The sequence below is a fragment of the Lontra canadensis genome, unplaced genomic scaffold, assembly GCF_010015895.1.
Source record: "Lontra canadensis isolate GAN:19392208 unplaced genomic scaffold, GSC_riverotter_1.0 scaffold18, whole genome shotgun sequence".
NCBI lineage: Eukaryota > Metazoa > Chordata > Mammalia > Carnivora > Mustelidae > Lontra > Lontra canadensis.
Genome location: NW_022631012.1, coordinates 10,066,325 through 10,210,503, shown reverse-complemented (window position 1 = coordinate 10,210,503; position 144,179 = coordinate 10,066,325). Strand labels below are relative to the sequence as shown.

The following is a 144,179-nucleotide window of genomic DNA, read 5'->3' as shown; positions in this document are numbered from 1 at the left end:
GATGGACATTTGTGTTGGTCCAGTGGTGGTTATTGTATTTTTTAAAGTGACTATAAATATATGTTTATAAGTCTTTATATGAACATATTTTTCCCCCCTCAGGTAAATACCTAAAAGCAGAATTTCTGGGTTCTATGGTAAATGCATAGAAACTTCCCACCTGCCTTCTGAAATGACTGTGTTACGGGATTTTTTTTCTCCTTCGGTGCCCATGGTTCCTGGTAACGCTACTTGGAAGAATGATGAGGTAGACCAGACAGAGGGGTAGGCAGCAAAGGAAAGTTTATTGAGCGATAATACAAAGTTTGAGTGATAGTACAAAGTTCCTGAAGAGGGAGGGGACCTGAGAGAGTTGCCACCAGAATTTCTAAGGCTAGAGGTTTTTATGGACTTGTTGGCGAGCTGTTTTAATTTGATTAACCCTACCAGGAACCATGGGCACCAAAGGAGAAAAAATCCTGTAACATAGTCATTTTGGAAAGCAGGTGGACGTTGTCTTTTATCAAATTTTTATTGTCTTATTGCATTGGCTAGGCCTTCCAATATAATCTTAAATAGAAGTGGTGATAGCAGAAAACCTTGTCTTATTCACTTCACTGACCTAGGGGACATTTTGTTTATCATCACTGAGAATGATACTTCCTCCTTTTTTTTTAGGTGCTTTTGTCAAATTGAGCTAGTTCTCTTCTATTCTCAATTTGCTAAAAGGTTTTATCATGAAGTGGTATTGAATTTTATCAAAGTGTATTTTTTTCTGCTTCTGTTGAAAGGCTCTTTGCTTTTCTCCCCTTTTATTTTGTTAATGGTGAATTGCATTAACAGATTTTCAAACATTAAACAAACCATATATCCTGGGATAATCCCTATCTGGACATTATATATTATACTTTGTATATATTACTTTTGTCTTATGTTAAGAATAAGTCAAGGATGCATATTATAAACCTTAGAGCAACCACTAAAACATGTAGAAAAAAGAGGCTTAGAGAATAGGACATAGCGGAGATGCAGCTAATTTTGGAGCTGTTTCTCTTCATATCCTTTTTTTCTTTAGTACTCTGTCTTATAAATCCCAGCTGCCTCTGCCTGTTCAAACTCCAATCTCTGCTTTTTTAACTTAGCAAGATCATTCTGCTCTGCTTGTATTTCCTTTCCCTGAGCCACAGTCCAAGAAGTGCCTAAGATAGAAGGCCAGTATGATTCTTGGGCTCACTTTGTTTGCCTTGTCTAATGGATTACATTCCTGTGCTGCAAGTGTCTGAAAACAACTGAAAAATATGTCTTGATTTCTAGTTGTTTAGTGTGGGAGGGCAAGCCTGATACCAGTAACTATAATATTGCTAAAAATGAAAATCACAAGATACTTTTATTTTATTTTTACAAGATAGTTACTTTTGAAAACATAGTTATTCTATCAGTGCTAATATACAAGTAGGTAATCTTACCACAAAAGTAGGTAATGTGATGGTTCAAGAAGAACTATATAATATCAATAATTCAGACTTTTGTAACAGAGGTAATAAAAAATCATAAAAGTTAATTACCTTTGCCCAGATATTTGAGGCCTAGCTATAAAAATGGTGTAGGTGAGATGATGGCTTGATGAGAAAAGTTCCACTCAAGACTGGGTAACTAGCCTTTAAAACTCAGTGAAAAGAAAAATCTAATATAGAGAGAGAACATAAGCCAATTAAAAACATATATGCTAATTATAGGGAAACAGTGAAAAAAAGTATTTTCTTTTTTTAAAAGATAAAAGTAAAACAAAAATTGGCTACTTTGAAGCAAGTCACTGAGGGGAGGAAATGATGATCATTAGTCTGAGAACATTTAGGTACAGGCAGAGGGTAGAGCCTCAGACCCCTTGGGAACTTTTCTGGTTTAAGGATTCTATGATTAAAAACAAAAACTGTAAAAGCCATTACATTAATAGGCCTCATTTATAAACCATCAACTAAAGTATCACCTTATAGACATCCTGTTTCTGGTTTTTAAGAAAAGGCAAAGGCAAAGTCTTTTCTTCATTCTGAGGGTGCCTTTATATATTTGGGACATGTACAAATCAAGAGATATAAATTCAAATTGGATTGGAAATAACTTTTGCAAGATATTATATAAATCACATCATTATTATAAATACCATTTTACTTACTTATATAATTCCCATCTCATTAACTCTTCTCTACTTTTCTGTACTTGAAGAAAAAGAAAGTAACTTTGTCCATGATTCCCCAGGCTCTTAACTCTTTTTCTTACTTCTAAAAAGCATCCACAGCGCAGCTATCAGCAGTAGGCTAAGGAATATATATTCTGTCCTTAAAAGAGCAAAGAGTTAAATTAAAGGTTGTTCTACATTTATGCATTAATTTATTCTTTCCACAAACCTTTTTTTCCCCCATCTAGGTCAGGAATGACAAATAGATTTCATATTTAATACCATCTCCCATTGACTGATCATAGCTAATTGGAACTCTGTACTGAGAAGGAAGATGCTTTCTTGGTTCAGCCAGTTTGATTTGTAATTGAATCCTACCCTGAACTGAGAAGGAGGAGAAAGTGGCAGGAAGGTACATACTTGGTTCAAGGGCTATTACAGTGCATAAGACAAGGTCCTGTTCCTAAGACCTTGGGGGAAATAATTCTAGCAATAATAAAAACTGTAATGATCGTAGTGTACCAATCAGGTCTCAGTCAGAAAAATAAAGTCAACTCCAGGTATTTCAAGTAGGAAGGGATTTAATGGAGGAGATTGGGTAATTATAAAACTGTTACACAGGCTGGAGGAGAGAAGACAAGGGAAAGCCACCACAGGTCCTCAGCTAGCTGAAGAAGTTACAAGAACTTAAAATGCTGGCACAGATAATAGCTGTCTGCCACACTGATGCACATGGGAAGCTGAGCTCCAGGCAATGGAGCCAAGAAAAGAACTCAAATCTTCCTTTCAAAATCTTCCTTTCAGTTCACCAGTCTTTCTACACTTTTTTATTTCTCTTCATTAAACATGTACTATCGTTGTTCTGACAATACATACTCACCCATGTCTTTATCATTGTTTTGCTAGTTGTTTCCTCTTATTTTTAAGTCCTTAAGTCACAAAAAAACAAACAAGAACCCCCCCAAAACCAAAACCAAAACCAAACCAAACAAAAAAACCTGTCTGTTCTATTAAAAACCATATAGACCCTCAGAACTCTTGCTTCTGGAGCTTCTACTCTACACCATATCTAACTCATTAACACACACTTATTTTGGGGGTAAAAAAATATAATTTTGCTTGAGGAAATAATTTGGCTACAGATAGCAAATTTAATTTGAGATTGGCTATGATTTCTTGGCAATTACTCTGCATTGTTGGAAATTCTTGCAAAGTCAGAAAAATTTAACTTTCAAATTGTTTTAACTGTAATGAAATATTTAGGAGTAGTAAATATGATAATTAATGAAGTTGGCCCAACATTACATTTTGTAGATGCTTAAACATGAATTAAACTCAATTTTGCAGTTTTATTTTTGAGGCAAATACATTTTTTTTCTTCAGGTCTCAAACACTAAGTTCTGTGCTTCTGTAGTGCTCATTGGCAACTATGGTCCAGAACACTGCACATTTCAGTCTTAGATCCTGCTCTCTCTCTCTCTCTCTCTCTCTCTATCACCAAGCTTAGTTCCTGGAACAGGTGTGAGCCTTTACACATTGTCCCAACGAATGGGATGACCTCCATTATCCCCAAACACTCCCAGGCCTGGTACACACTCTTTAAGGTTTATCTTCTAAACAGGTTTTTGTTAAACCCACTCACACCACCCATCTTCCTACAGACTTGATCTATTCCTCTCGTCTCATGGAAACTAAAGTTTGAGAACATTTGCTTCCATGTCTGCATCCCTTCTCAAAATAGGAATAATTTGAATGGTGTAACAGTTTATTTTAGCACAGATCCTTAAACATGTGGAATCCACTACTAAAACATGGTGAATGAATATAAACTTATTAAGTACTTTTCAGGTACCTCCTATATGAAAGACAATATAGGGGATATCAGTGAAGGTTTACCATCCTTACCATTATCCAGATACCTCCATTCTTAAGAGTTTTGATCTGGGAGATGAGAATGATAAGTATCATTCTTTTTTTTTTTAAAGATTTTATTTATTTATTTGTTAGAGAGCACCCGAGCACAGGCAGACAGAGTGATAGGCAGAGGCAGAGGAAGAAGCAGGCTCCCTGCTGAGCAAGGAGCCTGATGTGGGACTCGATCCCAGGATGCTGGGGTCATGACCTGAGCCAAAGGCAGCTGCTCAACCAACTGAGCCACCCAGGCGTCCCGATAATATCATTCTTTAATTAGTTATCTCAACTTAAAATTCTGTACTCAGTGTTGTAAGTGTAAACATTTCTAGTTTATTTTCATATAGTTTTCTTTTTTAAAAACTGGGTAACCAAATATGTGTGGACAAAATAAAATGGTATAATAATGTGTTCCATTGTGGTATGTTCTCGAATATCAAACATGTTCATATACATAATTTTATTTGAGCCATACAGAGAATATGTCAAAAGCAGAGCTGGTAGTAATATCCCCACCTTACAGATAAATGGATGGTTCAGGAGGCTAATAAGAGGCAGAGGCAGAATTTAGGTTGATATCTAATCCTAGCTCCGCTCTCTCACTACACACTTTGCCCCAGGTTCCAGAATGTTAAATTGAAGGCAGAATGGTTATAAATTAGCAAGTGGGATAATTCAGCAGTGAATGTAAATGAGAGTTATAAGATAAATGACATTTAGTGACATTAATTAACTGATTAAATTAAACCTGATATTTTAATCAGAATTTGTTTGTGTAAAGAGCTGGATAAAATGAAATGTAGTTTAACCTAGTTACTTTTAAAATTCCAGTTACCATAACAACTTCTTGTGATTTCAATTAAAGGTAGTCTTTTCTTTATATTATTTTTAGAACTTTAGTTACCATAACAACCAGATGCGTGTATTTGATCAGTTAAATTATTCCCAAAGAGTTAAAGTATGGTGTTCTCCTGGAAACAATCAAAATATGATAAGTGGCATGTCAGGAATTAATGCCCAAATGGTGATGCAGACTCAATTTTTCAAGAAGCTCACATGTGAAATAAACGACCAATGAATCTTCCTTTGTATGTTGGGCTTATGATGTGTCTCAGTTACAGAAATCAAAAAGAGATTATTTATCAATTGGAGGAAAGTGGAGTTGTCAGGTTCTGGGGTAATATGAATTGTCAGAGCTACAAAGAGAAATGATGTAAATGATAAATTCGTTTTCACTGGGTTTTGGGACTTTACAGGAAACAATATTACCAGGGCTTTGCCCAAGCTGGGGGTGGGGAGAGGAATTTGGCTTTTCAGGATTGATTACATCTGAAAGGAGCTCTGCCTTGCTGTGCTCATCTGCTCCCTCACTCCTCTGCCCATGCAGGAGTTTTTTTTTTTTTTTTTTTTTTTTTAATTTTTTTTTTTTTTTTGACAGGGAGAGATCACAAGTAGGCAGGGGCGGGGGGTGGGGGGGGTGGTGGGGAAGCAGGCTCCCCGCTGAGCAGGGCCTGATGCGGGGCTCGATCCCAGGACCCTGAGATCATGACCTGAGCTGAAGGCAGAGGCTTAACCCACTGAACCATCCAGGCAACCCTGCAGGAGATTTTTTAAAGGAGTCTGCTCCTATGTTGAGAAGCAGTATTCCGGGAGTGCCTGGGTGGCTCAGTGGGTTAAAGCCTCTGCCTTCGGCTCAGGTCATGATCCCAGGATTCTGGGATCCAGCCCCACATCTGGCTCTCTGCTCCATGGGGAGCCTGCTTTCTCCTCTTTCTCTGCCTGCCTTTCTGCCTACTTGTGATCTCTGTCAAATAAATAAATAAAATATTTAAAAAAAAAGAAGTAGTATTCCGCGTATCAATGACGAGAGCTACTACATACTGAGAGGCTCTGCAATTAGACATTAGGTACAAGGGAGTTCAGAGACAGAGGAATGGCGGCAGAGAGGAAAGAGACTGCTGGGGAAGGGTTAAGGTACAGTTAAGGTGGCCAACCAAGTAAGGGGTGCAGAAGAGAAGGAGGGGCAAGGTAGGAGAAACAACCGCATGTGTAGCCATACAGCCCCTGGTAAGACATAAATAGGCCTACGTTTAAAGAGCTGATGGCTACCACTTTCCATATCACTTCCAACCATACGGAGATTGTCCTGACATATTGGGCCCAAATGCACCACTAAGTAACATCAGGAAAATTCCTTTGCTCTTGGAATCAAAGTCCCTCACCTGTTTGAGGTAAATTGGCCCTCCCAGGCAGATGTCTTTCTTTATTTGATGGGTGCCCATCCACCATGGAGGTAGTTAAGGTCAAAAGGCACATCTGGTTGCCCTCAAGGAACGGCCGAGTTGCCCATTATGTGACAGATAAAGATGGCCTCTCCCTGTTATTTGCCCTCTGCCCATAAAATGTGGAGGAGAGAGCTGTCTTTTTACCCACATCTGGACGGCAGTAGCAATAGACTGATGGTAGGAGTGTCAACCGTGGATTCCGGGTTTAATTATAGTCCTCTTGCTTAATAAGGTTTCATGAGGAGGAGGGGGTGGGGGATTCGTGCGTGCTCATGTGGCTGGGGGTTATTTAATTAAAAAACAATAAAGCTGCCAGCTGCTGCTGGTTAACAATCTGGAACCCTCCTCGTCCTCCACACAGACAAGAGCATGACGCAGAGAGATGAGGCCTCTCTAACCTGCCGTGTGCTGAGGTTCTGTTCTCACCCCTACATCACACCACCCATTTCCTTCCCAGCTCTCTTTGGCTGCCAGAAACATTGCTGTCAGAAAAATTACAGAGCCAGACTATTGAAAAAAAAAAAAAAAATCCTATCCACCCTCTTTCCTAGGTGTGCTTGTTGGGAAACAAAAAACATTGCCTCTGGAAATAGGCACAGGCAAACTGAACAGAAACTAGTATTTTCCAGTTCCTATCCCCTCTGTGTATCCTGACTATGGATTTGGGAGGGGGTATCTCTCACTTTGTTTTGAGAAGAGGATGGGCATGTGGTCTCCTACTGGTGTGGTTCCCAGTCAAGAGTTCCTAACTCTTCTCTACTTTTAATAATCACCTGGGAGCTAGTTTAAGTATATATATATGATTTAAAATACATACACACATAGCTTCTCAGTCTCTTCCCTGGAGCTTCTGAATAAATTTGTTTTCTGAATCTGTGCTGTTTTTCTTTCTTTTCTTCCTCCTCCTCCTCCTCCTTCTTCTTCTTTAGCTGGGCGGTGGGAAGGGGCAGACGGAGAGGGAGACAGAGAATCTTAAGCAGGCTCCACACCCAGCCTGAAGCAGACCCAGGGCTTGATCTTAACCCTGAGATCATAACCTAAGCCAAAATCAAGAGTCAGGCGCTTAACTGACTGAGCCACCCAGCGGCCCCACAGAATCTGTGCTGTTAATAAGGGCCTTAGTTATTTTTCAATCAGAAAAATTTAAGAAATTCTCTTCTCTCATTGCCTGTTCACGTAAGGGAACAGAGCAGGGACTGGAGAAAAGGGGATGAAACAGAAAGGTCCTTTGGTGAGAGTAGTCTTCGCCTTTGATATTTCAGTTACCAACAAAGGACCAAAGCCTGTCTATGATTTTCACTTTCAGTGGAATCCCCCATCTCCTAATGTAGCCTCCTCAGCTAATGGGAAAGCGATGTAAGTACACTCTGTGTGTGTGGCGGTGGGGAAACTATGTACTGATGAGGTGTGATACCAAACAACATTATTATTTCCACTAGAAGTTGAACGCTTCCTATGGCAAATTTTTGACTCCCTAGTGTGGTACTTAAACCAGGAGGCCCCACTTACTAATTAATCAGGTTTGTGACAGACTGCCAGGTTTCCCTCCTTAATAAGTGACAACCATACCTTTTGCCTGGGACTGTCTAGGTTTTAGGACTAAAAATCCCATTCTGGGTAACCTCTCAGTCCCCGGCCAATAAGGCACTGGTCATTCCACCCTCTAGTAATCTAGTAACTGGCCTACAGTAACAGTGCCTTTCTTAGGATTACTGAGTCTTGGGGTGTCATCCACCTTGGGATACTTGGCCTCACAAGTGCATTCTCTGGACCCAACTTAGTACCCTGTCCCCAGTTTTCTCCTCTTCACCTATCTGTTGGCCAGACAATCAATTTTACTCTTCCCAGCTTTGAATCATTTAATCTTCCTGCTCAGCAGACTTGTGGGTCTGCAAGCCCTATATTCTCCAAATCAAGAATCTCCTGAGACTTTTGCCCTTTTAAGTCCATCAAGTAGGCTGGCCTGGGATTAAATCATCTTTGTAATTACATTTTATTTGCATTTCTAATGTACGATTTGCATGACAATTGTTTATGTCTCAGTCACATTGGCTCTGATCTAATCCATATTTATCTGTGAGGAAGAGAACTATAATAGCAAAATGCTGTGGGCTCCTCTTCAGAAAAGCTGACTCCAAATCCTGGCCCTGACATTTCCATGCTCAGCAAATTTAGATCAACCAGTTTAGTCACATGAAAAATGGAGATGCTGTTACGGGTTGAATTGTGTCCCCCACCAAATTCATATGTTGAAGATCTAACCTCCAGTACCTCAGAATATTATCTTATTTGGAAATAGGGTTGTTGCAGATTTAAGTAGTTAAAATGAGGTCATACTGGAGTAGGGTGGGCCCCTAGTCCAACATGACTGGTGTCCTTATAAAAAAGAGAAAGTTGGAGATGCACACATAAGCAGAATACCATGAGAAGACAGGGGACAGGCTACCACAAGTCAAGAGACTACCTGGAAGTTTTACCATATAGGTAATAGGTGAGAGGCCCAGAAGTACCTTCCTTAGGACCTTCAGAGGGAGCATGGCCTTGCCCACACCATGATCTAGGACTTTTAGCCTTCAGAACTATAAAATATTTCTGTTGTTAAGCTACTCGGCATGTGGTACCTTGTTATAGCAGCTTTAGCAAACTCATACAGATTATAAAATCTATTTCAGAGGACTTTTCTGAGGATTAAATATATGTGATCATTTATGTGAAAGTACTTGGTACATGGGAATCATTAGTGAGTAAGAGGAAAAATAATATGGAACAGGTAAGTTACTAGAAAATTATATGCTTGGAGTTGCTGTCAGGGCTCCAACTCCATTTCCCACTCTCTTACAACAGCAAACCACTTCCACCTCTAAGTTCTTTGATCCTCATTTTTCTTCTGTAAAATGGACATAATGGTACAAACTTCACTCTATAGCTGTGATGATTAAGAGAACATGTGAAAATACCTTAACCGGCCTTATAACCAAGGGTCATGTGGTTTTTGCCCTTGCAATGTAGAAGGTACAAAACCATAAGCTGCCTCTTCTCTCAGCAGCTACCCCCACCCATGCCCCCATAGCCCCTCATCCAAGGCCAAGAGCTATGGCAGCTGACAGATAAATGGAACTTGAGATATTGCCAACCCTTTGTGTGCTGGGGGAAGGTGGAACCATAAGGACTACCCCTTTCCTTTCTTTCTCCCTGCCTATCCTCCCACTTGAGGGCAACTTTCATGCTTCTTTTCCTGAGGATCAAAAGAGCTATGACTCTGATTGTAAATGGTTTAAACCCCCTTTCCTTTCTTTTTTGGAAAAACAATTTGATAGCTATAATTATTCCCACAGACCCAATTATTTTCACAGAAATTAAATATGTCTGTGGTAGTACTTCAATAGATCAATGTGTTTGTTACACTATCAAAACCACTTTTTTTCCCCTTGCTCTGTTGAAGAAATGAACAATTGCATGCCAGATTGCAGAACTGAGGTTTTGTTTCATATTCACTGCTAGCAGGCACGTTTGCTCTTTGGAAAAAAAAGCACTGAGCAGGACCACTTGTATCCAATAAAACTCATGATTGCAATTCATGTACAACCCCTCCCCCAGAATTAAGCATATAATATTGCTAAGAAAATATTAGCTCCAAAATGAATATCTAAAGCCTTCAAATATGAATGCCCTTTGAGCCAATAAGTCTACTTATAGAAATTTTTCCTAAGGAAAGAAATATTCAAGTGTTCAATGATGCAAAGATTTGTATATTAAGAATATTCAGTGGGAAAAAGAGTATTCAGTGGAGATTATATTTTTTTAAAGAAACCTTAAATTTCATTTGTGGAAAATTAGTCCAATCAAGTATGGTTCATTTTATTAATTACATGTCATCTAACCATTAATAATGGAAAATTAGATTTCTATTTACTGACACAGAAAAACTTTTACCATGTATGGTTAAACAAACCAAGTTATAAAACAGTATATAAAATATTATTCCAGGCTTGCGCTTAATGTTTAGGTATATGGAAATGGAGAGTATGAGAGAAAAGAAATGAGAAAGGAAGACAAAGAACATATACCAAAATATTCATAGTGGTTATTTCTGCGTAGAAATATTATTACTGATTTTTGTATTGTTCTTCATTCCTTTCTCTTTTTTTTCATTTTTTAAGTGAATGTGCATTATCTTTATAATCAGAAAAGATTATTAAAGCCATCAGAAAGGATGAATACCCAACTTTTGTATCAATATGGACAGGACTGGAGGAGATTATGCTGAGTAAAATAAGTCAAGCAGAGAAAGTCAATTATATGATTTCACTTACTTGTGGAGCATAAGAAATAACATGGAGGACATTAGAAGAAGGAATGGAAAAGTGAACTGGAGTAAACTGGAGGGCGAGATGAAGCATGATAGACTGTGGACTCTGAGAAACAAACTGAGGGTTTTGGAGGGGAGAGGATGGAGGGTTAGGTGAGCCTGGTGGTGGGTATTAAGGAGGACATGTATTGCATGGAGTACTGGGTGTGGTGCATAAACAATGAATCTTGGAACACTGAAAACAAAAAAATTAAGATGTGAAAAAAAACTTATGAAAATTATACACATAAAGTTTATAATAAATTAAAACTCTTGGCATTCAGAACAATAACAACAACAACAAAAAAACCCAACATTATTAGCCTAAAAACCTTAAGAGACATTACTTTAAATCAAAGGAAGCAACAGGGTACAGCATTTCCCACACCATGTTTTGAAATACGTAATAGGAATTCTTTGAAGCAAGAATTTCATGGTAAAAATAAGTTGAGAAAACAGTTTTTATTCTCTCTGTCAATATATATGGTGTTGGATGTTAAGGACTTTTGTGGTGATCATTTTTCAATATATACAAATACTGAGTCACATGGTATACCTGAAACTAAGATAAGATAATGTTGTATGTCAATTATACCTCACTAAAAAAATATACAGCTCGTATAGACACAGTGAATCAGTGCCTCACTCACCTGTAAATTCCACATGCATCCTTTATATTATGCATATATATTTACATTTTCTTAGTTTTAGAATGTTCTAGAATGGATCTCCACATTTCACCTGGTGTTGGCAAGGCAGAGGATATATTCAAGTTTTCTCATTGGTTTTCTTCCTTACACTCCTGAGGCTCACCAGAACCCTACATCCTTAGGATGAAATCAGCAACCATGGTAGTCTGGTGAGGATTGGTGACCATTTAGTCGATCCTTTCCACTTACATTGTGAAAGTGCCAGTGAGTTACAGCATCAGATCCATAAGCAGCTTGCCTTCAACCAGTGTCTACTTCCTATTGCCTCCTGGGCTGACAGAATCCATACCACAGAATTCATGGAAGTACCAACAATCTAAGAGAAAATGGAAGCTTTGAAAGGACACACTACCCTTCTTGGCTTAGATTTCTTTCCAACAACTTCCATCCCATCAGTCAAGTGATATCTGACATGAATGGTGTCACTAAATCATCAGAAAAAACTTTTCCTGAGAATTTAATTGGAAATACCAATCCTGGCCTTCCAACCCTTTTCAACACAATAAAATTCCTCCTACAATAAGCAACCATGTTGTACTAGTAAGCCATGTCCCAAGAGGCCTGAGAGCCCATCTGCAACACAGTATATAATTTCTACCTACAGGTAGCTCGTAGGCATAAATGCGGTTGCATATAAAGGCTGCAGCTCTTACACTCTAGCAAAATGAGTCAAGAAACTTACGTACAAGTCAGTATAGGGGAAAGGGAGGGCTCAAAGAGATGTAAGGGATGACTCATATTCTTTATGGGCTTGCAACCAAGTTGGAGATAAAATTTTGTTACTTTTTTTTTTTTAATTTTTAAAGTAAAAGTCTTCTAATAATAGCTATGTGTGGCAGGTGCCAAATGTCCTGGGCGTGTACTTTATTCTCAAATGTAGGCCTATGCCAGTAATTTCCACCCCCAAATCAGTGTCTTCTTCCTGCCCTATGAGCTTGAAATGGAGAGAGTTTGATAATAACTTGTTTACAAGTGGTGGTCACCCAAATCAGGGTTTTTCAACCTTGGCACTACTGTCGTTTTGAACCAGACAAATCTTTGCTGTGATGGGGCTGCCCTGTGCCTTGTAGGACATTTAGCAGCATCTCTGACTTTTACCTACTAGATGCCAGTAGCTTCCTCCCAGTTGCAACAACCAAAAAAATGTCTCCAGACATTCCCAAATGTCCCTTGGGAGGCAAAATAACCCCTGATTGAAAATCACTACACTCGATTATTCTTACTGTGGTTGCTTTATGCTATTAAGCTGGAGCAAATTCCCTCCAGAATTCCCCCTGTTGTATGGTTGAAGGTTAGCATTGATTACAAGAGACATTTTGTATAAGATTTGGGAGGTGGACTGAAGCCTCATATGTTTGGTTATATTCTGCAGTTGATGGAGAGCACCGGGCTCAGTGGCCACCCATGTACATTGTCACTGGTCTGCCGGCTCACCATGTTGGCACGGGTGGCACCCAGACCTGCAGCCCCTCTAGCACCTGCCAGATGTCCTCTGTTCCCTTCCCTGAGTCTTATGTTGAAGGGCACCAGCTTTTCTTCCCAACTGCTAATCTATCTGATCTATGGTGACTTTGGGTCAACATGAGACACAGAGGCAACAACCTACACAGACTGCCTCACCAGCACCCACAACTGAATCGGATCTAATCTCTATAGTAAATCCTTTATTCTGTGCCACTCATGGCAGTTTTGTTTCTCTGATTGAAGCCTTACTGATATTCTTGTAAGTGGAGGATTTCAGGGTATAGTGACATTTTGGAGGAGAACTGGAAGACTTTCCAACACTCATCCTACCCCAGATAATTAGTCTAAGCCAAACCAGGTGGTCCCACGTTCAGAGATGGGAGAACTAAGTCAATTTAGTTGGCAGGATGCAAGGAGAAGCTTGCTTGGGGTTTCTGGAAGTAAAAATTCAATCTATCTCATCCAACTGAAATAAACACAAAAGTATGCTGTAACAGTTGCTGTTGGCATCCATCATGTGACCATGTGGGGAACCAGCTTTAGAATAAAGCTGATACGATTGATAGCAAAGAGAAAAACCAATAAAACCTAGGTCTGAATGTATCTTTGAGCTATGGAATCAATAAAGTCTTCCCTCTTTCTGAACTTCCTTTTACATGAGATAATAAATTTCCCTGTTTTTTAAGCCAGTCTGGATGGAATTGTCATAATCTCCAAGTAGCTCTGGAGTCTGCTTTGGACCTTGCATACAAATTATTCTCACTTTTTAAAGATTCCTTAACCTGGTCACCCTGGGGCAAAGGTTCCATTTCTTTTTCAGATGTAGGACGTTGCTTCTATTCAGGACCAGAAGTCCAGACGGTCTTACTTGGAGGCTGAAACCAATTTTGATCGAGGCCTCTCTACCTACTTCTTTCAGCCCCAAACTTCACCTAACGTTTTGTGTTAAAAACAAAGGACAAACAGAACTCAGCAAAAACATTCTCCAGCAACTTCAGGTATGTGAGATCTTGTTTCCATTAGGACTGGGATTAATGTGAAAGATCTGGACCTTCTTCTACTATGATCAACCCCCTCGCTGTCCCTGGGCCACCCACACCCAGGAGAAAACAAGCAACGATAGAGGCAGCAAGTTAAAACCTCCCCAGAGTATCAAGGCAACCTCTTATTTATCTGGGGCCATCGTTGTCACAGTCAGCTTTTGGATCCTTGTCCCGCACTCTTCAGATACTCAGTCCATGGGGCTAATAGAGTAAAATGGAAATCACGGAGGAGCTGCTGCTAGCAAAATGTGCCTCTGCCTCCAGATAGTTACCGTGGCAAAGAGGGTCTTTAGCTGGATTTCATCTCCCATTCCCTCCTTCTGCCTGGCATCTCTACATCAGGACACAGAGGGCACAGCCCTAAGTGATGCCCTGGTCAAGAACACTGGCACTAAACTGAGTTTCAAAGCTGTGTTGCTTTTACCAGGAAGTGGACATGTCATGCAACCTCTCAAAGTCTCCTTGCCTCAGTAGGGAAAAGAAAATAACGCCTGACATTATTCATGGCACATTGCTGGAACTCAGTAAATACTGCTGGGGTGGGGGTTGTTATGTCTTGTTTTTTTAAAGATTTATTTATTTATTTATTTGAGAGAGAGTACGAGAGAGTGAGGGGAGAGGCAGAGGGGAAGAATCTCCAGCAGACTCCCCACACAGCACACAGCCAGATGCAGGGGTCCCTCTCATCACCCCGAGATGATGACCTGAGCTGAAATCAAGAGTCAGATGCTTAACTGACAGAGCCACCCAGGTGCATCACTAAATATTGTTTCTCATTTGTTTCATCTTCTGCCACCTCCCCACTGCTTTGGCAGGCCTCTTTGAGCCATGGTCTCCTCCCCCTGGGCACTCATTAGATCCCACTTTTATCACGATGGCTGGTCCTACCTGAGGTTGCCCACCTTCTGGCAGCTGGAAGGGCTCATATGAGGAAAAGCTTGCTGGCCATGTTCAAAGTAAGTCTTGAATGCTTTCTGGCTGTGTAAGTAGGGGGAGGCACCCAGCCCACAGGGCCAGAGCATCACACTTCTCAGGGAAGAAATGGAGTTTTCAGGAAAACTTGCCGCTGTCCACCAGCCATATACTCATGTCACGCCTGACTTGGGGCACCTAAGCCTAATGTTTCAACCCCGGTCACACCAATGATTGTCAAGTTCACTCATATACTAATGGCTTGAAAGAAATATAATATGCACATGGCTGTGATCCAGGAACCCTGAGCTTAATTCTGCTCTACTGTTGATTAACTATGTGACTTAAGATAAACCATTTCAGCTCAGTTTCCTCTGGAACATAATTGGGGGATTATCTCGCACCATCTCAGATCCCGTATCATTTGGGGGAGGGGTTGGGAGGACACATTATGAAAAGTGCCCTCCTCTAGCCTGTTTTAAGGATTCAAGATCTTTTAGCCTGGTTAATCCCATGAAAGTCTTGGCTTCCTCAAGAGTCAAACAGAATGTGTGTCCTAGCCCACACCATGAAGGTATAAACCATATTTGGTTAATTGAATATCATTATATGTTTTGAAACTGGCCCTGCATTCCAAAAAGCCTGTTTCTTATCAAGCAAATGTATATATTTTATATATAATCATTCAAAAATGTGCCATAAGAAAGCAGCTGTCTTAAGAATATTTCTGTGGAGAAGCCAATTGTTTGGGATATGGGAGGCATTCTGCCACTTGTGAAAAGAAGCAAAAAAAAAAAAAGGGAGAGAGAGAGAAAGGAAGAAAGAGAAAGAGAGAGATGAGAGGCACAAATATATTGACAGATGAGAAGAATAAATGTTTTTGCTGCGTGCGTCGTGCAGAGGTGTGGCACGTAGCAAATTATGACATCACTGTTGGAGTAATGGCTGCAGCTGTTGCCTTTGTAAAGTGATCCACAATACCCCATGCTAATAAGCACAGCAACGTGTCCAAGTCACTTCACACAATGAGGACAGCCTAATCCCATGCCACGTGAGCTCTGTGCCAAACGTGGCCATATCACAGCAGCAGGATCAAGCCAGGAATAATCACATCCTTAGGAAAAAAAAATCCCCTGTGTAATACACACAAATCCCTCTTAAACAAAGCAAGCATGTGAATCCACTGGTGAACAGGAAAATTCCTTGATGAATTGCCAACTAAGAGCACAGGGTAAAAATTCCATATGTTGCCCCCATTTCTGTAGGGTAATAACTACTAGAGAGAAAAAAATTGACTCTGGTGAACCCAGGAAGATGCTGCTGAGCTGTAGTCATTTGTTCATTTACTCACTCATTTGTTCAACAGATATTTCTTGAGCAGGTGTGCCAGGCACCAGGCTGTGAGAGGGAAATACAGTGGTAAGCTTGGAGAGGGAGGTAAACGTTGAACAAATGGCAAAACAAATCATTAGTTCACTGCAGTTGTGATAACTGCTCTAAAGAAGAGGAATGGGGCATTATGAGTGTCAATCACAGACTGTCTGCAGTCTGAAATGTACAAGCTTGCCATCACTATAAGCCGACTTTGAATAACAAGAGACTTGGGAGTTGGTACCCAGAGAACTAGAAGTTCCACTGAGGATTTTAAAAGATCATCTTTTAACGTTGTATTTGATAACATGTTCCTGTCATTGAATATTCAAAATTTGGCAGTGAATGTGTCACAACTATCTTCTCAATGCAACAAATGATAAGGGCTAAACGTAATTGAAGATATGGGGGAAATCCCCTTGATATGACTATCTGGGTTGGTTCCATGTGGCAGCTCAGTAATGGGCTCTGGAACCAGCCTGCCTGGGTTCAAGTCTGTCTCTCCTACTACCTAGCTGTAAAACTCAACTTACTTAAACTATCTGGGCCACAGTTACCTCATTTGTAAAATGGGAACAACTCTGTTACTTCCTTCATAGGGTTATTATAGGGAATAGGTAATTAAATATACATAAAGTATGTGTAAATATATACATACAGATAGCATGTGAGTCATACTAAATACTATGTTAGTGTTGCTGTTATTACTGTTACTTGAACCTAAATCCAGGACCCCATACTAGAGCTGAAATATTATGCCCTCTTTAAATATTTGATTTCTTACATCTGAGAATCACTTAGATTTGACTTATTCTTCAAGCTTAACCCTAGATCTCTGTTTCTTCCAGCTGTGAAATCCTTATACCACCCTTAATTATTTTCATTCTATCAACCAAGGTAGCAGTCAAATATATTAATCCATTTCTCTCTTGTTTTTTAAGATTTTATCTCTTTATTTGAAAGACAGAGATCACAAGTAGGCAGAGAGGCAGGCAGAGAGAGAGAGGCTGAGCAGAGAGCCCGATGTGGGGCTCGATCCCAAGACCCTGGGATCATGACCTGAGCCGAAGGCAGAGGCTTTAACCCGCTGAGCCACTCAGGTGCCCCAATATTAATCCATTTCTAACCATGAGTAATCATCTTCTCATTTTTTAGGTTTTGTCAGCAATGATTTCGCTAAATATCCTGTCTTCTGCATGGGCCAGAAGTCATATAGCAGAAATGCCACAGGATACCTCCATAACTGCCATTTCATTGTTTAAGAATTAATATTAAGTGAAAGACTACAGCACCTGACTCCCCTAACCCTCACTCCATTCCCTAGCCACATGGCCACCTTCAAGGCATACAAACAGGAGAAGCCGTGGAAAGATCACACACCAACATATACATCCTTTTCCTTGAGGATCACGATATAGTAGACCCCAGAATGAAAGGAAAGTCTTAGTCAGATAGATAATCTGTTCTTTGGCTTTTGGATTTCATTGTTCATGGAGGGGGGTAAGACCTCTTTGATACCTTGGAAGCAGACTGAATTTCTTGAGTAGAGGATAGGGAAACTTTTGCTGAGTTTTGATCATTTGTATATCCCCAAGTTCCTCCACACAAGCAGACTGTGAATGAAAACAACTGCAAAGACATGTAAGACTATGGCTAATTGTGTATGCAGTCAATACAATTTACTCCTGAAGAAACAGTTTGCTGTTTATTCAGTGGGGGGAGAAAAACCAGCTTGATAACACTGACAGAAGAGGAGTATTGTGGGGCAGGTTGAAAGAAAATGTTATTTAAAATGCTTCTGAAAGGGGAAATAAAAGGAGTCTGATTTTTTTCTTCCTTTTGTAAATCTTCACCCTCTTTCCTTATGTGTTCTTTCCTGTCTCTTTTTCTCTTTCCCTTCAGCCTATCCTTTTCAGAGTGTAGCAGGAGACTTTTCTCAAAGAGAGTTTTCTGAAGCATGTCAGCTAATTAATTACTTTTCAACATTATTTCTGTACCTGACCTGTGATCTCCTGGCCACCCTACAAAATATCTTGTTGCATTCTTTGTTCACCCAAGAAAGATTCTGGGAAGAGGTGATTAATTGAAAAGTGGGGAAAAAACTACATTGTCTGGAGACACACAGAGCCGATCCAAATCGTTCAGACCTATGTTCTTGAACCCACTGCTGTTTCCCTCCCATGTATGTAAAGTAAGCCCCCTGGGAACCTGCTACATCTTTTGGCTCAGTAGAAAGCCTCATTTGGGTAAAGGCAGCCAGCAAATCTGTTTACCCCTACATGTTGCCCGTGAAAATCCACCTCTCTCTCACCACTTTTTCCTCTTGGGTTCCAAAAACAAAGGCCTGGTCCCACCTGACGGGCATCACTTTGGCTGAGGGGGCTGGTGAGGATTCCTGCCCATTACTGACACCGGAAATTAGCTGCGACTAGGGTTCTCTGAAGGAGATGCGGTGCATCTGCTCCCTTCAGTTGGTGGTCAGCGACTTGTCTTTTATTTTTATTTTTTTTAAAGATTTTATTTATTTATTTGACAGAGAGAGATCACAAGTAGGCAGAGAGGCAGGCGGGGGTTGGGGGTGGGAAGCAGGCTCCCCGCTGAGCAGAGAGCCCGATGCGGGACTCAATCCCAGGATCCTGGGATCATGACCTGAGCAGAAGGCAGAGGCTTAACCCACTGAGCCACCTAGGCGCCCTGCAACTTGTCTTTTAAATCACATTGCCCTCCCTTGTGTCCGCCACCCAGACTAGAAATACACATTCTTTTGATTTCTGTTGATGCAGTGTTTTGGTGGGTATTGCTCTTCTGGTTTTCCACTGGATAAAATAATTGCAGTGGCATCGATGCCACAAGGCATGGAGGACAGAGGATCATTTCCTTCACAGGCATAAAAAATACACTCTCTAACTCACCACAAATTATAAGAAGTGACTTCTTTTTCAGTGAAGTCCAGTTCTGCCCGGAGAAGGAAATATTGTCAGTGGCCACCAGCAATGGCAAAATAAGGAAGCTGGGGCCAGCTTGGCGCTCCTTCCAAGACTCTATGCTATCATGACAGCAGTTTCCCTTTCTGAGATGGACCTGACAACATGACCAAAACTCCTCACTGGATAAGAAACAGGGATCTTGCTAAATGGCATGATGACCATGTGTCTTGCACGCTCAGTATACACTGACTCTATACGCATGCCCAGTGAGCCCATATCACACTGCATGTTCATTCCACATGGCAACACACTGAGCACAACAGTTGAAGCCCTGGCGGGGGGAGGGGCCCACCCTTCCAAAATTTTGCTTTTCATGTCCACCCAGAGGAGGACATTTCTCATTTCAGAATTATGAAATAGGAAGCTCTCTTATGAATAATAAACAGAATTGTGAAAACTGAAAAGAATATGATGGGATCCTGCCATTGGTGTTGACATTTCATTAGTGGAAGGAAGGTTATTTTTTTTCTTTAGTCAATATGCTTTGTGAAACTTTCCATATTTTTAACTCACATGCAACAGATAATTAGCTCATATATTTAAATTAGCCCACTGAATTATTTTCAGCAATTTTTTAAGGAGATCGCATGGTTTTTTATTCTGACATTGGTTCAGTTACTAATAGAGTACACAGAGATGATTCCCACTGCCCCCTGAAATAGATGTTTAGGGCTCAGTTTCCAGCCAAATGACCGGGATAATTTTTTCTCAGTGCCATGCATCACTCTGCCAGTGAATTTTTGACCTATGTGAGAGAGGGGATGAGCGGAGGAGGGGGCAGAAAAGACAAGGGACCAAGGGAGCATTTGGAATCAGACACTTTCATTTGGCTTCACCCTGATTGCTGGTGTGTGGTTTCTGGTGAGTGTGCAGGCTCGTCTCTTCCTTGTCAAATGGGGATACCACATATGATGGAGAAGACTTGCTAGGCAGGAATTTTTTTCAGAAATGAAGGAATTAGTGGAGAGTGAGCTAAGTGGACACAGCATTTTCCCCTCAGGAGCCACACTGGAGCCCAGTATATCACCGAAATAAAAAATAAACCACCTTTTGTGAAGAGGAAGAGGGCAGGGCAAATTATCTTGTTTGATTCATGTCTCAGAGCATACCAAGTGGGAAAGGGTCCTTTTCACTGGGGTGTGGGCCTTGCCTTTCAGTCCCGCAGTGGGTGGTAAGGAGCAGAGAAATGAATTATGGCTAGTTGTAGGTACCATGCAACATTTTATTTGTGTTCAAGGGAGTCTTCTTTCTTCCCATTTTTTCTTTTTTCCTTGATCTCTAATGACTTTCAGATCGCACTCCTTACCACCTTCCTTTTCCTTTCTTTCCAGTGCTTCTCTACTGCATAGCAGAGTGTTTGCTTTCTTTCCTTTTCTGTGTCTGGTCAGTCCTGCAGGACCATCCCCCAACCACAGCCCGAGTCGGATGAGAGCGTTCCTGCCACCACATTTTCAGTAGGCAGGGCACATCGTGACCGAGTCTGTATTAAGCGGGGGAGGGCAAGATTGTTTACTTTCTCAGAAGGCTAAGCATCTCAGCTAGGAGTCCTTGACTGTGTGCTTAAGGACACAGACAGAGGGGACAAGGGGCAGCAGAAAGTGCTCCTGCCACCGCGATTTGCATCTGTGTTCAAGTCAGCTCTGCTTTAAACAGTCTCATTTGAATACACAGTACATTAGCTGCTATCCAATATGGGGAATGCGTTCATAGCTCAGTAACCTCTCCCCCACCTAGTCCAGACAGTTAGGGAAGAGGATGGGGAGGAGGATCCAACAACTGCAGAGAAATTGTGTTTCAAATGAATGTCTTTTCATCAACTGCCTATGCATCCCTCAGCTGCACTCCGCAGAAGATTTGCATATTTTTTTCTTACTAATGGAAATAAATATAGGATGAAGATTTTGTTCTGTCCATTTAAAAATACTGCTTTGCCCCTTGTGCTAGAGGGCTTCTAAATAGGCAATGGGAAGAAATGGTTTGTTAGACCAAAGGAAATCAGAAGAATTTTCGATGACATGTCTACCATTATCATCGATGTGAAGAACTCAGACTAGAAATCACCTGCAGAATGCTTTCTGGCAAGAAAATTAATAAGCAGATTTATAAGATAAGAATATGTGAATTTAGTCATATAAAGGACCTCTGATCTAAACTAAATCGGCCTGCAGAGAGCCCTAAATTATGCAGGAGGTTGAAATGGCATTAATGCACATCGTCTATTCCCTTTCTTTTCTGTTTTCATGGGAATTCATATATACCTTGGGACCTGTGGGTATATTAACACCTTGTCTTCTTTTAGCAAGAAGGTAACTGAAGGATGAGATTATTTAAGAGTATAAGAAGGATGGCATGGACAGATATCTGAATCCTTTAACAGTTCCTTCTCTACCTAGTTAATGCCCAAGTATTTGAAGTGTATAAGTAATATTGATTTTTTAACACACATGTCAAAGCCTGTATGTGACCTAGACTTCCACGTATTGCCACTTTAAAAGCAGTTATCTTGACAGACTGAATTTTTTGTCATTTTAACTTTTAGTGTTTAATAGTGGTTTTTGTTTTAATACCACAGTGAGACTTGCGACTCAAGCCTACAGCATTTTCTATTGAATATTGTCAGTGGAGAAATATTTCTGTCATTTCAGGGTGGGTTTTGTCTTTGCAAATAATAAATGTTATCTGGATCTAGGATAACTAGTGAATGAGCAGTTGAATGTCAATTTAGGTAAGATCTTCTGTAAGGGTAGCTGTGGAAAAATGTCTATTGAGCTTAGTTAAATTCCTGCTGGAAAGTGCAAGATATATGGAAATTCACATTCCTTGTGCCTGACAGTCCCCCATGCCTTTAATCAAAGAATTGGAACATTAGAAGAAACCTGGGGGTTATGGAATCCAACTCCTTCCTCAACAAAAATAAACAGGCCATAAAAATGAAATTGTATTTAAAATAATGTGGTTTTCCCTGATTAAAGAAGTGTAAGTAATTAGAATTTTATTTAACTAGTTCTTAAATACTGTGAACATTTGGATGCTGTTCATGAGTGTGTGTGTATGTGTGTGTGTGGTCAGTGTGATTGTGTATTTATAGAATATACTTTCAGGATATCAGTCCAGTTCTCAATTAATTTTCCTTACTTTGGGATAGTCCTCCCACACTCCACATCTGATTCTTGAAGTCACAGGTATGGAACCCTGACAGCTATGCTAGGAGGGTCACGCCTGCCCTGGAGACAGTGAATTGGGTCAGCAGTAACACCTGAGCCAAGGTAGCTCAATCAAATCCTCTCTTATGGGAATTTGCAATTGGCCCTTAGGCAGTCTTCAATGTGGCTGATCTACGAGCTATGGAGAAGGGAACTAAAGTGCTACACACGGACTGGACAGCCAAGAAGGTTGGTTTGTAGAGAAAGAAAAAGTAATCAGAAGAATGAAAAAGACATAAAGACGAGATTAACAGAGAGAACACTGCTCATGAGTCCAAAGTCTCCAGTTCCCCGTTAGAGTCCTTCTTTACTCCTGACTACGCTTAAGTTCCCTGAGCCACCACTCCATCTTTCAGTGATGTATTTTAAGTGTTTATTTTTATTTATTAAGTTAAACTGAATTGATTAGTTTCCTTCAACCCAACAGATCATACCTATCAGGATATGCCCCCAGAAGAGGACAGAATCAGCCAACCTTTCTCAGGAACCAAAGTTCTTTTCAAAAGGACCCAACGGGTTCTCTGAGAGAAGTGGAAATGTAACAAAGAGTCAGGTCCTGTGCCATGAGGTCTGAGCCATCTTCTAACTGTAGCTTTCCAGAGACTACCTGGGTGGGGAACAGGAGCTCCCCCTGAGGTACGAGAGAATGGAGGTATCTGGACCATGGCCCCCTGTTGGTGGGAAAAGGACAACTTTGAGTGTGGTTGGCACTGTGCTATGAATGGTGCTTGCCTGACACAGTCCCAAAGAAACCGGAAAAAGCAACTATCACATTGTCATTCTCCTGTATTCAGCTAGCTCAGTAGCTGTCCCCTCATTGTCCAGACAAAGAGAAAAAATCCAAACTTTTTTTAAAGATTTTATTTATTTATTTGAGAGAGAAGGAGAAGCAGTCTCCCTGATGAGCAAGGATTCCCCCTATGGGACTCGATCCCAGGACCCTGGGATTAAAACCTGAACCAAAGGCAGTTGCTTAACCGACTGAGCCACCCAGGTACCCCCTAAATCCAAACTCAGAGCAGGCACACAGGAGCGCACCTTATTTTCATCCTCACTCTTGGCTTGCACTTCAGACAGCCTCATATTTTGTGATCCAGAAACACAAAACTACTAACGTCCTCTTCCTCATACCTCCACGCACATATGGTTCCCTCCGCTTGGAATAACCTTCACATCTACCTCTCCTGACTCCATCCTAGCTCCTCACTCCCTTGGTTTAGAAAAGTCTTATTCAACTGCAAAATCTCTTCAACATGCTACCCTGAAAAACTTTCCCTGGACTTTCTCTGCCCCCGGAGAGAGTTAATCCCTCCTTTCCTCAAACTACTTCAATACTTTATAAATATTTCCATTACTGTCCTCGATTGCACTCTGTTGCAATGATTTGTTTATATGTTGTCTTCCCAGCTTTGGGAGCACATAGGCCCACAAGGAGTATCTTTACTGAATATTTTCATTGAAATTCTTTTTCTTCTATAATTATTTCCCATCTCACTTCTAACTCTTACCTTGGCTTTAGAACAATGGTTTAAAGCAGTAACTGCTCACTAAAATGTTATCATGAGTGCTCTCCAGTCAGGTGTTTTGTGATAGCTAATCTACTTATTAGATTATAATAATATAATAATTATTAGATTATTTCATCATCTAATGTGGGTACATTAGATGATGAAATGGAATCATGGAAAGTTCAAGTTAAATAGGTGACATGAAAGTTAATCAAATATAAAACCTTCATTTTACAGCTGACTTAATTCAGTCTTTGAGAAACCAAGGGACTTGCCTAAAACTATAAATGGCAGAACCAAAAGAAGAATTTCAGTCACGCATATTCCAGGTCAGGTGTCCTTTCTATCCTCTATGTAGAAAAAAGTCACATAAGATTAAGCGATACATGGCATGACAGCAAATGAGGCCAAGGTCAAGTTCTTCTGATATCTTAGACTGAAGAGACCGGAAAGCAAAGGTTGACAATATTATAGAATGGTAAAGAGAAAGGATTTTGAATTCCTATTTGGATTTTCAGTTCCAAGATTTCATAGTTATGTGACTTTAGGAAAAATGGTTCTGATCCTCAGTATTTTTAATCTATAAAAGGAGCATAATAAGGGTACCTGCATCAGACAGCTGTTGTGGAAACTAAATCATATTAGCACAATGTTTGCACATAGTAAGTAACTCAAGATAGCAGAATTATATCTTGTATTTAACTGGAGCTGATTCACTTCAGCATATGTCCTCCACAGACCAAGGAAAAGAGAGAAAATATCAATTTAATTTGCATTGTCACTGAGTATGTACCCTGGAGCCAGCCTGAGAAGGGAGCTGTGAGTCTGTGGGTCCCTCTGTCAGTCTCAGCTCCCACATGACTGCATTATCGTGCCCAAGGAGAGCTTCGAGGTCTGTGTGTGTTATACACCATGTCCTTTAAATGTAAGCCAGTTACTTCCTCTGGTGCACACACAAGGAAACACCAATCTGCTCTAATGTTGCCAGAACAACTAGATGCAGTAGGCTCAGAATTGTGGGTTTTCAGTCTCCAGCATAACTCTAAGGTACCAAGGAAAATTTTGATAGGATGTCATTTTTGCTTCAGGCTCTGACTTGGTATTCTAATTCCCTCATTAGATACACTGGCACTTTAAATACCATCATCATGGTGGTCATCATCATCATCACTAATGGCCTGTCACAAATCCCTGTTATTAGTAAGAAATCCCTTCCTCTAGCACTGTGCTTGGAGTTCTCCTCAGAAGAGTACACTTAAAGTCTCCCTTCTTCACACAATGTATGATCAGAACATGTTGGAGAGAAATGCAGTTGGTCTTCCAGGCCCTCTGTCAATTAACACATATTTGGTAATTAATTGAAGTGTCCTGTGTACCGTTTACATGGCCAGGACTAGGGGGACATCATTGAGGCACTTGCATCCGGCACAAAGTGTAGGGGAGCATGACAAACTCAGTAGCCAGATTAAAAATATCTTAATATCATATTTTTAAAAACCTCTGCAAAAAATCCATAGTAAATAAAATATCAAAATGTTAAGTAAAGACAGGATTGGCATTCCTGATTTTTCCTTTTGCTTCAGACCCCAATGGCTTGGCCTGACACTGGACTTGCCTTCCTGGATCCTTCGCACTTCTCAGAGCACACATCAAAGTTGTGTTATCCCTTTGGAGTTTCTCATGTGATTACAAAATCACAAAAATCAGCTCAATTTAGTCATTTACTCCACAAATCATATTACTACATGCCAGGCACTATTCTAGATGCTGGAGATATCACAGCGAATAACCAGACAAAACCATTGCCTCCATGGGGCTTGCATCTAAGTGGAGGAAACAGACCATAAAAAAAGAAATGAGGAAAATAATGCACAGTGTCAGAATCAGGGATTCCATGGTTGGAGCTAGGAAATGAATAAGGTGGCCAGGGAAGGCCTCATTGAGCAAGTGACAATTCAGCAAAGACCTAGAAGAATGAGGAAGCAAGTAATGGAACTATCTGGAAGGAAATCATCTCATGCAGAGGGATCAGCAGGTGCCAGAAGGCGGACAACTGTTGTACCAGGGAGGGGTTATGAAAAACAGCTGCTTCTCTGCCAGAGCGGAGGGCTTTGTGTAAGTGTAGGGTGCAAATCAATGCCTGACAACATCAGCAATAAAGATAGCAAGCTTGATAACAAAAGGGGAAACCCTGTGCTTTGGATGGGTAGAAAATCTGAAAATAAATAAATAAATAAATAAATAAATAAATAAGGGCTCTGAGAGGAAGAAAGAAGGTTTGGTAGACAGCCAATAGGGTCTGCATTAGGAACTTGTTTTTGAGTTATAATGTGAGTTGGGTTAAATTCCCAGAATAGGTGGTATCCATATGAAGGTAAGAGCACTGATAGAGAAAGCAGAAGGATTACAAAACAAGTATCTGAGTTTGAGGAAAACAAGGCTCTCTTCTCATTTTTTTGTTCTTACTGGGATCAGAAAGCAGGTGTCAAGCCAACAGCTGGAGCTAGATCAAACAATTTCTGACTTGCACTTCAATATCATAATAAGAAAATCATTAATTATTCCAAAGTTTAGCAGAGCTATTCCTTGTCCATGTGACATTGGCTATAAGATCATAGTATGAGTAGTGGACTTGGAGTCCATTTTGAATGTGTTGAGGCTTATATCAGCAAATTGGTTAACAGGGACAAAGATACAGTTTTTATTCATCGGGGAAAAGCCAAAGGCAAAATGTGTGGGTGATATGGATTATAGCAAAGGATACACAATCATTGTTCCAGATATCTTTGTAGGGCAAGGACTGTAGTACCATTCCAATGATTAGCCTTCCTTCTAGTTTTCAACCAAGAAATGACAAAAAGATTGATAAAGAAACAAATATAATATCTAATATTATATCTATTATGCCCAGATGCCTGGTGTTAATTCTGCTATGGTATAATGGCTTTATATCATTTAATAATAAAATGTCCAGAATTTTAGGTGGGAGTGTCAGTCAGTCTACGGCATTGTCAAAGATTTCAAAGATGTTTGTAGTTTAAAGATACTTATGTTGTTCATTTTTGCTCAAAACAAATATATATATATATATATATATGTGTATATATATATATATATATATATATATATATATATATATAGTATATCTCTTTTCTGACCCAGGAGATGAAAGAACATCACAAAGATTTTTCTCGGGAAAACTGATGAATTTGTGCTCAGAGGAAAGAGGGCTTTAAGTGTCAAGAAAACCTTCTATTGAGAAGGCAAGAAAGATCAAATATAGTGGTGAAACCAATACTTAAAGTAATGGCAGAGTGCAACTTTTCTCAAAATAGATTTTCTCCAAAACTTGTTTGGAAATACTTAGATCACTGGATTTAATTTTCAGTGTATATAAAATGTCATCTCATGAAATTCTAAAATTTTATTTCATCTTATATATAATTTCTTCTGTGAAATTAAAAAAAAAATAACTCTGCCTGCCTTCATCCCAAATTAGCTTAGGCAATGTTCCAAAACTATCCTTTTCCCTAGACTTAAGAAGTATCTCAAAATTCCCCACATTCCTAATATTCTCTGAGAGAATAGGAAAGGATATTAATTAGAATAGACTAAGTTATGATACAGTTACAATAAACCCTAAATTCTCAGTGGCTTCATTTCATAACTGTTTATTTCTAGTTCACACAATATCTAATGTGTGTGAGGCAGTCCTCCTTCATCTTGTCAATATACCATCAGGAACATGAGCTCTCCATGATCACCATGGCAGGGAAAAAGAGAGCTGAAAAATCATGTGGAATGATTCTACCTATGTCTGATGGCCAGAACCCAGTCACATCTCTTCAATCTAGTAGGGAAATTGGAAAGGAAATACACAGGAGCTGGTACATAGCAGACTGAGTACCAACAATTCGGCTTCAGTTTGCTTCATGCTTCCAAATACCCCTTTGCTCCTTCCTTCCAGACATAGAAACCAGTTACTGCTCTCCCATATCCCCAAAAGTCAGCCCTAAATCCACTGCATTCAACTTAACACCCAAATCTTTGGATGATACACAATTGTCTCTATCAAATCTGGATGAAGCTTCTCCTGGTCTGGGAAACAGTGAACTTCAGAAAGGTTAATTATCTGTCCTGTCCAATGTACGATGGTGGAATGAAGACAGAATCATCACAATAAATGCTCCTTCTCAGAAAAAAGAAGAAAGAAAGATACAAAGCAATCACACAGCTGGAGTTGTGAAATTCTCCTGACCAGTACTCTGGGTGAGGGAGGTTCCTTTATTAGCCCTGATTCTGTCCTCTAGGAGGGACTTTTTTTGTTTATCATCTTCTTTGACCACACTTGAAGTAGGTACAAACAATCATCTCTTCTCCAGACTGTAGCCTTCCAACACATGTGCTCATGGAAGATTAGGAACCAGAGCTCCTAATCTCAAACCATCAAAGGGTTTTTACACTCCAGGGTCATCGGTTTTGGGGGGAAATTTCATTCCTTCAAAAATCCAGTAGACTTTTGATCTGTTTGACTCCAATTAGCTCCATGTGGTAATAAATACATTTGAAGTTACCTTTTATTTTTTTAAAGATTTTTTTGTTGTTGTTGTTTATTTGATAAGGGGGAAGCAGAGGGAATGGGAGAGGCAGACCCACCGAGCAGGGAGCCTGATGCAGGACTAAATCCCAGGATCCTGGGACCATGGCCTGAGCCAAAGGCATGTGCTTAACTGACAGAGCCACCCAGGTGTCCCCAAATTTACTTTTTAGACACAATCCTCAAATCTACTGTATTTCCTTGTCCTTACCTTCATTCCTATCTCTTTCTACTTAATGGTGGCTACCTTTGAAGTTTGGAGAGAAAGGTCACTCCCTTAATATAATTTGTGTCAGAGTCACTTTACTTTTTATTAGGTGTTTGCTACTCAAAATCTTTTATAACTCCACCTCTTACCTTTTGGAATCTAGAAGCAGTTGGCTTCTACAGTCTTACAATGCCTCAAATTTCAGGTCTTAATTTCTGTTTGTAAAGAGGTCAGTTCTCTTCTGAGCTCATTTCTTCTTTATGTCTTTCCAAACACAGTTAATAGTATGCAATACAAAATATTTTTTTAAAGATATATTTAGGTAATTTCTACACCAAATGTGGGGCTCGAATTCACCATCCCAAGATCAGGAGTCACATGTTCTACCAACTGAGCCAGCCATGTTCCCCTGCAAAATACAATATTAACATACTGTTTTCTAAACCTTTTCCTTAGACATGCCAGCACAGTAACTACATGGTCTGTCTCGAATTATTGTAGGTGGCAAAGTTTCCAAATGTTTTGTCTGTGCATGATATGAATCAAGGATTTTCCAGCCTCCAATATTAGTTTCTTTACCATATAATGGCCATCCACTAATCCAATGCCACATACTGGTACCTTAAATTCCACGACTATTAAAAAAATAAAAAAATCCCTAGGTTCTAGAGCAGGTGAGCTCCCAACTTTCAGTGATTTAACAAAATAAATATCATTCCCAGCTCACACAATGTGTAATTTATGGCAGGTGGTCCTCTCCCATCTTATAGCTCTCATCTTAAATACCTGCCTTCTAAGGTCTCTGGATCTTGGGAGTAAAAGGGCTGGATAACCACACTAGAAAACTTTAGGGAATGGTCTAAAAGTGGCTTACATTACTTCAACTCATCCTTTATTTGTCAGAACCCCATTAAAAAGCCCCAGCCTAACTGAAGGGTAAGCTAGGAAGCATTGTGGAGCATATGGATTTGGAGATGGAGCATTCTGTCTCTGTCACATATATCTCCATGATACCAAATCCAAAAATACTCACAAAAGAAATCTAAAGTTTGGGCAAGTTACTTTACCATTAATTATTTGTTTTCATTACAAAGTGAGCTTAATTTTATTTAACCTTAATTTTATTAAAAGAGTGATTATGAGGATTTAATACTATGGTGTAAAAAGTTCTAGCATAATACTTGATGTAGAATAGTCTCTCCTAAAAAAGTTTATAAAAACTCAATAGAGTATTTCTAATTTGCTCTGGTTTTACATATAGAGATATCATATTCTTAACTAGGGCTTAGTATTCTTTATAAAATGTTTACAGAAAAGTTTTAACCATTGACAGTCATCCAAGTTCCCTTTCAGAAGTCTGTTGGTTGCATCTTTAACATGAAGATTTTAGTTTTCTCTTGTGATCTTGGCATTCCTTATTGGTATTGTTTTCAAAATCTCCAGTTCAAGTGTAAATTGGAGCACTACTGAAGGTTATGATGGGGGGATGGTCCCATGGGCTAGAGAGGATGTTATTATCTCTGGATTGGGTTCCCCTAAAGAAGTACTTGGGGAAAGAATTTCAGAGCAAGTACTTGATTTAAGAGGTTATCCCAAGAAGCAAAGTATGGGGAGCGGGGAATTGAGACAGAAGGAAATAAAGGCAATCAAGTATGTGTTAATGACTGGGATACCACAGTGGGCAATTGGGAGTTGTCTGAGGACTTTTAGGACATTCTGTAGAATATACTCTAGAATTGTCTCATCAAGGCTTGAAGAACCTGAATGTTTATCTATCAACTCCTATCTGTCAGTGATTGAATTTCCTTCCTGGGGTGTTACTTTCTAGCGCTCCCAGCCTGCTTTAGGAACAAATAAGCATGCACCTCCATGACAGAACTACCACAGGCAGAGAGAGGCAAAACACCCTTGGCATATCTGGAAACTTTCTGCAGGTGACTTATAGAGTGGGCCTTTGCATATGGGTGGGGCACAAATGTCATGGAGCCTATATTTAAAATAGCTTTCCTTGGAATTTCTGAATCACTGGACCAGGTAGCCACAATTCCTTCCCAGCACCTCCCTCCCTTCTCTCTCTCTTTCCATTTCTGCCTCTCTCTCTCTCTCTCTCTCCCTACCCCCTTTATTATTGCTAACTCTTAAATGTATTATAAAACCTGCAAATTATGATTTCTGACAAGGACTGAAAAGGTTATACATTGGAAAATGTGCTTATTTTCCAGTCTATGATGTCTTATCTCTCTGTACTAGATTTTGTCAATCTTCTTGTTGTATATAGTGCCAGATTCCCTTCTTTGGCAGGAAGATGTTGGAGGGCTCAGGCCTGCCAAGCTGGGAGAATCTTGAGGAGTGGAAGGAATTTATTGAAGCTGAAGAGGTAGCTACAATCAAAGCAGCAAGCAAGACTGAAAACAGTGTGTTAAACCTGAGAGAAAGAGAGGAAGGGGGATTGGTAAATCACAAAAGCGAGAGGGGGCAGAAGCCAGCATCTACTCTGAGGTAGAGTCTAGAATCCAAACATCAGGGAAACCAGAAAGTAAACAAGGATTGGTTGGATATAAGTGGGAAGAGACCATTACACGGAAATGCTTCATTGTTCTCAATTTCATTTTAGAAATCAATGGGATCTCTGTGTATGGGTGAGCCCTTAACTTTTCAAGTGCAAGATGAGGCAGACAGTAGGAACCTCTAGACTTTTATACATTTCCTAGATTTTGCCTCTCTAATCCCCCAGTCTAAATTACTCCCATTGATAAATATTTTAAGTCATTTTTGTACTCTAATTCTCTTATTTTTCAGCTTAAAATGTATCCATGGGTTAGAGTTCCCTTTTTGTTCCAGATTAAAAAGTTATACTCTTCATAATTCAAACAACAACATTTTGGCAGGAAGTTAGCAGGAACATATGGGCCTCAGCATTTTGATGCCCAGACTGGCTTCTGCCAAAACATTTCTTTGCTGTCATATAGAGAGCAGCAGTGTTTGGGACTGTTGGGGAATCATCCCACACAGCTAGGGTTGGGGAATACTGCTGCCTAACAGCCTTTGTGCATAGCTGAGGGACTTCCTGCCCCTGAGAACTTTCGGAGGATTTTCAGAGGTGGTGGGAGGTGGGGTCAGTCAGTGTCCATCTCTTAAAGCCACAGCTACAGGCAATGTCTCTTAACTTCAAACAGCCCACAGACAGTGGTAGGAAGACTGAGATAGGAATGTGGAGGTTATTGGTCAGAATCAAGACCAGAAAAGAGAAACCACTGTTTATTTTGTAAAAAAAGAGGGCATTTAGTAGAAGTGATTGGTTACTCAGGTGATGAAAGAACTAAAAATCAAACAGGAGACAGTAAGACAAACCAGAGCTGAGCCAGAACAGGAAGCCATTAGAAGTAGAAGGGTGAGGGTGAAGGGAGACTTATCAGAGCTCAAGGGAAGTTGGAACCATGATGACTTGTACAACAGGAACTGAAGCCAAAGAAGAGAGTGAGCAACTGCTGGAGACACCCTCTGAGGCTGATAGGGAATGGGAAATACCCTGGCTTGCCTTCCTCCCACCCTCCAATCTTTTTCCAGTGATTCTCACTAAATGAAAAGTTAGCAGACATGGGATCCTGGGGCGCCAGCCTCAGAGGTTAGTCCCCCTTCCATATAGATGGAACTGAGAGCAAGTAGAAAAGCATTGACTTGCATAGTGTGGGAGGAATTAATATCTGAGACAGAATAAGCTATTCACTCCTGAGATCTAAAGTAGGTACATCCAAATCCCAACCAGTTTATTTTATTTTTTTTTTATTTTTATTTTTTTGAGCCAACTCAGTGATTGGAATGTTGGCATATGAAGGAAAATAATAACTTCACCATCATCTGACATTAACTGAACTCTATGTGCTGGGCTATTCATACCAGCTATTTCATGTAACCCATACTATATTCTGATATACTATTACATCCTCAGTGACTACATGAAAAAACTCAGGCACAGAGAATTTAAAGATTTGTCCTAGTATGCAATAGAATTAGTGTTCAGACACAGGCAGTCCAAGAGTCCATTTACCACCTACTATCTCGACTCTCCCACCCCTGCCCCCTCTACTCTGCCACCTCTACTCACTAGAGATCTAGATCTTCTTACGTGTCATTCATAAGAGGGGTGTGAGGCTAACACCATGACTAGGAAGTATGGGAACCCGTTCTGAGGTCCCCTGTGAACAACTATCCCAAGTAAATTTAGGAAAAATCTAGGAGGGATAATGTTTTTGTTTTTGTTGTTTTTTGTTTTGGTTTGGTTTGGTTTTGGATCCTGTATTTCCCTTGCTCATTGTTTTCTATGATGATTATTCACATTTAGCCCCCATCATCTTTGTGGCAGGGGTACATGGAAGGGGCTTCAATTTTTCAATTTGCTAATCATAAAACCATCTTATTTTCTCCTTTAATTTATGCCAACAATTTCTACCAGGTATGTGCTGGCTGTCCTGAACCTTGCACATAATGATCTTGGTGCTGCTTTATTTCTAGGCAATGGGACCCTAAGGGTTAATTACCAATAAGGAGGAAAGGAGAGGCCAGTAGGTGAAAGAGCCTCTTCCGGCAAAAGCTGCATAAAATTTTCACCTTGCAGCTAGGGGAACTTCAAGCTAAACATGAAAACAATACAAAAAAAAAAAAAAAAAAAAAAACTGAGTCTGGAGATTACAAGGGATTGAGTGTTGTCTACAAAGAAGCCCAAACTACCCAATCTATCACTCAATGCCTAGACTTCTTTTCAACACATGATGCTAGAGCAACTGGACATGGACATGTTAAAAAAAAAAAAAAATGAACCTAGACAAAGACATTGCACTCTTCACAAAAATCAGAACCAAAATCCAAAACACTGACAACACCAAATGCCGATGAAAATGTGAAACAACAGGAACACTTATTCATTACTGATGTTAAAGCAAAAGGTACAGGCACTTTGGAAGACACATTGGTGGTTTCTTACAAAACTAAACATACTCTTACCATACAATCCAGGAATTGTTTCTCGGTATTCACCCAAATTAGTGGAAAACTTATGTACCTATAAAAATCTCTGGATGATTATACCATTTTTCTTCATTATTGCCAAAATTTATATGCCACTAAGGTGTTCTCAGTATGTGAATGGATACATAAACTGTGGGACATCCAGACAATGGAATATTATTCAGTACTAATAAGAAATGAATTCTTAAGCTATAAAAACACAGGGAAAAACATTCAATGCATATATTAAGTGAAGGAAGTTAACCTGAAAAGACTACATACTATATAATTTCAACTATATATCTTGGAAAAGGAAAAATCATGGAGTCAAAAAAAAAAAAAAAAGAGCAATGGTTGCCAAGGGTTTAAGGGGAATATGATGAATGGATAGAACACAGAGGATTTTAGGGCAATGGAAAATACTTTGAATAATAAATCTAACAAAATTAGGAACAAGGCAATGTTTTCATTTTTGCTACTTTTATTCAACATTGGATTTGAGGTCCCAGCCAATGTTATCAAAATCCTAGCAAGGTTTACTTATGTACATTGACAAGCTGATTTTAAAATTTATATGAAAATGCAAAAGACTTAGAACAGTCAAGACAATCCTGAAGATGAAGAAATTTGGAGTATATACACTGTGAGATTTTAAGATTTATTATAAAACTGTGTGATTAATAGACTATGGTGTTTGGATACACAAAGATAAATAAATCGATGGAATAGAATATGACGTTCAGAAATGAACCCACATGTACTCAATTATTTGATTTTCAGTAATGATCCCAATGCCTTTAAAGGAGGAAAGGAAGTTCTTTTCAATAAATGATGCTGTAGTAACTGCTTATCTCTATGGGGACAAAGTGAACCTTGACAGCTAACTCACACTACACATATAAATTAACTGGGGATAGATAATAGATCTAAATGGGAGGGCATAAGGTCTAACATTTCTAGAGGAAAACATATGAAAATAGCATCGTGACCTTAGGGTGAAGGATGATTTCTTGGGCAGAATGCAAAAAGCACTAACTACAAAAGAAAAAAAAAATTGGACTTCATCAAAACTAAAAACTTCTAATCAAAAGAAGTGTTTAAGAAAGTAAAAAATGGCAACCCAAGACTATGAGAAAGTATTTGAAATACATATATTTAACAAAGGATTCATACCAATAATATACAAAGAACTACAATAAGAAAAAGACAAATATCCAGTAAGATAGTGGACAAAACACTTACTAGGCGCTTCTCAAAAGCAGATACCCAAGTGGCCAAGATAGACAACATCACTATCAACATGGAACTGAAACTTAAAACTGCAAATGGAATGGTATTCCACGAATACAAGAAGAATTAAATTTTTCACACAATTGACAAAACCAAGTGTAGACAAGGTTGTAGAGCAACTGAAACTCTCATATGATGTTGGCAATAATGAAGAAAGATGGTATAGCCATCCAGAGATTTTTATAGGTACGTAAGTTTTCCACTAATCTGGGTGAATACCAAGAAACAATTCCTGGATCGTATGGTAAGAGTATGGAGGTAGAGTCCCAGGTTGGGCTCTGTGCTCATCCAGGGGTTTGTCTGAGATCCTTTCCCCCTTGTTATCCCCTCCCTCCGCTCTTCCCCCCCGCTCATGCTCTCTCTCTCTCTCAAATAAATAAATAAATAAAATCTTTAAAGGAAATGGTATGACCACTTTGGAAAAATTTTGACAGCTTTTAAGAAAGTTAAAAGTATACTCACCTTGTGACTGGCAATTTTATTCTTTGGTATATGCCCAAAATAAGTGAGTGTATATGTCCACAAAAAGACTTATTCAAGAATAGTCAAAAAAGCTTCATTCATAATGTACCCAAAGTGGAAACAGCCTAAACATTCATCAACAAAAGAATAGATAAACCTATTTTGGTGTATCTATATAATGGAATACCATGCCACAAGAAAAAAGAACCAATTACTGAAACAAAACCACACAGATAAATTTCAAAAACATCCTGTCAAGCAGAATAAGCAAAACACAAAATTGTATACACTATGATTCCTTTCAAATGAAGTGAAAAAGAGGTCAAGTTAATCTATGGTGATGAAGTCAGAACAATTATTACCTTTGAGGGGAGTATTGATTGGAAATGGCAAAAGAAAATATTCTGGAACAATAAGAATATTCTTGATTTGAGCAATATTTTGATCTGGGTCATGATTACTTGAGATGTCTCTCTCTTTCCCTCTCTGTCTTTCTCTCATGCTCTCTCTTTCTCTCTTTATCTCTCCATACATATAACTAAGCTGTACACTGAAGATTTATATTTTTTTCTGTATGAAAAAATTAAAACAGAGAAAATTCTAAAATACACCACTTTCTTCATAGTAGGAGGTTCAAGTACAACAACTTGTCTTTTCTGTTGGAGGGAGTGTCTTTCTACATCTCAGACAACTAGACCGCTAAAAACATCACCAATGTGATAGGTCTTCAAATCTACATAAGATTTCTCTCTTCCTACTGTGCAAGTTTGTTTTAAGGCAATCAGAGTACTTGCCATTTCCTGCTCAGCAGGTATAGTTAACATGATATCACTAATATGTTGAATCAACAACATGTGCTTTGGAATATCAAGACTATCAAGACTTGGAAGGTATTATAATCCTAGAACATAACTAAATGACTGTGTACGGCTGTCATTCCCAGGTGAATTTGAACTTCTTTTGATCCTCTTCCCTGATGGGGATTGAAAAGAACACATTCACCAGATGAAGAACTGCATATCAGGTGCCAGAGGCTCTCTTTATCTTTTTGTTTGTTTGTTTTAAAGATTTTATATTTATTTGAGAGAGAGAGAGAGAGCAAGAGCAGAGGGAGAAGCAGACTCCCTGCCAAGCAGGGAGCCCGATGTGGGACTCCATCTCAGGACCTTGGGATCATGACCCAAACCAAAGGGAGACACTTAACAACTGAGCCACCCAGGTATCCTCTATCTTTATCTGTTTTAATAAAGATGCCACATTCAGCATAGCAGCTGCTATGGTAGTTATGGTAGTTATGGTAGTTCACCATCCTCTGCCATGATCCAACTGATTTTTCAAGGACTGTACAGTGAATAAAAACAGAATAGGGTGTTCCACCTTAGCACCCTGTTTGTCTTTGAGAGTGACACTTGTCTCTGCCATTCATCCAGGATGTGTTCTTGCTTCAATTTTAATTCTGTTGCAGGGGTGGAGAATAGTGGTGCAGACTTAACAGCTTCCTATATTAGTTTTCTATTGCTGCTATAACAGATTACCACAAATCTAGTGCTTAAAACAACAAAAATTTATTATCGTACAGTTCTGAAGGTCCAAAGTCCAAAATAAGTCTCACTGAGATAAAATTGAGGTGTTGGAAGAACTATGTTCATTCTAAAAAATCTAGAGGAGAATTTGTTACCTTGACTTTTCCACTTTCTAGAAGCTTCCTGCTTTCCTTGCTTGTAATCTCTTCTTCCACCTTCAAAAATCATCATAGCATCTTCAAATCTCTCTCTGACTCTGACTTCCTCTTCTGCATCCCTCTTCCATTTATAAGGACTCTTGTGATTACACTGGATAATCTCTCCAGAATATTACCAGAATAATCTCTCCAGCTCAGCTGATTAGCAGCCTGAGTTCCATCTACAACTTTAATCACCCTTTTCCATGTAACCTAACATACAGGTTCAGAAGTAGGACATGGACATCTTTGAATAGCCATTATTCTGCCTATCATGCTTCCACTAACTTCCCCAATTGTAACAGTCTACAATCAAGCAACAAAGGTGAGGGTTCTGTCAGCTTCTAGGTAAAACTATCCTAATGATGCATTTAGAGCTAAGAAAATCATCGTTGGATGATCTGCAGATCCATTGTATTGACTGTAAGATGGACCTGGGACAGGACTCCATTTATCACATGGCTTCCACAACATCTTTTGGCATTTTGATTCCCTTTGTTTACCAGTATCACCTATGATCCATCACCAAACAGCCCTTGAAAGAGCCACTTTCTGTAAGTGTATGATTATCCAGTAAAGGGCCCTAAGTTCCCTGGAGGTGGATTGGGAAAATAGCTACAGCCCATACTTCTTCAGACATCACTGCACATTTCCTATCAAGGGAAATAGACTCCCCTTCAATTAACTCTGGGTCTGAGAACAGTGTAAGGAATTATGGTTTTCCAACACAGTGCTTGACATCAGCTTTCTTCTCTCCCACTATTGATTTTTGTTGTTCTTGTTGTTGTTGTATATGTCAAGAAACACAATCATCTGGTCAACTTCCTTGCCCCTAGGAAGACTATGGTCTATTAGAGATCTTCACAGATTCCTGTGGGTCATGGGCTCCTCGTTGTCATTGTCATTCCATCTGTACACCCATAATGGAAATTACATACACCTTACTTCTGATGGTTAAATGCTGCCACCTGGCCTCTTGTATGCCAGAATCTCATCATCCCCATCGATGTTGAGTATCCCTGGCCTGTAACAACCATCCATTCCACCCCTGGCCCACAAATGATAACCACCATTAGTTATCTGATTCCTTTTTGCTTTAGTTAAAGAATAACTTCTGGGACCTCTGAAAAACACAGACAGCTGGGTCTTTTTCTTTTTGTATTCCATAATAAATCCACTCAAACATAGCCACATCTCTGATTCGTTTGACCCTTTCCTTAATACTCTGCCAAGATGGTTCTGGCATCTTCACTTCATTTACTAGAGGCCTGCAGAAAATGGGAGGCTTGAGAGTTAAGTTGCCTTTCCTGTAGTATATTAGGCCGGACTCCAGAAGTCCTTTCCAGGAAGATAGGTCTTGCCAGCACTCATATCAATATACTCTTCCCTATCAAACCTTATATTCATCCCCTCTGAGCAACCTCAAGTTACATTCCTAGACATGTTGTCCTGAAACTTGTTAGTGTACATAAGTCTTTTGGTGAACAATTCTTTTTCTTTCCATAGCATGGACAGTGCTTCCTACTTGCACCACACTAAGACCTGACACTAGTTTTTATTATAGATGGTGGTTGACGAGCTAGGGCCCATGGGCTGGACACTCTTGTAAAATGGTGGTAAAGTTAAGGAACACAATCACACTCATCTGTATATTGTCTATGGCTGCTTTCATGCTACAGTGTCAGGGTTGAATAATAGAAAGAAAAAATAGGCCTAAAAAGCCTAAAATATTTATTATCTCACCCTTTAAAAGAAGGCTTGCCAATTCCTGATCTAGATTAGTTTCATCCAATAGACCTTCCTCTGATGATAGAAATATATATTGTACACTGTCCATGGTAGCCACTAGCCACATGTAGTTATTAAGAACCTGAAATATGGCTAGTGTGACTAAGAAAAGGAATTATTTATTTTATTTTATTTTAGCTGATTTGTAGTTGTGTGTGGCCAGTGGCTATTGAGTTGAACAACATAGATGTAGAACCAATGAAGGAATTTGGGAAGGGGCAGATATCTTAGGAAGACAAATACATCTTGAGGTCATCCATCTTAGTAAAGATTTTATAGAATCTTCAGAAAAGATTGGAAAATTTTTCTTTTAGCCAAGGTGAGAGGATTACCCCTGCTATCCAAGAATCAGAGGATTCTGAGGTACACAGTGCACAAGCACATCCACTCGGAAGTCCTCATCCTAGGTTTCAGGGTCTTGATTTTAATGTCAGAGATGCTGAGGCTGTGAATTCAGTCTCTGTGAAGTTCCACCACTCTTACATTTATGTCTTGGATTTGATTATTAGTATAGCCTTCCAAAAACAGGAGATGAGTTTGTCTAAACACCACATTGAGGCATTCTGGTTTTCATACCATGCCGCGAGCTGATAGATTTTTGTTGCTGTTGAAATGTAGTTGACACACAATGTTTCATTAGTTTCAGGTGTACCACACAGTGATTCAACAAGTTGAGAGGTTATGCTATCTACGCTCCCCATGAATTTAGCTACCAGCCTGAACTGATAGATTGTTGACCTCCTTTACTTCCTTTTTTCCTGTGGATGTTAACAACAACCAACTAATTCCCCAGTCTTCATACTTTCCCAGGATCTATATCTTTTAAGTATTGGAGCTATTGCATAAGCCCGTACATCCCCCTCCACACATTCTCCCTCTGAAACCTCTATAGGTGAAATCTAATGATTAACCGAATCTAATGAAATCTATGATATGCCATGCTAGAGACAATCATTGCCCCACTTTTCAATAATGGGGCTTACACCATTTATCCCATTACTATCTCACTCTGAATGTCTGCTCCTTATAGCTATTCTTGGTAGCAAGTTTCTTAGGTTGCATGCTCCCAGAAGGAGAAGCTGAAAAGATTTGAGTGCATATGGTTTATGAGGAATGATTTTAAGGGAGAGGAATCACAGAGTGGGGAAGCAAAACAGTATAGAGTTAAAAGACAATATAAGATGTGCAAATATGCAGGTCATCATGGAGAGCAAGGAGGTTCAATTCTGCTGGGACCCCTGGAAAACAGTGTGGAACACACCTCAGACTTGTCTTATACAACTAACTGAGAGATACTCCTAGCATGTCAATTCTCTGATATTTCCCACCTGCCCTGTGCATAAGATGAGATAAAAGTCTCAGGTGGAGAGTTGCAGGTGCTTGCCCTCTTCAGGAATGATGAATGTTGAGGTAGGTATAAGTAGGGCAGTAACAACATCTTCTACAACACTGAATACACAAAAACCTCTTAAATCCATAAAGGGGGTTGGCCAAAGCAATCAAAGCAAAATTAAAAAGAAAAACACAGACACACACACAGACACACACAATCTCCTTTGTCATCACTGGAGGTAACCAGTATACAATACTTAACCATGATAATTGGCAATTAGAGGGGAAAATTTAAGCATTGAGCCTAAGTCTCCGGTTTGAACTATATTTCAGAGTAATCAGCCATGTTCAATGAGGGAAAGTTCTTCAAAGAAAAATTATCATGTTTCATCATTGTTTTGTTGGGATGAAATAACACAAAGTCACTGATTTGCTTTAATACATTTCAGAATGGGAAGGAAGGGATAGATGAGACAAATGAGGGGAAATCTTGATAAACACTGAATCTATATTGGATCTGCCGTGTGGGGAGGTTCATTGTATTATTTCTTTTTGGATTTTTTACTTAGAAGAAATCTTTTCCTTTTCTTATCCCCTCCAGCACTATCATTAGCCTTGAGTTGCATACACATTCTTATAATCCTGATTACCCATTATTAAGATAAAGCACTAAATAATGCAGTTGAACTGCAAGCAACAGCTTTTTTCCTAAGATGCAACTTCCAAATCATGGTGCCTGTTCCCGCTGTGAGCACATTATAACCTTAAATTTTCCCTAATGAATTGATCCACTTAGGCATAGTCACTGTTTGTTATGAAATCTTGCATTCATACACACCTTATAAGGTCGTTGTGTGGATTTTAAAAACAATGAATATGGAGCTCCCGTCAGCATGTCTGGAGCTGTGGGGAAGGCACTGAGTGTAGACACATTTCCTACCTCCTCCCCTTCCCATATATAAACAGGAAAAGCTCCTTTTAGTTCCTTCCAAATGTAAATATATTACCTGAGAAGGGTACTAAGTTAACTCATTAGCACCTCCTAACACTTGAGCAGAGTTTACTTAATCAGATGAACTACAGAAAACAAAGTCCTGAGGCAACGGATTTTCAGTTGCACAGAAGTTGACAAGGACAAGGTAGTATGGAAAGTAAATAAACAAAATTCCATCTTACCTTTGTTGGTGGATATGGACTCTCTGGATTGCTTTTGTTTCCAACCTCATTTGATCGTCACAGACCTCCCTTGACCACAGGAGGTTTAATAAGCTTCAAGCATGGACCCGGCCTTAAAAAGCTAATAAATGTCAGAGCTGGAGCTGGAACTCAGATCTTCTCTGAACTACAGAGGAGGCCTGGATATCTGGGGCCAAGGCTGAGACCACTGAAGGAGACATAACAGCAGAGTGAGGACTTCTTGAAGAAGACACCGAAGGTGGGGTATTGTCCCCTTCATAAAGGGATCCCCTTAGGCTCCTTCCTGTGCATAAGGTTTCAGTTTTTGGATCTGTCCCCATCTTATTTATACTGAATCTTGTGCAGGACAATTTTCTTGGTGACCTGTAATGTCCTCATATTCCATTCACAAATACCTTCCCTGGAATACTCATGGCTGTGTTGTTTTACCACAAAAATAGCAAAATAAGGTATTTCAACATTCTTAAAAAGCAATCTTCAAATTATACCTACAGAATATGTTATGATTTCAGAAAATGCTAGCCTCATTTTTCCTATTCTTGACTCTATATGTGATATTCAAAAACAATTGATAATTACTCCTGTTTTAGGTATTTGAAAGGTGAATTTTAATGGCAAAGTATAGACTGTTTTTCCATTCTTCCCTGTGGAAAACAAAAACAAAAACAAAAGATTCTTACTGAGTTGGCCAGTTGTACAAGTTATACATATTTGTAGCTTTCGATATTAGAGATTCAAACATTAGAGAAGTATATAAATGAGACAGTGACGTGTGTCTGTCCCCCACCCCATAATCCTGTTCTTCAGTATGAACCATGGCGAATAACTAGGCAGCTCTTATCTCAGACTTTTTATTTTACAGAGTTTACAAAGCACTTTCACATACTTCATCTAATTGAAACCTCACAACAGCAGTATTCAATTATAAATGTGAGATTGGGGAAATTGTTTTCCAGTGAACTTTAATAACCTTCTCACAAAAGGGAGCTACCATGACTGACTACCTTCTATTCACGTTTTTGCAGACCCAGGCCGGGATTGATTTACTGTGACCTTTCCTGCTCAATTCATATAGCAAAGAGCAGACTGGGCTGTGGAGAGCAGAATCAATCCAAAATCCGCTAAGCATTTGGGTTCCACCAGCTACAGCCTTGGCTAAACACAGAACATTTGCATGGGTAATAGATAAAGATGAGCAATCTTTGAAAACACTATAAAGGGTGCTTCTTCAAGATCACAAACAAAGAAAAATGTGGGGCTAGCTGGTCTAAACTCTGGTATAAAATTGAGTTCAAATTAGAGAAAATTGTGGTATTTCCTTCCGTAGAACTGGGTAGAGATAGACTGAATGCACCAATTACCACTGGAGATAAAGTAGCAGCTCTCAAATTAATGGAATAAAACAAGTCCCCCAGGCTAACAGCATAGTCTTGGGGTTAGCTGCTTAATTAGTGGGCTCTTTGTTCTAATAGATCTTTCAGATAAGATCTTGAAATCAAGTCAGATTGGGGGGAGGAGGGAGTTGGAGAGAGCTTGGAGTCTTAGGTGAACCTGGTTACCATATTTTTAAACTAGACTAATGGAAAGATAAGGACCTCGATTCCAAAGAGCCAAATCAACCTTATCTCTTGAATTAGTTTGTGTATAATGAACTATTTATTTTGGCCTGGAAAGTTGCTTCAATGAACCCATTATGATGGCCAAGGACTAAGCATGATTAAATTTCCCTCCAAGGACAACTGAAGGAAAGTTAATATCTTTATCTATCTCCAGTTTCCAAATCACAAGCAAAAATATTTACGAGGTAAAATCTTTATTACTGTGGCTTTAACACTCGGTGCTTGCATGCTTCTCTTAAACTCTCGGGTCACAACCAGTAGCAGGAGGAGGTGGTGACACATTGGATTTGATGTCCATGGAAACAAAAAGCAACAAGTCTCTGAGCTCCCTGGTCTCTGAGCATAATGCTGAGTGACTTGGAGTAGTGTGACCTACCTTAAAATGTTGTAATGGCCCCGCTAGTGATTCATGTCCACACGAAACAAACAGCTATCTTTCTAACCCTTCACAGCCAAGGCGGGGCTCCACCTCTGGCTTTGATGATGAGACTCTGGCAGCCGGTCTAAGAGAGAAAAGGACATCCGGGGAATTTTAAGTGGTTTGGATCAGCAGCTGTCATGTACAATTGATGTTCATTTATATTTCACTAGCCAAAATCTAATGCTGCCCAAAATTGGGAAAGAAATATTTCAAATACTAATCAGGTCCAATCCTGCTTTAATGTAAAAAATGAGCTGTCCTATCTTTTTCAATCCTAGTCTCAGAAGGGAGATTTAATGTTTCCTGACAGTGCTTTAAATACTTTGCTGTTCAGACTTCAATGAATCCACAATAATTATATCAGTTAAACCAGCTTGGTTTTTCCAAAGCTGTTTCAAGCTGAGGGTGCTTTTGAACTCCTTATCATGGCATTCATCCTTTGATACCAGGTTTAACAGAGAAAGGGCTGATACTCGGATGAATCACCACTTAACTGTTTAACCCATTTACCTATTAGTTGTTTCCTTGTGGTTGTTGTTGTTTGGTCTATGAACTCCGTACTCTATTTCCCAGCCTCCTCCCTTCCAGGAAGCGTAATTGAACAGAATATAGGAACCAAATGTTTTTCCTAGTGGAGAGTTTCAGGGAAAGCCCAGTGTTTTTTAATTCCCAGAAGACCAAGCAATAAAGACTTCAGTAGATTATCATTAAGAACTGACTTAACACTTAGGTCAAACGCAGCCTTTTATAAGAGCTTTTATGTTGTCATTTCTATGAAGGAAGTTAAAAAAATACCCTTGTTTCACAGATAAAGTGTGTTATCAATATACCATTGTTTTAGGGGGAAAAAGTACCAACATCTCTAGGTGGAAATTAGTTTTACCCATCCCTCATCACTCCCTCAAGATGTTTAACAATTTCATCATAGTTTTGGCTTCAGTGAGTGTTCATTCTTACTGAAACACATTCTCCCATAAAATGAGATCTCGATCTGTTGTATTGGCAATCTCTAGCCTTCACCTCTACAATGACTGAACAAACAAAAGAGCACAGTTGAGAACAATTTTCCTTCAGAAGAGCAGCCAAAGTGCACTGAACGCATTTACATAAAGCCATAAAGCAAGTGTAGGAAGCAGAAGGCTTCTCCTCCATGTTGAGTGGAGCAATGAGCCAAGCCTTTGGAGAAGCAGGAAAATGGTAGCTGTTGACCCTCTTTATTTCTGCAGTTGACTACTGAATTTCCATAGCAGAATCTGTCTTAGCTTCTTTGGGAGTATAAACCAAGAATCACATATGAGAACCTTATCATTGCTTTTCCATAAACAATTATCCTGCATAAATACAGATTAGAAGTCATGGAATGGATGCTGACTACTAACAAAAGAAATTATCAAAGAGATGAACATAAATAGTTCTAAAATCGGAGCAGGTCTTGCAAACATGACATGACATGACAGGGTCAAAATATAGGAGAGATGATAGCAAACAAGGTTTGCTTTGAACTTCTCATTCAACATTTATTATGTTTTCTATTAATTTTCTGATAAATGACTATTTGTTATTTACATTTGACTCTTGTAAATCCAAACTTTCATAATTTAATGCTCTGTTTTTAATCCTGCTGTATCCATTTGCATGATGCTCTCAGATTCATATCAGCAGCTAAATTTGTTATTTTCATTTTAAGTGGGAACACTTTTGATACTAATAGGCTGATTTAGAGAAGGTTACCTCTTAGGCAGCAAGTCTGGACTAGTTGTAGGATTATTGCCAAGTCGGGATATTATAGTGGTAAAACTTTCAAATTTTGGAGCTGAAGAGTGCAGTCTAGTTCTAATTTTGCCCATTATTAATTGCATGGGCTACTTAATAGGGTGTAGTTTAAACTCCCCACTACATTTTATAGGAAGTATATGTGTATGTCAGTTAGATTAAGCTATGCATAAGGGTGGTCATTTGCCCTAACTAAAAATTCACTCCCTAGATGTCAACAGCTAATCTTCTAATCAACTAATCTAACCGGCCTCCAGAGGTGCATTCTAGCAAAAATTAAGCTATCTTAGTCTTCTAAAACCACCACCAGAATATCCTTAATTAGCATAATTTGTTAAAAATGGCTTTTCATTGGTAAAATTAACATATGTCAATTAGCATTAGGGATATTAGAAATGGGTGAAACTGGTAGAAATGGAGATATTAAAGATACATGGATTGTAAAAAAATATTGTAGAGACTTTCCTTGCCTGTAAACACAGTAAGAACCTAGAAAACCTGGTGGTCTTGTCCTGTGTCGAGGCACTGACTCAACCCTCAGTCTACTGCTGGCCTGATTATCTACTATATCAGACTATAGACTTCTATGTTAGATAAGCTATTTTATGCCTACTTCTTAATGAATGTTTAATATGCATCCTTACGTGTGGCCAGATTTGGTCAGAGATTTACTTTCAATATAAACTGGTAAAAAGGTTGTGTGGCAGATTCTTGTCTAATTTTTGGTGGTTCCCATTATCCACAAATTAACTTTTGCAATATTGCCCTTCACTCAGCATTGATTTCTCTTTAACCCTGTCCCAGATATTTGTAATGTCACCCTGTAAGCAATTAAGAGGTGATAAACTCATAGATCTCCAGGCTATAGACTCAGAGGGCTTCAGTGGGATTCAATGCATGCATAGGGCTCCCCTGGGCTAGCAGTCCCTTTGGACCTCTGTGGCAGGGACCATGAAGGACTATTCAGCAAATAATGTATTCAAATACATTGATTCACAGTAGGGCCTGTTGGAGGGACAGATGAGTTGAGGTTTTGAAGAAAGGATGATTAACGTGATCAGATGGGCTAAAGACACTGGGGATAAAAGGAATGGAACATAAATCAGAGAAGTCACAAGAATTCCCATGAGGTTGTGCTCCAGGAGTGTCACTCCTATAGGAAAAAAAAGTGTAAATCTTGACAGTTGCTTGGTCCTTACCCCAAGTCCCAGAAGCAGTTAGGATTTCTCCAGTTCCCTCCAGGGTCTTCATTTCTCTGGAGTTTTTATCAATACTTCCTGTAGACTGTTTTTTCCATAGGGCCATCATCAAACCTTTTGTTATTTACTCATAAGAGTAGAAGACACTGTGGGCAGGTGGTGATTGGATGGCTTAGTTGTTAAGTATCCAACTTTTGATTTCAGCTCAAGTCATGATCTCAGAGTCATGAGATTGAGGCCCAGGTCAGGTGAGCACTGGGCATGGACCCTGCTTAAGATTCCCTCTCCCCCTCTCCCTCTACACCTCTGTACCCTCTCTCCCCCTCTCTTAAAAAAAAAAAAAATTGAACATAGATTGGACATCCTCAGGCCATGTCATAAATAGAGATAATAATGATGATGATGATGATGATGATGGTGGTAGTAATGCTTATTAATACAATTTCCACGTGGCAAAAACTTATGTCTCCATGGATTGCTTGGCTGCACATGAAATAAAACTCAAGAAATATTGGCTTATACCACTAAGTTTTTTTCCTAGGTGTACTCCACCTAGAGTTGGGCAATCTAAAGTTGTACAAGGCGTCAATGAAGCTAACAATGACCCAAAGTCTATCTGCCTGTTCTGTCATTATTAGTTTGTGGACCTGGTCCCCACATTTTCAATATGGCTTCAGCACCTCCAAGCATACAATGAGGAAGGAGAGAGAACACAGGCCTTTCACAAAATAATGTTTTTATTCAAGAAAGAAAGCTCTTTCCAGGGAAATTCATTTATATTACATAGGCCAAAATTTGTCATCCACTTGCTGCAAGGGAGTTGGGAAAGGGAATAATTTTGTTCACCATCCTGAACAAAAAGAAATTCTGACAGGAAGGAAAAAGGGGAATGGATATTGACAGAGAATCAGTAGTGCTTACCATTCCTACTATTTAGCAGTCATTTTAATTTAATAGGTAATTTACATACTCCCCATCTCTAATGTGACCCATTAACCATTTTCCACAGTATCAAACTGAGCATCACAGATTTTAGCAACTTGCCTGAGAAAATGGCAGATTCATAATTTGAATCCAGAACTTGATTCATAGCAATAGTTATAATAGCTAACATTGGTCAAATACTTGCCGTAGGTCAGATATTCTACTAGGTGTTTTTTATGTGTATGGACTCATTTCCCCCTTGCAGAATCCCTCTGAAGAAGTTTTATCATCCTCACTTATCAGATGAGGAAGCCAAGCCTTAAAAACTTAATGGACTTTAGAGTCAGGCAGATTATAAGAAGTGAAGCTTGTGCTTGCTTTGGCAGCACATATACTAAAATTGAAATGATATAGAGAGTAGCATGGTTCTTGCATAAGGATGACACTCATATCTCTGAAGCATTCCATGGTTTGCACAGTTCCCAGAAGTTATTTGACACTTCATTGGTTAATACCAAGGAAACTCAAGGAGTCAAAACACAACATGTGGAATCCAATGTTGAGATTGTGATTTTTCCCTATAAAAAGAGAGAGAGAGAGAGGAACAGAGGAAGGGATAGAGGGAGAGTGGAAGGGAGGGAGGGAGAAAGTTACAAGCTCAGCTCACTCGTTATTTACCCTTTATTCATTCCTTGTTTTCTGGCCGGGGATACAGTTGTGATGTTGAGTGGGCAGCAGCCATCTTAGGAGCATGAAGATTATAGACTCACACTAAGGATAACACAGTGGAGAGGGAAGCAACTGCTTAACTGAGTCCCTGATAACTTCCTAGAGCCTCCATAACAACCTAAGCTCACCTATTTCTGGATTTGTGACAATTTATGAAAAATAAACTAGTTAAGCTGCTGTTGTGGCATAGTGTTGTTGTGATTACATGAAGCTGAAAATAACACCTACTGATAGAGATGGCCATGTTATTCACCCCTTCAATCAGGTTTATTTTTGGTTTACTACCAAAGTTATCTCAAGGTAGGGTATATCATTGTCAATGCCTGAGGTCTGAGGGCATAGGGAACCAGGTGTGACGCTAATTAGTCTGAAAGAAGTGGGTTTATGGCTTCTTTCTTTGCACTAAAGAAGGTCTCAGAGTAAAAAAGTGACACCGTACAAAGAACAGAGTCTTTGGCAAATCTAACCTTCATGACAATTTTACTCACTCTCTGTGAGTTTCAGCTTTCTTATCTCTACAATGAAGACTCTACTATCTACTTTAAATATTTACTGAGAGGTGTGTGAAATGCCTAATTCAGATGGTATATATACACGTACAGCTGTCTTTAATATGAATTCCCCTCTCTCACGAATACAAATGGAACTAATCACCTTATCCTTTCTTTCTCCATTCTCAATGCATCCCTAATCTTCCTGTTATAATGTTCTTTGGAAAAACATCTGCCCCTAGAATCTGGCCTTGGTTTTCACTTTATCCAGATTTTGTGTGGTTAAAAGAAATGGGTGGAAAAGGGAATGGGAAGAAAGAATAAGTCCATAGAGTATATGACCCAACTCTGCTGTTGGGCAAAAAAGAAGACAGCACGTGAACCTCTCCCTCTTCCTCAGAACTTCCTTTTTTCCCCATGTGAAGATGGGGACCCGAGTTTGTGACCATTATCAATAGGTTCACAAAGCATATCTACATTCACGATTAGTTTTTCTTGAGAGCTAAGTCTTCTGAGATGGGCTCTTGGAATAAAGTCATAATCCTCTATAGTACATATTTATAATACACGCATATATATGCCACATACATATTTATATATAACATTAGAGTCTGTTACCATGGCAACAATTGCGGTACTAACAAATTAAGCATTGTGACTCCACTGTAATAAGAAAGAAGAAATTCAAATGAAACACCAAGCATTTGTTTAAGCACAAATATCCTTAGTAACTAAATGCACAGAAACAATACAGAAAACCACAAATTAATGTTTAGAAGCCTTTTCTTGTATGAAAACTGGCTTTGCTGTTGTTTTCCCTGTATCACTGCGTTACATTATACATCTTTATAAATTAAGTTCGGCACCAGGTTAACAAGAACAGATCTGCTGCTTTGGAGCTCTCACACACCAAAAGACTCAGCTTTCATTCTAAATAGTTATTACACCTTCCACAGTCAGTGAGAAAGATTTTATGGCTCTTTTTATTCATCAAAAAGAGGACTTTTAAAAAAGAAAGCTCAAATGTGAAGTTGGTCTTACATCCCCTGTTTCATTCAGACAACATGTAGAACTACCCCTGGGGTTCTGAATACATTAACATCTTTTCACAATTAACCCTAATAGGACAAGTGTAGCGTTTTTTTTTCCCCCAACCAAGATATATTCAAAGCTGAAAAATACATAGTGTTTAAATAGATCTCATTATATCAGCTACACCAAATCTCTCCTCTTTATATACAGAGGATTGTACCTCTTTTCACTGTCATGCAACATTAAAATAGGGAAGCATACACAAGGATGACATGGATTTGACAAAAAATTAATGATTTGTACATCACTTTAATGCTTCGAATCTGCAATTCATGTATGCTAATTAGTTCATAATGGGCTGTTGAAGAACAGAACTGTCATCCTGCTGCTTCCCGGGTTTCTGGAAGCTCTGATTCAGCAGAGACCTGCCCGGGTGCCTGCTGGATTCTGGGCTGTAACCCGGCAGATCTATGAGAGCATTCCCCCCCACCCCAACACACAATTGTTTCTTGGATGTGGTGCTTTAATCTAACAGAGTTACGGAGGCATATCTCAAATAAGTGGTTCCTGGGTGCCGCAATACATACTGGGAGCAGTCGCATGGCACCACTATATCCAGATGATTGATTCCTGGGTTTTAGGCTGTCAGGCTGTACCTTGGAGGGCAGCCGTCAGCTTCCTAAATGGATGAAGTTGTATTATGCAGCACATTTTGAAAATGCATGTACAACTTTTTTTTTTTTAATTTATTTACAGATAATAAAAGGCTATAAAACTTGGAGAGAGGCAACAAAGGGGGGAACGGAGATCAGATATCTTCTCTTATTGGGAAATCCTGTATATCTCCTCAATGCAAGGAAAGCAGCTACCGAGTCTCTTTTTCCTTTGGTCTTTGTGCTGTTGAGCTGGAGACAGACTATCACACCAGCAGGAGAGTGTGAGGCTGAATGGCTTCACAGACCAAAAGTAAACACCGGGGCTTGCTGGAAGCTGCAAGATTTGAAAACAAATTGCTCTGCTTTTACTGGAGAGAAAACTGAATTTGCCTGATCTCATGATGGAGGACTGACCCAATGTGTTTCTCCTATCACATCTGTTGATCTGGACACCCAGCTGCTGCACAGGAGACTACACAAAGGAGACAAGCACGAAATTTGCTTCCAGGTTTGAAGTATCTGATGTCTGACGGCTGAAATTTTGTCTTGAAGTCTCCAAAGTGAAAATGCATGAAATTGGGAAAAAAAATTTTTTTAATTGGAAATTCAAACTAGTGGTCATAATGGAAGAGCTGAGCCAGGCCAGAGGAAAAAAATACTTCCAATGTAGTTGAGCCACGAAGGGATTTTAGATGATCAGGAATTCATACTTTATAAATATGCAAAATGATGACACTCTAAAAGAGAGGTTAAAAGTGATCAAGTTAATAAGCACTATTTTATTTATAGTTTTATTGTAGGTCTTTATATAAGCAAGGAGGTTAAAAATGTACTAATAAGAATAGATGTTTAATAAATGTTGAATGAATGAAGGGTGCTCTTCAAAAAACATTGTGACTTGGGGTGCTTGGGGGCTCCCTCAGTTGAGTGTCTTCCTCTTGATTTTAGCTCAGGTCATGACTTGTCATGAGATGGAGCCCCGTGTTGGGCTCTGCATTGGGTATGGAGCCTGCTTCGGATTCTCTCTCTACTTGTTCCTCTGCCCCTCCCCTTGCTTGAGCTATAAATAAAATAGATAGATAGATAGATAGATAAATAAATATATATTTTTTAAAGTTTTGACCTAAGAAATACATGAAATGATATTCCAGACTTAGAGAAATGGCTGTCTAGTCAGCACCAAGAAAACTCACACAGATGTACACAGTGATGACAACATTTTTTTTCTGCATTAGACATCTGAATAACACTTTCTTGTAGAGGAAACCAAACTTACCTCAAACTTAAAACCTCAAACTAAAGCTCCCTTCGTTGGTTAGGTTATTCAAATCTGTAGCTTTTAAGTTGTGTTTGGTAAAAAAAAAAAAATGCAGGAGTAAGATGGTTCTTGGGTCATTTAGCAGATGTATGCTTAGCTTTTTAATAAAGTGCTAAAGTGTTTTCCAAAGTGATTGTACCATTTTACATTCCTGCCAACAATATATGAAAGTGACTGTTCCTCCACATCCTCGCCAATGCTCAAAATCTCTTTAACTTTGGGTAGTCTAATAGGCATATCATTAGATCTTTTTATGTTATTGATCTGCATCTTTCTCATGAGTAACAATGTTCAGCATCTTTTTATGTTCTTATTTGCCAACCATACACTTTCTTTGGTGAAGAAACTACTCAAATTTTTTGCCTGTGTTTTACTTCTTTGTTTTAAATTATTATCGTCATCAAGTTTTAAGAGTTCTTTGTACATTCTGGATACAGCCTTTTATCTGATATATAATTTGTAAATATTTCTTCCTAGTCTGAGTCTTCTCTTTTCATTCTCTTAGCCTGCTTTTTGAAGAGCAGACATTCTTCATTTTGATGATATTATATGTCAGATATGTGTGTGTGTATAAATTAGTGTATATACTATTATATGTATATATATATATATATGTATATATTTAGATATCTATCTATATCTATTTACTTACAGAATAGGGTCTTTTGGTCTTTCTTTGATCAGTCTGCTGGAAATGTATCTATTTTATTATCTTCTCAAAAAAATGGAATTTGTTTTCATTAATTTTCATCCATTGTTTTTCTATTTCCTTGAACTTTACCCTGATCTTTATTATTTCTTTTTGTTTGCTTATTACCCATTTCATTTGCTCTTCTTTCCTACATCTTAAGGTGGATGCTAAATTTCTTGATTTTAGACAAAAAAAAGAAATGAAACTATATGTGTATGCAAGACTGGTATACAAATATTCATAGAAGATTTCTTTTTAATGGCAAAAACCCACAAACTACTCAAATATTCATCATCATATGAATAAGTACATAAATTGTGCTGTATTTATACAATGGACTATTACTCAGCAATAAAAAGAAAAGAAGAGTTACACAAACTGTGGAGCTACATCTGAAAATAATTATACTAGGGAAAGAAGCCAGAAAAAAAAGATGATGTCATGTATACAAAATATGATGTCATGTATACAAAAATATAGAAAATACAAAGTAATTGTTACTGACACGATAATAATTAGAGAAATAACCTTAAGAAAACAATAAGCAAACATTTCAACAGCTATTTCATAAAGAAATATCTATGTATAGCCAAGAAGCCTATGAAAAGATGCTCAACGGTATTAGTCATCCGGGAAATACATATTAAAACCACAGTGAGATACCACTACACAACCACTAAGATGGCTGGAATTAAGAAGAGTGATAACATGAAACATCGGTGAGAGTGTGAAGAAGCTGGAATTTAAATACATTGCTGGTGCAACCGCTGGAATGTAGAACAGAAAGAACACTGAAAATTTGACACTTTCTTTCAGAAGTTGAAGATATGATCCCAAGGACCCAGTAATTTCTCTTCTGAGTGTGTATCCTAGAGACCAGAAAACTTATGTCCACATAATATATGTGTATTCATAGCAGCTTTATTCAAAATGAATCAGGACTGGAAGAAATCCCTCCTTTGCATTGGGAACTCCAATTTCATGTGTATTTGATGTTTAAAGTTGTCTCCCTGATGCTCTGCTCATTTTAGTTTTCAATATATTTTTTAATTCTTTGCAATTTTCATTTTAGATAGCTTCCATTGTTATTGTCTTCAAGCTCACTAATCATTTTTTTTTTCTCCGATGTTTAATCTGCTGTATTTTTTATTTCAAATATTGTAGTATTCATCTTTAGAAGCTCTGTCTGGACCTTTTTTATATATTCTATGTCTCTAGTCTTCATGTGTAATCTTTCCCCTAGTCTTTTGAACTTATAAGATACCCTCATAGTAACTCTTTTAATGTCTTCTCTACTAATTCTAACAACTGTATAATTCTTAGATCAGTTTTCATTGATTGATTTTGTCCTCATTATGGGTCATACTTTCCTGCTTTGAAATGCTAATTGAGAATGTTAATTCTATTCAGTTCTTTTTTTTAAAGATTTTATTTATTTATTTGACAGAGAGAGATCACAAGTAGGCAAAGAGGCAGGTAGAGAGAGAGGGGAAAGCAGGCTCCCTGCTGAGCAGAGAACCCGATGCAGGGCTCAATCCCAGGATCCTGAGACCATGACCCAAGCCGAAGGCAGAGGCATAACCCACTGAGCCACCCAGGCACCCCCATTTCTGAATGGAAGTCAGACATTATACATTTTAACTTTTTGGATGCTGTGTATTTTTGTTTTCCTGTAAATATTTTGAGCTTCTGGGATGCAGTTGAGTTGCTTACAAACATGTCAACCTTTTTTGAATCTGCTTGTAGGCTTTGTTATGTGGAAGTAGAGCAGCCTTTATTCAAGAGTTACCTTTGTCTCAATATCAAACCTAAACCTTTGTAGGACTTGAGGACTCTACTCAATGCCCCCTGAATTATGAGATTTTCTACTCTTGTCTGGTGGAAACTGGAACTATCCTTGACTTTGTGTGAGTTCCTGGTCTCTAATATTTTCAGAGTTGTTTCTCTGGACCTGGGCCATATCCTAATAAACATGTGCTGATCAGAACAGCTGAAGTCTCCAGCAGAACTCTCTATAGATCTCCGATTCTCTGCCCTGCAAACTCTAACCATACAGATGCCCTTCTCCCCCCAGCTCCAGGAGGCTGGGATCCCACTCACTGCACCTCAGCCAGAAACTCTCTCCATGCAGCAAACTAGGGCAAGTGTAGGGTGCACTGCGTTTGTTTCCCATTTCTCAGGGTCTTTTGCTTCTTGATGTCCAAAGTTTTAATAACCATTGCACCATATATTTTGTCTAGTTTTTCAGTTGTTTCAGGAAGGAAGGTAAATCTGGCCCCTGTTATTTAGACATGGCTGGAGGAAGAAATCCATCTAAGTCTAATTTTGAGATCTTTCGATGAGCAGTTTTCAATTTTTAATAAGTCCATGTTATCAACTTTTTTCTTTCGTCGTTAGTTCAGTTTTTTTACCATCTAAGGCAAATTTTTTCCTATCCAAAGGTTATGAAGATTTTCTCCTATGTTTTCTTTAAAAATGTTATAGTCTTAAAGTTAATTTTTATGTATGAAATAAGGTAAAGTTCAAGGATTACTTTTTTTTTTCCTGTGGCTATCCAGTTGTTTCACCACACTTGTTAAAAAGACTGTCCTTTCCCACATTGAATTACCCTAAAATCCAAGGCCTTCTGCCATCTTTGAAGTGAAATTATATTTTCACTCTCACCAGTGCCTCCTCCACATTGAACTTCAATATCTAGTTCTCTATAGCAATTACATTTTCCTTTTTTTAAAATCACAAAATTTTCTGAGCACATATTTTACACAAGGCACTGTGCTAAGGCACTGTGCAATAAAGTAAAATATAGTACCTGTTTTTCCAAGAAGCCCGCAATCTTGTAAAGAAGTTACAAATAAGACTTTGGGGGTAAAAGAAAGGTCAGGTGGTTGGTTGCGATGAGTCAAGAATATAAAAATGGCCAAAAACTTGTTATTGTGTTAGGCATAATAATGGCCTCCAGAGATTCCAAGTCTTAATCATTGCAACCGTGAAGATATTACCTTATGTAGCAAAATGGGACTTTGCAAATGTGATCAGGTTAAGGATCTTGAGATAGAGAATGATCCTGGGTTATTTGGGTGGGTCCAATGTAATCACCAGGGCCCTTACAAAAGAAAGCAGAAGGCAGGAGAGTCAGAGAAGGAAATCTGACAAGGGAAGCCCGAATCAGAGTAATTGGATTGCTGGAAGTGGCCATGAGTCAAGGCTTGAAGGCAACTTCTATAAATTGGAAAAGGTAAGAAAACAAATTTTCCCCTAGAGTCTCCAGGAAGAACAGAATTCTACTGAAACCTTAATTTTAGTCCAGTGAACCCATTTTGAACTTCTGAACTTCAGAACTATAATGTGATTCATTTGTGTTGTTTCAACCCACTAAGTTTGTGGTATTTGTCACAGCAGTGTTAGGAAAGTATTACAGGTATTGAATAGAAGGCTTGCTTTTTGCTCTAGTCCTGAGTGAGGTTGCCAGGGAAGTGACCTTCCGGCATCGAGGCTTCCTCATACAGTAGCAATCATCATTTACCTATTGGTGAACAAAGGACTAAATTCCAAGTGCCTGTTACTTTCTGTCAGCATCTGTTGCTACAGTTAATATTTTGACTCAAAATGAGTTTTTAGGCAAAGTTTTCTGTATTTGTAGAAAATACTGGCTTCTTGTGAATCAAAAGGAGTTCTTCACCCCTAGAGGAGACCCAAACTATACAAGGACTGAAGAGAGGCAATGGCTTTTCAAGACCAGAAATCAGAAATGCTATAATAATTGTGGTACCTCCAAAAGGAAAATCCTCTTTCCCCTTGTAAAATTTAAGTCTATTCTTCAAACTTCGTACTTATATTCAGAAACATGAGCCTAAATATCCCTAAATAGAAGACTTGTTGTATATGACTCTTGGCCATCTCTCTCTTCAGCTTGATTTCCCTTTGCTTGAAGGAATTTTCTAGTATTAACCCAGTGAAGTTCTTGTCATAATGCATAGATACCTTTGTGTCCATGTGAGGTTAAGTCAATTGCTTCTTTATTAATGAACATTCTTTAATAACCAGCATAAGTTGTCTCTATAAAAACCAAGCAAATGCAAGTCCTTTGCCCAGATCATTGCATTGCTCTCAGTAGTGGTGGAGATAAAATGCAGAGAGCTGAGCCGTGGCCTTCCTATCCCTGGTGGGAACAAAGCCTCAGGACGCATGGTTGTCACTTTGGGTTGTAAAAGTCCTCTCTGCATGTGGGGATCTGCACAGACAAGCAATGAGCTGACCGTGCACAAGCATTGTGTTGGATGAGAACCTTGCTCCTGGCTAAATAGCAAATAGCAGAGCTCATTGTTGAGTCTAATCCCCACTCACTTGGCCTCTCTGTGAGAAATGAATAATGCTCCACAGCCTCCTATGTCCAGGCATCGTGCTGTAAATCCAGGCAAGGCTAGGTGGAGACAATGGGCTTAACTAGATTAAATTGCTTGTTGTATTGGGGTTGGGGGAGGGGACCTTCCTAAGGTCCTTGCAAAGCAAGCCAAGACAAAATTTCAAAACACACTAGGTAAGACAAGAAGATGTTCATGAGCAGAATTAAGTTTGCAGTGTCCTAAATCTCTTTGGTGAATTATTTCATTTTTCAGATGTCTAATGTTTTCACATTCAGACTGTGTCTATATAGGTTTAAAAAGACGGTAAAAATTAAAAATTCAAGTAACCATTTTTTCCTTTATTGACCACGTATCAAGGAACTGTTTTGGCTACTTTTTTAATATTTATTTTAGTTGATTAGAGGAACTCACTTATTTTACTTTATCTAAGAAGGTTTCTATTTTGAAATGGGTTTAATGTGCATTTATAGTGTGTCCCCACTTAAAGCACACACGCACACCCTTCTTCCATCTCTTTTTTCAATCTCCTGACCTGGGAGATTTTCAAAATGACAAAGGCTGGGGGCACCTGGGTGGCTCAGTCTGTTAAGTATCTGACCCTTGATTTCAGCTCAGTTCATGATCTCAGGGTTGTGCGATCAAGCACCCAGGATTGAGCACCCCCTCCACACCACCACACGGGGATAGAGACCCACATCAGGCTCTGCTTGAGATTCCCTCTGTCACTTTGCCTTCTCTCTCTCTCTCTCTCTCTCTCTCTATATATATATATATATATATATTCACTTTTAAATGACCAAGACTAAAACAATACTAATATAATTGAGCTGCATTTATTCTAAGTTTTTTTTATGCTATCATTTGGCTCTCAGAATACTGATATCAGATTTTCCATTTGTGAAATTAACCAGTGAAATGGTATATAGAGGCTGGAAATAGAGTTCGAAAAAATCTGGGTTGGAGAAATACTGCAGGAGCATAAATCTCTGAGAAGCCTGTTGGTCTAGAGGATACATGCCGATTCTGTGAACTGTGGCCTTCATGAGCAGGTGAGAACACTTTTAAAGTGGGAGGTGTTCAAGGGAGTTTGGGCCTAAGTGTTAGATGATTAGGCAAAGAGAATTTAATGCAAGAAAACTGTATGAACAAAAAAAAGTGAGTAATGGACTTTAGGTTCAGGTGGCTTTTTAGAACAATTTTGACTTGGGATTAGGAGGTCCAGGTACAATGGGCCCTCTTTCTTTGGTGGCTACAGAGCAATAAAAGATGCTCCAGTCTTAAATTTGGAAATGGAACGGACAAATAAGTATTATAAAATCTGAGCTGTTTGCATGCAAGTGGCCTCAATGTGTTTACTTTACACAATAAATGAATTGTTTTGCACCTGAAATGTGCAAGATTCCAGCGAGGCAATCAGAGTTCAGTAGTGGGCAAGACAGACACGGGTCTTACTTTCAGTGGAGCTTAAAATGGAGGGAAAAGACAAATGTGATAGGCTGAGGAATACCCCCAACTCCAAAGATGGCCACATCCTAACCCCTGGAATTTGTAAATATTTTATCTTACAGAGCAAAAGGGACTTTGCCAATGTGACTAAATGAAGGTTCTTGAGATAGAAAGATTAGTCTGGATGATCTAGGTGAGCCCATGTAATCTCAAGAGTCCTTATAACTGGGAGGCAGGGGGACCAGAGTCAGAGAGTTGTGATAACCGACCAGAGGCACAAATGGAGAGAAAATGCCACACCACTAGCTATGTGGAAGGAAGAAGGTGTCACAAGCCAAGAAATGCAGGTGACCTTCAGCAGCTGGAAAAGGCAAGAAAGTAGATTCTTCCATAAAGACCCCAGAGGGAGCCTGGCTCTGCTTGATTTTGGGCCAGTGATACCCAACTCAGATTTGCAATCTCCAGAACTATAACGTAAGAAATTTGTGTCGTTTTAAGGCACTACATTTGTGGTGACTTGTCACAGTAGCAATAGGAAAATAATAAAAATAATAATAACCCTCAAATGAGCAAATAACCCTTTAAAATGCCATTTCATGATCATCGTTGAGAGTGCCTTGAAGGGAAAGCACAGAATGCCAATGGAGTCCTAATCTAAAACAGGACCAGAGCTGACCTCCCTCGATTTTTCTGGAGGAGACAGGAGTATGTTGACCAGGAGAAGACAGGGAGTGATGTGCTGTGGCCAGGACAACCTCAACCACACCCCAGCGCCCGAGGCAGTGTGATATACTGGCAGCAAGGTGGCGAGGGCAGGGGACTGCCTGCAGCTAAGTGAGGGAGGGAACAACCATTAGGGGCACAGCAGGAAGGGAGCTTGGTAGGGCTTTGTGGGCTACTGCGAGTTTAGATTTTGCCCCAAATGGATGTAAAGATTAGATTCAGGTTTTTGGGAGATCACTCTGGCTCTGTGTAGGGAAAGGATGTAAGGAGGAAAGAGAGGAAAGGGACAGACCAGGTGAAGACTGTTGTATTGTCAGAGGGAAGATGATTATGGGATCATAGACCAGCATGGCGGTAGTGGGGAGAAGAATGCAGATACATTTTGGAAGTAGAATCAATAGGACTTGGCTATTGCTTGATTTAATCATTAATTCTTTTTTTTTTTAATTGCTGATCACTATTTCAGTACATGATTATATAATAATACAATGATCAATTCTGCTACTGATGGCTACTCAGAGTAACACTGCTATAAATATTCCTGTATAACCCTTATTACAAACATGTAATTTTACTTCTCTAAGAGTGAAACTGCTGGGTCACAGGGGAGGTGTATATTTAACTGTTTAAGAAACTGCCACACTGTTTTCAAAAGAGAATGTGCCATTTCATACCCCCTTTGGTGATTTATTGGACTCTGTCAGGCACGTTCCGTCAAACTGAAGAATGATGTGCTGAGTCCTTTGAACATTTCCCTGTGTTCTAAGTGTTAAGACAAAGAGGTGATGCTAAGCCTGTAGTTCTAGTTGTACATCTCCTGAGCAATAGAATGCCTTGGTTCCTTGGGTAGAAAGGGGTGAGGGAGAAAGTTGTTTAAATTGTCACCAAATCATTCTGGGGAATGTTTTGCTTACAAGCTTGTTGAGACCGTATTTCACCAAACCAAATAATCAGATTGGATCAGAGACTCAAACTTCAGAAGCTGATTGCTCCTGGACTATTTCAGATAGAGAACCTGAAGTCCTAAACTGCTGGGAGAGGCTTGATCTCCCGTAAGTCAGTGGAACAGAAGTGTGGTTTCATCCTATGCTCTGGCCTACTCAGCGTGCTGACTCTCCCCTTCGGGTCTTCCCTGCTCCTGGGTTAGCCTACAAAGTTGTAGGTTCAAACAAAGGCCTCTCCCTCCTCATGGCTCATGACTCTCTAAACAGAATCCTTGCTATCAATTGTTCCTCAAATCCAAAAGAAATTGTTTTAGCTGAGGGTATAATCAAAACCAGGATTTGGGGTATTAGAGAAAGGACCAACCAGAGGGGATATGGGGATGGATGAACAGGCTTAATTCTGGACTGTCTCAGGCAATCCACTAGTTTGGAAAGCCAACCCGACCTACATAGGAAAGCAGTGAAGGAAGAACCTTGGACAGAATACCAGCTAGAATGAGAATGAATCCATAGAACCCTAAAGCCAAGTAGACTGTAGGTTTCAAGAGAGATTTTGAGGAGAAGTCCATAAGAGAATGATGACCTTAAACAGTTTTGACTCATAAGAAAATTGAAGAGACAAGGAAAGGGTATGTTAAAAATGCCTTGGTGGAGTATAAATGGACTCTTTTTTGATTGATTGGTCTCTTACCTGAACTACAGGAAACACACTGAGAGTTGCTGGAGGGGAGGTGGGTTGGGGGGATGGGGTAACTGGGTGAAGGTCACTAGCCCGTGATGTAATGAGCACTGGATGTTACGTGCAACTGATGAATCACCAAACTTACCTCTGAAGCTAATAATATACTGTATGTTAATTAATTGATTTTAAATTTTTAAAAGGAATCCTTGGATTTGGAAAAAAGGGTCATTGGTGCCTCCCATACCCACCAAAGGATGTGTCTGCCCAAACCCTCCAGGTGGGGCTTTATTTTGAAAAGGGGTCTTGGCAGATGTACTGAAGTCAGGGATCTCAAGATAAGATCATCCCAGATTATCCCGGAGGGTCCCAAATCCTATGACAAGCATTCCTGTAAGAGAAAGGCAGAGGGAGAGGAGAAGCCTGAGTGAGCCCAGAGGCAGAGACTGGAACTCTGCAGCTACAAGCCAAGGGACACCTGGAGACACCAGAGGCCACGAGAAGCAAGAAAGGATCCTCCTTTGGACCCTTTAGGGGCAGTTTGGTCCCGCCAACATAAGGATTTCAGACTTCTGGTCTCCCATAAGAGCAAAAGAATGCATTTCTATTAGGGTTATTGGTTACACAGCCACAGAGAACTGACCTAGGGTGGAAGGGGGATTCTTGTTCAGCGGGTCCGAGGGTGGGCGGGAGGGAGGCACTGCATAGGTGAGCGTGAAAAATGGAACTGGGTCTGGATGGCTGTGAACTTCTCGGTAAGTCCAGGTAGAGTCGAATCTAAAGGTGAGGCGGGGCAGGAATCCGACAGAGTCTGTGTAGCCAAAACCTCATCTAGGGCCATAGCTGGGGCACCCCCAGGACAGAGTCCTCATGCTGTTTTTAGATTATCCACCCAGTTTGAAAACAAAATCCAGTTCGAGATTGGGAGAAAACGACTTCCTCCTTCTCTCCTGCAGTTTCCAGAAATACATGCAACTTCTGCATTTAGTTCAGGCTCATTACCAGTAGAACAAGCCTCCCAATTCAGTTCTTTTAATCATTTTTCTCATTATTTTTTGTTCTCTGTTTTAGTTGTCTCATATTTCTTCACTTCTGTCAACCAGTCCCTTGGTTATACATTTTTCTTGTCATTTGCCTTAGAAAAACAAAACTAAACAGCATAATTAGTAGTGCTTATATGAAAGATGTGACTTTTTAGGGGGGGGAAGAAAAAAGTTGCTATTAATTGCTGATTCACGTTGTAAACAGCTTCAACTCCTCTGAGTGTACTGAATTTTGGGTTCCCACAGGGCTTTTTACATGGGGTCTACGGAGCTCTGTCAAGAAATGGTGACTCAAGTATGACTGTACAGAATGATCTAGATGGAGGGACGCGTGGCCGAGACTAGGATCCCATCACACCAGAGTCTGTGTTGAGAAGAGAAGCCCACATTTGGCTAAAACTCCACCACAGTGGATGCCTGGGTTTAACCCAGGATTTTTAAAAGGAGAGCATTTAATTCTGGGGAAAAAAAAAAATCACAGTTCTATTTCAAATGTAGTTTCTTTAATCAAGCAGCACTAAATGTTCATGGATGATTTTCCTCTGTAGAGCCTAAGGAGAAAAACCTCCCTCAACCTGGTTCTTGAGCATCAACCCCCACTCCCACACACACCCAGCATCAGGGGATTAAATTGCTAAATTTGATTCAAGTTTAAAACTAGGGCAAGAATTGGAAGAGGTAGTGTAAGGCGGAGGCTACGAGCCGGAGCTTCCAGTTGAGACAGATCGATGTTTTCAAGTGCAAGCATGTGAACATCAAATGAGAAATATTTGTAAGTACTGGGTATACCCTAACAACTCACTAAATGTACTCATTTTAACAGGACTGGGTGGGTTTAGTCCTCCAGTATAGAAGGGAGAGCAAACTCCTTCGAGAGGAGTTCTCGAATTCTATGGCTTCCACAGTTCAGAAAAATTGGGGTGGGGTCCTGGCAGTGCTTCCTGGGCTCTCCACGATAGCCCTTACCACCCACCCAGAGGCATGTGCTCTGCCTTCCCTGTGCCAGCATCGGGCTGTCAGGCTCTAGGCTGAGATTCCCAAGTGGGGCATGCAAGAGCCAGCTTCTCTAGGGATGCAAGCAGCCAGCCCTGTTCGAGTCCCTCCTACCCTGGGGCAGACCCCTCACCATCTCAGGGCCTGGACCAGCCCAGCCTCCTACCTTTGGATGGGAACCCTCAATTCTGAGAAACACCTTGAAACAATCCAGATCTGGAGCCTCCAGGGCCCAGACTTTGGGGAATGAAAGCCTCTCCATTCTTTCCCGGGTTGAGGGAAGTGTAAACCACTGGGTACAAATCCCAATCCATGTTGCCATGGATTGAGAAAGAGAAAGAGAAAATGCCCCCTTACTCTTGTTTAGATGATCTATAGCAGGAAAACATGCTTGATTAGTATTTTGTCTGCCACATGAGCGGTCCAGTCTTCATTGGAGGGCCAGCTTTGTAAAGTACTTACGAGCCTGGGCTAGCAACCCACACTTTCTGGGTTTAAGTCCTAGTCCACTACTTACAGGAAGTCTGGTTTGGAGCTTAGGTTGCCAGATAAATTCAGGATGACAAATCAAATTTGAATGTCTGAAAGATTTTTTTTTTTTTTTTTTAGTATAAGTATGTGCTATATGTCACATGCAATATTTGGTTAGCAAAAATTTGTGAGGCTGTGATATGTAGGACATACTGACACTGGAAGATTATCATTCGTTACTCTGAAGTTCAAATTTAACTGGGTGTCCTGTATTTTTACTTGTTAAGGCTGACAACTCTGTCTTGGATAAGGTCCTTAAGCCCTCTGAGCCTCAATTTCCTCATCTGCAAAATGGAGACAAAAATAGTATTGTCTTCTCAGTATCTCTCTCACAGAGTCGTTACAAGGATTCAGTGAGTTAGTATTCGTAAAGTGCTCAGAACAGGACTTGGCAGATAACAGGCAGTAATAAAGACTTGCTAAGTGAATAAGCGATCCAACCAACCTCTTGCCAAGCTGTCTACACATGCTTTACATAAACAACTATCCCTTGTTCTCAAACACAATATTCACAGTCTCTGAGCAAGGCTGGAGAAGAAGGGACTGGGATCTTTCTCAGGGTATAGTAATCTCAACGATATTCCTTGACTCTTTTTTCCTTTCTTGCAGTAGCCCTCTCAGCTGATTTAGACAATTGCTTACACTACCCCACCCCGTTCCTCCCATTACCCAGTGTCAGTCCAGAATGGAGCTTCACTGACAGGTGGTCAATGAAGGTACCAGGAGATCCTGAGGAGTTAAAACCAGCACGAGGCTCCAGCAATCCCTCCTCCAACTATTCATAGCCCCAAACTCTGAAAGTTACTTTCAGGCTTTATTTTTTAGTCTCTGACCAGCAAGGAGACCTTACTCCAAACTACAGAAGCCTCATTCAGTGGCCTGTAGGCAGAATCTCAGAGCCTCTAACTCCTTGCCCCAGAATCTATGATCCCATTGGCAGTTCTTCAACAGGAAGAAGAGAGAACATGGTGTCTCTGAGCTGCAGAAATAAGGCTGTCCTTGCATTTTAAAAATAATGCTGTATTGTTACATAATAAGCCATCTCAAAACCTGGAGGCTCAAAAACAATAATTAATTCTTCCACAACCATCCCGGTTGTTTGAGCAATTCCCTGGGGTGTCAGCAGGGGAACTGGGATGGTTGCTGTCATTTGGAGACTCTGTTGGAACTCAGCCAAAGCTGTTGGTAGGGGACTTAGTCTTCTTCCATTTAGGCCCTCTTCACATGGCTGCTTGGGCTGCTTCACAGAGTGGTAGCTGGATTCCGAAAAGAACATGCCAAGAGGGAGAGTTTCAAGCAGGAGAAAATAGAAAGTTCCAGGCCAAGTAAGGGCTGGTCCCAGAACTGGCACAGAATCACTTCCATTATATTCAGTTGGTTAAAGTAGTTATAAGCTCTACCCAGAGTCAGCTGAGAGGGGACTACACAGAAGCATGAATCCTGGAAGGCACAGTTCATGGGAGTCATCACAGGAACAGTCTACCATGTCTCTTTTGTAGGTTTTATACTACCTCCAAGTAATACTCTACCTCATGTCTACTATTCAGCTGAACACATATTTATTGAACACGTTCAGTATTCAAGAAACTATATTGTTGGTTTGTTGGTTTTTTTTTGGGGGGTGGTCTTTATTTCTGCCTTAAGTATCTCATGCAGTTGAAATAGAACAAATACACGTGTACACAAATTCTGGTAGAAGGCATACTATGAACCCTTGCTACTTAAATAAATTTAAGAAGAGGATTTAGTGGAGGGAAAAATTATTTCAAGCTCCAGGAATATGAAAGAGTTTCATGGAAAACTGCTGGGAATGTGGTTAGAAATTGTAAATCACAATAAAAAAATAGTTGATATAAGGGCACCTGGCTGACTAATTCAGAAGAACATTCAACTCTTGATCCCAAGGTTGTGAGTTTGTGTCCCCCGTTAGGTGTAGAGATCACTTAAATAAATAGAACTTTAAAAAAATAGCTAATATTACCATTGTTGTTATGCAGTTTTTGCCTCATCAAAAACTATATTTAGGAGCTTCTGCTTCCCCTAAGTCTAGTGGTCCAATCTGTTTACATCTTGAGAATGTACTGGTGAAGTCAGCTACCTTGCGCAAGTTACCTAACCTCTGTGTGCCTCAAAGGCATGACCTTAAAGGTTTTGATAATTTAGTGTATTTGAGGTTCTTAGAACAGTGCTTGGCATGCATAAAAATGCTCAGGAAGTGTTAATCATTGGTGATTATGATGGGCTGAGTAATACCTCTCCCCCAAAGATGTCCTCCTCCATAGGAACCGGCAATTATGTTGCCTTACATGACAAAAATGACTTTGCAGAAGTCTTAAGGAACTGGAGACGGGAGAAGGTATCCTGGATTATTCCGGGGGGCCAGTGTAATCACAGGGATCCTTATGAAAGGGAGGCAGGAGGGTCAGAGCCAGAGAAGGTGGTGTGATGAGGAAAGCAGAGGTCAGAAAGATGCAGCAGGGTCAGGGACCATGGAGGACTAGTGGCAAGTGGAAGCTGGAAAGACAAGGAACAGATTCTTCCCTAGAGCCTCCAAGAGAAACACAGCCTTGCTGACTTGTTTTGGACTTCTGACCTCCGTAAGTATAAAATAATAAATCTGTGTTGTCTTCACCCACTCAAAGTTTTTGGTAATTTGGGAATTTGGTACAGCAGCAAATAGAAAGTTAATGCAATGATGATGACGATGATAATGATAACAACAATCTGAAATCCAGCACCTCCTACGCACAATCAAGAAGCAGAACCTAATCAACCAAAGAAATGTATGCTCTCCCTAGGGAAAGATATCAGGTAGGGAGCTTGATAAAAATGAAGTAATTCTGTGCATCTGATTCAATCAAGCTGTCACCATTTTTTGCTTTTTAGATTTTGAACATCAAAACAATGTTAACTACTTTGCATTTATATTTTATGACTTGTTTTTGAGCATTTTCATTAATATTTTATCACAAAGTCATGAGTTTTACTTGAATTATATATTTTTCTGAAGGTTTTTAGCATCTGAAGTATGATTTTCTTACATGTTGGGGCTGTTTGGGGGTCCTTTCCCCTTTTGGGTAACACATCCCAAGCATGTTATATATAGCAGGCAAAGAGAAGTGTTCAATATTCTGCAATTACTAGCAACTTATTTCTGCATGGCACTTTACAGTTTACAGAATTTTTCTGTCAACCTCATCTCGCTTTATCCTTACAACGTTCCCATGAAAGAACTAGCCTTAGGAAGGTTGGGAATGAATTATGGAAATGGTAGAGATAGTAGCAGAGCCAGGTTTTAACACGAACCTCCTGACTCCCCGATCACTACCCTCAGAGATATCATCAGAAATTTTTAGGAGAAATTTCAGAGATTTGTCTATTTGGAAAATAAGGCTTCCTCTCTCTCCCCGCTTCCCCCTGCTCTCTCCCCGCTTCCCCCTGCTCTCTCCCCACCACTGCTCATTTACATTGGAAGGGTCTAAAATGTTCCAGATGTGAAGATACATGCATGACATACAATACAGCTGTCGTGGCTAGTCCAAGCTTAAACACTGGCCCCTCAACACATGCGTATTCCCGTGATCAAAAGCAAGGCATTGGGGGTTGAGTGATAAATATTTTTTAGTACTGTTAATAGAAGACACATTTCTTCAGAATTTGGAGATAGGAGTAAGGGCCGTGGAGTGAGAGAAGATAATATGACTTCTTGGCCAACAGTCATTCTTTCAGAAACAATTGTAAATTCAACCTCAATCTAGTTAAGCCAAAACTCTAAAATGTTGAATAAGAATCTTGGCTGTGAGGGGTGCCCGGGTGAGTCAGTGTGTTAAGCATCTGACTCTTGGTTTCGGTTCAGGTCATGCTCTCAGGGTGGTGAGGTGGAGCTCTATGCCGGGTTCCAGGCTCCATGCTCAGCAAGCGGTCTACTAGAGATTCTCTCTCCGTCTGTCCCTAACCTCAGTTGCTCACTCTCTCTCTCTCTCTCTCTAAAACAAATAAAATAAATCTTGAAAAAGAAAGAATGATGACAGGGAGGAAGGAAGGAAGAGAGGAAGGAAGGAAGGAACGAACGAACAAATTAACTTGGCTGTGGCCATTCAATGCATTTCCTAGTAAAGAGAATCTGAATTCAGGTCTCAGGTCTTTGGAGTTGGGAGTGAGAGGGGATCTTGATTACCCTTAAGTATGCTGTGAGCAATACTGGAGCTGTTTTGGGATTTTTCTATTGCAATCCTCACTCAACCTAACATATTGACTTTGAAAACAATTGTGTATGTAGGGATTAAACAATAAAGAAATGCAGAGGAGCTTGCAGGAACCCTAAATAGCCTGTCACTAAAAATAAACAGACACAGAGACATTCCCACTAGAAGAACTAGTCACCCTTAAATAATGGCAACAATGAAATCTCACCCAGCTCTTTCATTGACCTGGACCAGATGTAATATCTTCCAGTTAAGAAATTCTGTAATACCTAAGTTCCAGCACTTTTAGAGCTGAAATGGGAACCAAGAAGTCACCTATGTGAAATAATTTAACCAGCTGGCTGAATACAAAATCAAGGTTAATAAAAAACAATCACTTTACTATAAACTGGCAAAAACCAATTTGAAAATACAATGAAAAAAAAAATCCCGTTCACGATAGGAACCAAAAGTATAATACCAACAATAAATCTAATAAGAATGTGCAAGACCTATGTAAATAAAACCAAAACTCTACTGAAGGATATAAGAAAGATCTGAATAGAGAGTTATGTTATGTTCCTAGATGGAAATACTGAAAATTTTAAGGATTCTTTCCAAATAAATCCATAAATTCAATTTAATCTCAATAAATATTCTCTGAGTTTTCACAAAACTTGACAAACTTGTTTAAAATTCTTACTAATATAGATAAAATTAATGATTTTTTTAAAAAAGGCATTACATTAATAATTGCAAAACATACTATAAATCTAACTATTAAGGATGTGATTTTTAGCATAGAAATGTATGTATTTTTAAAATCATTGAGTTAGTTTGAGTGTACAGAAAGAGAATCATATATCTATAGGAATTTAGTACATGATAGAGGTGATATTTAAAAATAATGGGTATAAGCTATGAATGCGTGTTGCAACAAGGAGCAGATACCTGAAAAATAGTGGCTTAATCAAACAGGGATTTATTTTCTCAAATTAAGAAGTAGAGCCTTCAGAGATCTATGTTCCCTTTAGCTTTCCATTCCAGCCTTCTTATCATGTCTTCTTACCATCATGTTGGTTGCCTCATGGACAATCCTCTCATTCTCCTTCCCACCCTATGACCTTGTGTCCCTATTTTAAGCGGAAATAAAAAGAAGAAGCAGGAAATAATGGATGTGTCTTGAGATCAGAACTTTTCCAGAAGTTCCAGTAGGCTTCTACTTCTATCTCAGTGTCAGAACTCTGTCACCAACATGCTAGCTTCAAGGAAGGTTAAAATACACAGGTGCTTATCTGAGCACAATTACACCATAAACAAAAAAATCTATTTTTCTTTTCCATAAAGAATAAAGGAAGAATGGCTAGGTAGGCATTTAGAGGTGTTTGTACCACAGGAACAACCTGATGAATATGAGTTCTATGCAGTCACACAGGACCCCATGCTTGGTTTAATGCTCTGTTATAGCCATCTTGAAATCCTTAGTAACCTTATCTTTGGGTCTGTGTTTTATAGTGAGTCCAATGGGACAATGGCACATGTGCATGAGCCCAGGAGGTACATGTAATTTGCATGTTCATGGTCTTATTGCACATAACATTCATGGCACCCCAAGAACAAAGAATTACAGTGGATCCATGATTTATGGGAGCTCAGTGAAAATCAAAGCAAGTACAAAGTAAGTATGTTACATCCTTAACTGAGTAAATGGGGGCACTGACTGCCCTGAGAAGCTGTGCTTTCCATTCAAATCAGAACTTGCTTCAAATACAGAAAGAAAGCAATGGCATTTTAAGAAAAATGAATAACTCGGGGACTCTATCATACCCTTTCTTACTCAGGTCACTTCGTTGGATTAGCCAACCACCTAAGCTGAAAATAACAATGTAGAGGAAAGATAAACAGAACAACTTATAATTCCTTTTCATTCCAGTCATTTCTTATTCATCAGTAAGTTAAAGGAAGAGAGTTCTGATAGAATGAGTATGTATCAAAAAGTGACATAAGAACAGCTGAATTAGTTTTGTACAGTGGTCTCACTTTTCTAGTAAAGAACAAAATATATATGCACATATAAGCCATAGCATACAAATTGTGCAATTTCAATGATTATGTATACAAGTCACGTACAGGGCTGTGAGTATGTCAGGACTATCCACATGATAGATCTGAGACCCTAAACTCTCACCTTTGGATTATGAAATCCCTGTTGAATTACTAGTGACTACAAAGCTAACCAAACAGACACTTCAGTGATGACACATGACAAAGAACAGACTGTACAGAATTAGTTCATAAAAGTAAATGAACAATAATTACAACAAATAATAATAATAACAAACCTGGGAGGAGAGGATAGAACATGTGATTTCCGAGTTAGCACATTATATTATTTAAACTATCCAGTTTTCAACAAAGAATATGAAACATGTAAAGAAAAAAAAAAAGTACAGCCCATACACAGAAGGGGAAAAGCAATCAGTAGAATCTGTCCTTGAGGAAGCATAGACATTAGACTTAGCAGTCAAAGACTTTAAATCATCAATTTAAATATGCTCAAAAAACTAAAGGAAGCCACGTTGTTAAAAAAAAATTTTAAGATTTTATTCATTTATTGAAGAGAGAGAGATGGCGAGAATAAGTTGGGGGGGGGTGGCAGAGGGAGAGGCAGACTCTTCGTGGATCAGGGAGCCCAATGTGGGACTCAATCCCAGGACTCTGGGATCATGACCTGAGCTAAAGGCAGATGTTTAACCAATCTTTACGTTTAATATATGTGCTGCCGAAGCGAGCACAACCAATCTTTACGTTTAAAGATGTAAAGGAGATTATGAGATTGATGTCTCACCAAATAGAGAATATAAGTATAGAAAAAGAAAATTGAAAGAAGGAACCAAATAGAAATTCTGGAGTTGAAGGGACAATAACTGAAATAAAAGATACATTAGATGGGTTCAACAGCAGACCTGAGCAGGCAGAAGAAAGAATTAATGACCTTGATTATAGGTTAAATGAGATTATCTAGTTTGAGGAATAGAAGAGTAGAAGGTTGGAATAATTTTTTTTTTTTTTTTTAAAGACAGAGTCTCAGACACATGTGGAAAATCATCAAGCATACTACCATGTACCTGATAGGAGTTCCCAAAAGAGAGGAGAGAAAGTAGCAGAAAGAATATTTGAATAATAATGCCAGAAAACTTCCCAAATTTGATGAAAAATATTAACTACATAATTAAAAATTTTAGGGACACATGGGTGGCTCAGTTGGATAGGCATCTGCCTTCAGCTTGGGTCATGATCCTAGAGTCCTGAGATAGAGTTGCCCATTGGACTCCTTGCTCAGCAGGGAGCCTGCTTATCTCTCTGCCTAATGCTCCCCCTGCTTGAGCCCTCTCTCTCTCTGACAAATAAATGAAGTCTTTAAAAGAAAAAAAAAAAAAGAATTACAACAAACTCCAAGTTGTATAAACTCAAAGAGATTTACATCATACTCAAACTTGCCAATACCTAAGGTAAAGAAAAAATTATGAGAGCAGCAAGAGAGTAGGAACTCATCACATACAAGGAAACCTCTATAAGATTAACAGCCAATTTTCATCAGAAACCATGGAGGCCAGAAAGCTAGCGGAATGATATATTCAAAGTTCCAAAAGAAAAAAGGTATCAATCAAGAAATCTACATCTTGCAAAGCTATCTTTTGAAGAAATTAAGATATTCCCAGATAAATAAAAACCAAGTCAGTGTATTTTGTATGTAATACTTTTTTCCCTCCCATCAAATTTAAAAAACAATTGCATAAAACAATAATTATAAATCTGTGCTGATAGGTGTACAGCATATAAAGTTGTCATTTTTATAACAATAACAGCCCAAAGAAGTTATTTAAAAAATGTTTTTGTATATTATTAAAATTAAGTTGGTATTAATCTGAAATAGATTTTTAGAAATTAAGACATTACTTGTAACTCCTAGGACAATCACCAAGAAAATAATCTAAAAATATATACTAAAATAAATGACAAGAGAATTAAAATGATACACACAAACATATATTTAATACAAAAGAAGGCAGTAATGGAATAAGGGGAATAAAAAGACATAGATATACAGAAAACAAACAGCAAAATGGTAGATATAAATCCCACCTATACTAATTTGCTCAGACTGCCATAAGAAAATATTATAGGATCCATGGCTTAAACAGCACACATTCATTTTCTCATAGTTCTGAAAACTGGAAGTCCAAGATCAGATTGCCAGCAGAGTTGGATTCTGATGAGGCCTCTTTTCCTGGCTTGCAGATAACCACCTTCTTGCTATATTCTTACATGGCCCTTTCTCTGTGAAAAACCGAGAGATCTCTGGTGTCTCTTCCTCTTCTCAAGAGGACACCCATACCACTGAATTAGGGGCCCACCTTTATAACGTCATTTAACCTTAATTATCTCCTTGAAGGCTGTTTCTTCAAATATGGGGGATTGAGTCTTCAACATTACAAATTTTGGAGGGACACAATTCAGTCAATAAAACCATCTTCCATCACAATGGAAGGAAATTAAAAATCAATAACAGAAAAAACTTTGGGAAATTCACAAATATGTGGAAATTAAACAGAATGTTCCCAATAACAAATGGAGCAAAGAAAAAAAAAAACACAACAAAAATCATAAGATACTTTGAGATGAATAAAAATGAAAACAAACTTAGCAAAATTTACAGAATACAGATACAGCAGTGGAGAAATTTTGCTCTATCCACATGGTTTGTTCATTAAATTCATTAGAATGCATTCAAGTGCAATAATATAATTTTTTAGTTACTAATTGTGAAACCTTTGCCAGCTCTTTCAATTAACAGTTGGAGACACAGATGCCCAGAAATGTTGAACAACTTTCCCACAGTCACACTGTTAGTTAGTAGAGACTCAGGAAAACTGGGACTCCAAATTTCTGTATTATCTGTGGGCCCATCCACATCCCTTCCTTTCTTCATCACACTTCAAATATTCAAATTATATTTTCTTTACTGCCACTGTTGATTGTGCATTGACTTTATCTTATCCACTAGAGTATTAGTTCTTTAAGTGTAAAGACTTCCTTGTTTCTCTGGATGCATTAACATGGCATTTTGAAGAGCAATTATTAAAATGTATTAGTGGTTACCCATTAAATTGCAGGCTCCAGGCTAGGCAGTAGAGATGCAGGAGGTTGGTCAAAGTCTTGCAGGTGCTCAATAAATTCTTTGTTGATTAAATAAAAGATAGTGAAGCCTACAACTAGACAGTCCTGCCTACTTAATAGTACTTGCTAGATTTATTGAAATATTTTTAAACATCATATGATAAAGCTCAGAATGAAGAGCTAATTAGCCACTAACTTTTCCAACAATACATTGAAACCACTAGCGACCATCCCAAACTTGCCCTTTTTTAGACCAAAAAAAATCTAAAATTGGATTAAGGAAAGCTTTTACCATCCAGACTGGTAGTTTCCACTGACAAACAAGATCTTATACTTCCAAGTGGGGAGATCTAGGGGATACTTCCTACGCTTTGAAAAATAAACATGAAAGAGACCTATTTTTTACATATTGACAGTAGCAACAGAAAACGCGTCCCTAGTTTGGAAGGTAAATTCAATTACAGATGCAAAGTTAGAATATACACATGCACAGAAAGAACCCTGTAAGAAGTGGATTAATACTTCAGACTGGATTGGTCAGGTTCAGATCTTTCTAAAGAGCAGTGGGACCTGGGCCTTTCCTAGCTCTGCCGCCACCAGACACACATGTCCTGATAGTAGGGATTGTGCCAAGGCTCTTGGAGCTGTGATACAATGGCTGTTCTTCTCTGTGGACTCTGAGTGTGAGGCTTCTGCAAAATGTAGCCCTGGGAAGGCTCTGCACATTTGTTTTTCAGAGGTTCTCCTGTCTCTTGATGCTTGGTAGTTATCTTTCCCTACACAAGAGGAAAAGCTCTGTTACCGACAAGCTCAGTTACAAAGGAAGAGGCTGAGAAGGCCGGACAAGCATTCTTCGGTGACAAGAGGCTTCAGAAAAGGGACCTAGAGTCAGTGAGTCACGGAAACACAGGGCCTAAAGAAGCATTTTCAATACTTCAGAACTGATAATGCCCAAGTGACTGAATTCAGACTTTTAAAACTTTTAACTTAGAACTTGCTAATAAACATTCATTGACTGTTTCAGTCAAGACCAAGTATGTTATGCCTCAGTAGAAGGCTACCCCAAATGTCTTCCCGGGTTATAATGACAAAGTTCTATTTCCTGTTCACAGCTTGGGAGAAACTTTGTCTATTGTAGTTGCTCGGATTCCCAGGCTAATGGAGCTGCCACCACCTCAAACACCAGCCCCCGTGTCAGAGGAAAGATTGCTCTGGAAGGTCTTTTTCTGGCAACTATGTGATCCCACCAGAAGTGACACACACCACCTCCACTCACAACTCCTTCAACAGAAATAGTCACATGGCTCCACCCAATCTCAAGTGGGCAAGAAGTACGATCCTATCATGTGCCTAAAGTGAGAGCACTAGCAATATATGGTGAACAACATCAGTGACCTTCACAGCGGTGACAGGGACCATCCAGACAGAACAGAAATTCCAGCCGTTTTAGTAAAGTTCTGCCCATGTATCATCAAATCTTCATCAATAAATGTCTAAGCACCTACTACGTGCCAGGCTCTGCATTACTAAACTCCTGACATTTAACCCCCAGTATTTTGTGATCTTTTTGTCCTGTCATTTTCAGTTCATCCTTTACCTACCTGCAGGCAATTTAAAACGTAACTTCTACATCTCCGTTGATTGCAGAACCTGCCGTGTAGATAAGCTGTGACTAAATAATCAGTTCAACTGAAAATTGCAGATAGAGTAATTTCAGAAAACGTTCTGCTACAATAGAATATGGGACTTAACGTGATTTGGAGTTTAATATCTGTAAAAACAAGGATACAAACTCAAAAGCCTGTGGGGGACAGACAGGGAACATAAAGGCATGGAGAGGTTAAATGTGGGAAGACAGGAATGATGGGGGCTAGACTGAACAGGAAAGAACACAGTCTATCTAAAAGAAGCAGAGGTTCTCATCCAGATTCTTATGTGAATTCTTGGTTTTGAATTTGGGCAAAAAAAAAGAAAGAAAGAAAGAAATCCAAATTACACTTTTTAAATTACACACTGTGAACCAAATAAAGCATATGATAAGCAAAATTTCACCCACAGGCTACTAATTTGCACCCTCTGCTAAAAAGGTTTGGGTTATTAAGGCACGCCCCACCCGACTGATGATTTCCTGTTAGGGGCCACTTCCTGTTAGGAGCGGAAGATGGAGCTTTCGATGACTGCCATTAGGTTAATAATGGAAGGGTTCCCAGGCTGGGAGTATGCAGTGTTCAGTTTGAATTTTTGAAAGAAAGGGTTGAAAGTACATGAGGCTTATCTTGATGAACTAATAATCCTTCTATAGCAATACCCGTCTAACCGATTTAAAGGACATATGTTAGTAATAATTACAACTTCCTTTTAAACACAGGGAGAATTGAAACATATTTGTAAGTCAATGAGAGCACCCTGTTACAGGTAGCTGGGCACTAAGTTGTATTGTGATGAATTTATATCTCATCTAATGAACTTCCTTAAGTGTGAGCCTCAGCTCCAAGCTCCTTCTCAGAATACACGTAGTCCTGCTTCCTGGTTGAGGAACTTGGAATAGGGCGGGGTGGTCTTAGGTAAGTGGCTTAACTTCTCTGTGCCCCAGTTTCCTCATCAGAAAAATGAGGATAATAATGGCATCTTCCTCCTAGAGTTGCTAGGGGGACTCCATGAGTCCAAAACTGCTTAGAATCCTGACAGGCACAAACTAAGTGTTCAAAGTATTTTAGTTTCTTATTTCTTCCTTATTCAGTCAGATGATCCTATGTTGTCATTCTTCTCTAGAGATAAAACAACTTGAATTTTTTTCCCAACAAACTCGGTCCTTGACAACAATTCTTTGAGCATTTTGCAAAGTCTTCCAAAACAGGAGACTAGGTACCCACTATCATAAAATCTCACCACGATGGTCTCTCCTCAGTTGGGGTTTTCATTAACATCTCACATGATTCTTCTCAGGACTTCTGAGAGAACCCAAAACCTGCTCCTTTTTCTTAGTGGGAGACTCCCCTCTCACACCCTGCTCCTCTGCAGATGCTTTAAAATGAACTTGAACACCATAAACCAATCAGTTAACAAAGTAAACAATAATTTCTTCACAGGAGACTCCTGAGGGATCTGTGGTATTTTGATGATCTGCAGCCATGGAAACAGCAGATGAAGTGTTTGGGTCATTGGAATGCTTTTAACTCATGCTTCCTGTGGCAGAGACTACTAATTGCTTCTTATAGCCTTTCTCCCCTTCTCTTTTAGAAATTTTAGCTAAGCACACTGCTGCCCTACTAAAACATTTCTCTTGAACTTAATGTTGCTATGTGAAGGTTTTGGCCAAAGAGATGTGGGCAGGAAGGCTGCGAGCCTTCCAGGGGCTCTTCTTAAAGGGAGAGTACCACCAATCCTTCCTTCAACCTTTTCTCTATCGTGGTGTCTTGAATGTGGATATAATGGCTGGAACTCCAGCAGCTATTTTAGACTCTGAGGTTTAAGACAATAGTTCTCCAAGGGTAAAATGAGGACACATAGCCTCCCCAAAACCCTTGCTCAAGAGGTTCACAGATATCAGTCTCCTTTTCCAATCATATGACGGCGTAAAGCCTAGGATTTCTCTCTGAGACTTCAACTGAAACAATACATTGCAATAGACTGCATTCAGTAGCAGATACATGCTTCAAATGAGCCAGCCAGGGATTTTTAAATGTGTAAAACAGTGGTACTCTTCTCACTAAAACTTTTTTTTGTTTTAGAAAATATCATTATTTTTCATAAATCTGTGTTATTAATGTTTACATGCAATGGGTTTATTGTCACTTTAAAATGGATTAAATAAGTGTGCAAACTAATTCTGTTTTCATTTCTAATATGCTAACCCCCATAAAGAAAAGTCTTTGGGAGGGCTTAATAATTTTTAAGAGCATAAAGTGGTTCTATAAACCAAAACCTTGAAAACTCAGCTAGTCCTACTAGGTAGGACTAGTCCTTCTAGGTAGAAAGATGAGCTACAAAAAGCCTGACTTCAAGCCCGCCTCTTTTAATTTGAGCAAAAATTAAACTTCTATTATGCATAAGTCGTTATCACTGGAGGAATTTGTTATATTCAGCCAAACTAATTTTTCACAGATACATTCATGCTTTGTTATTTCACTTGAGACCATGGCTAAGCATACAGAAAAGCAATTAAAAACCAAAGATGTTTTGAGAGTCTCCCTTGACTGAGAACCCCGGGTTAAATTAAGATAGTACGAAGCATGTGATCTTGGCCTTTTTATACCTGAAATGTCACAAATGTCTAGTCGCAGATTCTGCAGAAGCTCTGCATTTAGTTAGTCCTTCCTAACCCCTCACCTAGTTTTAAGCAGCTTCAGCAGCCAGCGTAGTGGAGGCAGGGGAGAGGCAGGTGGATTTTTGGGTGTCAAGGACTGGGTTCCATCCCATGGCTGTCCCAGTGCCTTTGGCTAAGGGACAGCTGGGGTGAAGCAGAGGTAGTGCCCCTGGAAAAGCTGCCCTCAGTCTCCAAGACTTCTCTGTGTTTCCTGCCTTCCTAAAAGGCCTCCAGCAACCCCAGCAGCTGGTTACTGCCAGGAAGTAAAGGACACAGATCCTAGGGCCCTGGGAAAGAGGTTAAGCAAGGACGGGGGAGGCTCTTCATTCCGAGCATAAGCCTAAGGAGAATTGGGGAAAAGGAACAGCAAAAGCTTCCTGTAAAATGAAACCCATTTTCTGCACCAAAAGGGAGAGACTCTGGTGTGCCATAGAAAGGACATATAATTCTCTTTTATAACAGAAGACCCAGCAAATGGGTTGGACTTGTTACAATTCACAGAGCTAAAACCCATCATTTCTAAAATTCAATTTGCTGCTAGAATTTAAGCCTGATTTTGTTGAGCACTCAATAGAGGCAAAGCAAGATTTTTTTTTCCGTATATTTGCAAGCCTATTTTAAGTAATACATTTAAAATCATAACTCTCTTGAGAATAATATGCCAAATTTGCTTTCTTTTAAAACCCATCTGAAAATACATCAAATCACTGAATTTTGGTCCAGTCTAGATTTCCTTTCCTTTCTTTACATTGCTGTGAATCCTTATCTGTTCTGTTCACCACTATACCTCCAGCACCTGCAATAGTATTGTGCTGGGACAGGGCTGGAAATTCTGTCCAATGATCTGCTTGCCATCGTCAAAAGGAGTCCTCATGATTCTGCAAGAGATGTTTTCACAAAACATCCTTCCAACAGTCTAGTGTCCATAAACAAATTATTTGAAAGAGATTATTTAAATTTTGCATAGACAGGAATTAAATATTCAAGTGTAATAAGTTTACTTGGTTAAGAGATTTTTTTCAGATGATACAGTAACAAAAAAATATCATGAGAATACATGTTTTAAAATGCACGTTTTAAAAATGTATTTAAATGATCAGTTGCCTTTATGGCTCCCCTTAGAAAGAAGCTGCTTTGTTCCAGTTGAAATGGAGCCATCACTCAACGGCTGTGAAAGGCATCGTGGAGGAGTCGGTGAAGATCCCAGCCAGAGGGACCAGTCCTTGTCTGAGTTAGATGCATCCCACTGGGGTGCTCAGAGCCCCAAAACTGGGGGGCTCACTCCCTCATTTGTCTCCAACATCAGAGCCGACCCTCAGAGGATGATGTCTGCTCTATTGGGCTGTATTCATTGCTACACATGCATTCTCTCAACAGGTCCCTGGAGTGTCTAGGACTTAGAGCAGGGACTGTGTGTGTGTTGTGTGTGTGTGTGTGTGTGTGTGCATGCGTGCACACACACAGGTGTGCTGTGTCATGCAGTAGACTGTAGAATCAAGGATCCCAGGTTCAAAAGGCTGAGCCATGACTCAGTCATGCTCTGTGGAAAGAACTTAAAGTAAGTGCCAGTGGGCTCTCAATTATTGAATGAGAGATTGGAAAGGCCATAGTAATAACATTTGCAATCTGAAAAAAACCTCAGATGTTATCTTTTATAAATGAGGAAATGGAGGCTTGCAGAGTTTGGACGACTTGCCCAGTGTCACACCACAAATTGGGACAGAGACAACCTAGAGCCTGGTTCTCATGGCTCTTAGACACTGCCCATTTCCCTGGGCTGCCCACCAAAGTGAGCCAGTAAACAATAAAACAAAACTGGGCGGGGGGGGGCACCTGGGTGACTCAGTTGGGGTTAAGTGTCCAACCTTGGATTTTGGCTCAGGTCATGATCTCAGGGTTGTTAGAACCATCGAGCCCCACTTCGGCTCTGCGCTAGGCATGGAGCCTGCTTAAGATTCTCCATCTCCCTCTCCCTCTGCCCCAACCCCCTTGCCCACATATGTGCACACATGTGCACTCTCTCTGAAACAGAATAGAACAAGACTGGGAAGGCACTTTGAATACTTTCTGTGTCCTGATAGCATTTATTATCATTTATTAAAATCATGTTTATCTATTCCCTCCCCTAAATTGTGAGCTCCTTAAAATAGGAATTTGGTTGTGGTTTGTTTGTTTGTTTCCCCTGTGCCTAGCCCAGTGCCTTACACATAGGGGGCACTTAATAACTTGGGAAGAAAATTCATATTTACTTTGAGTTTGTCCTGACCATTCTTATATTAAGCTATTAAGTGGCTATACTGGGAAGATAGACAGGGGACCCTTGAACAATGTGGGTGTTAGAGGTGCCAACCCCATGCAGTCAAAAGTCTGTGTACAACTTCCACTGCCTCAAAAACTTAACTAATCACAGCTAACTTTTGACAGGAAGCCTTATCAATAATATAAACAGTAGATTAACACATATTTTGTATATGTATTATTTACTTATCCTTATAATAAAGGAAACTAGAGAAAAAGAAAATGTTATTAAGAACATCATTAGGAAAAAAAAAGAACATCATAAGGAAGGGAAAATACATTTATAGTACTGTACTGTATTTATCAAAAACATGAACGTATATGGGGACTTATGCAGTTCAAACCTTGTTCATCAAGAGTCAACTCTATTGGTTGGGGTCCCTCCAAGGAAAACGGAAATGGCTCTGTATCTTTCCTGAGGGGTGTATAATATAAGAAATCGCTGCACAGTAGGGAAGACAAGCTGGGGGTGGTGAGGTTATTATTGGAGATTATTGGTGGCAGAAATCAGGAGGTGCTGTTAACAGAAGTGTTTCAAGGGAAATGGTGCTGCTGGTATCCTGGAGGAATGGTCCTCTGGGAGCTGGAGGCCCCACAGGCAGCAGAAAGAGGAAGCAGAAAAGACTCTGGCTTTTCCCTCCTGTGACCACCCTCTTGCCAGTAAAGGGAGCAGGGAAGAGGTAATGACCTCTGAAGTCCTGCCCGCTACCCTAGTGTGCTCAGCTCATCATTTGTCCCCAACACAATGGAAGTCCTTCAAGACCACCCACTTCCCTCTGTGCGTACTCAACATTCACCAAGCAGCCCTCCTACCTCAAACTTAATTCTGTTTGCCATGTTGTTATTTCAGCCAAAGAATGAAGAACTTTTTTTTCTTTTCTTTTGTCTTCTTCTTCTTCATCATCTTCTTTTAAATAACTGCTCAACTGATCAACAAGGTAAAGGGAAAAAATCAATCAAAACAACTGAATGTTAGTTCAGGGGTTTCACTTTTTTTTTTTTTTTAACATCTATTTGTTTTTGTTTTTGTTTTTTTTGTAAATTAAGACTAAGGGACCTAAAACTCTTTGACTGATAAAACAAATAAAGCAGATATTTCAGAGTGACCTTGAAGGATGTAGGTGTCAATGAGCGAGGGTCAGCCTCCCAGCAGGGGTCCTAGAATTGCTTGGATTATTTTACAAGGTCCACAGGAGGGTCATCTTTTACAACTAGATGTTTCTTTCCCCTTTCTTTTAGAAAAAGATAGAAGTAAATTCTAGCCCAGAGAAAGATATCGTGGCTTAGAATTAGGTTTAAAAAAAAGAAGAAAAAAGAAAGGAAAAAAGAAATAAAAGGAGAGAGATCTAAAACTTCTTCTTGCTGAGAACCTACCTCCTGCTGTCTCTAGCAGTCCTGACCTCATCTGTGAGCATAAGCTTCCAGAAAGCCCAGAAAGAACTCTCTTTACTGTTCAACTCTCAGATATGTGCACAGTAAAATTTGTTGATCTCAGTGGTTGCGGCTGAAGCTGACAGGTATCGACATTTAGAAAAATGCTGCAAGCCAGATAAAATTGACATTAAACCAGAGCAGCTCTGGGAGCCAAAGTTTCCCCTTCTCCTGAGTATGGCTTGCAAACACACCACACAGATGCACAGTAGATGCTATCAGGGTATAACCCTGCTGTTCTCATGTAGGATACCGAGAGTGGGGTTAGAAGGAGATGAGGCATAGTTTTAGAAGATGGGTGCAGAAGTACATAGGGTGAAGTGATCATGATGTTTGCAAGTCACTTTCAAGTGATTCAGCAAAAGAATTATAGACGTGTATGTGTGTATGCGTATACACATGTAGACATAGAGGATTAAACATAATAATACGGAAAAAGTCCATAATTATTAAAGCTAGGTGGTGAGCATAAGGATGTTCTGTTTTTTTTTTTTTTTCAAAGATTTCATGTTTGAATTTTTTCATAATAAATCTCAGAGGAAACCAACTGTTATCCATTTGGCAATTAGAGTTTTTTTTTAAGATTTTATTTATTTATTTGACATATAGAGATCACAAGTAGACAGAGAGTCAGGCAGAGAGAGAGGAGGAAGCAGGCTCCCTGCTGAGCAGAGAACCCGATGTGGGGCTCGATCCCAGGACCCTGGGATCATGACCTGAGCCAAAGGCAGAGGCTTTAACCCACTGAGCCACCCAGGCGCCTCGGCAATTAGAGTTTTTATCATCAACCACAAACACAGAATTGTTTTGGTATGAAAAGTCATATCTCTCGGGATGCCTGGGTGGCGCAGTCTGTTAAGCATCTGCCTTCAGCTTAGGTCATGATCGCAGGGTCCTGGGATCAAGTCCCTCATTGGGCTCCTTGCTCAGTGGGGAGCCTGCTTCTCCCTCTACCTGCTGCTTCCCCTGCTTGTGCTCTCTCTTTCTCTCTGACAAATAAATAAAATCTTTAACAAAAAAAAAGTCATATTTCTCGAGTTCACAAACTTGACCAAATTAACCAGAATCTAAATGAGGTAAAGAATTGACTTTCTTGAGGTGCCTGGGTGGCTCAGTGGGTTAAGCCTATGCCTTCAGCTCAGGTCATGATCTCAGGGTCCTGAGATCCAGTCCCGCATGGGGCTCTCTGCTCAGCAGGGAGCCTGCTTCCTTCTCTCTCTCTCTCTGTGTGTGTGCCTCTCTGCCTACTTGTGATCTCTCTCTGTCAAATAAATAAATAATCTTAAAAAAAAAAAAAAGGAACTGACTTTCTAAACCTGGCAAACTTGAATAATCAACCCTTGATGAGAGATCACCACAATTAGCAAAATCCTGTGACATTCCATCTACTCTAACATGAAGTTCTGTTACAATGGTTTAGGTCGAGGGCTGGATTCTCAGCTGTTCATCCAGCCCGTGAGCACCTGCTGGAGGCCCTCAGATTGGGGAAGAGGCACAGTGTCCTCTCCAGAAGCTTCCAGATCACAGAGGAGATGAACTTGGGAACAAATGTGAGCAGTGAAGGATGGCCGGTGCAATGACTCAGTGGGGTGCAAGGATGAGAGCAGAATGAAGGCTGCAGTGATCCAGTGATCACTTCCCTTGAGGATCAATGAAGAGCCAGCAGGACAAACCTAACCAAAGAGGTAAAGGATCTGTACTCGAGGAACTACAGAACACTCATGAATGAAATTGAAGATGACACAAAAAGATGGAAGACCATTCCATGCTCTTGGATCGGTAGAATAAACATTGTTAAAATGTCTATACTGCCTAGAGCAATCTAAACTTTTAATGCCATTCAGATCAAAATTCCACCAGTATTTTTCAAAGAGCTGGAGGAAATAATCCTAAAGTTTGTATGGAATTAAAAGAAACCCTGAATTGCCAAGAAAATGTTGAAAAAGATAAACAAAACTGGGGGCATCACGTTACCTGATTTCAAGCTTTATTACAAAGCTGTGATCACCAAGACAGCATGATACTGGCATAAAAACAGACACATAGACCTGTGGAACAGAGTAAAGAGCCCAGATATGGACCCTCAACTCTATGGTCAAATAATCTTCGACAAAGCAGGAAAAAATATACAGTGGAGAAAAGACAGTCTCTTCAATAAATGGTGCTGGGAAAATTGGACAGCTATATGTAGAAGAATGAAACTCGACCATTCTCTTATACCATAAACAAAGATAAACTTGAAATGGATAAAAGACCTCAACGTGAGACAGGAATCCATCAGAATCATAGAAGAGAACATAGGCAGTAACCTCTTCGATATCAGCCACAGCAACTGCTTTCAAGATATGTCTCCAAAGGCAAAGGAAACAAAAGCGAAAATGAACTTTTGCGACTTCATTAAGATCAAAAGCTTCTGCACAGCAAAGGAAACAGTCAACAAAACAAAGAGGCAACACACAGAATGGGAGAAGATATTCACAGATGATATTACGAAGGGTTGATATCCAGGATCTATAAAGAACTCCTCAAACTCAACACACACAAAACAGATAATCATGTCAAAAAATGGGCAGAAGACATGAACAGGACAGGATTCAAAAAAGGAGCCTGTCCATTAGAGAGGTTAATGATGGGATACTTTACGAAAGTGTGGAAGGGTGAAAGAAAACCAAAGGGAGTGGAGCTACTACCTGTGGGGACCCATTAACACCCCTCAGCCTAAAAGGGACAAGAGCCAGGGGCACTACCAGAACTCAGAGAAGATAGCGTAGCTCTTGGTCAAAGGATGCCGCCAACATGCAGTGACCCAACAAGGAGGGAACCAGGAGAGAAAACAACCTGATCCTGTCTTTCCTCCCACCACTCACCTCCCACAGAGGCTCCCGCTGACTGAAACCCAGCTGGCAGCTAGGCAGCCAGAAAGCTTGGTTGATACAGTCCCTAAAGTTAGTTCAGCCTCCAGAGACAGAGGGCAGGGGAGCAAAGGTCAGGGCCAAGAATATTGTTCAGCAAATGCATAATGTTGGAGAAGGCCATGAAGTAGAAAGAAGACAAAGGAGGCAGAAAGGTGCCCACTAGAGGAAAGTAAAGGACATGCTGTGCAGGAGAAACAACATGAACCAAGCCTTGCAGGCTCAGGAATGAGGGCTTCTCAGAATAAACTTTAAATTCTTTTACCAGTGGAAGAAAAGACTTAGTCATAATCATTTCCCTCTCTCCTGCATTGTCCCTTAGCATCAGTATTTTACCGATTTTTTTTTTTTTTTGAAAGAAAGAGAGATCACAAGTAAGCAGAGAAGGGGAAGTAGGCTCCCCACTGAGCAGAGAGCCAGATGTGGGACTTGATCCCAGAACCCTGAGATCATGACCTGAGCCAAAGGCAGAGGCTTAACCCACTGAGTCACCCAGGCACCCCCCACTTTGGCATTTTTGTATGCAAAATAAATGAGTTTTAAAACTCTCAAGAAATGTGGCTGGCACCCTTCCCTTAAAAGTTATTTTGGCATGGGATTATTGGTTTGCTTATCCTGGTATATGCTTTGTCCTCCCCCTAAGTTTCTCGAAGGTAGTGATGAGACTGGACTCGCCCTTGCAGCTCATAGAATGCTCTGCCTATTGTAAATATTGATAAATATTTAGTGATTGACTTACATACAGTGTATGCCCTGCATCCATGTTCTAAGATCAGAGAAACTTAGACAACACTTATGAGAACGAGTTGTAATTAACTATAATACGAACAGATCACAGATGAATTAAAAATAGAGGGATTTTATATCAGTGATTCCCAATCTGTTAAATATAAAGATCTTCTCTGAATGTAAAAAATTTTTTAAAGGTATATTTATTTTACTTATTTATTTGACACAGAGAGAAATCACAAGTAGGCAGAGAGGCAGGCAGAGAGAGAGGGGGAAGCAGGGTCCTCGCTGAGCAGAGAGCCCGATGCGGGGCTCGATCCCAGGACCCTGAGATCATGACCTGAGCTGAAGGCAGAGGCTCAACCTACTGAGCCACCCAGGAGCCCCTGAATGTAGAATATTTTTACAGAGTCTACATATACTAATAGGTTTAGTGTATACTGATTAAATAATGACAAAAAGTTGTTCTGGGTTCATATACATTTATGCTTAATTAACCAAAGCGTCCACAGTCATTAAAAAATAGTTTTATGTATTATTCAGTATCCATTTAATGCTTGGGGTCCGTATGGATCTTAGAAATCTTTGTAATAACTCCATAGTTAAGAGTCTTCTATTGTAAGCGACAGATACTCAGCTTCAATTAGCATAAGCAAAAAGGGAATTAATTAAGAACTGAGATATTCCTGAGGTGGCACTAGTTTAAGTAAGGCCCTATCCAGGCTTTGAAATCTTGTCACCATGCCGTTCTCTCCCTCTCTTCATCTATTCACTTTGTTTTCTCTTCTGTTGGCTTCATTCTCCAGCTGATTTTCTTTAGTTGGAAGCAAGGATGTCCACAGGAAATTCCAAGGATGTTCCATCCTTCTAGCTGGTGAGCCAGGAAGAAGAGAGCAGCCTCACTCAACATTCCTATCCATCCCTCGGAGGGTTGTGTATCAGCCTTGACTGCATTGAATGCCCACATCATTCCAACACTGAGTCCAAGAAGAAACGACCTCTCTTGTCAACCAAGATCATGTGGCCCTCACCACAAAGAAGAATGGGGGAGGGGATGTAGTTGGGGCTGGGCAATTTACAAAGGGCAAAAATACTGAGCAGACTAAAAAGGACAGATGGACATTACTGCAGTCCATAGGCTGTGAGTAATAATACACTTCCCCCCTTTTTTTTTTCTTTTTCTCACTCATTCATTCATGAAAACATGCTTAAATTTCACTTTAGGTCGGGTACTTCGAGAGTAATACACCAGTGAACTTTAAAGCTTAGTAGTAGCTTACAATCCCTCCTCTTGTTTTTGTGTGTTGCTGTTTGCAGTGATCATTTAACCCTCCAAAAATAATGCAAACTCTATTTTCATTGTATAGTTCAGTTTACTTTTACTACATACACATTCATTCAGCCAATGTTTGTTGAACAAGTACAATGTGCGACATTAAATAGTGAATATAAATCTAAAATGTTTTGTTGGTTTTTATTTGCCAAAATCTAAGTTAAGAATTCTTTAAACAGTGAATAACATTACAACTACTCTAAATTTCCATGTGTACAGTGATCTGTTGCTATTAGTTCTATTGCTGAAGAAATAATTCATTTTTTTACCATAAAGTAAAGAAAGTGATCCTTGTGTCCATTTCCAGTAACTTTGTGATTTTTAACAAATATTCTTAGTCTGTTATAATATGAAATACTTAGATTATTCTTAGTCTGGAATAGTTATTTTGTACTTTTATCACCGTAATGAGAATGTTTTAAAATGGGGTTGTTTTTCACATATATGAATTACATATTGTGTTCATAAGTATGAGTTATAGTATTTGAATTTTAATGTCTTAATAAATTTTTTTGAATTTATAGAAAAGACTGTAGTCTGTTGACCTTTTTAATATTCTGCTCTCTCATTGGCTACCTCTCTTAAACCTTTCTTCCATATTAGTAGGAATTGTTACAAGAAGAGGAGGAGTGGAAATGCCAGCCAGTCAGAAACCAGAATATTAAAAAGGTCAACATTGTACGGTTTTCTGCTATAATTCATAAAAAAATATTAAACATCCAATATTTCATCTCAGGACCAAGATTGTAATGAGAACAGAAAATGGCACAACATTAATTCATCTTCATGACAAATACTGTAATGAGAAAGGCAGAATATAAGCTATAAATATTTGGTTACTGTTTTAAAAATATCTTATATCCTTTATAACATAATGAGAGCAAATTTATGCTTCCTAAAGTTGAGTCCCCTCACTAAATACTTTCCTGCCTTTTAAATTAATAGGACTCATTTGGGACTATACTAAAATTAGGCTTTATCCCCAAGAGAGCTGATACTACCATGAGGTTGTAATAAATAAATATAAAAGACATTCATTATGATAAAACAAATGAATAGAAATTTTATTTTGGTTAATTTCCACTTTCACCATTATTAAAGTCTTTGAACATGACTTTCTCACCATTTTAAATGGTTACTCCGTTACCACTTTTTTATCAACACGATCTCCAAATACAGTAGTATTCCTTCATGATTAATTCTTCCATATCACAGAAGTTGCGTGATCTGGCCAATAAGAACAGAAATTAGGGCTAATATATTCAGAGTCCGAGGGAACTCAGGCAGTAGGTCAATCCAAATCAGGCAAGTCACCCCATATGCACTCAGAACAGTTTTGGGTCTTTCTCTTTCCCTGTGTATATATACCTGTATATAAGACCAGGATCTTAGAAGAACTCAAAATCCAGCTGGAATTATTTTACTGAAAGAACTGACGGCAGAGTTGTGAACAGAAGTGAGGAAACCAGCACGGGGGAGGCAGCCAGAGACTAGAAATGGCAAAAATTCGTTATTGCCTTTTGGCAGAAGGGAAGGAGAAGAAATGCCTTCACCAGAGCCCCAGAAGAGCTGGGATCTTAGATGAGGGGCTGGCAAAAGGTGCTGTGAGAGGGATGAAGTCACTGCCAAAACAATGACATTAAGTAAGAAGAGAGGAGAGAAGAAATACTTCTACCTCTCTCTTCTTGCATCCCATTGGCCAAACCCAACCTAACACCAGCCAGCAAGGAAGCGGGATGGGGGGGTGGGGTGGGGAGGGTGGTGTCACATCAGGGCTCTATTCTGTGGCTCTTGGGGGGAGGGGGTGGATAATGGGCGGGGTCATTAGTGGACAATAAGCAACAGAGATGTTAAGGGGGATTCTGAGGAAGCTTTGCTAAAGGCAATATTGGTCACTTAACATGAAAAGGAGCACAATGGAAGGAGGAGAGAATGGCTGGAAAGAGAATGGAGACAGGGGTAGAGGGAATGAAGGGAAAAGGGAATGGAATACAGCTCTCTGAGTCTGCCTAGAAGTGAGTGAAGCTATCTCCTTTAAAATATTATTTGGAAAACCACCTTAAATGAATTTAAAAACGCATGAATCTGCCAAACAACTGTACAGCATATCTCCTGGCACATTCATTTTGAAATCAGAGATGATGCTGAGAGACGGTGAACTTTGGTCTTTGGGATTTTTTTCTTTTGTGAGATCTTCAGTCAGTCCAAAAAAAAAAAAAAAAAAAGGCCCCTATGTCTGCCAGTCCAAGTTCTTTGATAGTCAACCAGTTCTTGGTATGGTGAAGACAGCTAGAGTGTTGAGTGATTTGTTAACAAGAGTGTGATCGCTGCTTGCCTTTTTACCGTGGCTTATTTACTACTAACAAATATCATCTTGCCATGCAAAAGAGTGCTTTTCGCCCACTGGCTCCTGGAGTGCTTTAAGAACTAGGAAAGCAGGAGTAGCTGAAACAGAGCTCTCTCTGGGGTTCAATAAGACAGCTGTTAGCCTCGCAGAAATGTTGCACAACAGCCTGCGTGGAAACCAGGGAGGGTTCTCAAGCTAATTGAAACTGTAAGAAGAATGAAAGTTGATGGACTAATTGCTGAGGCTGGCATTTACTCAAAAAACCGGTGCCTTTTTCTTCTCTTGTAGTGACTGGTGTCGCAGTGTCATTCCACTTAATAGATCCTGTGGTTTCCGTTGAAGAGATGAGGAAACTGAAGTTCACGGCACAGACTCTGCTTGAGAGAAATGGATTGGAACGCGTGCCCTTTGAGTTTCTGGGGGCTAGTTACCTTTTGAGTCACGCAGCCGACAGGAGCATCGGCTGCGAAGCAGTGACTTTGTACCAACGTGAGCAAAAGAGCAGACCCGTGGTATGCACCGTTTTGCAGAAATCAGGCTACTCTGGGAAGGTCGCCATGTGATCCTGACTCAACTTGACCTTGCATAGTTGCTGAAGTCAGTCAAGTTTCAAGAGCCAGAGGTGGTGGAGAGGCAAAGCACTCCCATGCCTTCCAGAAACGGCAGATTGTGAGTCAAGGAAGTTTAAACTGATTAGTTTGCAGTGGGCTCCTCTTGCCTAACACTTCTTTCATGCTGGAATGTCACATTAATTGGTTCTTAATTGAACAATGTGCTTCCAATTTTCAAAACCCAGCAGAGTATAAAACAGAAGAAGTCAGACTCTTGCTCTTTGGATTTGAAAGTCATATGGGGAAAGATACAGTTCATAAGGATGAAACCCTCATGAAGGTGGAAAGCTGTCACACACGCACTTCTCAGCCCTGTGAGGCGCAGCTCTTCCGGTTGTCAATTTTAACACGGAAAGCAGTTTAATTCTACTTGTTTGGAAGACAGCGTGATCCTGAGGTTGAAGAGGAGGCCTAAATCTTCCTTAGTGCCTTGGCTTCTGGAAAACCAAGATCTCTAAATGTAGCTGTGGTTAATTATCCATTTCCTCTACGAATAAACAACTTGTTTTTAATTCGTGTATTTAAAATTAGCCATCATTTGGTGGAAGCAGGTTAAGCCCTAGATATGACAGTTTCTTATCTACAATTAAATTTGGGCCAAAAGGTCTGCTTTCCACCTGAAATTAAAAACCTGTTTGTTCATGTTCTCTCTTTGGAAATGTTCCATGTACAGGCAAGTTTTTTTTTTTTTTCTATTCTGAAGAAATATTATTTTTAAACAGGAGCTGTGTTCTGAATTCATATGGTGTGAAAAGTAAGAGATAGAAGGCGAGTTGGTTTCTTGCAACAAATAAACCTTTTTAGAAAAAAAAAAAAACCTTGTGAAGTTTCTGAGTTATTTTTTTCCTAATACTGCTATGCTTAAATGGGGGGGGGGGGGGGGGGGAGGGGGAGAAAAATCAAACAGAGTTCTTTAGATCACAGTACCTAAGGGTTAGATATTCATTTTCTTTCTGTCATATCTTTATCTTACTTGCTCATCTTAAAAGTGAGAGAAGGGTTTTTCTAATTGCATGCTCAAACACGGATCATTCATCAAAGTTGGGCTATTTCTGCCTCTTACATCAGAAGCAGAAATTACATTCTTTCTCCCCCTTGCATCATGACCTGTGGTCTCAGGTCACACTTAGCAGTGGATAAAGCAATTGGTAGAGACTTTGCTGCTTCTTTTAAGGATGCACTGGTCCCATGGTTATGGGAAAAGGGAAGGGACAGTCCATGAGATGATGCCATTTGAATCACAATCTCTCCAATTATATTGTGTGTGTTATGATAATCATATATTTTGGATCAGGAAGTAGGGATACTGCGATTTCCAAAAAACAAACCTGTGTATCCCCAATAAATCAAATGCACCTATTGCTTCTCATTAACAAAGAATCCTTCTGGGATTGCCTCATTTAAAAACCCAGTCTGGAATCCAGGTGTGTCTGAGAAATGCAGAGTGATCTCAAGTGAGCTTCTGAGCATCTCCAGCAGCGAAAGACCTCTGACTCTCAATCCTCGTGGCAATTTACTAGGCTGACACCATGATCACACATCTTCGAGTTAATTACTCTCATTCACTCAACACTATGCCTTCTGCTCTAACAAGACCTCCTTTGACTTCACTAGGACCAAATCTGGCATCAGAAAGGCAAGCATGGGAGCAACGCTGCCACAGGAGATAAATGTTTCCCTGGGTACAAACTCAATAATAAGTGCAACATTTGACAAAGAAGAATGCCTCTGGCAGCCCTGCTCAATCTCTCTACAAAATTGACACCGCGGAGCACAGGAGCAAAGCCCAGATAATGACAGCTACAAAAAGCTTTTGTAAGCAAAGTAATCAGGCCCTTGTCAGCCGTTCTCTCCTTCCATGATCTCTTGCCTGAACAGTTGGTAAAATCTGATCAATGGGGTATTTTTCAGCATCTGTGACAAATCATCAGTCACTACAAGGTGATGCTCAATGGCAATGACCTGAATAACACAACAGCAGCAACGGAAGTGAGAAAATGGATCCTGGTTGAGGAGAGAGTGGCACTTGGTGGATTACAACTTCCGGGACCCTCGAGTCACCAACTTCGCACCCAGCAGAATCAGGGCACTGTTTACGCAAGCAGCCATGCTCAGCTACGTTCTGTCCTACATGGGTGCCTACCTGCATTCCTAGGCTCCTCTGGATGTGGGGGGGCAGGGTCCGCAGCATCTTCTCTGGGTGACTTCTCCCTCCTTCAGGTGCTTTACCTGTACAAGCGAGGTAAATGTTGCAGGTAGAAATCAGTGTTATTCAATCCAGTGATCTGCTCACTCCATCCATTCATTTAGAAATCTTTCGTTTTCGGGGTCTACAACAGCCAGGTTCCATGTTGGCCCTTGTGAGGGACTGTCCCTGATGAACACGAGAAGTTTGCTATGGGGAACGGGGTGGGGGAGGGGTGTTAGCAAGTCATCCACATGTCACTGCTGTGGAGTGGGATGAAGTCCATGCAATCAGCGTAAAATACGAAGGTTTCCAAGGAGGATAAAGCACTTGTGACAGAAATTGATGGGAATTAAGAAAGAGGGCTCCTTGGTGGTGGGGGCATTTGAGCTAGGCCTCAAAGGATGCATAGAATTTAAATCTGTAGAGATGGAAAGTGGAGAATGCAAATGGAAAATGTCACCACAGAGAGGCTCCCTGCTAAGACGCCTCAGATGTTTTAGCCAGAGGCAGAGAGGTCTGGGCATGTGGGGGAAGGTTATTACAAAGGATGTCCTGCCCTGACATTTCCAAAGTACTCCTACACACTCCATTTTAGAGAAACTGTGGTGCACAGCGAGAGAGGGAGAGTCAAAAGCTACAGGGCCTGGGTTCATACCCCAACTCTGCCACTTAGCAGCTGTATGACCTTGGGCAAATTACCTCAGTTCCCTCTGCTATAGAATGGGGATAATTGCCACACTGACCCTACGGGTTGTTAGGGGGGGTTAATACGTAATGGGGTCTCTAATAGACAGGTGCTACATGACAGATGAGTCATTAGTACTGCTCAGAAACCACACGAGGGCCTGGTAGAGTTAGAAGTCACAGAAAGTCCTGTCTCTCCACCATGTGCTCACTACACGCCACTGAGCCTGAAGTGAGAGCACCTTATCCACACTTTGTGGCCACTCCAGTGCCGTGAGTGGTTCTTTACCAGGAGTGTGGTTTGCGCACACACATGCACGTACATGCGCGCGCACACACACACACACACACACACGGGGGACATTTGGTGATGTCTGGAAATGCTTTTGGTTGTGAATCACTGGGGGGGGATCACTACTGGCATCGAATGGGTAGAGAGAGGCCAGTGTGGTCCCAAACATCTTACAGTGCACAGGGTAGAATTATCTAATCCCAAATTTCAACTGTTCCAAAGTGGAGAAATCCTGAATAGAGCGGTCTCTTGAAGAGATATTTAAATAGTTAAATATTTCCATAAGACTCCCCTTCGCATAAAACGGTTTGCTGAAATCCATCAGAGCAAAAGGCAAGTTGTGGCGCCAGTGAAAAACCCAAGTGTTGATGGAGTTGTGGGGCGGGGCAGGGGGGTCTCCTCCTGAAAAGAAAATGCCTCGATGTTCATGAAAAATAAAAGGAGAGAATCACCGGAAACCCTGAGCTGCTAAAGGGAATCTGGGAAAGCAGTGCAGATGCTGTAAGAGGGAATAAGGGCAGGCCTGCCGCTGTGGTGGGGAAAGCACCCAGCTTTACACACACACACACACACACACACACACACACACACACACACACACGTTATTTCTCCAACCGCCGCTCGAGGCTACTTCAACTGTCAAAAGTGCTGAGAAAAATTTGTCTCCACCTCCCGGCAGTTAATTATCATTCAACCTGTAAATATCACTCTCTCCATGGATTGCGCCGTGAGTATACTTTTTCTCTTTAAAAGGCCATTAAATCAGGTATAAAAGACCTATTCATTTTCTACTATAAATAGTCTCACAGACACTAACTACTTCATTGTTTGAATCAGGCCCTGTAGTTCACGCCGATGAAATTCCGTGCAAAGCTGTGGTTTTATGCCTTCTGCCGGCCACTCTCCCCTTCCCCTCAGTCCCGGGAACAATAATTCAGTTTCCAAATACATTAAATGTGTTGTAAATAGTGCTTGCCTCCACAGCGCCACCTCGATGGACTGATGGACCTTGCTGCGGTGTCATAAATTTGAAGGCATCTAATAAAGCTGCCACAGGCAGCCAGACATTGTTGTTCTGAGACTTACCAGGAAGTTCTGCAAAGTGCCCGAGCCTGCTCCTGTCTCCCCCACCACCCCTCCCATCTTTGCTCCTGGAGACACACCATTGCTGGATCCTCACAACGAGAAGTGTTAGAAAAACAGCATGTGTATACATTTTCCGACACACACACACAGCCCGTTTATGAACATTAACTTATTTGCTCCTCAGCACAGTATCCTGAGCTTGGAGGGGAAGCTCGTAGAGAACGATCCCAGTTTTGTAGATACGACAACACAGTTGTATCTGCTCGAGTCCTATAAAGATCTCTTTCAAGACCTGGGGTTGGCTAAGACAAGCAAGACCTGCGGGAGATGTTCTCACGGTCATGTAGAGTCTTTTTTTTTTTTTTTTTTTTAAGATTTATTTATTTATTTATTTATTTGTGAGAGAGAGAGAGAGAGAGAGAGCGTGCACACAAGCAGGCAGAGTGGCAGGCAAAGGCAGAGAGAGAAGCAGGCTCCCCACGGAGCAAGGAGCCCGATGCGGGACTCGATCCCAGGATGCTGGGATCATGACCTGAGGCAGTGGCTCAACCAACCGAGCCACCCAGGCATCCCACGGTCGTGTAAAGTCTTAGCTTAACTTCCCGTTCAAGCAGAACCTGAGGCACAGATTCCTGTTTAAGTGGCATGAGAGATGCTCCTAGGAAGTACCAGGAAGGGAGAGGGGTGAGAAGACACGAAGGGAGACAGTCAAGGGGGCTTTATGGCGAGGTACCAGTGAGGACACTTGGGAGGGACTTAATCCTGCACGGAGCACTGTTGATGGTGTGGGGTGATCCTTCCAGAAGGTGAGAAAGCTGGAGAATGAATGGTCCAACACCCATCCATTCGTTGGTGCCTGAAGCCTTTTCTTGGGAGGGCAAAGAGAGTTAGCTCTTAGAAACTCTGTCCAGGCTGAGAGGAATCCCCAGAGTTTCAGACACTCGCTTGCTGTAGGGTGTCAACACGAGCCAGTGAAAGAAAGCATGGGGGCACCTAGGGTCATGTTCAGTCTTCAAACTCATCGGTGTCCCTTGTGGCGTTACAGTGCCCGACCCACGCAAAGAGAGCATACAGATGGACATCCACTTTCTTTTCCACGCTGCTGCGACATTCCCTACATCCCCGTGATCTGCCTCTTTTAACGTAACAGACACTCTCCTCTGACCTTTGAGGCTAAACACCTTCTAACGCATTCCACCCCCCCATTTCCTGGTGGGACACCGCCTTCCCTCTTCAGAGTTTCTTCTCAGGTTACAGATTTACTCCAAGGCATGTGTGACTGATCCTTTTAAACATCTCCCTTCTTAAGAGACAAAAAGATCAAAGCCTTCATCAATGATGGTTCAGCAAAGGTGGCCCTGGGTCTATGTATGGTTTGGTTTGACTTTTAAAATTTTCATTAGTTGTCACAATTTTAAAGTATTGAAAGATTTCACCTAAGAACTGGAATTCCCTTCTTCTCTTGAAGCATCAGATGATCTGGCCGCCCCAACCCACGTGAAGACAATACCAGGATCTGCTCTAGGAGGGTAGAGCCTGTCCCTTTAGACGGGTCATTCATTCTGCCATTGCCTGCTTCCCCATCACCCAGACCCCCAGCCGTCTTCACTCATTCCGGCCACCTGCCTGCTTCTCCAGGCTTATGAACTTGTGATGCCTCCTGACCTTAGAGATGAGAGGTGATTCTTAGAAATTGTTTTTATTTGTGAACCTCTGTCGCTGTCCTTGAAGTCACACTCTGCAGTGTATAATTATTCTTAGCACTCACCTAACCGTCTAGCCCTGTGAGAGAGGAAGGGTTTTTTAAGATCTTTGTCTGAGGGATGATACAGACCATTCTATAAACCTACATTTAATTTTCATTAGTATTGTCCTAGATAGTGTTTGAACTTTCAATCCTATAAGGTAGAAAAGCAAATCAGTGTTTGACATAGAAATCTCCAGAAGAAGGAATGACGAAGGCATTGAGATCATTTCATCTGGACGTGTGCAGCCTTCTTTTATCTGTAAGTTGGAGCCACCTGTTCGTGACCGTCTGCTGGCTGGGAAAAAAGGCTCTGAGTTTAATTAAGTCATACGTGTGGGAGGCACATGCTTTGCAGTAGCAGCAGTTAGATTATTAACGGACTCCTATATTGAAGTGTTCACATTTTTGAAAGGCTAATTATGATATAATTTTAGTTTTAAAAATACTGCTTTGCCAAGGGTGGGAGTTGTATCATGTATTATTAAGTGGTACCTTTTTTTTTCAATCTTGGGGGAGCTCTTGGTTTGTTGATGGTAATCTCTTATATTCAATTACTTCTCATCCTTTCTTACTTGATGCCTCTAATCTTGAGACCAAAAAGTAGGCTTCAGGCCGGTCAAATACCAAAAAGCTACACTGGAGTTTCCTGGGACTTGCCTGATTTTTCTCAGGAAGAAAGTCAGACTGTTCATAGATTGAGTGAACTCAGTGCCATGTTTTTCTTTGCTACCTGAGACCCAAGATCTTATCAGTTGTACAGTTTTAACGTTTTTGGAAGGAAGATTGAATTAGTGATCTGAGGAGTTAATTCTGGAATCCGTACTACCATTGCCCGGCTGTAGATGCACGAGTAGGGCTCCAGCTGATTGTAATGGGAATCACATGATTTTTAGATTCAAAGACCTAATTTAGGTAGAAGTTCTGTTTACTGCATATTCCAAACCAAAATGAACACACATACCTTCTCCCCACATTTCCTCCTGATGAAAATCACAGTCGCTTCAATGCCATTTTAGTTTTACCATATCACAGAGAATGGACTTACAGAAAAAAAAACATGAATCGTGAGTAATCAGTGTTTTTATATGCACTGGGAAGACCCTCTGGGAGAAGAGGTGTTTTTCAAGCGACACCTCTTGGGCTGCGGCTAGTCTGGTAGCCGTGGCCCCGGCGAGGGCTGTCCCTGGCATCCACGTTGTCCACCAGGCCAGCATCTCCACCTGCCTGTCCAGACAAGCATTGCTGTAGCTGCCTAAGAACGTGGTGATGATAAAAAGGCACCATTTCCTCCCATTATATTTTCCTGTATTTGATTTTTTTTTCACATTTTTATTTATTTATTTGAGAGAAAACAAGACCAGGAGAGAGAGCACAGAGGCAGAGGGAGAAGGAGAAGCAGACTCCCTGCCGAGTAGGGAGCCCAGTGCGGGGCTCAAGCCCAGGACTCTGGGATCATGACATGAGCCGAAGGCAGACGCTTAACTGACAGACCCACCCAAAGTGCCCCTGTTGTATCTGATTCTTTTTTTTTTTTTAACTTTTTTTTTTTTTTAAGATTTTATTTATTTATTTGTCAGAGAGAGAGAGAGAGCGAGCGAGAGAGCAAGCACAGGCAGGCAGAGAGGCAGGCAGAGGCAGAGGGAGAAGCAGGCTCCCTGCAGAGCAAGGAGCCAGATGTGGGACTCGATCCCAGGACGCCGGGATCATGACCTGAGCCGAAGGCAGCCGCTTAACCAACTGAGCCACCCAGGCGTCCCTTTTTTTTTTTACTTCTAAATGGAATTTTTAAAAAGTTACATTTTGCCTACAGGAAGAGCTAGAAAGAAGGAGAAAGGCCTCATGTGTCGGGAGAGACGACTGATCGCTTAGGCCAATGATGTCACTCCCTTGCTGGGAGACATGCATTCTTCTGCACCAGGGGTGGGGAAATCGACATGACTAAGCCCTAGCAATGAGCTGGGATGCTGCCACCCAGTTCTTTGTGTAGGCAGTTGTACCAGGCCCTATTATCGTGGGAATAGAGAGGTGCCCATAGAAACCAAAACAACGCGATGTAGCCTCTTGTCTGAGTATCCCAAGGCCAAGGATGTTCCCACATCTCTTTGAGCTTATGGCAGAAATGCAGTCCTGCACCACCAGCGTGTTCTGACTGATAGAACTATGAAAGCCCACGCTACCCACCTGGTGGCAAGTCGCCCCTACCGACTTACCCCAGCCAAGCTCCCCCTCAATGATTGCTTGCATATTTTGAGTTCTAACTTGTTGCTATGAGTCAGTACCTCAACCCAATTTGCTGTTCCATTTTATATTTACTCAAAATTGTTAATCCAATTCTCTGCTCCCTCCAGCTACCTCTGTTTAATTGCTAAGAGAGAAAGGAAAGAAAACTTCCACCACTTGTGCCAACTGTGTTCCTAATATTAAAAGGGTCAGAAAGAATAGGGGCTGAGGGAAATGCCCAGACTATGGGCTCATAAGAATGCCTGACACCAGTGAGGTTATAACCGTGGAGGAAGGAAAACAGCCGTTGGTGAGCACCAACTAGGAACCACACTCTCTGATCTGGTTCTGCTTGGGCTTAAAGCTGTCCAGAGTCGGCCAGTGAAAGATGAGTCTGTAACAGTGAAAGGGAAGAAATCCAGAAGGTCCAGGTGGAGACTGAACCCCAAACGTTGTATACTAGAGGTTACAGTTTCAACTACCAGTAGAAACTCCAGGGAAGTAAATAAGGTCATTTACTCAGGTTGAGGATATATGCAAGTCCATGAAGTGAGTCGGAAAGCCAATCATGACTTGGTATTAAGGTTTCTTCAGGATCTTATTAGAGTTGCCGAGTTTTGGGGTGCAGGAAGAGAGAGGTAAATTTTTAAATAGCTCCTCAGTTTCCATTAAGTAAGTATTAACTGTACGGTTCCCCAGTTTGTGAGTGACTGAGCTCTCAAACTCTCTAAAATACAATGCTCCCAGGGGAGGACTCTGATGCTGGAGGCTCTTTAAGTAACCTTCTTTAGTGCCTCAGGCTCTTGGGATATATGTACAAAAGACCCAGAAACTTCCACAAGGATCTCCACCCACCCATGCCCCCCTGAAGCTTGACAGCCTATGGATTCACCACAACAGCAAATGAGTGATGGGGTTCTTCCTTCTCTCTTCCTCTTTTCGGTTTTAAAATCAGTAAAGAACTGTTTGAGATAATCTCTTCTTCCCCTTCATCATTCCTAATTCCACTGCTGTTCCACTTGCCATCTCTACCACTGGTGGCAACTCGACCTAAGGTATAAGGTGCCTTAATGATCTCTGGGCAAGGGCAGAGGCCTAGATTTCTAGGCCTGGTGCAGAGGGCTGGGTGCAGAGGGGAGGCTTTCTGTATCTGTCTGTATGTGGGAACGAGGGTGCATTCAATCTTAGCTACCATCCGTTAGCATAATCCTTGCCTTCTGTGGCTAGCAGGAACCTCTTTCCCCTGGGGCTCCACTTACATTAACACCTAGAAAACTTGGAGTTGCTAGGTAATGTCCTCCAACCCACAGAAATTAAGAGGGAGCCGTGGCTGGCCTCCACTTGGCACCCTTCTGAATTTGTAGTGAGCCAAGGAATCCGAGTCAGAAGATAAGAGCCTTAGCTCCAGGTGCAAAGGTGTGGATGTTTGGCTGTGGTGAGAAAGAAAAGAGGTCAAAGAAGGTAAGGGCTGTATATCAGTTACATATCACTGTGCCCTCGGGAACACCTGCCTGCTTGGCAAACGCCTCAGTACTCCCAAACTCTTCTCTTGGTGCTTCTGGGAGGACAGTGTAGCCCCCGCAGCCCCCTCAGGGAGAGGCTCGCATGCCACTGAGTAGGTCCTTCCTCCCTCCCCTACCCCATCACTGTGGCTCCTAACGGTTTCTCTTTCCTCCTTTAAAAACTGCAGCGCGTGGGGCGCCTGGGTGGCTCAGTTGGTTAAGCTGCTGACTTCTGCTCAGGTCATGATCCCAGGGTCCTGGGATCGAGTCCTGCATCTTTCAGGCTCCCTGGTCAGTGGGGCATCCGCTTCTCCCTCTCCCTCTACTGCCCCCAACCTTGTGTGCATGTGCACACTCTCTCTCAAATAAACATTTAAAATTTTTTTTAATTAAAAAAATATAAAAATTGCAGTGCTGATGAAGGCATGATTTTCACCACCCTCTTCAGCTTTCCAGCCCCTTCGCCCCCACCTGCATTAAGGACAGAACTCAACTCGCTGCCTTGCTCTGCGCCTTTACCCAGGCCATTGTTTGTCCTAAGGCCTCATTCCGAGACCTGACCTATCCATATTCAGGGGTTCCCATCTTCACCATTTTCTTCCCTCTGCCTCAGATGTCTCTTTCCTTGGTTGTACTCTGACCTAAGTTTCCACTTGTTTTACATCTCAGTCTTCGACACCATTCCCTGTCCTTCTACCATACCTCCCTGTTGTTTTGAACCCCATGGCAGCAATACATCTATGTAATAGAAACCTCCAATCTGTTCCTTTTAGCTACCCATAGCCCCCTCTCCTGGTCTTCACTCTCCAATTTATCCAGGTAAATGCCGAGGTCCACTGCTGAATCATTCTCTTATAAATATCAACTTCTTCCCTGTTTGGCCTTGGTCATCCCAAAAGGATACACCTCAACCACCCCTCTTCTACACCTGGCCAGCTCAGTGGGACTGGAAAATAGTGAACATATAACCTCGCTACTTTCTCTTTTAATTTGTGGGCCCCCAGTTTTACCCAGAAATGACATTACTTTGCTTAGGGAAGACAAGTCATTGCTTGAGACCATTAAACTTTTTCCACCTCCCTCATTTCTCCATACAGTTGGCTGATACCCTTTCCCCATTCCCAAAATAAACACTACCTGAGAGAACCACCCTCTCCCTCCCACTATCAAATATACAAACCTGAATGCTTCCTTCTGCTATAAAGGAAATTGTGTCTTTGCATATAGACGAGTGGCCTTCCTCCACAGGGGCTCTACTACCCCATCTCCTCTCACGTCTTCCACATGCCACTCCTTAATTATCATCTCTCTCTCTAGCACCATCAGTTTCTCTTTCTCTGCTTGATCACTCGAACATGCCTTCAGAGATGCTCTTTATTTAATTTTTGGAAAGATGCAATATTGTGATTTATAAGAAATATGTATTTGGTCTTGAGATGACCAAAATATGTTTCTCGTAGGTATTTGGTCTCCCTCCACCATTCCTGATTCACAGCTCCTAAAACCACTGGAATTTCCAAAAAGATAAGAATCTTTTTGTTATGTTAACGAGTGGGCTTTTGGACCCCACCCAAGGACAGGGACTGGTTATCTGGAGGACCAACCACAGGATTAGGGGGTTGGAAGTTTCAGTCCTACCCCTCCACCCCCCACCCCCCCACCCCCCACCCATCTCCTCTGGAAGAGGGAAGGTGGGCTAGAGGTTGAATCAGCCAATGGCCAATCATGACTATGCAATGGTGCCTCCCTCAAAACCCACCAGGGTTGGGTTCCAAGAGCCTCTACATTGGTGGACATGCGCAGAGTGAGGAGACTGGCGCTCCTGGAGAGGACATGGAAGCTCCATGCCTTTTCCACAGACCTTGCCCTCTGCATCTCTTTCATCTGATTGTTAATCTGTATCCTTTATCATATCCTGTAATAAACTGGTCAACACAAGTGTTTCCCTGAGTTCTGTGAGCCACTCTAGTGAATTTAAAGAACCTAAGGAGGAGGTGGCTGGAGCCTCAGCAGCAAAGGTCACAGCTTGGGGCTCGAGACTAGTATCTGAGGTGAGAGGTTATGGCAGAACCCTTAACCTGTGGAATCTGATGCCATCTCATTTCCGGGTAGTTAGTGTGAGAATATAGTTGAGATCTTGGACACCAGCAGAGAACTGCTTGGTGTTGTGGGGGATGGGGAACACCCCCAGTTTTGGAGTTGGGCCTGGGAGGCCTGTATGGAGAGCCTGGGAACCCTAAAAGAGTTGGTGTCAGTGAAGTAATGCAATTACATCATTCAGATTTCAGAAGATATAGAAAGGCATATAGAGTAGAGTCTCCCTTTCCCTGGGTATCAAATTACCTCCTCCTCCTCATTATAGATGGTCTGCATTTGTACCTGCTGGTGTATCCTAGTTGAAATATTTCATGTATATGTGTAGTTACATACAAATATGTATATTCTTTCTCCCCTTTTAAAAACAAAGTGCGCCACACAGATTTTTCTGCATTTACCTTTTTCACTTCACAGCACATGTTGGAGGTCATTCTACCTTTGTTCATATGGAGTTTCCCCATTCTGTTTTACAGCTGCAACATTCCTTTGTATATGCATATCATAACTTATTTAACCAGCTCTGTATTGAATCTCTTGTTAAAAATGAAGAAAAACTGCAGCCTTCTGTGATCTCACATTCCCCCTCCAGCCACGTCCCATTTCCCTCCTTCTTTTTGCACTTGGACTCCTCAAACAATGTTGCTACGCTTGCTACACTCAATCTTGATCTCTCCCGCATTCTTTGCCTAACTTCATTCTCTACTGAAATTGTTCTTGTGCTGGTTACCAAAGTCAATGACTATTTCTTTGACTTCATCCAACTTGAATTCTCAGGAGCAATGTTGATCACTTGCCCCCCTCTTGTTTCCAAACACCATGCACGCAGACTTCTCTGAACTCTGTATGCAGCTGCCTATTTAACATCTTAACTTGGATGTTAAATAGGGGTCTCAGCCTGGTCTCAGAAAAAAAGTTCTTGATCCCTTCTCCCTCCCCTTTCTCCTCCTCCTTCTCCTCTTCTCTCTCCCTAAGTCTGTTGCTGAATCAGATTCCCCACTCTAGTGCACCGCACCCCTATCCATCATCACTAAGTCAAAAACCTACAAGCTATCCTTAATTCTGCTCTGCCAGCTGTTCAGTCCATATCCTAGTCCTGTTAATCCTACCTGGAGACCTACCCTAGGATTTCTACTTCTCTTCCTATTACTCACCACATTGAGCTACTACCCTCTCTCCCCAGACTGCCCCCAAGAACCTCCTGTGGTCTCTCTATTCTGGCTTTTGTCCCCTCCAGTCCATTTTCCTTAAGGAGCCAAAGTAATGTCTCAAAACTGGGAATGGGATCACATAGATCAGATCAAATCACTTTCCTGCTCAGAATCTTCCAATGCATTTCTTTTGCACTTAGAAGAAAATCCAAAGTCCTTATGATGGCCAAAAAGATCCCACAAGAACAGGCCAGGGGCTCTCTGTCTTCATTCTCCTAATCTTAGCCCTAACCACACTGGCCTCTTTTCATTCCACCAACTCACTGTTCCCTCTGCCTGGAATGCTCTTCCTTTCTATTGAATGTTACCAGCTCATTTGCATCCTTTGAATCACAGCCCCAGTGTAACCCACCTCAGAGAGGTCCTTCCGGATTGCTTCTTCTTCCACCCCTGAGTGCCCTGGCAACACCCTAATTATTGCCTTCCTATGAAGTATTACACTGAAGCATTACCTCATGTATTTATTTACTGTTTATTTCTCTCTCCCCCACTAGGACATAAGCTATAAGGAGGCAGGACCTAGTGGTTGTCTTAAGCATCTAGCTCCTGGCAACTTGCCTGGAATTTCCTGGAATCTCAATAATTCTTTGAAGACAAAATTATTTCCTAAACTATAAAGTTACTAAAAGAATTTGGTCAAGTGTTCTGATTTTACCAAAAATCTCACAAATAGTATAGATTTTCATCTTACTTCAAATTTTTTGTTGTTTTTTTTTTAATGTACCAAAATATTTAAGATTAAGATAATAAAATACATTCAGACATTGTTAAAAAGGGATGGATTTGCTTCATGTAAAACCTTCATTTTTGGAAAATCCTTAATTTTACCTGTCCTTCAATTTCATAGAGCAATTTTAATTTTTAAAGCCCTTAACTCTTGGTTTCACTTATATGTAGAACATAAGGAATAGCATGGAGGACATTAGGAGAAGGAAGGGAAAAATGAAGGGGGAGGAAATCAGAGCAGAAGACGAACCATGAGAGACTGTGGACTCTGGGGAAACAAATTGAGGGTTTCAGACGGGAGGGGAGTGGAGGGATGGGTGAGCCCGGTGGTGGGTATTAAGGAGAGCTTGTATTGCAAGAAGCACTGGGTAGTTTATGCAAATAATGAATCATGGAACACTACATCAAAAACTAATGATGTACTGTATGGTAATTAATATAATAATAATTTTTAAAAAAGCTCTTGACTCTTTTCTAGTTTAGTTCTCTCTGCATGCACTGATGAAGCACTACATCCATTTCATTATGTGATAAACATATTATTTCTCTGAAAAAGCTCAGAAATTACAGGAAAAAAAAATCATTTTGGGGAGTCTTATAGCCAACGGGGTCAGCAGCAAAACTGGTAGAAGTGACATGCGGGAGGCTAGATCTCGTCCTCAGAGGTGCAGCTATGATGGGCGCGCACAAAGATTTTTAACTTATTTTAAGGAAACTCTTGTTCTTCCGGGATGATCAGTGTCCAAATCACACCTTCCAGCCACTTTCTCTCCACCCCTTGTCTGTTCCCATAAAATGTGGTGCCTTCTCCCCAGAGCTTTCTTAATGCAAAGTCATGCATACACATTGGACTTTGGATAAATAAATCCCTGCCTGTTCACGGTTTGCTGTTTGGATCACAAAGCCCCCGCTGACCAGCTGGCGCACACATAGCCTCGAAGGCTTCTGTGGGTTGATTTATTTTGCAGTCTCTTAATTCATACGTATGATGCCACTGCTGTATATTACATGGGCAAGGCCATCTCTTCTATAAATTAGGAAATCAGTTGGAAGGCTTGATTGCCTGTTAGTGAGTGTGGGCTCCGTGAGCATTAATCTCACGCTGGGCTGCAGTCAACAGAGTGCTGGCACCAGGCCAAGTCACCAGCCCTGGTGCACTTTCCACTGCAAGTCAGGTTCCCAGAGTTGAGCAAGTGTGGAAGATGGATCGCAGAGCCGCCCGCCAGGCTGTGGTAGGATGTGAAGGACAGCAGTGACCTGAGACTGGAGAAACTCAAGAAAGGCTCCGCAGCAGAGCTGCACGTAGGCCATGGCAATGGAGAAGCAGCAGCAAAGACCAGATCTTTCTGGCCTAGTGACATCAGGGAGTGGCTGAGACATCACAAGAGGGGGGCTAAAGGGCCAGGCAGCTCCAGCCTACAAAGAATAAAGATCTGGGAGACAGAAACCAGTTGACTAAGGACGCGCAGGCTGAACACACGGGACCCAGAGGGGTGTGTGGGTCTGTGTGTGCACACACACAGATACACATACCGGAAACAGGGCCAACATCCTTCCATGCCCTTTGTCAGCCGTGTCATTATTTTTAAAGTCCTATATAAGTCTTAGCATTCCATTTTAAATTTTCATATAAAAATTACACATAGTCTTGGCCCCTCCCCCAAATCTCTAGCTTTCCCTCTCTCTCACATACACATACACACATACAATTGTCCTCCAGTGTGTAGAGTAAAATATGGACTGTCAAGTCTCCATCTACACCTCCCAACCCTATTTCCTAGATGTAACCGCCATGAACTGAAGGTTTCAGGTTTTCTCTAACCTTCTTTGAAGCTTTCCTCAAACATCAGCTTTGTTCTCTTTCTCCCAGAAAACAAGCTTGGAAATCATATCCTCATGAGTGAGGGGAGCAGCTTTCCAGCCTCACTCTCTGCACTCACCTCCCCATCCCTGCCCATACTTCTTCCGGAAGCACTGTTCGTGCTCAGGCAAACCCCAGTGGTTCTCCCCAGTACCTACAACATGGTGTCCAGACCTGTCATCCATCCTCAGCCCTCCTTATCCCACCCAAGTCTTCTATCCGGTGAGACCCATTCCCCACGATCACCTTATCCATGCTTCCCTGGGTTTCTGCCCAGGCGGTCCTCTGCCCAGTGCACTGTCATTGCGTCCCCCGCCCACCTCTCTCTCCTCCCTTGTTTGTTCATCTCTTCCCTCCTTACCCGTCAACACCCACCTCACCCTCGGCTTCTTCAGCAGAGCATACCTGCTGCTCCAGCCCAGCAACCCTCTCTTTCCCCTGAATACCTATTGAGTCACATGGCTTGGCGTGTACTGTTTTCTAATTACGTGTGGGGTGTGAATCTTCTCTCTTCCAATTAAAAAGAGATCTCTTGAGGTTAGGCAACTCACCTCCATGGTTCTGTTGGCCCCACAGAACCTGGTCTCACGTTGAACGCTGAATGACTGGGAAAAGTCATAGTGTTCAGGAAACGCCCAGACAACAGAGAAAGTTTGCTTTTCATGTAGATACTTATCTCCCCCATTTTTTGTACGCCGGGCCAGCTTTCACTTTTTTGCTCTTGGTTTATGACCCTATAATCATCCCCTTTTATGTGGTCATTAAAATAGAGGTGAAATTACCTTCAGGCAAGGCAACTAATAGGCTCAGGAATTAACTGCACCCTTCCTTTCAGGGATAAGTGTGTGTGTGTCTCTCTCTGTGTGTGTGTGTGTGTGTGCGTGTGTGTGTGTGTGTGTGTGTCCTAGAAATTTGGGAAGACGATCTCACTCTCAAAAAAGCAGGCCCTTGGGGGCGCCTGCATGGCTCAGTGGGTTAAGCCTCTGCCTTCGGCTCAGGTCGTGATCTCGGGGTTCTGGGATCGAGCCCGGCATTGGGCTCTCTGCTCAGCGGGGAGCCTGCTTCCCCCTCTCTCTCTGCCTACTTGTGATCTCTCTCTCTCTCTGTCAAATAAATAAATTTTTTAAAAATCTTTAAAAAAAAAAAAAGCCAGCCCTTGGAGGTACAGCAGGTGACTAAGTCCTACCTACAATGGGAGACCCACTTGACTTTAACTTTGAACATGTAGTCCATATGCCATTTTAACAGCTTATTTGAAATGCTTTCTTTTTTCTCGTTTTCGCAGAGAAGAAAAATTTAAAGTAAAGGGTAAATCTACTGGTGTATGACATATGGAGGTCAAGATCTTACATAGATTTTCAGCATTAAGGCAGAACGAATAGACTGTAAGATTACAAAGAAAACAAATTCAGAGCAGTAACCTTTCGAGAACTGCCAAAGTGCTGGCAAGATGAAAATGGGGCTGCATTTGAGAAATTATGCAGCGTTGTGCTTTGCTTCTTGGAGAAATGTACAGCACAGAGGAGTATATGTGTTTTCGTTCGAAACTATTTTTAATAATCGTAATGACACCAACTGAAGCAAATCTGTCTATATGTAGAACATGCAGTAAATGGTGAGTGGTGGTCGCGGGGAGGGGGGCACGTTACATGGAAACAGAGGCTCTGCTGAACCAAGTTTATTTTTGAAATATCAGACACGTTCAGCCTGGTTGCTGAAGATCACTCTACAGGGTGAGAAAGAAGTCGAGAATTTGCCCAGAAAGAGTCTGAAATCACAGCACAAAGAGGGCCGGGTTCTCGGCAGTATGAAGGAAGGGAATATATAGAAGAAAATGGCTCGCTGCATATCCTAAATAGAGCAAACTTTCCAGCATATGCTGGGATTTTACTTTTTTACTTTGGAGGACCATTTGTGACTAGTGACGGGTGGGGCATTTCTTCCTTGTATGCTGCAGCCAAGTATGAAGAATGCTCAGACTATTTCTCCTGACCTTACATGAATTTACTTCTGGCTTTTTTTTTTCCTCCCTCATGTGCCTTTTCCTGGTGTTTCCTCTCAGACAGGGTTCCTGGGCAGCTCCATCCAGGATCGTATCAGAGATATATGGAGTAATTCCATTAGATATAAAATGGACCCATTTCTGAAATGTGGTCCCTTATTTCCTTTATTTGTTTTGACATACACAAGAGAGTAAGCCAAGGAGAATTTAAGTAACCTAAGATTAATAAAGAAGCAAACACAGACTAATAAAGATTTAACTCCTACATCCATCATTTTTTACCAGGCTTTAAGCAAATGTTAATTATAGGTTTTTCCATAGTTCAATCAGTGTATCAGATCTTTGGGGCTATTTTATTTTCAGATTTATTTTCCTACTCATATATTTCTACATATTGATAAAGCTCCCACATTTCTTACTTATAATACCTGTTTGATATTCTGTGTTCTTAACATGCCATAGCTTGTTTAACTGTCTCCCTTTGGTACTCTGAGTTACTGTCAAATTTTTACGATTATACACACCAGTGATTCAACCATCTGTGTAAGATATCACTTATTTATTTCTTCTTTAGATTATTTTTTAAGGTATTTTCAAAAAACTGGAATTCTTGCATGAAAAGGAAATGAGCTACAGTTCCCAAACTCCCATAACCTCCATCCAAATCGTCCTCCTGAAAGTTTCCATCAATCTGTTTGTGCTAACAGCCATGGAAAGTGTGTCTGTTTTCCCACACCCTTATAAAATTGAACTTTCTCACATTTATTCATTTTAGCTAATTTGAGACACTCACCGAATGACCTTTTATTCATTTCTCTAATTTCAAAAAGGCTGCGATTTTTTAATGTAATTATTTATAGAATGTATTTCTTCGTATACCATGTCTGTTCATCTCTTTTGAACACTTACTAAGTTATGTGTTTGTATGCATTTTTGTGTGTTTGTATAATAGAGAGGGTAGAGAACAGGGGTTGAGAGCAGGGCCCCAAGGCCAGACTCCCGCATTTGAATTCAGTCTCTGCCACGATTAGCAAGTAAACTTCAGCAAGCTCATCAGTCATGCTGTGTCTCAATTTTCTTCTCTGTAGAATGGTGATAATAATAGCAACTACCTCACAAAGTCCCTTTGAAGTTTACATGGGTCTTTACGTGTAAAGCTTAGAACAGGGGCAGACAGATAGTAAATCTGTGTAAATGTTTGTTTACTATTATAAATAAGCCTTTGAGTTAAAGTATTTTTAACTCATTATTCCCTTATTTTTCCATTCTGTTACTTTCGCTCTGGTTCTTATTCTATGACATATAATTGAATATGAAAAATATATTCAAGTATGTCCTTTTATTGCTAGGAGAAGCATCAACAAAATCCATTTTGTTGACTACGTGATATTAGCATCTAGCTTCAACTGAAGGTAATATTCAAAATACTTAATAATTGTTTTAGAAAACAATCAAAATATTTAACAGTTGAAAACATTTAATAATGATTAACAATTATTCCAGGAGTCAATCAAAATATTTAACAACGATAGAAATTTATCAGCCAAGGGGTACCTGGGTGGCTCTGTTGGTTAAGTGTCTGCCTTTGGCTCTCAGGTCATGATCCCAGGGTTCTGAGATCAAGTTCTGCATCAGGCTCCTCGCTCGGCGGGGATTCTACTTCTCCCTCTCCCTCTGCCACTCCCCCTGCTTGTGTTCCCTCTCCCTCTCTCTCTCACATAAGCCAATAAAATCTTAAAAAAAAAAAATCAACCAGAACAAGGCACCCACCAATCAGAGCAGAGCCCAAACAAATCAGAAGTTGGCATCAACCTGTGAGAACCTGCTTGGTAAATGTTATCTGTGCAGCCCACGTAGCTCTTCTGTACTGTTAGGCTACTGTTCAATTAACATGTATTTGATAGCAAATCCTTTCCAAAGCATGGTGTTACTTCTGATTTGCAATGCCATCATTTCTCCTCCTAAGAGGAATATTTAGGTGGTGAGATTGCGTTCAAAATACCTGTTTTTCCCCTTTTACTTCCAGTTACTTAAAATAACTAGCTAGAGCTACTTTCATTAGTACCAGACTAATTGCAAAATAACACCAAGGATAAGCAAAGTTCAGCTTGTGATGGGGACTTCCCTTGAAATATTCAATGTGTACAAACCACCTCAGCCGCACTATCAATTAAGAGATTGTTGTCATAGTGCTGAACTTTCTGATAAAATGTGAAGAAGACATTAAGGAATAGTATTTTCCACACATTATAATACATATTGAGATGTTTAGAGCCCTTGGCTGCTGGGAATGACGTTGTTTCTTGCCATCGTGTAGGCACAGCTACAGCTCCTATTTTCCCGAAAGGGTGCCGACGAGCGGATGGGGTACGTTCTGTCAGCAGCTGTTGCAGAAGTCAGTCCTTGCACCTGCCTAGTCCACTGATATTGGCTATTTTTTTTTCTCAGAGAAGTGAAAGAATAATTATAAGCTGTCTTTTATATATAAGCTGGCTTATATATGCTTTGTAATATATAACATATTATTATACATTACATTCTTTTATAATATATTATGATATAATTTATATAATTATATTAATTATAACTAATATAGTAAATACATTTAAAATTTATATAAATATATTAAAATATAAAACTATAAATATAAAAATAAAAATATAAAAAATATATTAATTATATTTGTTATACTATAGTTATAATTATAATTTATATAATATTATAATATAATACAATATATTACATATAATAATATGTAAGCTGGCTTATATATGCTTTGTACCCCCATTTCTTTTTCCTCTTAGTCCTCAAATTTCAGCAACCCCTTCTTAGTAGCAGCCCAGTGTGCTGCTGGGCATGGCGTTCTGGAAAAGTCCAATAAAAAGAGAGCTGCGTTTTCCACTCATACTAGCACAGACTCCAGGAGTACACATCCCGAGGAATATTATGACTTTGTTTATCACGTTGTCTTCATTCTGTCTCTTCCCTTTCAAATTTTAACTGATGCATTTCACTGGGTGCGCATTTTCCTAACACTTTTGAATTTATCTGTAGGAAATACAGTGTGGTCCGCCCTGTTAGAGAAGCACCCCCTAGTACTCTGAGAGGCAGCCTAAGAAAGTTGGCACATGATACGTGAGATCCAATGCATGCAAAACTTACCTTATGAGCTATGGCCCAGGCTAAAAGCGGCAAGATCAGGCCTTGACAACAATGGGGTTAAGATATTCTAAGAAAGCGTGTGTATACACTGTGCCGTCAGCGACTTGGAAATCCGGAAAGTGATTGTGAGGAGCAACATGTCAGGGTTCATGTCAGTCATCTGGGAGGAGATGCCCACTGAGCAGAGCATATTAGACGTGTCCCCAAGGATCAGAGGAGTGTATCAAGTGAAACCAAAGCGGAAGCCCACGTTCAAATCCCAATGCCACCACTTACCAGTGACTTCAGGTAACTCATTTAACGCCTCTGGGCTGCTTTTCTCATCTGGAAATTGGAGCTGATGATATTACTACTTGCCTCCCAGGTAGTGAAACCAGTTCCTATATGGAAGCACTTAGAACGCTGACAAAGGCATGAAGAGTATAGAAGTTGATACTGAGCAGAGCCTTTGGGATGTACCCAATAGGTAGCAAGCACTCAATTGATGTTAACTGTTATTTTGGTGATATTGATAATAAATATCCTGGTGTTTTAATAACATAATCACAAAAGAGACCCTCTAACTGCCCAGAGTCTTCCCATGCAGACTTGCCTTGTGGGAAGCATGCACTGATCTAAGAAAATGACTGTCCAGTTCCGTGGTGCGGTTAGAGCTGGCATGGAAATTAATCTTCTGTTGTGGACATCATTTTATCACGAATTGGATTCCTCTGACTCTTTCCGAGGAAATGACAAGATCTGCTTTTTGGAAATGCAATGTTGAAAGCCAGCCTTTACATAGAGCTGAACCCATTAAGGACCGTCCCTTTGCAGCCCTCTGCCTGAGTGACAGGAAGACTGCTGCACATCACAGTCATATCCTCTGGGAAACTACTCACGACATGACACCTGTTGAGCTTGCACGAGAAAGTTCTAGCAGAGACAAAAAAGACTATTGGACATGTGAGCACGAACCCACCCCGCCCCTCCAGCCAGTGCTTGTGGACCATGAGAGTCTCGAGATATACTATAATTGAGAACCTGAAAATCAGAAACACAGAATGATGTGTAGCCAAAGAGCTTTTCCATTAGCATTTGTTGTTACTTAAGAATCTACATTGTCCAGCAGAGATGTGGAAGCCACAGGAACGTACGGGGCTTTCTGTTCTGCTGAGAGTATTTAAATAATTTATTTTGTTGTATCATCTGTTACATCTGCCAAGTGGCAATACTTTGACAAGCACGACAGTTAAATATCTGCTAAGCGCTCTGTGGTTTGCAGGGCGTCCCACCAACGGTCACTCCCGAGTCTGCTGGAGGTTTGCTGGAACAGTGAGGCAGGCCTTTCCTGAAACTTGGGCTGGAAGCCCCCACTGGGCACATATGTTTCCTCTAGTCTTGTTAGTTTAAAATTTAATAATTTTTCAGCATTTAACGCTTCGACCACAAGCTCCCCATTAAAAAAAAAAGTAAAGAACTTTCCTCTTGTTTTAACCTATAGGACTTTTACAGAATGCTATTGTTTGAAGCCAAATGCCAGGACAATGACGCTGGAGCTGGGTGAAAGCTACTGGAGGGCCTCCAGGGAACGGGCTGAATGGCAACCTGCTCCTCCGTCCCAGAGCCCAGGCCCAGGCGTGAGTAATGGGAATCAGTTCCTGGGGCTGAGGTTGTGGTCATGTCCCAGAGAGCCAGGGTGCTGTCACCATCCCACCATCCCACCCAACCAAAGGTTGGGCGTTCTTCCCAACCCTCGAAGATAAATAAGAGGTCCCCTCTTGAACCTTTTTTGCTCTCAGGTGAAATGTCTGTAATTCACTGATCATTCCCTTTTTTTTTTTAAAGATTTTATTTATTTGATAGAGAGATCACAAGCAGGCAGAGAGGCAGGCAGAGAGAGAGGAGGAAGCAGGCTCCCTGCTGAGCAGAGAGCCCGATGCGGGGCTCGATCCCAGGACTCCGAGATCATGACCTGAGCCGAAGGCAGCGGCTTAACCCACTGAGCCACCCAGGCGCCCCGATCATTCCTTTTAACAGATGGTTTGGACGCCATCATGAGCTGGGTAAGATTCACCCAGAAGACCCTTTAGCAAGGTCAGATCCTCACTAGGTTTTAATCATCAAATATGACTAATAACTTTTAAGCGATCTTGGGCCCAGCCAGGATCCTTTAAGAGCTGCTATGGATTCTCAGACCAAGACCAGATCCCAGGCCCAGAAAACATGGGATCTTGACCTCAGGAAAGGGCTGTACCTCTTCAGCTCACCCATCAAAGGTGTCAGGTGACTACCTTTCTATGTGGGCTTCAGAAGATTCTCAGAAGGGGGCCCGTGTGCTTGTGTGACCCAGCTTTGAAATAACAGTCAAAATTTGCCTTGAATTTGTCATTCTTGAGAATGTCTTAAGAGCATTTCTTTTTTTTAAACTGTCAAAATACAGAAGTTAAACTTAAGAGGATAATAAAAATAAGAAAGGAGTAATAAAACTGCCAACTCCTCTTTTCTCTCCAAGCTGTATTTAGGCAGAATTCTGTTTGTTCTCCTATGGAAAGAGAAGACTGTCAGATTTAAGGGCCCAAGCAAACAAGAAACAGGGCATGTTAATTGAAAGAATTATTGGAATCAAAATCTGAGTGCAAAATTACATCCTTCATCATTTTACACTTAAGTGAAGTGCATTTCTGTCCATGCCTGGAAGGAGAAAGAATTTTCCTCCTGTCTGACATATCAAATACCAATAACCTTGCCATGCAGTAACCAGAGAATAAAGTCGGATGGTTTTAAAAGCTTTTTTATTGTCGTGAACACAAAGATGTGAAAAATGCATTGTCATTCCATTACGTAGGCATCTAGGTGTGCGATCATTGATCAACAACCCTGAAAGTGTGACTGGAGAAAACAAAGCAGAGAAAAAGAGATGTTATAGTTCTAAAGAAGTTTAAATACATACATATGTATTTATATTTCTACATACATATTTCAGAATTCAAGTACTGTGACCTAAAATATTATCTTACAAAATAAATATCAGCTAAACGAATCCAGGCAGATGGATTAATGATGAAAGTCATATGCATTTGTGACACAAGCAAAAACAGGGGTCATAATATAAGACACTAATGCTTAATCATTTTTAACACCCTTTTTTTTTCAAAAGTCAGTGGTAGATACAATCTAAATATAATTTGAGGACTGCATAGTATCAGAACTTCAAACATCAGGCCCGAGTAATACAATAAAGGACAGAGCTCACAAATGGGCCAAATGGGAGGGGAGGCCAGGAGCCTTAATTCAGCTCTTCTCTACTGATGGGTACATATCAGGCATCATGTAGCCAATGTTCCATTTGGTCCTGAATCATTTCTCTGTAAAGCAAGCAGCTTTTCTGAGCCATCTCTGTGTTTTCCCTCAGTTTCTCTTATGAAAACAATGGCTTCTTAAAAACACGGAGATGCAGCCACAGCAACTTCTTTCAAGATATGTCTCCAAAGGCAAAGGAAACAAAAGCGAAAATGAACTTTTGGGACTTCATTAAGATCAAAAGCTTCTGCACAGCAAAGGAAACAGTCAACAAAACAAAGAGGCAACCCACAGAATGGGAGAAGATATTCACAGATGACATTACGAAGGGTTGATATCCAGGATCTATAAAGAGCTCCTCAAACTCAACACACACAAAACAGATAATCATGTCAAAAAATGGGCAGAAGACATGAACAGACACTTCTCCAATGAAGACATACAAATGGCTAAGATACACATGAAAAAATGCTCATCATCATTAGCCATCAGGGAGATTCAAATCAAAACCACATTGAGATACCACCTTACACCAGTTAGAATGGCCGAAATTAACAAGACAGTAACCAACAACTGTTGGAGAGGATGTGGAGAAAGGGAACCCTCTTACACTGTTGGTAGGAATGCATGTTGGTGCAGCCACTTTGGAAAACAGTGTGGAGATTCCTTAAGAAATTAAAAATAGAACTTCTCTATGACCCTGAAATTGTACTACTGGGTATTTACCCCAAAGATACTGATGTAGTGAGAAGAAGGGCCATCTGTACCCCAATGTTCATAGCAGCAATGGCCACAGTCGCCAAACTGTGGAAAGAACCAAAATGCCTTTTAATAGACAGATGGATAAAGAAGATATGGTCCATATATACAATGGAGTATTAAACCTCCAGTAGAAAGCATGAATACCCAACTTTTGTATCAACATGGACGGGACTGGAAGAGATTATGCTGAGTGAAATAAGTCAAGCAGAGAGAGTCAACTATCATATGGTTTCACTTACTTGTGGAGCATAAGGAATAACATGGAGGACACTGGGAGATGGAGAGAAGTGAGTTGGGAGAAATTGGTGGGGGAGACAAACCATGAGAGACTGTGGACTCTGAGAGACAAACTGAGGGTTTTGGAGGGGAAGGGGGTAGGGGATTGGGTGAGCCTAGTGGTGGGTATTAACGAGGGCGTGTATTGCATGGAGCACTGGATGTGGTGCATAAACAATGAATTCTGAAATGCTGAAAAGAAATAAAACAAAACAAAACTGATATGGTATTGTAATCAGAATGTAACAAGAATGTGCCATTTCTCTGGGTCAAGCTGAACAGTCTTGAAGGCAGTGTTCTGCGAAGTGGGGCTCCAGACCACTGACATTGGAATTCCTTGAATGGTACCTTGCTTACCAACAGGATTCCTAATTCCTATCTGAGACCTAATGAATCAGTCTTTCCCAGTATGGGGACTGGGACTAGGCCTTTTCTATAAGCCCTCCAGGTGATGCTCTTACACACTAAATCTTGAGAAATAACCCTTAAAGGAATTGCACTTGGGACTTTGACTTAATTAGCCTTATATAAATCAGAGGTTCACTGGTGCACAATAGAATCCCTTGGGGAGGTTTAAAGCCATACAACCACAACTGCACCTCAGCCCCAGAATGTCTAATTTGGATGGCCAAGATGAGACCTGGGAAACAGTGATTTTTTTTTTTAATTACACATGTTATTCTAATCTACAACTAAGATTGGATGTTCATAAGCAATATTATTCACAATAGTCAAAGGTAGAAAACAACACAAGTGTCTTCCAGTGGATGAATGGATAAACAAAATGTAGTATATACATACAGTAACAAACCGTTAGCCATAAAAAGGGAGTGAAATCCTCATGTAATATTTGTCCTGTTGTGTCTGACTTATTTCGCCCAATGCATATGAACCTTGAAAACATTATGTTGGGTGAAATAAGTTAGGCACAACAAGGCAAATATTGCATGATTCCACTTAATGAGGTTTCTAGATTAGACAAATTCATAAAGACATTAAGTAGAAGAGAGATTACGAGCACCTGGGGGCAGAGGGAAATGGGGAATTCGAAGCCACTAGATACTTACTTTCTGTTTGAAGTGACAGGAAAGTTTTGGAAATATATAATAGTGACAGCTACACAGCACTGTGAATGTCTAAAGCCACTGAATTGTACACTTACGAATGGTTGCACTTGTAAACGTCATGTCATGTATATTTCACCACAATGAAAAAGTTTTAAAAGGCAAAAATATATCTATGATTTTAACTAGGACTGAAAACCTTTGTACCTAATACATTCAGGTGAAGCAAACCGCCTGTCACAGAAAACAATGGAGCCAGTCACTCCATTAGCAAAAGGCGTTTACCAACTCCGCACTGACCACTGGAAAAAGGTGAAGTCCTTCACATAGCCTAAAAAGCCCTCCCTGATTTGGCCATGGCCATCCACCCAATCTCATCTCCAATCACCACCCTCCGTCCTTGGCTTCAGCAGTAACTCCAAACTGAACGACACGTAACTTTCTGAATGCACCATTTGGGAGCACATATCCATGTTTTTCTCACATGCTGTTCTTCCTGTCTGCGAATCATCTCCTTGCCAGAGACTGCTGGTCCAACTCACCAATTAAGACCGTGATGTCAGCCCTGGCTGCATATTAAAATTTCCTACAGAGCCTTTTAAAACTAAGCATGCCTGGGCCACTCCTTAGACCAATGAAATCAATCAGTTTCAGGAGTGGGAACTGAGCATCCGTCATTGTCTTAAATGCTCCCCAGGTGATTCTAATGTATGAGTGTGACTGAGAACCACTTCTTTATTTGTTATTCAATGTGTGGTCCTGACCAGCCGCTTGACATCATCTTGGAGCTTGTTAGAAATGCAGAAATCTCAGGACTCATCTTCGACCTACTGCCACAAAATCCACACTGTAACAAGATCTGTAGGTGATTTCTTTGCTCATTAAAATTTGAGAAACTCTCTTAAAGCTCATCTCAGGACTTCAAGTAGCCTTTCTGGGCCACTCAGGCCTGTTGACCACTTGTGCCTAGAACATACCTCCTGTTGCATTACTCTTGTTGTACTAAGATTTTGAGAGCTCGAGGTAGAGAGAACATTTTATCTTTATATTTCTAGTAGCTAGCGGGACGTCTAGCTTCCATAAATAATTACTTGAATTATATTAAATTTTAAAAGCAACAACCTTATCATTAGCATTTCAAAGATAATGATAACACCCCCAAAAGCAAAGACTAAGGCATAACAGAGTAAAAGAGCCCACTGATGGAGCACCTATTATGTGCCAAGACCTTCAAATGTGGAATGTCCACCCTTACAAGAGCCCCACAGGATAAGTGTTAACATCTCCATTTCAGAGACGGAGTCGCTGGAGCTTGGAGATGAGAAGAAAGTTGGTCGTGGGCTGGTGCGTGATAAAGATTTGAATTTAGCTCTGCCGTGTTCCACAGCGAGTTGTTCTGAGCTGCTAGCAATTAAAAAAAAAAAAAAAAAAAAAGCTTTATTTCAGAACATTCTGAGTGTACCCCTCCAAGGAGAGTGTAAAGTCTCTCCTTTATTCCTCTCCCTATCTGCCCTCATCATCTCTTCCTATCAGTGAGTGTGATCTTCTCCAACTCTCTCCCGCCTCCCTGGTTCTTTTCTAACGGTCTTTATTTTCCTCCCCTTCAATGACTTACCTTGTCCCTCAACAAGGACTGAAGTACACTTTAGAATCTTGTTTTAGTTATTAAATGTATTTTCTCTTTCTAAAATTCACTATCAGGTCAATTACAATCCTCAGTAAGTAGTTAAGATTTCTGGTAAGTCCTCTTCTGGTAGGTTGGGAAGTAGGTTATAGATTTAAATACGATCTAAAGCTAATTTTAATTGAAAGTAAGAAACTTTACTGTTGCTTCTCTTTGGCTTGATTTTATGCAAAAGGCAGAAATTATAAGCCTAAATTAAGTTGCTTTTTGTTGGAAGGTAAGGCTCCAAGGAAAACTCTTATCTTTCTTTGCCCTTCAACAGAAAAGGAATACAACTCGGCTTCACTTCTTTTTCTTCCATGGGTCAAACTCCAGATTGGATGGAAACATTTATTTGAGAAACTAAATGGTTCACTGTTTATCTAGGTGTCATGTGTAAATATCCATCTTCCCTGAAAACTGTAACAAATTTTGCAATCTAATCCACAAATACATATTTTTCTTTGAAAGAATTAAAAAAAAAAAAGGACATCTCAAAAACGTCCCAAAGAAAAAACAATGGCAACATTAAGTTAAGCAAAATGTCAAGGCTGAATGCTCCCAAATTTAATATAGAATAATAATTCCTTTGCTTGAATAGAATTTGAACAGAAAAGAAACAGCACTGTGATATATAGCCTGGTATATCCAAATAAAGATTACCGGGATATTTTATGATAGCTCTGTAAGGCCAAATGAGATAACGTGACTGCAGGGTCGAGTCTCCACAATGCCTGGATAACAAACTAGCTATTACAAACAGTATTACAGATGATGTACAATGTGCCCTCTTTGGGTGTCTTCTCCCCTACACTTCTTGGTGAGAACTGTGTCCACCGTGAATGTGACATATTTTTAGCAGTAAAAAGTCTTCTGACTGCAAAATCAATATATTATGACAATGTTCTGACAGATGGCATTCTAGCGTATGGAGGAAGGAAGGCTTTTTCTAATGACACACAAGTACTATCTGGACTGGTGGCTTTGCTGGAGGTGACTGTGTTCAGTGACATGTATGAGGGGAATCCAAGAATGCCACTCAGTGAAGAGAAGGGAGGACAACAAAGCCACGCACCACAAGTGAAGAGGAGAGCTCTCTTGTGGAAAGGTGGGGAGTCTGCCTCTCCTTCTCCTTTCTGTCTTGCGCTCCTGAACCGGATGGCCTCCTTAGGAAGGTACTCAGACACCTGATAACAAAATCTTCCTTTTCGTTTACATCAAATGAATGGATTCTAAAGCTTAGAATCAACAGAGCAAATTCTGTCATTTGCATCCAAAAGATAAAGACATGAAAATAAAGCAAACACGTTATCTGACAAAATTGCTCATTTTATTTATTCTCTGAAAAGATCAGACATTTTAATAAAAATAGTTCATCTTCTCTATGTAGACATAACCTCTGCAAAAAAAATTATTAGAGAAATAATAACTGGGAAGAACATTTTAAGTGTCTGTTGCCAATACACTTAGTGAATAATAATAAAGACATCTGGGAGTACAGTATTAATAGTAAGTACCCTTTGAGTGTCTATAAATAGATATTATTAAATCTTAGTAATCTAACAAATCCGTGTGAGAACTTAGCCGGATGGGTAAAGATGTTGTTATTGGGAAAGAGATGAAAAATGAGCATCAGATTTGTTTATCTCTCTCTTTCAGTGATGGGCATATAATGCCATCCTTGAGATAGTGAAATGAAGTCTTCAATTAAACCCTTGATAAGAAACTGCAGAATATCCATTCCACTTCAAATTCTTCTTGTAATTAGAAGTCTTGATATTTTCCAAAGTATATTGTTTGTGCTCAATCACATGTAATATCTAGAATCTATCACATGAAATGTAATTCAGTCGTGCAATTGCAAGGTTTCTGTCCTGTAATCTCACTAGTAATGGTAATGCTGTACACTTCCAGAGGGTTTTTCTTTAAAAGTAATTTAGAGAATCGGCTTGTTGATCTGCACCTGTGAGACAGAGGAAGCTCCAATGTGGTGCGCAGGAAAAGGAAATCTTTCTAATGTATTCTAAAGAAAGCCACTTTCTTCAAACCTTTACTTACCAATATTATACATTCTGTAGCAAAACAAAATGAGCTCTGCATCTCCTGGCATAATTGAAAAGCTTATTTTTAAATGCCATATGTTACTATGATTCATGCTGTGTTTTTAATGATTATCGCACATGCAAGCAAAATGCTATATTAGTTTTATTCTCATGTAGTTCCTGATATTCACAAATATACACAATGAAAGACACAAACAATATCAGGGTGCCAGAGATGCGAAGAATCTCAAAAAGTTCTCTAATCTCGCATCTCATCTTTATAGACAATTGAACTCGAGTCATCCAAGACAAACGGTAGCATTTCCTTTCCAGTTTAATAAGTGCTTTATGGAAGTCCACAGTGCCACCTAAACTATGGAGAATAAAAGAAAAGTTGGACCTAATTCTATCCCATTCTTAAGAAATTACGATTTTTTTCCAAAGAGATAGAAAATAAAAAATAGTATAATAGTGTTATGTATATCTTGGGATGCCTACAATAAAGGTTCTCAAGTTTAAGCATACATCAGAATCCCTTGGCAGGTTTGTGAAAACACAGATTGCTGGACTCCTACCTCGCATTTCTGATTCAATAAGCCTGGGGTAGGACTCAAGAATTTGCATTTTCAACAAGTTTCCAAGCAATGCTGGTGTTGCCAGTTCCTAGACCTTATTCTGGGAACCAGTGCAATAAACCATAGGACTTACAAAGGCAGGCTGTGGAGTTCAAGCGCAGAATTTGAATTCCAGCTGCATGATATTGCATAAGTTATTTATCCTCATTGCCTCAGTTTATTTGTCTATAAAATGGAAATAAGACAAGTGCTTGCCTAAAGTATTATTATGAGAGTTAAATGAGATGTTTGTAAAGCAATAGCACAGTGCCTGGCATGTAGTAAGCATACAACAAATGTTCATTATTGAGGGTATTTTAGATTAGTAATTCCTAACTACCAGTTAGGAACTACCAGTTCTCAAACCAGTACTAGTATGTGAAACACATACACATATCTGTGGGTACATAGGTAGCTAGATAGATATATCTCTGTCTATATATATAAATATATATGTGTGTATATATATGTATATATATGGTAGTATAAAGTTATAAAATGTATATATATTAGTATATATACACTAATATATATTTTATATATAATATTAATAATATATTGATAATATTATATATTATATAATATATATTAAAATATTTTTATATTTTTTATATATTAGTATATATACATATGTGTATATATATATATATAGTATAAAGTTACAAAATGTCTTTTCTTAGGAACTATTTTTCTATTACCCTAAGATAATGTACTTCTTAACTTTTGGTCCTGACATATATTTATGTCTATGAAAATAATGGTAATAGGAACTGGCACTTACTTATTTGAATAATAAAATCTTGTCAATACCACAACTTTTAGCCTCCCCCGTTATAATTTAAGGTTGAAATAGGAGAAAATAAAGGACCAGTAGGATTGGGGGCTTCCCAAGAGGGCCGCCATGACTGTATCATCCAGTGATCCTATAATACTAGGAAGCCCACAAATCCCTTGAAAGAAGAAAGGGAGCTCCTATAAGACTGATACTGAGTTGTGGCAAGAGTAGCAGACATAGGAAGGGGTCAGAAGGGCACAGTTCAAGAATGGAGGGCACAAAACACAGTGCTGGCTTTGTTTGACCCTCTCGATGTAACAAGGCAAGGAACTGAGATGTGCCTGGGTGACCTCCATGTGACCTCCCCTAACAGGTCAATGGACAGCGCAATACACACATTTGTGTTGCCATGGCAACTTTAAGGCAACACTATCTCAGGGTCTAACCTGAGAAGTCAGGGGCTAGATCCTGTCACGACCACTTGACTGATGATTTTTCTGACAGATGGTTCAATAAAGCAAGACTTAAATTCAAAATTCATTCTATTCTGCTAGAGCAGGGATGCAGGTTATCACCTGGGGTTAAGAGATGGGCCCTGTGTGGCTGTCAAATGTTCCTGTCCTTGCTATCCTGGTGCATATCTGACCATCAGGCAAAAGACACGTACACTGTAAGAAGTTCTCAAAGGTAAAATACAATTTCTGTAGATATTTTGGTGTAATTGTTTTGGTTCTAATTAACCACTTTCTCATGCTACCAGATTAGGGGGAAAAAAACAATTCTAAGCAAAGATTTTGAAGAAATATTTTCTTAAGGTCCATTCAAACCTCTTTAGGTGGAGGTCAGAAATGGAATCAGGGAGATGATAGGATTCAGGAGAGGAGTAAAAGTTAGTGATGTCTTTGGGGCTCACAATAGGTAGTAATAAACTGTTTTGATGAGTCAATGTTTTGAGCATAGAAATAGCTACCCAAACCAGCCACAGTGTAAGGACCTGCTTCATGGTAGACAATCTCAGTAACTAAGGGTCACTGGAAAGAATGGTAAGGATGGTAAAAAAAATATCTGCAAACCGTACATCTGAGAAGGGGTTAATACTCAACATATATAAGGAACTCATCTAACTCAACAGCAAAAAAACAAGTAACCCAATTAAAGAATGGACAAAAGACCTGAATAGATAATTCTTCAACATATAAATGACCAATAGGTATATAAGAATGTACCAACATCACTAATCAATAGGGAAATGCAAATCAAAACGCAATGAGATATCACTTTACACCTGCCATAATGGCTATTAGTAAAAAGTAAAAGAAAACAAGTGTTGGCAGTGATGGGGAGAAAAGGGAATCCTGGTACACTGTTGGTGGGAATGTAAATTGGTACAGCTATTACTGAAAACAGTGTGGTTTTAAGTTTTAAAAATATTCTCTTAAAGATATTCTTTATTTTTTATCTGAGAAAGGGAGTGAGAGAGAGCATGAGAGGGGAGAAGGTCAGAGGGAGAAGCAGACTCCCCATGGAGCTGGGAGCCCATCGTGAGACTTGATCTCAGGACTCTGAGATCATGACCTGAGCCAAAGGCAGTTGCTTAACCCAATGAGCCAGCCAGGCGCCCCTTAAAAATATTTTTTAAAAGGAACTGATGGGGTGCCTGGGTGGCTCAGTTAAGAGTTTGCCTTCAGCTCAGGTTATGATCCCAGAGTCCTGGGATTGAGCCAACATTGGGCTCCCAGCTCCATGGAGAGTCTGCTTCTCCCTCTCCTTTGTCCCCAGATTCCCCCCGCTCATGCTTGCTCGCTCTCTCTCTCTCTCTCTCTCTCTCGTTGTTTTCCAAATAAATAAATAAGATCTTGGAAATAAATAGCTGTCATATGGCCTAGCCATCCCAATTCTAAGTATTAATCTCAAGGAATTGACCAGAATCTAGAAGAGATACCTGGACTCCATGTTCATTGGAGCATGAATCAAAACAATGGAGATACAATCTAAATGCCCATCTACAAAACAAAAGGGCGGGGGTTCCTGGGGACTCCGTTGGTTGAGCATCTCACTCTTGATTTATGCTTCGGTCACAATCTTGGGGTTGTGAGGTTGAGCCTCATATCAAGCTCCTCCATGGGTGTAGAGTCTGCTTGAGATTTTCTCTCTCCCTCTGCCCTCCCCTCTCTCTCAAATAAATAAGAAATAAATGCCCATCTACAGACGAATGGGTAAAGAAAATGTAGTAGGTATACACAATGGATTATTATTCGGCCTTTAAAAAGAAGGAAATCCTGCCAATTCCAGTGAGATGGGTGGACCTGCCGGAAATTAGCCAATCCCAGAAGGACAAACACTGACCGATCTCACTTATATGTGGAAGCTAAAATAGTCAAACTCATAGAAGCAGGGAGTAGAATGGAGGTTACCAGAGGCTGGGGGGAGGGAGGAATGGACAGGTCTGATCAAGGGTGTCAGTTGTGCAAGGTCAGTTCTGGAGATCTACTACACAGTATAATGCCTAAGTCTAACAAAAATACCTTATTGTATATTTAATATTTGCTAAGATGGTATATCTTATGTTAAGTGTTCTTAATACAAAAAGGAAAATAATAACATTAAGAGGGGGAGAAAACTTTGAGAGATAACGGGTATGTCTACAGCCTTAATAATAATGACGATGTATACATATCACCAAACTTAGAGGTTGTATACATTAAACACATATATCTTCTTACATGTCAATCATACTTCAAAAAAGTGGTTAAAAGAAAGAAAAAGAATGAGTGAAAAACATGGTCTCAGCTTGAGTTTCTCCAGAAGCCAACCCTGAGACAAAGATCTGAGTGCAAGGAGTTTATTTGGGAGACAAACCAGGAAGCATGGTAAGAGCATGGAGCACGGAGCCAAGGAAGGGAGGGAAGCCAATCAAGTCAACTTACTGCAAGGGCAGCTGGGGCTCAGGCCTACTGGGCACCTGCTGAGGAACTGTGTAGAACACACCTCAGAACCATCCCCTCACACCAGCTGGATTTGTATCCACCACACCGCAGCCAGGAAAATGCACCCAGCATACCAGCTAATTGGCTAAAGGCCCATGGCCAAGCTTTGAAATCCCTGGCCTCCTTTGTGCTGAGGCCACACCTTCCACAGTCCGCTCCCACCAGTGACTGGGTGTGGCCAGGGTACTAAGCAGCCATGTTCCTGAGAGACAGGAGACTCCTTTCTTAGGGACTTCCTGTGGGCTTTGCTGAACCCTCCCTAGACTGCACTGCCCAGTAGGATGCATCCACCCAGCTTTCTCATCTTCACCTCTGACAGGGTCAGACTTGTATCCTGGACTCACGATTTCCTCAGCCTTCCCTGGCCCCCCTCCCTATTTTTCCCTAGAGAGCAATTCCCCTACGTGCCTTTTTAATACCCCCTTAGCATCTGCTTCCCAGAAATCGGAACCAAACACAACCACAGCTGCCCATCCTTCCTTGATTGATGGTCACTCCTGGGGGCATTAACTTTCCAGCATTCCCTGTCTCCCCATGCCCTGGCTCCAGTGGCTGCCAGGACCAGCAGACCCCCTTAGGCCAGGAGAGGTGGGAAGCATCCTAGGAGGGAACTGTCAGTTCATGGCCCCTGGGTGAGCAGATGGGCAAGACATCCATAGTGGCGATATCTGCGTCTGACATTATGATTTCGCTATCGGCTAGAGTATGCAGATAGATAGTTGTGCTCTACAGACAGGGCCAGGAGAAAAGAAGGGCTTAGGCAGTAATAGTTCCAGGCCTCTGTTAGGAAAATGAAATATTCTCCACAATAAGGGTTGCTCTGCTTTTCCTTTCTCAGCGTATCTAGAGGTTGGTTTAATTTTCTTCCTGCTACTTTTCTCATGACTTCCCAGTTTGACTGCTTATTATTGATTAAAATGGGAAATGCTTTGTGCTCAGAACATTTACATCTTCTGGTAACAAAAAGACATAAAAAGACTGAAGAGGAGCTCTCAGCCATGAGTCTTAGAGCAGGCATTTAATAGTGTTTGTTTTCTTCCTACTTAGCCCCCTGGGGATAAAGGACCATATGTATAATACGTAAGGTGCTGAGAGTCTTATTCCTTGTGTGGTCATAAACAGAATCAAAATGATATAATTATATGAAAGCACCGCTATAAACAGTAAAGGGCAAAGAGGAGTTACTTTGAGATCTTTGTAACTCATTACAGCATTGGTTCAGGTGAGCCATGGGCCAAGGCAAAGCCTCAGAAGCAGGACACCTGCAACAAGCTAATCTTCCTAGAACATGGTTAGCACATGATATGCTATGTCCTTCCAAATGTGTGTTCTAGCGGCTTATCTTAAACACAACTTAAAGCTCCTTTATGATATTCAGACAATAAAAGCAATTTTTAGCTATTGAGAAAACATTCTGTTCCATATGTTAGACAATGTAACATGTGTTGTAATTCCAGCCTCCCTGAATGTTCTACATTTATTTGTAATTTAATAGAATCAGTCTCCCGCCTTTGGGATATTAGAGTGCAATTTCATGTGTACCATTAAAAATATAGTTGATCTATTCTACAGCCTGCCTTAGCTGCAAATGTTGAGAAATTATTGACGCCTGCATGATAAAAATGAAGAAACACGAAATCTTAAGAAAAATGAAGAATCTAATTTAAAAGAATGGAAAAGGCAGAGATAAAATCAGGACAGTGACTGATCCAGCACCATGCCCTAATACATCTTTTATACTTTCTCTTCTTAAACTGAATAATGGAGGTAGGTCAGAATTTGCATTGGTGTGAATCACTAAGATCAAGAGATAGGAAGAAGGAGATACATACATTATCTGGTCAATTTTACCAGATACAGTTCAATTGCTCAATGGTTCATCTGTCTTTTCCCAGCCAGATTTGAACAAAGGTGACCCTCAGAACTCGTTACAAAATCTTGTTATTTGAAAAACATTTTATTTTTGTATTTTCTTGAGACAGCCTCAAAGATTAATGTCTAAAATAAACTTGGCTGTTGAAAAATTTTAAAGATACAATCAGAAAAGTAATTCAACATGTCCCCGATGCTTTTAACTCCAGGGATGAAATTCTAATCTGCAACAAACTTGGAAAAAGCAACAATAATACTCTTGGGTTTTCGTACCTCCTTACGTATGTCTTTCAGCTAACAATTTAAGCTCCAGTTTCATCCAAGGCAATTTAAATCGAACTTCAGTAGAATCTTGTGGCATCTTTCTTCTCCCCTAATCAACACAAGGACTATGGTTGGCAAAATTAAATTATTAAAGGTGTCACAGATCTATCAGAACAAAGTAATGCTATTCAAACAAAAACAAAAAGAGGATGGGGGGAATGCTTAATGAAGAGGCAGTTCTATTCCTTCTGGGCTATGTTATTCATTTGATAATGACCTTTCATTGCCTCAACTTATTTAGGTATGAAATGAGAGGGTTCAACTACCCTTGAGTTCTAAAATCCAACATTTGTGTACATTCATCTTGTCCTATAATTGCTTATTACCTGTGTCATCGTTAGACTTTTTGTTCTAATAGGTAGCCCAATACCTAATATATGGGAGGGACTCAAGAAATATTTATCCAGTGAATGAACAATCATATGTAAATAAATATAAGTCTCTCCCTCTCTCTACTCAAGTGGATGTGTTCATAGAGGATATATGTTCACAGGCTAAAGGTGATACCTTGTCTAACTGCTGGTCACAGATATCCAACACATCCAGAAGTTTAGGAAACAGCATGACAACATGAAATAAAAGGCATATGTGGGTGTCTGGGTATCTGGCTATTCAATCCTTTCCTTAAATTAGCAAAAAAGTAACCGACAGATGGAAAAATAACATAAGAATTGCATGCTTCCAGGTTTCTGGGACAGAAATTCTTCCTACTGAGTATAAATTTACAACACTTAAAACTTGAAGGACTACTGACTCATTCCATTGAATTCACCAAATATTTGGAAGTAGTACAATACTCCCTAGGAAAGGACTGTTTAGGTGTTACATCTTTAGTATTTAATCTGACATCTTGTTGTGACATCAGAATGTTGTGCTAAGCCACCACCATGTGCTCTTTTGGAATCATAAATTGACAATGGCATTGAGCAGCCCAGATGAATGTCTAAGTTTTATAAATGTCTATGGAGAATGACACAGAAGTGTCACAAAATATATACCCTAAACTAGGAAAGAAATACTGGCCATATGCTAAATTAAAATATTTGGCCGTATTTGGGAGGCCTCATTCATTATATTTGTTTTTGAACATGAGTGAGAAAGCCTCACACAAGTTATCAAAATGTGATAAAAATGCTATTGGGGCTATGTCACCTAAAGCCAGGGCAGTGAAACTATTCCGTATAATACTATAATGGTAGATACATGACATTATGCATTTGGCAAAACCCATTGAACTGTATGGCACAAAGGTAAACTCTAATGTAAGCTACGGGCATTAGTTAACAATAATCTATCATGTCTTACCAGTTGGGATAAATGTACTACACTAATTCAATATGATTAAAGAGAGGAAACTGTGGTTGATGGAGGGAGGGGGTATATGGGAGCTCTGTCTATCTTCTCTGTTCAATTTTCTGTAAACCTAGAACTGCTCTAAAATTAAAATCCTCAATATAAAAAAAACATACACACACACACAACCACCTTTGGAACTATTCTGTCTAAATCCATCAGCTCAGCAAATTGCTCTATCAACAATGAACAAAATGGTTCATTTATAACACGAAAGGTGATTATACCCAAAGATGATGATGATTGAAGATGTAGTATTTTGATATGAAAAGTCATTTACAGGCTCCAGACCCTGAATAGAGAGCAGAAAGAGTCTTCATAAAAACCTACACTAATCTTTAAGGAGAGTTCTTCTTATTTTGTACCTTATACTTAGCTCTGCCAAGTTCTACATAACTAAAAAATAAGATCAAAAGCGTATGTCCAAAGTCCATGTCTTATCACATGATATTTGGGAAGTTATAAAACAAATAAAACATTATCATAACAATAAAGCAAAATGTCAGAGAACAAAAAGCTGAAAGGAACCAAGGAAAATATCCAGTTCAAGCCCCTCTTCCTAGGTAAGAAAAAATACAAACACAAGCCCCTTGTGACATGAAAAGTTCTATGGAAAAAAATTAATCTCTGGTCAAATTATAGCAATACTTGAGCTATTTCCTGAGCAACTGATTAATATTTAACTTGTGATCACTATGAAGTTTATACCCAATTGCATTTCCATTTTCATTTGTCTGCAAGAAAGTTTAGGACCAAATTTGTGGCACATTTCCATCAGATGTATAGGTTGAACCTTACTCTTGCCTCATCTTGCTTTGTGACTCATCTACATAATTTGTTGACTTGTTCCTATCCTGCTGTATTGAATGTGATGCAGTCTCTCTCCCAGCTCATTTCCTAATTCCCTTCACTCCAATCAGAAAGAAAGGTGTGAATTAAAAGAAAACATTTCAAAAAATAGTGATCGAAATTATTTTAGAATAGTACTACTCATCTTAAATGACCCAGATGGAGGTCCACATGGCCCTTCATCAAGGAGTTCAATATGGCAAGGGGTGTTATCTTTGCAAAAATTTGGATGAAAGCGATGCTAATTGTGGAATATTTATTCCTCTTGAAACCAAACGAGGGTGCGCAAACCCCTAGGTTGCACACAAGATGATCTATTGGGCTATGGAAGGAAAATACTATAATTTTTATTTAAGCTTTACCATTAATTTAATACAAAGATGACCATGGCAACATTCATTTGGTCCATAAGTCAAGATTGAAATCAAAGAAGGATTCATGGGGAATAATGAGCAAAAAGGAGAATTCCACAATGTATTCTTCATTCTTATAGCGGTTTGTGTAAGTCCTGCTAATTCACTAACTCTCACAAATGGGACAACATCTCTAATGCATGGAGTCTACTTATATTGATGAGAAAAAGACCTAAGGCCCAATAGCAAATGGGCCAAAGATATAAATAGGCCATTACTAGAACAGTGGGGTCCAAATGGCAAATAAAGCATAAGAAAAGAAACTCAAAATCACAAACAAGGGATTGGAATGAGAACCGAGCAACAGTGAGAAACGATGCATTGGTTTGACAAAGGAATAACAAAGTAGCGTAACACCTTGGGCAAAAAGATTATTCTTCCACATTACAAGTGGAAATGGCAGCTATTATGGGCAAAATGTAGGAAATTATTTATAATGTGATTCCACATTCATAAACTAGCACCACTCCCCCCACCCCCACTTTCCCGTCTATATGGATATGTTTAGTACACATGTGTTTAGTTATCTGAGCATGGAGAGACATATGGCAGGATATATTTATTGGATTGGTAACATAAGTAACATTCTGGGGTGAGGAGATCTATTGTGGATAGAGTAGGAAAAAGAAGGAGCTCAAAAATATGAAGAAAAAAATTACACAGAAAATGGCATGTATGACATGAACACATTTGGAATTTTTGCATAATTTTATAAAAAGAACCTTAAAAATAAAAATAAAATGGAAAATAAAACTTCTTAAAACTTTCAACAAGCACAGTGTATATTTGCTCTGGAGACCAGCCGTTAAGATGTTCTTCGGAAATAGGGCAGCTCATTTCTTTGCCAATTTTCTCCGAGTAGCAGACATCTCCCAGAAGAGTGACCGTCCTCCACAGGCCAGGGTAAGAGGTTAGACTCTCACTCACATTATATGCATTTTATAAAAATCATGAAGTCCTTCTGGTCTCAAATTTAAGGTATGAATAAAGTACATGAATAGTCCCAGCAACTGGGGTCATTCTGACTGCCTAACACCAATACCAAAACTGGGTTCTGATGCCTTGAATGATAGTTGTAGAGAGATTTTGAGTTTTTTGGTCTCACCTCTCATCAGAGGTAATAGACTCTTCTAGAGCTTTGCTGAGCATTAGCACCATCTCCAGACATGCCCCTCAAAGATCCTAGTTCTGTCCCATGCAACACAACAGAAGAAATTCTCTGTCACTCCTGTACTCTGACTCCACAGAACTGGAGACAGCAAAACTCTTTTCACTGGTCTTTCTTGCCCTGGGCCAAAGAGCCCTAGGTTCTTAAATGATGCTTCTCTCTGTTCCCAGCTGTGGTCTGACCTATCCAGAAAACAGCAGGGAGACAGCGACTACTTCCATAAATGTAGCCCAGGACTACTCAAACATTGATTTTTCTTTCTTTCTTTCTTTTTTTTTTTTAAGAATCACATTGTTAGTTCAATTTGCAGTTGCAATCAATTGCGGTTATTTTTAAATTAACTGCACCCATATTAGCAACTGAACTTGTGCAATTGATTTGAAGTATCTAAAACAGTAACTGTTTTAACCTTTTCTTATTGATTGTGGCCTAGAATTCCAAACTGTTGTGATCACTTCACATACCAACTCTGCTGTCTGTTTTATTAGCTGGTGTCTTGCTCCATAACAAAATACCCAAAATTTTAGCAGCTTCAATTAGCATGTACAGTGTCTGACAGTTTCAGTGGGTCTGGAATTTGAGAGCAGCTTAGGTGGGTGGTTCTGGCTCAAGATCTTTCAAGGGGTTTCTTCAAGATATCAGCCAGCATGACAGTCATCCCAAGACCTCACGGAGCTGGCGGATCCCCTTCTAGCTGGCTTACTCAGGGGACAAGTAGTTGGTGCTTATTGTTGGCAGAAGTCTTTGGGCCATGTGGACATCTCCATAGGGCTAACTCAGAGTCCTCCTGCTTGGTGGCTGGCTTCACCCACAGTGAGTGAACCAAGCAAGGAGGAAGCTGCAGTGATTTGATGTGTCTTAGAAGCCACACACTCATTCTACCAAATCCTACAACGAGAATTGTCTCCACCTTTCGAAGGGAGAGGTATCAAAGAATTATAAATATATTTCACGCCACCATAGCTGATTTATCTGCAAACAGAAAAAAGGAAAGGTATCCAAAGATCACTGGACAGGCTTGGATTTGAATACTGACTCTGCTACTTAGTAGCTCTGTGACCTTGGGAATATTATTTCCCCTCTCTGAGCCTCTTTTCTCATTTGTGCAATGGAAATAGTTCTAGTATATACCTCTCTTCAGATTGTAATGACAGTTAAATGAGATGAAACATGCAAAATACCTGGGACAGCATCTGACATATAGTATGTGTTCACTAACCTGCTGTTATTTCTTTGATGAATTCATAAAAATCCTGAAAGGACACTGGTTTGAACGAAAGGCTTCTTTGCCATGTGCCATAGAAGGTCACTGGTGTAAGAATGTGGAACCCTATCTTTTTATGGCTGGGGTCCTGGGCATAAAGAAATATGGCAGAAATCAGGTAATCAAAACTAGGAAATTAAATGAGACAAAAGGCACGAGAGCCAGATAAAAAGATATACCCTGAATTTCCATACTGAGTGATTTTTGCATGTACCAAGTAATTTATGTTTAAATCCTAAATGTCCTTTACATTTTTGCTGAAAAAGAATTATATTTGAAAGTAGAATATTGAAAAGTCATTTATGTTCTTTAAACACATCAAAAACTAGAATAAAATAAAGTGATGATTTTAGACATGGCAAGTATTTTATTATCTTTAGCACTCATTAAGATACATAAGAGCTGCTATAATCCCTAAATTATATGAGACATTTGGTAGCATAAGTTTAGTGTTCTTTCTTTTTTTTAATATGAAAAAATGTAAGCAACTGTATTGAATAAAATAAACTGATAATTGAGCTTTATAAAATCAAAATGAAAAATCTAAATTTATATATCCTATCACTTGTTTTCCTCACTTCCATAGAGCAATTTGCATTTCCAAAGTTCCACTTTGAACATGAACTAAGGCTTACAATACTCCAGGACACAGAAACTCTTACAATCTCCATTTTACAGATGGAGAAGTTGAGACCCTAAGACCAACGACATCCCAGCTCCTCGGGAAATCAGAATTTGGGGCCCATTCAGAAATATGGCTTGTGTCCTGCCACATTGACTGGGAAGCTAATATAGTGGCAAGCTGTGTGAAGTCATTTTGTATACTCTCGACCACTTGACAAATGGAAATGAAGGCAATAACTCTTGCATGCTTTGCAATATCCAAACTTACAGGCCATTACCCAACAGTTTCTTCTTTAAAAAAAGGCTCTGCCACCAGATTTATGAAGGCTTCCTTGAATCTATGAAAACAGAGCCTGGATTCCAACCCAGGTAAAAATGCTCTGACTTTCTTCCACGCAAGACCAATTTTAAGAGAGTCCAAGTCTACTTTCGAGGTCTGCTGGCCCTCTCGGTTTTCATGCACTGTCTCTTACTCATTTATGGCTCATTGTTTATTGTGGTAAGAGATCATCAGGCACTCATGACAATATTTGGCAGTTCACAGTTCACAGCAGCAATGTGCTCTGAGTGATGGGGTTTACAATATCTGCATGGCTATGATTATAAAACTGTGCATGGGCCAGGGAAAGAAAATAACCCAGCAGATTATATTTCAATGCACCCATTAGAGGATCAGCATGAGACACCATCAGTAGCGGAGGAATTCATCAACTTCACAGGCACCCAGGCAATGTTAAAAGCTTTAACTTTACTAGAAATATAACAAGTAATAAAAACAGACAAGACCTGCAATGGTCTAATGGACCTAGCACAAATGTGGCAGAAGATTAGCAACACTAAATTTTTCAGGCATGGAAACTTTCCCCAAATTCAGTAAGCAGTTTCTCAAAATTCAGGGCCTTCAGTACAAATCTCTGGTTCGGCATAAATGGGTTCCTAGAGAGACAAACCGCCTTGGTTATAGAGTCACACTGAGGTCATATTCTGTGTTCAAGGTCTTCCATGAATGCATTTTACCTTAATGCTGCTATAAATTTTTTTTGCTATCTATTTGTCACCTTTTTATCTACTATTGATGAAAATACTTTCTTTTAGATCACGTTTGAATCTAGGGGGCATCTTCCAGGGCCTTCTAGAATTTTCTTTTTTTTTTTTAAATACAATGTATTTGAGACTTATAGAAAACTGTAAAAATAATGTAATAAATCTATCTCACTCATCACCCCATAAAAGAATTATACATATTGTCAATACATTTGGAGTCCTCTGTAAACTATTCCCCAAATGCACTCTACCTTTACCCTCAGTAATAAGCCATCTGCTGAATTGGGCATTCATTATCCCTAATGCCCAGCTAATGTATAGATAGTGAAGAGCAAGTGTATAGATACATTATATCTATTTACTATACGTGTATCTCTAAGCAATATTTACTATTATTTTGCATGTTTTTAAGCTTTATTCAAAGGGAATCACTTAAGTGTGCTCTACGTATACTTTTGCAACTCACTCTCTTGTTCAACATTATTTTTGTAAGACTCATTTGTGTTGATACCTGTGGAGTGAGTTCATTCATTTTCATCACTATATAGCATCCTTTTGTGTGGTTATATCACGGTTTATTTATCCATTCCCCTAAAGATGTTTTCTGTTAAACAGCTTGCGATGATCCCGTAAACTACAAGCAAATTTTTATAATTTTCAGTGTTAAAGTCATTGAAGAAAGTGAGTACGTGGATTTCAGTGCAATGTGTCCCCAGGTGGTCGACTCGGAAACACACCTACTGCCTGCTTTTCTTTGGAGCTACACCTTTTTTTTTTTTTTTTTTTTGCCAAGCATGTGACACTTGCAATGCTCAGATTTATTTTCTATTATTATTACTATTACTATTATTATTATTATTTTGTTCTAAGATAGGCAGCCTATGTATCTAAGGCCAGTTGCATTGTCTTTTTTCTTAATTTTTAATTTTCTTAATTTTTCTAATTTAGTTCCTTATTATATCCATAAACATTCATGAGGGGTCTTCATTTGAGAGTAGCATTAATGCTTTATGAACACATTTCTCTTGACCAAAGATAGCTATAGAAAGGGAAGGAAACTTCCTCTTCACAGTATAAACCAAGTACAATGGCATGAAATATGTGGGAAAAGGAGAACAAGACCAAAGGGAAAAGAATGTAGGTGAATGTTCTGGATCTAGTTTTCTTCCAATATGTCAAACGCTGGCAATTATACTAGGTTTTAGTACTTTAGTATTATAGAAAGTGATGATATTACTGCAATCTGCCTTTTCTAAGGTGTTTCAAAGTTTAAACACAGCAAGGGGCAAGGTAATAGTATATATAAAAAACATGTAGTCAGCGACCGAGAATAACCATAGTTCTAATTTACAATAAATAACTTAAACAAGAGTGATACAATTGATGCATCACTACATAGCCATAAATGATTCCTGTCCAACAAGCTGCTCATTTGCAATAAAACGCATTTTCAATCAATGGGTGAAGTACACATTATCTTACAATGCCTCTGGGAGGAGAGAGGAAAAAAAATTGAAAGCAAGATTCAGCAACCCATGGTATATACGATGATTGCTGTTACCCTCATTCTTTCCCACATTTTTTAAAAAAAGATAAATTATTATATTTTGTATGAAACAATTTCTATTACAAAGGTCCTATGGGATCATTTTGGAAAATATAAGTTATCCCAAAAAATTACAAATAAGAACACAAAGGGGAGCCTGGGAGGCTCAGTAGGTTGGGCAACTGGCTTAGGTCATGATCTCCCAGTCCTGTGATTGAGCCCCAAGTTGGGCTCTATGTTCAGTGAGGAATCTGCCTCAGGATTCTTTCTCTTTCCCCCTCATCCTCTGACCCTCCACCTGCTCATGCATGTGCCCTTTCCCTCTCAAATAAATAAATTAATTTTAAAAAATAACAAAAATTCAATATGAATTTTATTTTTTAGATAACTGCTGTTAATGTTTAATTTCATATGCATTCTCTTATCTATATATATACATGTTTAATAAAACACGAATATGTTATAATTTTGAAACTATTTTATGACCTTTTACATTATGCAATATATCATGCATATTTTTTGTCACCATTATTCTTCTTTACCCTCATTTATAATGGTTTCCTATTATTCCAACTTTTGGTTGGGCTAGAAGTTATTTACCATGTCTCCATATTTGAACATTTATTTCTAATTGTTTACCTTTATCAGCAATGCTGCAGTAAGCACTCCCCTTACCGATAAATCTTTGTATACATTCATGATGATTCACCTAGGATAAATACTTAGAAATGTAATAGCTGAGTAAAAAGCTACACACACATACAATATTTTCCTTATGTGCCACCTAATTGATGTCCAAAGAAGTCAAACTCTCACCACCAAAGTTTGAGAATGCTCATTTCTTCAAACAATAGTTTTAGTGCATTGTCTTAATGACTCCAAGTCTCCACTACTCCTTGTATCCTTGCCCTGTGACTTTGTAGCCATCTCCTGCTGTGGCTAGGGCATAATTCCCTTCTTTGGACTTTGACCATATGAACTTTTTCTGGTTAATGGGACATTAGCAGTAATGATGCATGGACAGTTGTCAAACGTGCTTACGTGACTGGGCTTGCTCTCTTCTTCCCCTGTCATTACCATGAGAAGATATTGTCTAAGCTAGTTCACTGGTCTCCAGAAGAGAACCACCCTTCAGGCAGCCACAAAGTGTGCAACTGAGTCCAGAAGAGACCAGAAAATCCATTCAATTGAGTCCAGCCATGATTATCCAAACACCCAACTGAGCTGAAGACTTGTGAAAAAAATAATAATAATAATAAATTCTTGTTACATTTAGCCACTGGATTTTGGAAGTGGTTTGTTATACAGCAATAGCTAACTGATACATGCTACTTTCCTCACAAACAGAACTTGAATAAAACCTCACAGATTACAAAATTTCATTATGTCTCATCATTCATTGTTAACACAATTTTCTAGTTCAGAAAACCAGAATTCAGAAATACTATGATTTGCCCAAGACTTCCTAGTTATTAAATTGCAGAGTCAGGGTTCGAACAAAGATCTGATAACTGTGCCCTTTCCTCTATTCCAAGCTTTGTCTGTCAAAAATCCAGTTAGTATATTATTTTACTTTTTGTAGCCCAAATGGTCTCTTGTTGCAACTTTTCATCTCTGGCATTTTGGCAAAGAAGCAGTCACAGACAACATATAAATGAATGGCCATGGCTGTGTTCCAATAAAACTTTATTTACAAAAAACTATCTTGGCCACCTCACAGAGAATGGCTGTGGCTGGCACTTCCACTCCTCAACTAATGGCTAGCAACTTCCCATCAGTGCTAGGGAAGGTACCAAAAGTTTGGCACCTTGTCTTCCAAAGTGTGCAGATCACCTATCTAAATTACACATGTATCCCTAATTACTAGTATACTAATTACCTAATAAACAACTGGAATACTAATTACTTAATATGCTAGGCAGTACACAAATTACTAGTGTACTAATTACCTAATTATATATATATATATACACACACACACATACAAACCTAAATAGTATGTATTTAATACTATGTTTATGCTGTATCTATATTAAATATGAGATATATATGTATATACACACACACATACGTATGTATAAAGATTTCACAGATTCAAAAGTGACAAAGATTCATCTTGTTCAATTTCATTTCAATTTCATTTGAAAACTGAAGTTTCCAGGAAACCACAGTCCAAAAAAACAACAACTACTGGTAATGTACCTCCTTGAAAGCAATCAGGTTGAAGGCCCACTGCTGCAAAGGAGATGATGGTTGGAAAAATGTATAAACGGCTGCTGGTCAATCATGAAAATAGAAAATAACCGAGCAGAATCCATCAAAATAGGTGATGTGTGAAAATGAGAATTTCCCAACTTGGTTCACAAAGGAGCGATTTGAAATGAAAACCCATGAATGCATGAATGAATGAATGAGTGATTGAAGAGGTGCTCGGGGAGCTAATGTCAACCCAGCTCGATCTCGGTAAAGGTTAATTGAGACAAGGCAGCTGTCTCATCTGCTGGGGGGTACAGCCCATATTGAGAGGCTTGGCAGTGGCATTATTTTGCAGTTTTAAAGTGAACAGAGCCATTTTCAGTGATCTCCAGTTTTAGAAGCTCTCAGCTATGAGCCACACGGTGCGGCTAGGAGCCAGGGTTCTCACAGATATTAGGACCGAACTCAGCTCTGCCATTTACTAGGTGGATGCCTTTAGGGGAGTTGTTTAGCACCCCTCCTGCACCTTAAGTCTCTATTAAATAATATGTAAATGAACAGAATAACAGATGCTGCCTCATAGGACTGTTTCGCAGATCAAACAAGGCAATGTGCTCAATATGCTTAGCACAGTCCCTGGCTATGGAAGAAAGAAATCAATACATTATTAGCTATTTGTTAAGGTCAGTGCTGGGTGTTGAGGATAAAACAGGATCCCTGCCCTTGAAGAACTCAAATTCTAGTGGAAGACACAGATCCATTAACGTGCAAGTCCAATGAAATATGGTAAGTGCCATAAGAAGAACATTTATGAGAAACCTTGGAAAAAAGAAGGGAATGACAAAGTTTCTGTGTTGAGAGTTAGAAGGTTTGTGGGTGAGAGTGCGAGAGACAGAATTATTTTTTAATTTAAAATCAATTAGCTAACATACAGTGTATCATTAGTTTCAGAATTTAGTGATTCATCACTTACGTATAACACCCAGGGCTCATTCCATCAGGGCCCTCCTTAATGCCCATTAGCCAGTTACCCCAGCACCCCCCCCACTTTCCCTCCAAAAACCCTCAGTTTGTTTTCTATAGTTAGGAGTCTTCTGGGGCATCTGGGTGGCTCAGTCATTAAGCATCTGCTTTCAGCTCAGGTCATGATCCCAGGGTCCTGGGATCGAGCCCTCCATCGGGCTCCCTGCTCAGTGGGAAGCCTGCTTCTCCCTCTCCCATTTCCCCTGCTTGTGTTCCCTCTCTCACTGTGTCTCTTCCTGTCAAATAAATAAATAAATTCTTAAAAAAAAAAAAAAGTCTCTTATGGTTTGTCTCCCTCTCTGTTTTCCTTTTGTTTTATTTTTCCTTCTCTTTCCCTATGTTTATCTGTTTTGTTTCTTAAATTCCACATATGAGTGAAATCATATGCTATTTGTCTTTCTCTAATTGACTTATTTTGCTTAGCATAATACCCTTTAGTTCCAGCTACCTTGTTGCAAATGCCAAGATTTCATTCTTTTTGATGGATGAATAATATTCATATATATATGGATGGAGATTATATATATATATATATATATATATATATATATATATATATAAAATCTCACATCTTCTTTATCCACTTATCTGTCAATGACCATCTGGGCTTTTTCCATAGTTTGGCTAGTATGGACACTGCTGCTACAAACATTGGGGTGCATCTACCCCTTCAAATCACTATGTTCATATCCTTTGGATAAATACCTATACTGCAATTGCTGGGTCATAGGGTAGCTCTAATTTTAACTTTCTGAACACACTCCATGCCAGTTTTCATTCCTACCAACAGTGTAAGAGGTTCCCCTTTCTCTCCATCCTCGTCGATATCTATTGTTTCTTGAGTTGTTAATTTCAGCCATTCTAAATGGCATGAGATGGTATCTCATTGTGGTTTTGATTTGTATTTCCCTGACGCTGAGTGATGTCAAGCATTTTTTTCACATCGCTCTTGGCCATTTGTATGCCTTCTTTGAAGAAATCAGACAGAGAGAATTATGACTGTTGTTCAGTTGCTACAACAATAAATTGCAATGAACTGTAATCTTCTTGAGGGTAGGAATCAAAGACCACCCCCATACTCACTACAGCCTTTGGAGTTCAGTGATGGTTTGATGCATATTTGTTGATTTACAGATTTTAATAAAGAAAATCTTGAGTTTAAGAAAAAATTAATTTAATAATTCAGTGTTTGAAGAGGGGAAGCAATCTATTCTCTGGTGTTCTTACAGTAGAGTTTCACGTTTTCAAGGCTCCATTGAGTTTATATGGTGTTATTGCTAAGAGTTCAGGAATGAGTCTTAATATGAGTTTGCATTTCCATTTCAGCCCTAATTTATTGACTGTGAGACCTGAAGTAAGTGATTTAACCTTTCTAGGGATGTTTCTCTGTGTGGAAAATGTTTGGTTTAGGGGTTAAGAGCATCAGCTCTGCAGCTGGACTGTCTGGGTTCAAATCTGGGCTTAGCCACTGGTTAGCTGCACGATGGTGGACAACTGAGTTTGGGTTACACACAAAGCAGACCCTGCAACAAAGACTGGGGTGCAGGTAACTTATTTGAGAAGTAATCCCAAGAAGCACAAGTGAATGAGTGGGAAGAGAGGTGACAGAACAGGGGAAAAATAGCCCTAAAATGTGCTAATGGGCAGGCTACTGCTGGGTAGGGCCCAGCTTCCATAAGGTAGTATGAAGAGCTAGGCTCGAAGTTGTTTCAGTAAGTGAAGGCGAAGCTGAGTATTCATGCACCACCTTGAGAACTTCATTTTTTAATTTAGTTTTATTTATTTATTTGACAGACAGAGATCACAAGTAGGCAGAGAGGCAGGCAGAGAGGAGGAAGCAGGCTCCCTGCTGAGCAGAGAGCCCGATGCGGGGCTCGATCCCAGGACCCTGGGATCATGACCCAAGCAGAAGGCAGAGGCTTTAACATACTGAGCCACCCAGGCACCCGTGAACTTCATTTTTTATTGAAATATATTTGACATATAACAAAGTGTAAATTTAAGGTTATAATATGTTGATGTGATACATTTATACATTTTAGCAGACAGCATCTCTAGCACATAACTGGTATTTCTCCTTGGTACATCATTAAGATATAGTCTCTTAGCAGGTTCGATGATTATAATACAACGTGGTTGCCTATATTCATTATACTGTACATTGGATCTCAAGTACATATTTATCTACTAGTTTCAAGTTTGTACCCTTAAGCAACATCTCTCTTACTCCGCCACTCCGAGTTTCTGAAAATTGTCATTTTACTCTCTGTTTTTATGAGTTTGGCTTTTTTAGATTCCACACATAAGTGATATCATACAGTACTTGTCTTTCTCTGTCTTACTTACCTTGTTGAACATAATGTCCTCAAGTTCTATCTGTGTCATTGCAAATGGCAGTATTTTCTTCTTTCTCCTAGCTAAATAATATTCCGTTGTATAAGTACATCACATCTCTTTTAACCATCCCCCTGTGGATGGACACTGAGGTTGTTTCTGTATCTTGGCCATTGGGCAGAGCACTGCAATAAACATGGGAGCGGACACATCTCTTCGATATCCTATTTTTATTTCCAGAAGTGGAACTGTTGGATCCCATGGTGAACGTCATTGACTGTGAGTTGCCCTGGCAGGGATGAAACACTCTGCTCTTCCAAGATGCTCTCCCTGCATGCTGGAGCCAGGTCCCCTGACTCTGGTGAAAGCCCTATGGCAGAGAACCTGAGAAGGTAGCCTTGTAAAGCCAGGAGTTGTCTTTGCACAGAAAATGGCCAGAGAATTGTCTTTGCACAGAAAATAGCCAGTGGTTGTTGAGGTAACATCGCAGCTTCAGGTGAGCCGTGGGGATAAGGGACAAGGCATGGATGGCATCTGCTGCACACTGCACACCTTTTGTTTATTTGTTTGTTTTTGGTCTGGCTATTAGAAGCAAAAATGGAATCTATAGAGGAGACTTTATAAATGACAACTAGATGCAATACATGGTCTTTGATTAGATCTGAGATCTTTTAAAATACAGCTATAAAGGACATTATTAGGACGATAGAGAAAATTTAAATATGGTCTGCCTAAATATGATAAACTATTGTATGACCACTAACATTCTTGGGTATGATAATGATATGGCGGCTACTTAAGAGATGATCCCTGTTCTTAGGAGACCCACGCTGATGTATTCATGGGTAAAGTGGAATGATGTCTGCAATTCTCTTTCAATTGTTTCAGAAACAGATTTACACACACACATACACACACACACATGCATATGCAGAGAGAAAGCACATGTGGCAAAATTTTAACAGTGAATCTAGGTGGGGCGCCTGGGTGGCTCACTGGGTTAAAGCCTCAGCCTTCGACTTGGGTCATGATCCCAGGGTCCTGGGATCAAGCCCGGCAGGGAGCCTGCTTCTTTGTTTCTCTCTGCCTGCCTCTCTGCCTACTTGTGGTCTCTGTCTGTCAAATAAATAAATAAAATCTTAAAAAAAAAAACAAAACAAAACAGTGAATCTAGGTAAGAGTATACAAGTGGTCACTATACCATGCTTGTGCGACTTCTACGTGGGCTTCCTCTTTTCCCAATAGAGTATGAGAAATGTAAACAGCTGAATCTTCGTCCTAGAGCTGGTGCAGGGCTGCATGGAGAGCTCCAGGTGTAGCAATGTGCCGTGGGCCGAGAGCAAAAACGTGGTTCAGCCCACCTGAGCTCTAACTATGCCTCTCCCAACAGCCATTGAGGTGATCTTAAGCAAAGGAACTCTGGGTGTGCAAAAATCCTCATGGGCCCCCTGGGACTAATAAAAATACCTTCTCCGTAAGAGTTTTGTCCTCACAAATGGGATCATGCATACACAGACCTGAGAACAGTGCCTGCCCTATGGTAACAATGTACCAACGTTCCATGTCATCAGCTCCATGATCATCATGGCCAAAGGTGACCATACACCCTAGTTACCTATTGTTCCCTCAAGAGAGTAACATCTGGGCAATAAATGACATGATCATCCTATCATTATCTCATTGAAATGCTGCAGGGCTATTAAATAAAATTGCACAGAACGCTAACACTTTCAGTGCTGGTTCTGTTAGTTCCATTCTTTGTCTTTCCCAAGACCCTCACCCTATCTAGTTAGCAGCGGGCCAAGGGAGCCCTAGGTAGGAGGCTGGGAGCCACTAAGGAGATGAAAGCACAGTGGGATCCGGCACCAGGTATGACAAATAAGGACAGATGACCAACAAAAGTCAGAGAACGGGGGATCCAGCCATGGGACAACAGGTCCCAGGAGAACCAAAAAGATGCCAGACCTCCAGGCGGACCCCAGTCATATGGTACAGGTGGGAAGTTGGGGCTTCGTTACCAGAAATGTGACCAGCAAGTAAGTGTTGGTCTAAGGAGAGCAAGACAGCTAGTGCAGCTCGTGGAAAGTCAGAGAAGAACCGGGGAAGAGTTATCACCATGTTCAAATTCCCAAGGCTGACAGGAGCCCTGTCTGGTACTCAGGTGGGTGGGTGGGGTTTTTCCTAAAGCTGATGTAGCATATTCCAGGGACAATGTCGTGAAGGAGAGAACACTCGAGTCAGGCAACCTAGCTTTCAGTCCTAGCTCGTTTGCTAATTGATGAGAGGCTTTTGGCAGATGGCATTCACTCTCTAAGCCTTGATTTCCTGACTATAAAAATAAGGCATCAATCCCAGGTTCCTTCTAACCCTGTAGAGAGAGTGGTTAAGGGCACAGATTCTAGAATCAGACAAAACTGGTTTCACACTGTAGCTCTGTGATAATGGGTAAATTGCTGGACCCCTTTAAGCCTTGATTTCCTCCCTCGTTACGTGGGAGAAGTAATCATACTGAGACCCTCGAGATGTTACCAAGCTGACAGAGGTAAAACATTGGTTAAGCACCTATAACAGGGAGCCTCTGATAATATTTAGAATCAGGTTCAACTGCAAATAATGGAAACACCCGAAGTAGTGATGACTTAAAAAGATAGAAGCTTATTTTTCTCCAATATTCAAGAACTCTGCATGTGTCAGACCAGGATTGTATGACATTCCACTGTGTTGGAGAATCAGGGGTTTCCATCTTGTCACTCTGTGCTGAATGGCTGCCTTTCCCAAAGTCAATGAATGGTCCAGCACGGATACCGGAAAATGTTCCCTTTTTTTTTTGAGTGGCCATCAGCTAAAAACCCTGGGATTTATGGGGTGCCTGGGTGGTTCAGTTGATTCTGCATCCGACTCTTTTTATTTATTTATTTGATAGAGAGAGAAATCACAAGTAGGCATGGAGGCAGACAGAGACAGAGGGGGAAGCAGGCTCCCCGCTGAGCAGAGACACTGATGTGGGGCTCGATCCCAGGACCCTGAGATCATGACCTGAGCCGAAGGCAGAGGCTTAACCCACTGAGCCACCCAGGTGCCCCTGCATCTGACTCTTGATTTTGGCTCAGGTCATGATCTCAATGTCATGAGATCCAGCCCTGCATAGGGCTCTGAGCTGGGCACGGACCCTGCTTAAGATTCTCTCTCTCCCTCTTCCTCTGCCCCTCCCTTCCAGACTTCGATCACTCTTCCTCTGTCTCTCTCTCAAAAACAAACAACAACAACAACAACAAAAAACGGGAAATTTATTATTATGGAAAAAGAAATAGATCTTGAGGACAATTAGTAGTCTCTATCTCAACTTTCAGTATGTGTTAACTGTTTTTTGTATTATTATTGTAGTACTGCTTGCACTGTTATTGTAGTATTTTGTATATGTTTGTTAGTCATGTTCCAATGACTCTGCGTGTAGGAATTAAATAGCTCTAGCAGCTCGAATTAAAGGGATTAAAGATAATAATCAAGGAAATTATTATAAAAACGTATTTCCATTAGAGTTTTACTTTCACCTCAGATATTAGAGAGTTTAAAGATAGAGAAATAAGTGTCACTCTGGCACTTGATTTCATATTCATAACAATGTGCAAAAAAATGGAGTATGTCCGAAAATGATTGAGAAACTGGTTTGGCTGATGATGTAAAGATGATATAGAAGAGAAATCAAACAACCATAAGGCTCCTAAATATCCAGGAATAGTACATATATTTTAATAGCACAAAATGGAAATCAATTCCAATTTCAAATGAAGAATATATATGTGCTGGAATTAAACGCTCTTAAAATGTTTATGTTCCATTTTGGCTCCAAGAGGAAGAAAAACATCAAGAAGAGCATGTGATATATGAACAGCTATATTAAAAAATAGGAACCCATCCTTCAGTGTGGATTTCTTTTTAATTGGCACCGTATAGCCCAGTAAGACACGTGCAACATAATAAACTAGATGTTAGAAAACTGAGACATAAACAATAAAAATACATTTTTAAACGATGGCAAAGTGTGGAATGTATATATTCAGATTTCCTTCTCTCGAGCTATGTTTAATGTTATTTGAAACTTCCATTTGCTAACACGTGCATGAAAACCTAAACACAAGATGGAAACTCTGATGGCAAAAGTGTCTAGGGATGGAGCTTATCTCTCAACATCTTTTTTTTTTTACCTTTTATTTTCCTAATCTTTAATCATCATGATATAATTTTTTCAGTGTGTTTAATAATAATTTCTCATCAATCTTCTTTTCTGTGTGACCTGACTGAATATTTGCATGAGGTCAGTCCCTCCTATGCAATCCCATGCTTCCCTGCACAGTCACTGGCAAGTTATCGGACCCCACCTCACTCCTTCCCCCACCCCACCCCTGCCCTCCCCCAACCCTGGGCCATTCAGGGAGCACAGGGAGCAGAGAGAGACAGCAGCGTGATAGACTAAGGCCATCCAACCACCTCTGAAGTGCACTCCCAACTGCACTTCCACGTGAAGGTGCTTTTCAGTATAGATCACCTAGATGTCTCATGTGCAAACATAACTTTTCTCCCTTAAAGTCCATTGGAAGAGCTAAAATAGGATGTAGCATCTGTAAGGCAGAGATCCCAATTACTTCTTCTCAATCAATCATTTCGAGCTCATTTTGCAAAAATACCCAGTTACCATTGATGTCTATATGATGTCAAATATTGATTTGGGAAAGTGGAAGATGTATATAAATGAGTTAAGTACCGAGCCTCATCACCTATTAGGAGTTGAACATTTGGTGTCTTCCTTGAGCAGATAGAGCTCATGGTCCTGCTTGACCCCCGGATCCTGTGACAGTCCATTTCAACCAAACCTTCTCTTTCCTGGCTTCCTCTGTTTGTCAGTTCAACACAGTCTACACCAGCACCTCTAATAGACCTGCGTCTCAAGTGCTTTCCATCATGCTAGATCCTTTAATTTCAGATTTCCTTTGTTTTTTAATGGCTTGTATTTTAATGTCAATTAAATTCCACTTTTTTCTCCTCCTTTTATTCATTTTTTCCCTCCCTCTTTTTCACCGTTTGGTTCTGTCCTTCTCAGGTCTCTGTCCCTTTGTACTCACCGTCCCCCCAGGACTCTCTGGTGTTGTGTCTACTTCTTTGGTAGACACAAAGTTAGTAATAATCTCTCTTGCATTGTTTTCCTTAACTGCAGGGCAAACTGTTAAAGCACATGCCCTGTCATTTGATTCCTCTCCAGCTGGCAGATCCTGAGGGACATGCGCCATGGTCCATCCCATAGGAGGAGATGAACCTTCCTATTCTGTAGAAAGGGCAATAAATGGCCAGAATTGTTTTTAGAAAAAAAAAGGAGAGTGTTCTTGTATGGGGAGGAAAAGCATCTTCCCAGATACTTTTACTTTTCTCATCCTATCTTAAAATGTTGGGTTGTCTACACATAAAGGAGCTGGAGAAAGAACAAGAAAGAAACCCTAAACCCAGCAGGAGAAGAGAAATCATAAAGATCAGAGC

General features: G+C 40.1%; 1 non-coding gene across 1 annotated transcript; it reads left to right on the top strand.

The window, feature by feature from the left end:
* Positions 1-47,801: 47,801 nt before the first annotated feature.
* On the top strand, positions 47,802-47,905 carry LOC116869257. The gene has a single exon (XR_004383000.1). It is a non-coding gene; the product is annotated as a U6 spliceosomal RNA (small nuclear RNA).
* Positions 47,906-144,179: the final 96,274 nt, after the last annotated feature.